This window comes from Dermacentor silvarum, chromosome 11, assembly GCF_013339745.2.
Source record: "Dermacentor silvarum isolate Dsil-2018 chromosome 11, BIME_Dsil_1.4, whole genome shotgun sequence".
In the NCBI taxonomy this organism is placed as follows: domain Eukaryota; kingdom Metazoa; phylum Arthropoda; class Arachnida; order Ixodida; family Ixodidae; genus Dermacentor; species Dermacentor silvarum.
In genome coordinates this window covers 100,067,607-100,211,222 of record NC_051164.1, presented here as the reverse complement: position 1 = coordinate 100,211,222, position 143,616 = coordinate 100,067,607, and the positions used below count along the sequence as shown (strand labels likewise).

The following is a 143,616-nucleotide window of genomic DNA, read 5'->3' as shown; positions in this document are numbered from 1 at the left end:
CGCTCGACTCGTCGCTTGGGGTACGATACTTGAGACTATACTTTACGGAAGCGTTGGGCTGTTCACGCTGCCGCCGCTTCCTGTTTTTAACAACGAGATGCACGTTACTGCAGTCGATTCGTGTGCACGTACGGTTTAATTAGGTGTTTCGTGACCATGTTAATTTCGCGTCACTGCGCACAACGCTGAGAAATTGTTCGTGTAACAGCTAGCCGAAGATGGCGGGCGGCGCACGTGATTTTTTAGATCATTTTGGCAGAGCGTGACGTCATGAAGGTAACAATGTTCTCGCAAAACAGACGACCACAAAACGAACGCACACATGGACACACAGACACATAAAGTAGCACGAAGGTCCAAAGGGAACCGATAAAACAGCTTTTCTCAGGAAGAAAACTTTGCAGTTGAAGAAAAATACGTCCTGGTCAGGGTCTAGGTACTGAACCCGGGTTCGACGCCTTTTTCTTGTTTATGAAACTTGCGTCAGCTTGCGCATGTCGGTAATATTAAATATTTCATCAAGCGGTCATTTATGTTTTGCCCTGCCTCAGACAGCGCTTCCTTTATGTTGAATCGGCCGCATCTGGCTCGCATTGATAAAATTGAGGAGGCGCTGCGTGAGACATGGACGCCATCTGGCAATACATCGGGAAACATGAGCTTGTGCAGAGGGTTTCCTTCCTCCATGGCAGAGGGCGCTCGTCGGCGCGCAGTCGGGGAACGTCGTTCGACGGCGCGCATAGCATGGCATTTTCAGCGCAGCTTAAGAAACTAGGGTCTTTAGAGTTACGTATCTATGCATTTTCTATTAAAGGAACACACCTCCTAATACTTACCTAGTGATGTTGCGCCTCAGATATGCGTAATATTTACTTTGTGATCGATAACGTTCACAAGTATGAACAGCCGTACCAGTTTAAGTAGTGTGGGCGGTAAGCAAGTGGTCCAACTTTGGCCGGGTGGCTGAATCGGGTGACAGACAGACAGACCAAATTTTCAGCGTTTAAGTTCCCCAAGAAAGACTATCGTCTTTAATAAATAGGAGCTATTTGAGTTAGCAGTACTGTGTCGCGTCGCAGGACGAAGAAGGCGTGACGCCACTGGAAACCAAAGAAAAGCGGCCGCCCTGTCCGCAGCAGGACTTCTACCTGGGCCACCAGCACGTCAGCACTAGCAACGCCAGCGAGGACTGCCTGCACCTCAACATCTGGGCGCCGCCCTGGAATTGCACCACGGGAATGGAAACGGGCGGTTGCAACAAGCGGGCCGTGCTGTTCTTCCTCTACGGGGCCGCTTTCCAGAACGGCGGGAACAGCTTCGAGGTATACGCAGTCGACCATATCACAGAACATTGAAATTTCAAGTAGCTTGTGAATGCATGGGCTTCTGTGAAAAAGTACTGCAGTACGTTGTTCGCATATACTAGTACACACACACACACACACACACACACACACACACACACACACACACACACACACACACACGCACGCACGCACGCACGCACGCACGCACGCACGCACGCACGCACGCACACACACACACACACACACACACACACACACACACACACACACACACACACACACACACACAAATATATATTCGATTACTATACTGTACGTGTTTATAGGCACTATACATTACATAAAGGTCCGAGTACTAGGCTGCCGTGCTGGCAGGCTGCGGAAGTATTCAACTCAGTCTCAGATCCGGCGGTCTGTAAGCTTGCGGCCACGAGGATCGAAGCTCCGTACTGCTACTGATAGACTGAATGAATTGTTCCGAATTGTTCCTAACACTTCCTTAATTAACTGTAATGAGGGACGCTGCACAGCGGAGAATACTGGATTCGTTTTTACTACCAGCGGGTTCATACATACAAAAAGGAATCATGTTCTTTTCTTTTTTTGTTCTTTTTTTGTTGTTTAATTTCCACTTGAACACATTAAAACGAAGCCGCCACGTAGCGGAATCGAACACGCGACCTTTGTTCTCGATAAAAAAACGTCATAGCCAGCGAGCAACCACGTGAGTATAATGATTGACTGATTGGTTCGTGGGGTATAATGTCCCAAGCCAACACTGGGGCTATGTGCGAGAGAAGACGCTCCGGATTAAGTTTTGACGACCTGGCGTTCTTTAACGTACACCTAGATCTACGTACACGATCCAAGTACACGAGCGTTCTTTCTTCTTTTCTTTTTGCATTTCGGTCCCAACGAAACGCAGACGTCGGGTAAGGCAATCGAATCCGCAACCTTCGTACTCAGTGGATGAACGCCATAGCGGCTGACCTTCGGTGGTGGGTAATAAATCTTCATTATCATTATAAAGCATAACATATTTAATTTATATTATAATATAAAGCATAATATAAGCGAGTTGGTTTCTTTACTTGGTTCAAACGCAGCGCGACTGACGTGAAAGAGAAAAGTAACAGTCACTCAAGTATCCTTACGTGATTAGAATGCGAAAGCATGAGGACTTGTCTAAGTTATCACCTTAAATTAAAACTCCACCTTAATCAGCCTTGCTGTAATTTGTACAAACCTTAATCCACTTTAATCCACCTTAATCCGATTTAGGGAGTGTGCCATGTTCGACGCCAAGGCTGTTCACCGTGGGACTTCGCATTGCGAGCCGCAGCAGGCCCAGCGCCGGAAACGTGACGTCATCACTTGGTCACGTGGGTTTTGGTACCATCGGATAACAACAACGGACGGCGGATTCTCCGCTTCATGGGGCATATACTGCCTTCGTATTAAAACAGACAAACTCATTCCACGCACTTATAATAATGCGCTCCTGTGTCTGCTGTCCCGTGTCCTCCAGTCGCGCTGTGTTTTAACCAAACCGGGAGTACCTCCCGTTTCGCCGGCAGTGCATGCACGTATCGTTCGACGCAGCTCTACGACGGCCGGTACCTGTCCGCTATCGGTGACCTGGTCGTAGTGGTGCCGAACTACCGGGTTGCGGCGCTGGGATTCCTCAGCGGGCCCTGGGAGAACCAGCTCCCCGGAAACGCGGGCCTGCACGACCAGCGGCTGGCGTTCGAGTGGACGTTGGCCAACATCGGCTCCTTCGGAGGCGACACGTCACTGGTGGTCCTCGCGGGTCACGACGCCGGGGCGTCGTCCCTGGGCTACCACCTGTTCAACGGAGACACGGCGTTCTGGACTCGCAACGCGACCCGATTCATACTGCAGAGCGGAGGACCCTTCCACAGGTATTATCACCATCAGCCTATATTTATGTCCACTGCAGGACGAAGACCTCTCCCTGCAATCTGTCTTGCGCTAGCTGGTTCCAATTTGCACCTGCAAATTTCCTAGCTTCATCTCCCCCTCCACCTAGTTTTCTGCCGTACTCGACTGCGCTTCCCTTCTCTTGGCACCCATTCTGTAACTCTAATGGCCCACCGGTTATCCATCCTACGCATTACATAGCCTACCCAGCTCCACTTTAACGCGATAAGGGCCCCTCGTCGCAGAAAATCCGGCGTCGGCGCCGGCGTGGGTATCGGCGTCCGTGGCGGAGAAAATCATCTCAAACCACCCCGACCGCACAGGCCCTCCGCGTGGCGCAAGGTGTTAGTGAACAAAAATTGAATTTCTCATAGTGAAATTCATCAGAAAAATGGTAAAGTAAGACTTAACCAGAACCTACAGACATGGTGGCGTCGGATTGTAATTTGAATGTATGAGAAAACATCATTCTGTTACGAGGAAACTCAAACACAAACCCCCTTTTCCAGCATTTGTACCATACCAACAGCGGCGCGCTCTGATAGGTTAGTTGCGAAATTCATATCCAGATGGCGCTCGCATCCTCGGCAGGTCAAATTGGGACTTCACGTATGATCGCGCAGGTACGAAGGCCACGGCGTCGAGGGGGCACACCGCCTAGCGAAGAGCCTGCGTTGCCCGTCGGACTTGTCTTCCGATGATGCGGTCACGTGCATGCAGAGAGCCGACGTGAACGCCGTGGCGCGCAACTCGCTGGCCCTGAGCTTCGCGCCGGTCTTCAATAGGGCGCCGCTGTCCATGCCGGAAGCCCGGAACACGCAAGGAAGATCACTGGCCAAGGTGCGAACCAGAGTTGAAATCTTTAGACTTTTTCAGTTATACCGGGTGTTTTTTTTACACCGGAGCTGTTAGAACCTCGCTATAATGATCATTCCGTCGTCCGCAGCTTCGCCGAGCTGGAGGAGAGAGAGCTGAGAGAGAGTGAAAGCAGAGTTTAAAAATAGCATCGCGCAGCACAGCGGATGCGAGATGGAGAGGAGTGATCGAGGCAGGTGGTAGAGGGACGCGTATAGAGCTGCTGCCGACGCCGACCGCGTTTCCCCGCGTTCGCGCCGAACACGCCCGGTGTCGATGACTGCAGCCGATGCCTCTGGCGGCGGCTCGGCAGGTTTCGACCACTCGTCGCTTCCGAAAGACTGAAGCGAGAGCTAGGGAAGCTGAAACCAAGCGTCGCAGAAGAGAACATCCCGAGTTTAGATTGAGGGAAACCGGAGTTTGCGTAGGCGAAGAAGCCCAGCAAACGTTTGACTAAGTGTGTGGTTTCGCACTACTTTACTATAGGCTTTTCCCAGCTCCGCTGGTCTCTGGTGTTTGCGATAGCAGAGTCACGCATATTTTTTTAGCCTATTGGGGGCGAGCTCCACCACTGGAAAAGCTGGCGCTGCCGTCGGTGTGACGTGGTATGAGGGATCACGTGGACACAGCGGCCACATCGGCTGCTTCGGAAGCGCCGCGATGCGAGCTGGAAAGTTTAAAGTGCCACCTGCGCTGCGGTTCTGATTAAGTGGAGTGGTTTTCCCGCTTCAGCTGTCTAATTGACAACACTTGAAAACACTATAATAGATAGTTGCTGCCTTTGAAGGCGTCCAACATGGTAGGCTACTGGTCGGTGCCGCAGTGTCGGACGTACGCAGCGAAGCCCGTTAGGCTTCGCGCGTACCCGCAGCACAAGAAGCTGCGTGAAGCTTGGATCGAGAAACTTAGAACTGGAAAGCAGCCATCGGCTACAACTCGAGCATGCAGCAAACACTTCCGCGAGGAAGATTTCTGCTACGGCGTCGGGGCTGCGATGTTCGCGGTGAGTAGCAGAAACAGCGCACTGAGACGCAACTAATGTCATGAAGCTTTGGTCTATGAACTTGTTGATGCTAGATACGGGCAAGTTCACTAGAATGGAAAGGGAACGGTAAGAAGCAGATTAAAGAAAGGCATGGCACATGCTCATTTTTTGTGTTAGCACCAATTAAACAATGAATGTACTGGATTAAGAAAAAGAAGCAGCGGGAAATGGCTCGCTGAGAAGAAAGATAAACTTGCAGTGCGAGGCCACTTGAGAAATAACGATATTGAAACGTGGAGAAATAATGATATTGAAACGTCCAAGAATTTAGAAGAAAAGAAAAAAAAAGTTTGAATCGTCGCGATGGCACATCACAAGTCACCGTAGGCGTCGAAGTCCCTAGTTATAACGAAATTATATTTGAACAGCTCTGATAGCGTCCACGCAACAATGGTTGCTTGTGTACTGTCAAATGCTCGCATCCTGCGGCCTAAAGCTCACGGCACGGTGCGAAACGCACTGTCAGCGAAAGCGAAACATTGTGCGCAGACATGCATGCAGACGAGCAGTCGGTCGCTGGGAACCAGTGCGATCGCTGCATTGAGGCTTCATTCTGTTATGCTCCATTTGATTATACATTCACCCACTATAAGAACATATTTCACGCAAGAAGCCGGTGCGGGGAATTTCATCGCGGCGACCGCGCGCAGTGGGCGTTCACTGTACGTATTCGGTAAAGAGATTGCGTCTGTAAACCGTTCTGTGCGTTATGTTTGCCCAAGATTATTATTTTGACAGCAAAAAGCTTCCCTCGTTTCGACATAGCAGTTACAGAAATGTCCAGGAGGGCTCCCTCGTGGGGTCCTTATTGAGCGCCGACAGCCAAAATGAGGAGCGCGCCACGTTATCCCTCATACTACGCAAGCGAGGCGCTTCCGACAGATGGCGACTCCGTAAGTCCTCACCCCCAATATAGAATTTTGAAAACAACCTCTGGGCAGATAGCATAATTCTAGTGGGAGCTAGATTACTCGAAGAGGCGGGCATTACTTGCACGTATTCAGCGTGACATGCCTACATGGCCGATGCACACAGAGCGATTTGACTGGACTGGACTGGACTGGACTGACTGGACTGCACTGACTGGACTGCACTGACTGGACTGCACTGACTGACTGACTGATGGCCATATGGTCGATGTAGAGGGCACAGTTGATTGATATCTATAGCCTGTGCCGAGCGAACAATTGGTTGATTGAAATATGACCAATATGTAGGGGGGTGGGGGGCGCAGTTGATTGATTGCTGGACCAACGCAGAAAGCGCAATTGATTGGCATATAGCCGGTGCCGAGGGAGCGATTGGTTGACTGACAAATGACCGATATGTAGGGGGCGCAGTTGATTGATCGATTGACATATGCATACGGCCGACGTAGAAGGGGCACATCGAGGGCCTGGAGTTCCTGCTGGGCAGGACTGCCAGCGAGGGCGTCTACCCGTGGTTCGTGGCCCAGCACCGGTCGGCGTCCAGCGACGTCCGTCGGCTGGCCGTGCGGCTCCTGGGAGGAGAGGACGTGCTCGAGCGCTGGCAGACCGCCACGGGGATCACGCTGGACGCGGAGTCCCCGGCTGCGCTCTACCGGGAAGCCGTCGGTGACGTCTTGGTGAGAACTGGAGCCCTGACGAACAGAGCAATCTCGTGGCACTATACGTGTATTGGTATACGGTGTGCTCAGGCCAGCATTATTGGCCAGCAAAATAGAAAAAAAAAGTAAGAAAAGAAAGAAAAATTGTTGAAAGGTGGCGAAGTCGCGGTTGCTCTTGCGGGCTGGACCTAGTTTAAAGGTATTGTCAAGTGCTCGCATTACTCAGCATCGACGTGATAGGGAATAGATATTCGGCTGGAATAACAACTGCCTCGATTCGCCGTTGTGTAATGCGTGTGCATGCAATTGGCCTGGGCATCGCATTCATTAAACTTAGCTTACGTAGGTGTCGTTTGCGATTATCCGTCACTGAGGCTGCGGTTTGATTTGGTTAACGACGGTCAATGGGGAAACGCTCAGCTAAGTTTTCTGAATACACCGGGCCCTGGGTCATGCTTTATATGCGATTGCACGCGCTACGCGGCCGTAAGATGCACTCTGGAAGTTCGCCAACTTGCGTGGTAGCTTCCTTAAGCTTCAATGTGTACTTACTTTGGAACAGTGCTGCTATACAAGTTCTCTTACTGGCCTCGACCAGATATCTACTTCAGTTCACTGTATGTATATGCGCTTGAATACGCTGGATCCGTATGTTTATCGTAACCTCCGAAATCGGGCGGCGCGCGCGGACGCGTTGATGATCTCGGAGGACACGGTCATGCATGCAAGAGGGCTCGGTGGTACAATGAATAGAAGCTGTGCATCTGCCGTGCACGTCTAGTTTGTCGGCTGTGTTATCACTCGTCTACTATTTGTATTATTGTGTTTACTCGATTGTAACGCGCACCCAATTTTGAGCCAGTCATACACAGCATGGCGGCCCTTCGAGTCAATAAGAGATGACAAGATGGCAAATTCGACAGCGTGACGGATTTTGATATATAAACTATAGAGTCTATACAGGCCACTTTCTAAAGTCTTTTTGCTGACATGGCCAAAATAGCCTGCGCGTCAGGCCATGAAGACTGTTGTGACTTCGAGAGATTCACTAGTGAGTTCGATATGGGACTGTACCGAAGTGTTTACAGTTTGTTTTTCTTGTTTATTGATGCGCATTTTCTTTTATCGTTATAATCAACTCCCTCTCATTTTGTTCCCCCTTACCCCAACGTCGAGCAGCAGGCTATAACACAGTTTCAGGCCGACCTCCAATCTTTTCTTCAATAATAAATACAGCTGTCTTAGTAAACAGAGCGTTACGTTTTGTTTCTTGAACGCAAGGCTCTTCTACGAAAGTTTTCTTCTCGTCAAAATAAGTCATTTTCCTTTTTTTTCCGTTTATAATGAACCCCTTTCCGTCGATAAAAACGAGCTTTTAAGCGGAGTCTAAGCCACTGGTCTAAATTGACTACGTGTCTCTCTTTAGCGTCCTTCAAGCACGTTCTGCAGTGCGCATGCGCAGGAGGCGTGCCCCATGTCCGAGCTGGCCGAGCAGCTGCAAGCGTGGCAGAATCGCGTTTACGTCTACGTGCTGGGGTATCGGCCCAGTTACACCAGCTGGAAGGACGAGAACGAGACCGTGCACTTCGAGGACATGGAACTCATCTTCGGAATGCCTCTCAGGCCCGGGGTGTCCTCCAGCGACAAGGACAGAGAGTGGTCGAGGACCATGATAGGCATTTGGGCCACGTTCGCGCGCACGGGGTAAGACGATAGATTAGAGAGCGTTTTAGCGACATCTTAATTGTGAGGCAGAGTTTAACCAGATAGCACGCTAAGCTAATAACTGCCCTTGGCTTACCGTATTCTACTTAACTGCTAGGTGTAAAGTGTTGGTAGCGACAAAAAGAAATTCTGACAGAAACCATCTCAGGATGACAATGGACGGTTTAATGCATGCGATAAGCTTTGGAGCAATGTAGCGACAACACCATATTGCCCCCGCCGAAAACGCGTCACGTATGACGTGTACGCTCCAGTCGGGCTCCTCTCTCGCGCTTCACTCAGGACAGGCTGCGCCATCTATCCGCACCGCCGCAAAGTATAGCAGGTTTTCCTTTTTTTTAACTGCACCCAAATTTTTGAAAATCGCCTGCGGCAGATAGCGGAACTCAATTCTTATTTCTACACTGTGAAGACGAAAAGCCGCTCGGTATATCTTCTGATTCCGCGTATGCCTGCAATTCCGCGCCTACGCCTAGAGTTGTAACTTCGGAAGGTGTGTTGAAGGCCATCCAACGGTCTATACCGTCGTTTTCGAGGCCAGGATCAGATGACATAGAAACATAATTGCTGGAAATGAGTAACGATACACATCATCAGTAATTGCCCTCATTTTTCAACAGTTCCTTGACACTGCTAAAGTCCCGGAAGATTGGAAAGTCGCGCATGTGATACCTATTTACAAAACAGGTGACAAAAATAACGTGACAAACTGCAGGTCCATATCTATCACGTCAGTTGTACGCAAGTTATTCGAACACGTTTTATCCTCTCAAATCACGCACCACATAACCAACAAAATTTCACTTTGTAACCAGCATGGGCTTCAGAGAGGGCATTGTGAACTACAACTTTTTAAACTAACTTCTGTTATTGACCGTAACTTGCACGACGTTGTCCAAACGGATGCTATACTATAATTACATAACTCCATGTATAATTATATAATTAGTTATTAATAATTATTAGCTTCTCAAATATTATAATCAGAGCAATATTGTCAATCAGGAAATTGTAGGTCATCATAAAAAATTCCCGATCCATCTTTGTGTTGCTCAGTACGTGCTACATAAAAGTTTTACAAAAGTGCCGCGCGACTAGTCCCGCGGGCTTTCTTTAACGCTTGGAAAAAAAAAAATTTATGTAGCACGTACAGAACAAGATAAAGATGTATCGGGAATTTTTTGTGATGGCCTATTCTACTTAACATTACGAGATAAATCAGCTAGCGCAAGACAGGGGTAATTGGAGATCGCTGGAAGATGCCTTTGTCTTCCCCTACCCCTTTTTTTAGCATTCCCTCAACCTTCACTGTACGCTAAGAAGCATCAGTTTATTCTTCCTGTTTATCCTTCTCACCTTCCATTCAGGGTGAGGGAGAATAAACTACGCGTACACGAACAATGTCAATGTCCCTGATGAAGACACACGTCCCCTTGTCGAGAGGACGATGGTTCCTGCGACGTTGCTTGTTCGACCGCAGATGACACTTTTCGCACCAATCTGCGACTTGTGACGCAGGAGGGCGCCACAGGTGCGGGACGCCAAGTGGTCCCAGTACGACAGCTCGCACCCGACGCTCATGAAGCTGGGACCCAAGGACGTCGGCGAGCGAAGCGACGACAAGCAGCAGCAGTGCGTCATCATCCGGTCGGAGCGCGGGGCGCCTCGGCCGCGGACGATTGCGCCGCCAAGTCACGACGACGGCGGCCCCTACTCCGACGCCGCTCGGCGACGCCACTCGAACGAGCTCGACGCTCCGCGGCTGCGGTGTCGCAGTGGTCGCGCTAGCGTGCGCCACAGTCGTCTAGTGTGCGTCATAGCGAGCATGCACGAGCGCGCCTGTGTGCTTTCGTGCGAGCGAAGGTCGCCAGTTCGAACCCTGCCTTCTTCAGCGCCGCTGACTATGTTATAGACGCCGCGAGAAGCTGCCGTGGTTCCTTGAGTCGCGGCACTTTCATGTTCCTGTTTACGTTCATTTTACGTTATGGCAATTTTCATGTTCAGCGCAAACTGTCAATGTCGACTATATAATTGCATTTCGGACTAGCAGTGAATTGTGAGGTACAGAGGGAGAATAAAAGCTGATGGACGAATCGATAGCCGCTTACAAACGCAAATGTTTCCGCGTATAAAATGCGTGTACACGTTGTTTGCTCAGTTGAATTGTCCGTTTTGGCAACTTGTGATAAAACACCCTAGTACGCAACCTGTGGAGCTTTTCGAGCGGGGTTCGGTTATTTGGTAGAATAAAACGCGTACATTTTTAACGGGAAAACAAGCGAAGAAGGCTTCGTGACGTTTCGGCGGCAAGTATGGGTGCCTTGTTCGAATGATTGTGAACGAGGCACCCGTATTGAACGTATTTGGGCGTGGTTTTGTGCAACACGCAGACCCTGAAAGTGGTATCGTCGGTGCGTATCCCCTTCAGGCGCCCCCGTGTCTACATTGGCGGACGCAGTTTGTTTCTGTCAGTTCAATCGAGTAATCGCGGAGAAAAAAGCAGCAGACATTGAGCTTCAGATGAACTGAACGCCCTGCATGCAAAACGTGCCTTAATTTTATTTCGCTTCCAATATTCTCCATACTGCCACGGACGACTACTTTGCTGAAGGTGCTATACTATGTTCGACGAGACATTTCCACGTGACGCGTTCCGGCAGCAACGTAGATAATTTTCATTCACTTCAAGTTTAAAACAGCACGAAAAGACGGCGACAGCAAGCAAGGAATGTATACATGTTAAAGAACACGTGTTTAAACTTGCAACTATGTCGCACCAACTTGTCCAAACAGAAGTACTTCTAAACCAAATTTTCCTTAGCTCGTAATGTCATGCAGTCAGTAATGAAACTGTGCATATGCTTCAAGCCTGTGATTGATTTTTTTGTGCAGCAACGGAGCATTCGACTACCGACTAAACAGTAAAATAGTTAATCAACGACTCTCGAGAGTCACCATATAATTAGATCTAATTATGGTGACTCGTCAGAAAATGCCAAGAAAGACCACCATCCTAGCACCTTGTCTTTCTTGCAGTGGTTTGTCGAGTGCCTTTGATTGAAGTTGTGAAAGTTTGACGCATTTATAGATATTCCATCGTACGTGGCGCACGAGGAGGACATATTTCGGAAGACACACAATAGGCAGCAATGCAGCGGACGAAAACAAGAAAGAGGCTGTTCTTAAGAATGATGTTACGCTGAAGGCGACAACAACGATGACGTCCGCAGTGAGTTGAGAGCAGGAGAAATCACTAAAGTCTGCTGATATTCAAAAGCCCTCTTCCTTGGCTGCGCCCTTACACGTGGGTAAGATCGAAGTATGTGTACAGGTGACAAAGATGATGGCAAAGTGTCATCTTACATCTTACTTTCTTTACTTTACGTTGACCTACCCGCTTCTTGGCCAATCCCCCAGAGTGAGTATGCGCGAATAATTCCAAGGACCTACATCTAGCCAAACCCTTTCTTGGGACGTTATTGCTGGGATTCAGCCACAGGAACGTCCTTATTTCATTTTACAACTTTATCAAGCACACAAAACGCGATTACCTTATTGAGTTTCCGGTTGCACTCGATGAAATTGATTACTTGCTAAACGGTTACTTTATTGAAATGATTCTTTCATTTTACTTTCCGATTTTAAATTATTTTATCTCAACCTTCGTTCTAGCTTAGTCACTTTTGTCATTTCTTTCTAACACCCAAGCTCTAACATGGTTTTTATTTCTGAGATATTGTGATCGAAAGCACTCTTAAAAGCGCCTGCTTCTTGGCAAATCCTCGATAGTGGGTGTGAGCCCCCCCCCCCCCCCTCTCCCCCCTCCATCCCCCACCACCCCATTGCCGGGGAACGCCAACAATAACCTGCCCTTCGATTTCCAAACCAGAGAAAATTACATTTCAAAACTTCACTACCACAATTACAGGTATTTAGGAACTTCACAGATCAGTCTCGCCTCCGGGGCTTCTGCACTGGGTTTTAGACACAGGAACCTGTCCACGTCCGTTTGAGAATACCGGTGTTACTCAAGGTGAACACCATAGCAATAGCCTCAAATAGCGATGGGGATCCTTCACAAAATCGCCGATCATACTTGAAATCAAATACCGCTAACTTCCTGTTTTTCTCGCAAAATATTAGTCTGTGTATATTTGGTCTGTTTCAATATTACTTCTACTAATTTCTGTTTTTGAACTTTTCTCTTCCCTCCTTCCTCCCTTTAACCGACGGATACTTAGAAAATCGCCCGTAGTGGGTAAACGCAATCGCTCAAAGTTATTTCTTTTCTTATTCTATCCTGCTGCTAATTTTCAAGGCAAAGAAAACTTGAAAAAATTCATTTTCGCCAGCTTATGCTTTCACTAACTTCGCCACCCAACCTCTGCGTTGGGGCCGTCCTCGCTGGTCTTAAGCCACAGGAACGCCTGTATTGCAAATTAAAATTTTATTAGGGACTCAAAACGAATTCTTTGTTGAATATTCAAAATTCTGTAATGCTTATTTCATTTTATTTCATCCCACTCTAGGTCATTTTCTTTCGAAGTTCACCATAGCTTGCTTCTCATTTTCGCATTAATAACATCTTTTGCCGATACTCCAATATTCCAAGCTTTGATTTGACTATGATATTACTGACTACGAAACACTCGTAAAACCGCTGCTTCTTTAAAAAATTAGCGTAGTTAATTAGCTAGACCTAGCTAGACCTGGCCTTTGGTCTAGACTAAGCACTGCCAAGTCATCCCCAGCAATTTCCGAAATTTAATAATTATTGATCGATTAGCTATTGATTGGCTATCAATTCGCTATCTCTATTGATTGGCTATCGATTGGCTATCGCAAGGTATTGGCCACGAATTTCGGCTAGGCTAAGCACTACCAAGTCATCCCCAGCACTTCCCGGAATTTATTGATTATCTGTCGATTATCGATTAGCTGTTGATTAGCTATCGATGACTGACTAAGCTTCAGTAGTCCCAACCATGCTTAACTAGATTTAGCCAGGCTCAGCTTCGCTAGTTCACGGGGGTATGTGCCATTGCGCTTGGGCGCATTCTGCACTACCGCCAGGATCGGCCCACATCCCGCTTTTTTTTTTTTTTTTTTTCTGTTATCGCGCTACAAATTACGGCCGGGTTAAACAGCTCCGCTGTTAAAGCTCCTCCGTAGTGAGTAAAATACGTTAAGTAACACGCAAGCATCTTTCCTGCGGTTTTCCACTCAACGAAAATGGCATTTGAAGCTTTCACTTCGTAATCTTGGGCTTAGTTTATGCAGTACTGTAGTACTCCAACTTGGAACGTCGGTGCTAGGCTACAGCCGCAAGGACATTTGCCCAGCCGTCTATGATTACCTCCGCGAAGAGAAATATATTATCATGGCGTTGCTTTGCTATATTATTATTCACTACAATATTTTCCCGATTTGTGTTTCCTTTACCGACATATAAAATTCGAATTTGAAAGCAATCCATTTCACAAAACTTAGGTTCAAAATCCGTGAGATGACCTGTACTACGATCCTTAGCTTTCCCTTAATTATTATTATTTTTTAACTTCACTGTATCTCTTGTGACAGTTGTACTACGTTTTGCAAGTTGTATGGTCCGTGTTTACCTTTTTTTTTTCCCTTCAAATTTTCGTTAGCATTTTTGTTGTGATGATAGCACCCTGATCTTGGCCTGTCCTTCACAGTGGGTTTGTGCCATTCTTGAAGGACGTCACCATAAACACTATCATCATCAAGATTCGCGTGCTCTCGATCAGCATCCTGTCGCGTGCTCACGGTCAAACGCTGTTCGCAACGCCCTTATTCGAGGAACGAGCAGGCAGGCACGCAAGCAAGCAAGCACTGTCCCTAGGAGCGGTCATCGAGACAGAGCAACGGCTTCTGCGCGAAAACCAACCATGAAGAAACGGGACCCTCCGGAAACGTCAATGACCACGAGTTCGTACGAGACCGCACTCACAACGGTATCCAAGAACCGCGATGCGAAGACGCCCGCCAAAGGTGAGCGATGCACTTCTCCCGGATTACGTCTTTCTGGAGCGGAGGCGACGTCCCGAAAGTTAAAGCCAGGTCGCCGCCATCTGAGTCACAAGAAACGACACGAGCCTAAAGCGGAGAATAGAAAATCGATTTCTTCTCACTTATTGCGTGTTTAAGATGGTTCGTTTCGCCGTACAAAATAAACGAAATTAAATTTTGGGTGTTAAGTTTTGTTTGTTAAATTAAGTTTTGGGTGCATTGGGTGTTTGGTTCTTTTCCGAACACCCAATGAACATATGAACAAGCGTGGTGTGAGCGCGCACAAACAAACATGAATAGATCACACTGAATGACTGCAGACAACGACTGTCAAAACGCTGGCAGCAAGCGCATACGCCGCAGCGGGTGAAGGTACGTGCGGTCTATCGCTTCAACGGAAACTGAGCGGCGAATGCACAGCGCATACAAAGGTCAGAGCCGTGTGGAGATAAGAGACGGTGCGGGCGAGCGACGAGCGCGGTTGTTGGCAGAGTAGAAGTGCCCCCCCCCCCCCCCCCGCTCCCTCCGGCGCTGGCTTCCCGCTTCCTTGCTTGCGCGTGGGAGATTGAGTGCGTTCGCTCTCCGTGATAGCGCGCGTCCCCGCACGCTTCCGCTCGGGCATACGGCGCGCAGCGAAAATTTTATCTATACGGAACCTCACGGCGACGGCGACGGCAGAAATCCGGTTGAAGTGTCCATATAATTGCTATCGCAATAAAAGCAACGGCGGCACAGTAGGAGCGTGGATGGAAAGGGCAACAGCGGCGCTGGGGAGGACGTAAATGCACCTCTCTACCTATCGTATAGACCCCGTTCAGTCGGGCTACGACACCTGGTCCAAATCGCTCACGTTGACACTCAGACAACACGAAAAGTAGATACAGCTCACGGACACACAAATGGACGTGTACAATCACCTCCATCTTCGGGAGGCTCGCCGCAGCCTCATCAAACGATGGAGGAAACAGAAACATAACAGAGGCCTCAAGAAGCGCATCCTCGAACTCACACAGCAGGCCGCAGAATATGCCGCTCAGCTAGCCGACACTAACTGGGTGGACCGGTGCAACACGGCTGCGCGCCGGATGTCTGGCCGCAACACGTGGCGCCTGTTCCGCGCTCTCATCGATCCAACACAAACACGCAAGGAAACCCAACGCCACTTACAGAGGGCCATGCACAACTTTACAGGAACGACAACACATCTAGCGCATACGCTGAGGGATCGATACGTGTGCACCACAAAGGACCCCGGACGGCCGCGTACTCGTATGCAGGCAATGAGAACACGCGTAGCTGGACACTCCGTTCCAGCTACACGACCTCCGGGCAGCCTTAAGCAAGATGAAGCGCGGCACTGCATCCGGGCGCGACAAGGTTACGGTCAAACTCTTGGCCAACCTTCCCGACAAAGCCTACGCCGCGCTCCTCAAATATGTCAATAACATTTGGGACGGTGAGACTCCTCTCCCTCTCGACTGGAAGTCGGCTAGCGTGACCTTCATCCCGAAGCCCGGCAAAAATATTGATGTGGAGAACCTTCGCCCCATCTCCCTCACATCTTGTGTCGGCAAGCTGATGGAGATGATGGTGCGAGACAGACTATCCGACTTTCTCGAAACACAGCACATTTTCGCGGACACCATGTTCGGTTTCCGCCCTCAAAAGTCAGCACAGGATATACTTCTGCAGCTCCACCATGACAGTCCTAGATCCGCTTTCGCTGTTACTTCTATATGACCTTTTCAGTTACAAATAGAAAAAATAAAATTTGTGAAGGCTTCAATTACCAGAAAACAGGTAGAGTCGCAGCTGACGCCGATGGCGCCGCTATATTTATCGCAGAGATGAAGATAGTCTAGCTATAGTTCTAGGAACACATACCAGCGAGGAACATATCTCGCGCTCGTATCAGCACCGGACGGCCTAGCCGCTAGCTTTGCTTACACAGTCACCCGGATCGCTCAGGTTTACTATCACACCACCTTCTGGATCGGCCTAGTTTACTCGGTGATATAGCCGACACGCCAAATCCCGTTGAGGTATAGTCAACGAACGCTTCGCTTTAAATGTAACATTTTGTCTCGAATGCCCTCTCTTCGGTAACCGAAGACAGTCGATCCTCGCTGAAACACATGGTACACCAAGCTGCAGTGCACGTTAGCTCGGGCCCAACTGCGATGCCTATTCAAATACATGTAAAACGCGGAAACACTTTTATCACTGGCCCGATTTTAACTAAATTTGTTGCACTGGAGAGATAAAATTAAATTCTAGCAAGTGTTTTTAATGCAATTTTCAAGAATTGGTAAGCTTGAAAAAAAATATAGAAGCACGAAGTTTACAAATTCGTAGGTCTGCACCTAGAACAGATATCGCAGTTCTCTAAACTGCATCCATTAGCTCATCCAAAGCAGACATACTTGATATGTCAATTTATATCTTACGTGAATTTGTTATATAATTTACGAAAGTTCTACTCTCACTTTAGTAGTATACTTGAAGGCCATGTCTAATATGTCAAATTTGTCCGCTTTAGATGTACTATTAGGTGCAATTTACATAATTGTGACATCATTTTTCATTGCTGAGTTGCAGAGCTGTAAATTTGATAGTTTCGTTTTCTCAAAATTTGCGATTTCTGTAAATTTTTATGAGAGCGTTGACGACCTAAATAAAACATTCGCTACCAACGGTCACTATATTTAACGTTTTCTTTTAAATGCAAGCCTCATCAAATTTGGTGCAGTGGTTGCCGAGAAAAACGATTTCTCCTTTCCGATATATTTAGAAAGGAGGCCCCGAGTTAAAATACGCTTTCCCCTATCCCTATCCCCTATCCGTCCAGAGGCAGCTAAGGAGGACACCACTCGCGGGTCTCTGCCTCCGGTGGCTTCGGCACCGGTCGCGGACACCACGCCCGAATGGCTCGCACTGCCGGACGCCGCCCAGGCAGCCGAATGCAAGCCCGCCGTCAAAGTGCCCAGCGACCAATGGCTGCCGCGGCGTCTGTCGCAGCTGGGAATACCGTACATACCGCGACAGGGAGGCAAAACGAAGGTGACGAAACCTGCTTACGGAGCTTCTGCAGAGGAACCTGTCACGGAGCACAGCATCGACCAGACAGGTAAGCGTTGTCGAATCTCACCGCAATATAAGCAAGGATAAAAGTCGTGCCTCAATAATAGTGTTTCGGGCACACGGAATTGGGAAATTCAGTAGTAAGCACGAGATGTGCGATTGAATAGCAGAGCTGCCAACCTTAACCACGAAAATACTACTGTCGAAGCAAACAAACAAACAAAAAAAGGAAACGAAAAAAGATTTGAGTAAAGTCTATTAAAAAAAGTGTTTTATTACTTTAGATGTCGACTGTTTATTTAAAAGAGATTTCCGACTTGGTCGAGCCGCGGGCGCTGTCGGAGATGTTCGTGAAGTTTATTCACGAAATATGCGCGCAATAGCGACCGAAATATCGGTTGCCGTAAAATATTGATTCTTTAGAGGGTGACGCCACAGCCGGTAGGTCGAACAATCTAGCATTTGTGAGAGATCAGGCTCTCAAAGATCAGGCGTTTACATCGATCGCTATAGCTTCAAGAGATGGCCTTTTACCGCAGCATAGCTTTGAAGGATCTTGGCCGAAGGCACGGTGGGACACCTAGCACCTTTATTTGGTCACGGACACGGATAGCAGAAGGCCGACGACGGGCGCGCTCATTCCAACACGACAGCCAATGCAACTGCTGCCTCGGTCATTGCCTCCGAGAGCGGAGACTGCTGGATAAACCAGCATGCCCCCCGAGATTTTCAGAGGCCATGCTTTGACACGCGTCCACAGGCGCTCTCTGCTAGGTGGCGCTGGCTCTGTTTGAGCGCAAGCCACGTAGGTGGCTATTGGTCGCCGCCCCGTTTCAAAGGGAATGCCAATAGAAATGATCATCGTCGTCACAAGCAGCGCCACTCCTAGCAAGCGCCACAGTTAGGATCTTCGGTTGCATCAGGCAATCGCGTTTTCCTGAGTGCACGCAGCACGAAAGAGCTGCTTCCTCCCAGCAGTGCTTCGAAAGAATCCCCATGACATCACTTTACACTAAAAAGGAATACTACTACTAATAATGAAGATCTGAATGAATGTCATTCAACATGGTGTCTGAACATATTAATTTCATTCGCCTTCGCTGTTGACTCGTCTGATCAGGGTTTTAAAGAGTAAGAGAGTGTGTAGGGTGTTTAAAGTTGGGACGTGAGGAAGATCGTCTCGCCAATGTAAGCCTACACAGCATACAGTGTAACCCAGTCCGCAGAGAATAGATTTCAGCAACCGTACAGGGTGACTCGGTGCGAGTGGCATGCTTCGGCTTAGGACGAGATCGTATGGTTCGATTGCTGACCGCGACGGGTACATTCAATTAGCGCGAAATGAAAGCCTAGGTGGTCAAAATTACTCCGGAGCCTTTGACAAAGGCGTCTCTTACAGTCCATGTGTTTATTGAGCGGGTTATCAATCAATCAATCATTCAAGAAATCTCAAATAACCGACAAATCAATTACTTATTAGTCTTAAGCGGCTCACGTCCATACACAAAATTTAAACGTTGAGCAGCAGTTCCCACAGCTGGAGCAGATAAGGCTGCTGTTTGTAAAGGCCGGACTGGACCACACCAGATATACCATATTAGCCTCTATGTCCGCAGCAACGTCTTGTGAAAGAAAAGAAGAAAAAAAAAACAACTAGGATTCACCGACGATTACGATACTCCTTAATGCCAAATTTGACCGCAGCTATATTCGCGTTTTCATTTCGCGCTATATTGACTGGCGCGGACAATCTGTCTCGTGCGCGTGCACGTTGCAAATGGAGAGAAGTGCAATGCCTCGCTAATCTGGAGATCACGAGAGCCAGCGCGTGGGTGACCCGTGGGCGCGATTCACAGCAGCCGCCGCATGCAGACAGATCTCCCAGACGACGCGCGCTACTCTGGCGCCATCTCGTAGCAATCGTAGCGGTACTATACGCTTTTATTCTTACGCTTTCGCCATACCCTCCTTCTCCGCTTTTCGCCTCATGGTTCCGCTGCAACCTCCTCCTCCTCCTCCTCCGCTTTCGCTCTTTCATCCTTGGCTGCGTTCGTTCGCTCGTTTACGCCGACGCTCGGTTACGCCGACGATCGGTTACGCCGACGATCGGTTACGCCGACGATCGGTTACGCCGACGATCGGTTACGCCGACGCTCGCCGCCGGAACGGGCGCGTAAAAGCTGCGCTCTAAAAGAAAGCCCGTCTCGGCCTTCAGCTACTCGGACTTATGCCTCTCACAGGTGGCAGTCGGAGCTCGGACAGCAGGATTCGTCGTACACCGAGTGAGAAGATCGCGGGCAAAACCGAAGGCTCCAGCTCGGCCTCCATGGCGAAGGAACGTGGTGAGATCGGAGCCACCTCCGGAAGGACCCGTGCATACGAGAGAGACGCAGCGCGCAGGTTAGCCTACGTTCTTCATTCCGATATGCATCCATCGGAAGGAATTTTCAACCACTGGCTCGTGGGCACTCCTGAATTGAAACGACAGCAATTCAGGAAATACTTCAATGTATTGTTTAGTTTCCAGGTTCACCTGCGTTTTTAACAGCGGCTTGAATCATTCTCCAAAAAACTAGCACTTGGGACTTGGGATTAAAACTTGCTACATAACGATTACACGTCGCACTTCAATGTAATTACACGCAAAAAGCGATCGTTGCCATTTCCATTTTGAGCACTCTACCCTCGTGGTAACAAAACTCGGCGATGAGATGAAGGACAAAGGAGTGCATGACATGCACAACACGTGACGTGCACTCCTATCTTTGTTTTTCGTCTGAGCGCCGAGTTTTATTTGTGCCCAAGAGCCCAATCCAGCTAGCCCAAGTTCCAGTCTTAATAGGAGTATCAGCTATCGCCAGAATACGCTGCTCGCACAGCTGTCGATATTATAGTGCGGGTTCCGTTCTCAATTGAGTATGAGTTCATTGACTGTAGGCTTGTACGATGTACAGATGGAGTACAATGTACAGAAAGAGGTTGCTTTGCGTAACTCTGCACTGTGACGTCATGTTGTAATACACAGTAACATAATAAAACAGAAGCTATGCCGAAACGTATGAAACCTACAACTCTCGCTTCGCCGTAGTACAACGCAATATGCAAGAATTAGAAAAAGTTCAAAAGCAATGACGAATGCATAAAATAGTGCCTGTTTCATTCGCAAGAAATGTCGAAGTAAGGTTACTAACTAACAAAGCAATTTATCGGCCGTTCATATGGCCAGTAAACCTTCGCTTATTAACTACCAAGCATGGTGTCACGCGCAAACATGCGAGCATTATCAGATCTGACCCGACGATCGTGAGCATTCACTGCAAGAACGCTGGTGTAGGGAGCCTACATGCAACGCTGTGTTGCATGTTGTAGGGAGTCTACATGCCAGCGCAGTGCTTGCATGTAGGCTCTCTACGCTAGTGTGACGAAGAGCGCCGGCAGCGGAAATGCGAATGCTTCTAGCTGTCGCTCGCTTCGCCGCTGCTCCGAAACTCGAGATTACCCAACTTCCAAGACTCAAGAGCCCCAGCCCCGGTAATTAAACATTAAAGCAAATTTAATTACCTGGATTCAATAGCTTGAAATAAGGTTCGGTGCTTCCTGCGAAAAGCTGTTAAACGGTTTCTTATAACAGTAAAAAAATGTTGCGTAGTTGAGATGAGTAGCTTTAGAAAGTTGAAGAACCTTGTGCTACAATTGCTGCAGAAACAAAAGAGGCCTATGATTATCTTTTCATTTCAGCGATTTTTAGACACAATACATTTGTACACTGATTTACATAATGTGTTTATATGTAAACATTCCTTTATTGCAACTGTGTCCGTTTTTTCTGTACGTCGAAGTAGCAATGTATTGTATATAGTGGCCGTGTGCAGTTCGTATATTAGCATCATCCTAGTGGCATTGCGCCACCATAACATTTCACAACATTCGTATTGTCACTTGTTGATCAAGTATACCGTCACTCGGGACGCGTTTGCGCAGTCGCTGCCGTGCTGCTATTGTATCCAAGGCGCAAGCGCGTGAAGGTGTATATCAGCATCTGGTCTCCACAGAAGCGAGCGACGCGCACTGCGTATTGAATAAAAAAAAATATGGTTGATCCCTCTTTCATGGGAATTGGTAGAACACGAAAGTGAAAGGTGTCTTCACAGAAGCTGTTGCATATTTGCTTCATGAACTCACGGTTCGCTGTAGCGAAAGGCGCCCGACTTGCGTGACGGCGACCGTGTCGCATGTTTGGTTCGCGCGCGGCGTCCTGTTGGCGAGCGGCGTTGAAACGCGCCAGGTGTCTCAACGCGCTGACTTGCCCGCGTGAAATTGATAAGGGTGTTCTAGAAGTCTCGTGTCGGTGAATTGTCAGCTGATGCAGTAGTTTGTATTAATGTATTCGCCGAATGTCTGGAAATAAAGAAAAAAAAGTGGGTCCGTGGCGTAATAGTTTCAATGCCGGGCTTCTGTTTCTAGAGGTCCTGGTCTCGAATCCTGCCGTCGGACACTTTTAATACTGTTTATTTTAGTATTTACTACAGAGTACTTCGTTGAAAATGACGAGTTTACAAAGTCGCGACGCCGTTTACACTTCGCCCATTATGCCGTAGCTATACACCGCGTTGGTACCTCCGCTGCGTGCGCTGTGACTACCGAAGCGCTCCCTGTCGGCGCTCGTTAGTGTCACGATGTAACACTTCGCTTCACCGCTCCTTGAAGGCGGCACGTTACATGCGTTGCAGGAAGTCATTCATCAAAGCCGGCATAAAACACTTTCGTTTTAAAAAAGTCGCCATTCTTCCCGATAAGCGAAGCATAGTAGCGATAGCAAAGTATTAGACAATACTTTAATAACGCGAAGTAAGGTTCATAGTGTTATCGGCCGTATAAATTGTAGTAAACATTCCCTTAGTAATTAAGCAAACAAACATGGCGTCACGCGTCGCACAGGCGAACGTGAACACATCTTGCTCGACGACCATGAACACTCACTGTCACAACGCTGGCAGGATGGAACAGCGCCCAGCAGAAGGGAGCGAAGGCTGTTTCTCGCTTCACCGTGTCTCGGAAACGATACCTTCAACACTAGGCGCGCTGGAAGAGAGCGTGCATAAAGCTATCAGGCATCTCAGTTCGCCTTTAACGCTTGCACCCACCGCAGGTTGCCTTCAAGGTACAGCACACGGGCCGCCTAAGCGCTCAGCCGCGCGGATAGACGTTCGCAGCCACGGCCGGGATAGAATAGGCGACGCGCGCTCTCTTCACTAGCGCGCGCTAGATCACGTGACCTCCAACACTGGGCGCCCGGAAAGACTGCGCACGGCGCTCACACTTTCCCTCGCACCCGCAGCATACGGCGTTCGGTGACTTCATACCGCGAAGATTTTTGCTATAGTCTCGTAGCGAGCGTCAGCCGCGCCGATATCTTTGTCACCAAGTGCTGCCCTCTGGCGGGGACTGCGGGAGGCGGAAGAAAATAGAGCTTTAGATTAGGGGGACGCAAGCGTAGGGGCCCCCTAATCTAAAACTCTCTATTGGCTGTACTTGCGGTGCGTGTTCGCGTGTTGTGGTGTTTTTAGACATGCTCTTACCGCATTTGCTGAGCTGTTTGTTTTCCGCATATTCTGAGAAGCGGGATGCGCAAGTTATTCGTAAGGTGGCATTGTGCCGTCGTTGACTGCACCAACAACCTGCGAAATAGGAAGCTGTTCGTGCAAGAGCTATACGAACGTATGTGCTTGTCCGGTGTCCTTTCGCTGCACGAGTTTCCTGCGGCGGCTGAAAAACAGCATGTAGGAGTAGCTATAAACTGAAGAGACTTCGTGCCCCGCAAGTTTGCTCGGACAGTTATTCGTTTTGCTTAAGATGACTCCACGCTTCTACTAAACGGAAAGTATGTGCAATGCAGAGTTTTCTCGGGACATTGGGAAACGTAGCTGATAACGGCAGCGCAACACTTGCAATCACTTAAGAATTTTTTTGCAAAAGCTGTATTTCATCTAAACGCGTATTAACTTCGCACGCAAGCTTGACGTAGAGGTTCGCCCATTTGTGCAACAACGTTCGTACTAGGTAACGGATGTAATTTGTTATGGCAGCAGGTTAAATTATGCGCCCCATGTAGAACACATTCAGAACACTCCGGAGGGATTACATACGTAATTCATTGCAAATACCGCAATGAACTCTCATATCTCGAACTTCGCGCGAACGTTAGCCATAACATGCCCCTTATTTCCACGAAACGTAAGCAAGGCCCCTTGTCTAGTTCACCGAAAACACAGCCGAAACCAACTACGAACCTCGTATGACACATGGAATTATGGAAAGAACGAGGTTTCAGTAATTCTTCGCGCAACACTTCTATTTAAACCAGGAAAACGAACGTTTCGCCACACATTGCACTTGAAGTTCCTACTATTTTAATCGAACTTGAAGTAAGTGCCTTGTCTAGTCACTTTAGTACTCTGGGAAATATTGCCAATAACGGCAGTAAGACACTCTGGAACGCTTGAATAAGTAACTTTCTACAAATTATGTAGTTAACCTGCACAAACGAAACATTTATCGTTCGTCACTCACCACATGCTTCCTACTTAAACGAAATATAAACATTGTGTTTCGGAGCACAGTTCACCAAGGAGACCGGGGAAGAGAAATTACATGTCGTGTATAACGCATAAGAATTAGGAGAGACGAGTATTGAGCAATTATTTTCACAGCATATATTTAACCTAGTCACTTCAAACTTTCGGTACACGTTACCCATAAAGTGGCCAAAGTTCCTTTCATTTCATTTAATTTCATTTTAATACCTTAAAGACCCCTTGACAGGGGTATTACATAAGGGGTGGGAATACATTAGTACATAATTTGTATAATACAGAAATGAACACGCAAACAATAAAAGAACTAAAGAAAACAACATGAGTTAAAGTGTTACATACGTCAGCGCAAACACATAGACCTAAATAATACAAACTAAATTGCACGAGCATATAAGTATGTTAGCACAAGTCACTTTCATTGTGAAAAGTGCGCAGTGACTCTCCATAAACGTACGAGGGCAAGTGATGGCGGCGATTTGGTGGGGCAGGTTGTTCCAATCTGTAGCGGCAAGGCAAAAGAATGAGGCGGAAAAGGTGACAGTGCGCATGCGAGGGCGGCCCACTTGAAAAGTGTGTCGTGTACGATGAGATGTTCGGGCTGCGGGTAGGATATAGGGTGGTTGATTAAGCGAGGTGTGATAGAACTTATGAAAAAGTGAAAGGGTTCCAGTGCGCCGGCGCGTACAAAGGGGAAGTAAATTCAATTCTTTCTTTAAGTAAGATATGCTCACGTCATATGAATAATTAGAATGGATGAACCTTGCGGCGCGGTTTTGGACGGCTTCGAGTGCGTTGATGAGGTATGTTTGGCGTGGATTCCATATGGCGGATGCATATTCCAGTTTTGGTCGGACTATTGACTGGTAGGCCAGTAGTTTAACAGGTTTGGGGGCACGTTTTAGATGACGCTTGAGAAAACCCAGTGATTTGTTAGCAGATGAAATGATATTACTGACGTGTGTGCGCCAGGATAAGTCGTTAGATATAGTAACACCTAGGTACTTGTAAGACTGCGCAGAACACACGGGAATATTATTAATTGTGTATTGGTAAGGAAATGGATCGCGCCGACGAGAAAATACCATCAAGTTGCATTTCTTGGGATTAAGTTCCATTAACCAACGGTCGCACCATTGCTGTAAGCAGTTAATGTCCTCCTGAAGTAAGTCTTGATTAGATGTGCTAGTAATTGTTCGATAAATGACACAGTCGTCTGCGAACAAACGAACGTTGCAAGACACGTGCAGGGGTAGATCATTGATGTATATTATGAAGAGTAGAGGTCCAAGAACAGATCCTTGCGGTACACCGGAAGTCACTGGTAGGGGGTTAGATGCGCAGTTGTTAACTGTAACGAACTGAGATCGGTTTGTCAAGAACGCTTCAATCCATCGCAAAATGTCGGGGTTAAGGTTCGCAAGAGAAAGTTTTAGTAGTAGACGTTGGTGTGGTACCTTGTCGAACGCTTTTGCAAAATCTAGAAATATCGCGTCTGTTTGGAGGTTAGAATCTAAGTTGGTGTGAATATCATGCAGGAAAATGGCCAGTTGTGTTTCACAGGAAAAGCCTTTGCGGAACCCATGCTGTGATGAATGAAAGTATTTGTTCGAGTCAAGAAACTTCATGATTTCTGTGTACATGACGTGCTCCATGAGCTTACAGGGCACACTCGTTAATGAAATGGGGCGATAATTAAGCGGACAATTCCTGTCGCCTGCTTTGTGGATGGGAACAATCAAACAATTAAATATGAAATCTCTTATGTTTATGGTCCTCCCACGGAAACGGGAAACTTTTTTAAGCGTCTTAAATACCGCTTCTAAACGGGCCAAAAACAAGGGTTTAACAATTTTCATCTAACCCCTAGTCGACACAGGCATTTCAACATTTTCCAGCCTATTGCTCTTAAGTTCCCCACCTTACTTAAAGATATAGATTTCGTGAGTGAATTAGTTTTTTCACAAAACCGTGAAAACCAACCTACAAGGCTCTATAATAATATATAATAAATAATAGTAATATAAATAAATATTATTATATAATTAAAGCGCATATAACTAGCAGCCCTCACAATTTACATGTAACGCTTCTATCTCGTGCACACTGCACTGGTCCACTAATTGGTTACGTTGCTGAGTGTGTTAGTTGTCAGTGTGAGTGCAGTCTATACAGACGACTTACGTAAACACGCAAGTCTTACGAAGAAGCCTTACGTAAACACGCAGGCGCTACAGCTTTACCTGGGACTGCGTGCAAAAAATACGGAAAATCACTTTGTTGTAGTGGTGTGCGAATATTCGATTCAAATCGCTTGTTATTGGATTCAAAGCCACTTTGAAAATATTCAATGCAGAAGTGCTGCTTGCTGGGCCAGTTGGTTCATACTGATACTTGAGAAAACCAACAGGAAAATTAAACGCAAACACGAAGGAAAGAAGAGACAACGCTGGACTAGCAACTCGCTGGTTTTCTCAAGTATCAAAATATTCAAGGCCCCTAAAACTGCGAAATTTATTCGGAACGTGTTTTAACAGAGAAGTCGCAGAGGAATTGCGCCATTTGTGGAACGGTGCTTGCCAACTCACTTAGCGCACTTTCCCAAATCCTGTACTGGCGTTCTTGCATACTCGTCAGCGCATGACAATAAGCAAGGGGCTGAGCATGCTGTTGATCGATTCCCTATGGTCAGCCTCGCCGCAGTACAAATGTGTTACGCGGCGAAGCATACAAAGTGTAGTGCGATGAAGCATACTTGCCGTGCAGTGAAGTATACCGAAAGTGGAAAGGGGGCACTGTCACAGGTCCATTATTGGTGCTGGTGGCTCTCCGACACTATCAGCTCATGTATCCATACTGTGATGCCGCTTCATGCATCTGGGCAATACGAACCGCTCGGTGGAAACCTCTGTCTGCTACTAATCTGGCTAAATGCCAAAAACACGGTTTCCGGACTACAAGTTAGACCAAGTAGACGCCTGTTTTATTGCGATAGCAATTATATGGACACTCCAGGCGTATTTCCGCCGCCGCCGTCGCCGTGATGTTCTGTATAAGGTCCAAGTGCGATAACATCGTCGCCGCGCGCTGTATGTGCGAGTGAAAGCGTGCAAGGATGCGCCGACGATCGCGGCTCAATCTCACGCACCCGAGGGGGAAAGCGGGGAGGTAGTGCGCCATCTTCGATCGCGCGCAAGACACCGAAAGCGGGGTTGCTCTAGTGGCCGCTGCGTATGGTGCGGCCGCACGGGCCCTATCTTGAAAGCAATCTGCGATGGGGTCAGAGTGTGCCGAGTGCTGACAGCTTCGTGTGCGCTGTGTTCTCACCGCTTAGTTCGCGTTTAAGCGAGAGGCCGCACGAAGGTTAATTCGCTCGCTGGCGCGCTTTCTCACTCCAGCGCTTTGACAGCGAGTGTGCGCGGTCATCGAGTGAGATGTGTTCATGTTTGCTTGTGCGCGCGTGAAGCCATGTTTATCAATTTAGTTAATAAGCGAACGTTTACAAGTTTACGCGGCCGATGAAACTACTATTCATACTTTGTATATCTGTCTACTAATTTACTATCACAATCTGTGCTTCGCCTTTCGGGCGAAACCGACTTCTTTAGAATATCACTCTAAAGAAGCTGTGTACCACCAGCAGTGGCAAACTGAGTTAAAGGCCTGGCTTTAGAAGGAGGAGGAACATAAACACCATAGAACTCAACGATTTCCTCAACAATGAACGCTCTTGACGAGGATACTTCCACGTCATCACTGTGGTAAGTCTTCGATAAGGTTGTGGCAGGAGTCATGAGAGAGGTGGTGGCCGAATATTGCACAAGGGAGGCCAATTCCTGTTCTGGTGAGGGAGTGTCTCTGTTGAAGATTAGTGGGCCTTCTTAATTTGGTTGCATCCGTACTAGTACAGCCTGACTGACACCCGGCAATTTTTTTTTGCCGGTGTCAGGCCCTACTCCTAGCTTGAAGCTGTAGTGGACTGGATGAGGATTCGAACTTACGACCTTCAGATTAGAAGCCGGGTGTTCTACCTCTGCTCCACGCCACCACCCAGTCAAGATTTGTGCACGGCAGGCATTACCAAATAGTGACTGGGAGCTTACCACTAGGTGTCGTTGAATAGAAAAGTATACAATCATTGCATTCTACCGGTGCTAACGTATGGGGCAGAAACTTGGAGGTTAACAAAGGAGCTCGAGAACAAGCTAAAGACCGCGCAAAGAGCGATGCAACGAAACATGTTAGGCCTAACGTTAAGCGACAGGTAGACAGCGGTATGGATCAGAGAGCAAATGGGGATAGCCGACATTCTAGTTGACATTAAGAGAACAAAATGGAACTGGGCAGGCGATGTAATGCGTAGAGCAGATAATCATCATAAAAAACCTGACGGCTGCCTTTACAGGCTCTGGGAATTCAGGTAAAATTCGTCTGCAGTGTCTCTATTAAAGAACAAGATTAAAAAAATGTCAGTTTCGCCCTAAGGGCGAAGCAATGAATGCGATAGCAACACAGCAATGTCATACGAAGTAAGGTGAGCGGCTTTGGTAGCAATATGAATTGTAGTAAACATGAGCTGATTAAGTAAGCAGGTGTGCTGCGGCGTAAGTAGACCGACATGAAGAGAGACTCGATGACCACGAGAAGGCGCGTGTGAAACGGTGGTGTTGATGAGAAGCGCTTCCCGTGGGCAGCGCGTGCGAAGGGACACACCTGTAGCACTGCACTGCCGACCCGGGCAGCATTGCATGTGTAGCGTGCGTTGGAAAATGTGGCCCGACTATTACGAACTGAATGAACAAGCGTGCTGTGAGCGCGCACAAACATGAATAGATCACACTGAATGACTGCAGACAACGACTGTCAAAACGCTGGCAGCAAGCGCAAACGCCGCAGCGGCGAAGGTGAGTGCGGTCTATCGCTTCAACGGAAACTGAGCGGCGAATGCACGGCGCATAAAGGTCAGAGCCGTGGGGAGATAAGAGACGGTGCGGGCGGAGAGACGAGCGCGATTGTTGGCAGAGTAGAAGTGCGCCCCCGCTCCCTCCGGCGCTGGCTTCCCGCTTCCTTGCGTGGCGTGGAAGATTGAGTGCGTTCGCTCTCCGTGACAGCGCGCGTCCCCGCACGCTTCCGCTCGGGCATACGGCGCGCGGCGAAGATTTTATCTATAGGGAACCTCACGGCGACGGCGACGGCAGAAATCCGGTTGAAGTGTCCATATAATTGCTATCGCAATAAAAGAAATAGCAACGTGACGGCTTGTTCTCGAGCGCTGATGCTTACACGCAGTCTGTCGTCTCACCCACTTTTGAAAAAGTTTGCCAGCGTTGACGCCTGTGCAAGCTGCAGTTGAATGACAATTAAGGCTCGTCAGTACCACAGTTGGCACGTTAGAAGCCTTTTAAGACCACCAGTAACATAATCATGCTTTCGGTTGTTTCTTCCGTTTACGATTTTTACTTGGCGTCAGCGCTTGCAATGTAGCGATCAAGCTATGGATCGCGTCAGCCAATCAAAAACAAGAACCAGAACATTAAGGACTATTCGTTTGTCCACTTCTGATGACTATCCGTGCGACGCCGACTGAATGGAATCGTCAGGGAATGATTAGCAGCAAACATTGGGCGAAGCATCCTCCCTTCTTAGTACTAAAAATTCTAGGGAGTCAAATTACCGGATTCCACAACCTCACTTGGTGCCCCGCACACGAAGGCATGGAGGGCAACACAAGGGCGGACCGGCTAGCTCGCGTACTAAGCATCCGAGCTGCGGACCGACCCAGTGACGAGCCTCCTTCTACACCGCGCGACATCCTCGAACACCAAAGACAGGAGCGGAGGCAATATGGACGCCCTCATCCTAAGTTAAACAGTCAACAGGCGAGGAATTGGCGCCGACTTCAAACACACACATACCCAAACCTACATACACTTAGCCGTATTCACCAAGCACGATACACTGACGAATGCCCATGGTGTGGGGACACGCCAACGTTACCGCACATCACGTGGATATGCCCAAACAGACCAAAACATATAAACTCCACACTACTAAAACCACAAGATTTTAACAGGCAGTGGGAGGCGCGGCTTGCGGACGAGGACCAGGACAGCCAACTGGCTCTCCTGGACCAAGCCCAGCGAACCGCTCGTGCCAGTGGAGCCCTGGACTAGGGGCCCCAACCACGGGACCTAAAGTTTCATTTTATTCATTAAAGTTTCTCTCTCTCTCTCTCCCTTCTCGGGGCACGCAGCCAATTCTTGCTTTGCTAATTGGCTTACACGTGACTCAGCCTTATCCGTACAGCATGGAGTTGGTGAGGCTTGGTGTAGTAACTGAATTTCTATTTTTGTTCATGTATAATCGGACCGAAACAGCGAGGCAAAATGGAGGTCACCACGAGGAATAGAATCCAGTGTCCAGACAACGCTGCAGGCCGGAGCCACGTCACCGTTCAGCGTGCACAGCGCGACATCCGACGAAAGGAGACCCCACGAGGACGACTCAGCAACTGAGCACAAGGAAGAGCTCAGGGTCGAGCCCGCGATTCAGAGCAGGCTGGCCGCCTCGTCTTATGCTGCACCTCCGCCGACTCGAAGCCCGGACCGGCAGACTTTCAAGCTGGACAACCGGGGCGACAAGCCTAAAACTAAACGGCAAGCATACGGTCTTCTTAATAAAGAGCTATAGGACCACGCGGTGACTGCAATGGCTGTTGCTAAGGTTGACTGTAGGCAGCATACAAAGACGGCTGCGAGGACACTAGTGACGAGGCAGGTCAGGGGTCATCACTGGCGATTTCTTCCTCTAACGGCTCGGTCGTCTTTTTTTTTTTCTTTTTTTGACCGTTTACTCCATCGTCTATCCTGAGCTCCTAGCTCCAAGATCTCTCTCGATGGTGCTTCTCCACATAAGCTTGAGCCGAGCTCGTTTTTCTTAGCCATGGACCATGGACATTTTTCTTAGCCATGGACCCTGCCTTCATGCCGATGTAGTTAGTTCTCTTTATGCGGTTAGTTAGTTCCTCTGCTTGTCGCACGGCCCGGAAATATCTGTCTTCCTTTCGTCTTGAATTTTCAGTGCGATCTCCAAAATATTTTTGGCACGTTTAATTCTCGCGGTGTTCGGGAGTTCTAATTAGCTAGGAAGCACAAATGAACGCTGAAGAAGAATCATATGCCGTTTGTTCTTACGTGCCTCCCAAGATCGTCTGTGTCCGTTACCCACCTCCACCCTTCGGCACACAACGAAATCGTACCCACCTTCCAGCTGTATCCCTTAGTCTCGGAATACTGTTAGCGTTGTATACGTGTATTGTTGTTGTGTTCTTCGCTCTTCAGGCTGCGGTTCCGAGAGTCGCCGACTGAACGCGTCGTCCGACCTCTATGCCGCTCGTAACCTCCGCGAGAAGTGCAAATTATGTATGTCCAGTTGGCCCGTATGAGCCCTACATTGGTTTTACATTGAGCCCGAATCCGAATGCAACTCGGGCACCTGCTATGCTCCCCAGACCCCTTGAACCACACTTCTCCCGGAGCCTCTAAAGACCATGCCAGTACAGCCTCTGGTTACGGTGACAGAGGCTTTGACTGTGGACGCCACGGGAATTGCAGGGGCAGCTACGGTTTACTAAACGATAATCGTACTAAAACTTACTGTTGAATTACTGTTGAATTATTATCAACGGCTACAGTTAAATACAATAACGACAGACCAGCAAGGACAACCCAAAGAAAGTCCTGAAAGCACGGCAGAGATGGTGAACGCGTGCAGGTGGCAGCAAGAACGATCGCTTAAAATGTTTCTTGTTCGACTGTTCAGCATTCATTAAGCGCATTGACAATGATGACAACCAAGTGGTCAATGAGCTTAAACCATCCTAACTATGTCTCACCAACAAGGGTGAACGTCCACGTTTGTTTGACTAGTCGCTGCACGCATGACCGGAGCACACCGTCAATAACGGCAATCCTCTCGCAGGTCCTTCAGCGGCAAACTCAAGTTCGCTAGTGTTGTTGCCGTGTCAGTACTTCTTCTGGCCTTGATGTCCTTCGCTCTCTTTGAGTACATGCGGGACCGCAGCCTACCAGTGGTCAAGGGCCTGTTCGGCGCCGTGCGCGGACAGAGGCTTGTGGTCAGCGACCAAGGGCGCGAGTGGACCGTACTGGCCTTTCTGGGCGTCCCGTTCGCCAAGGTGCCCAGAGGACCTCTGCGATTCAAGCCGCCGCAACCGCTGGATTCACCACTCGGGGTAACGATGCTGTACCCCGCGGCTTGCGCGAGACTTCTGGAGACGCCGACGACCGCGTAGTTAACTCACAATGTCGCTACTGGGTGCATTTTAATTATGTTCATTGAAAAAAAAATGGCACAGTTTCGCCCTAAGGGGGAAGCAATGAAAGCGATAGCAACACAGCAATGTCGTACGAAGTAAGGTGAGCGGCCTTGGTAGCAATATGAATTGTAGTAAACATGAGCTGATTAAGTAAGCAGGTGTGCTGCGGCGTACGTAGACCGACATGAAGAGAGACTCGATGACCACGAGAAGGCGCGTGTGAAACGGTGGTGTTGATGAGAAGCGCTTACCGTGGGCAGCGCGTGCGAAGGGACACACCTGTAGTGCTGCACTGCCGATCTGGGCAGCATTGCATGTGTAGCGTGCGTTGGAAAATGTGGCCCGACTATTACTAACTGAATGAACAAGCGTGGTGTGAGCGCGCACAAACAAACATGAATAGATCACACTGAATGACTGCAGCCAACGACTGTCAAAACGCTGGCAGCGAGCGCATACGCCGCGCAGCGGGCGAAGGTACGTGCGGTCTATCGCTTCAACGGAAACTGAGCGGCGAATGCACGGCGCATAAAGGTCAGAGCCGTGTGGAGATAAGAGACGGTGCGGTCGAACGAACGACGAGCGCGGTTGTTGGCAGCGTAGAAGTGCGCCCCCCCCCCCCCCCCCTGCTCCCTCCGGCGCTGGCTTCCCGCTTCCTTGCTTGCGCGTGGGAGAGATGAGACTGTGCGGACGAGCGACGAGCGCGGTTGTTGGCAGAGAAGTGCCCCCCCCCCCCCCCCCCCCCTGCTCCCTCCGGCGCTGGCTTTCCGCTTCCTTGCTTGCGCTTGGGAGATTGAGTGCGTCCGCTCTCCGTGATAGCGCGCGTCCCCGCACGCTTCCGCTGGGGCATACGGCGCGCGGCGAAGATTTTATCTATACGGAACCTCACGGCGACGGCGACGCCAACGGCAGAAATCCGGTTGAAGTGTCCATATAATTGCTATCGCAATAAAAAAGAAACCTAGTTTCACCGCATTCCTTGCACCTCCAGAATCGCGAAAAGAGCACAGCTGCAGAACGAATTAAGGATTTTCGATCCAGTGGAGTTTTGCCAAGTTTACAGAATGTGGACTCAATGCGAGAACTTTCGAGAGGAATGTCACATATAAGAACATCAACTATTTCATGTCCAAACATGCATCTGGTCAGCCGACTAATATTCCGGACGCACAAAGTCGTGAAAAACAACGAGGGAAACGAACCGGCTACATGAGGTCACACTGACACCGAGAACAAACAGGCGGCCGTTCCAACTCGTATCACCAGGACACATTACACATGTTTAGAGAATGGAATAAGCTCGATCCGCCTCAGTACCAGCGCAGATTCATGGCCAGAGTTCACTGTCAAAATAGATCTCAGCAATACAAGGAAATTAATGTATTGTGGATACGTCGTGAAAAACAATGAGGGAAACGAACCGGCTACATGACGTCACACTGACACTCGGAACATACAGCCGGCCATTCCAACTCGTATTACTAGGACACATTACACATATTTTTAGAATGTAATAAGCTCAACCCCCCTGATTCCAGCGCAGATTCGTGGCCAGAGTTAAACTGTCAAGATAGATCTCAGTAATAGAAGGAAATTAATGTATTGTGTACAATTGCATGGGAAGCGTCAATGTTAGCATACTGTTCCCGAAATCGTAGCAATATTTTCGCAACTTTTTAGTTTTTTAATGAGCTTTCTATTGCTGGCAAAATGTCTTTACGCCGAGTATTTTGCTATTGCATATGTATTCTGTGGCATATTGTACGATGTGGTGCAGTCAAGATTTCGTCTGTGCGTTTTCTTGTATTCTTGAAGCAATCAGTGTTTACGCACATGTATTGGATATAGCGTCTTCGACGTATTGAACTTCTATTCTAACGAGTCCTAAAAGCGCACATGCCTACTGTTCTTTGCAAGGCCTTTCTGCAGCAAGCACATGACATGTATTTGTATTTCGCCCACCTGCATGGCTCCCTTCTAGTTAGCTGCAGTAGGGTAAATATTTTTTTTTATATTCACGTAGAATCTCCTGTGGGAGTTATCTGGAAGATGCGTAAGCATTTCGAAGTAACGACGTGGTGCTCAGTGGTCGTACGCTGGTGGGTTTCGTATAATTGTGAGAACTACCGCGAAAGAATCGCGGAACAGAGAAGCACGGTTGCAACACCAAACTGTTGAATGCGATCTGCACGAGACGACGTAGCAGAGGCGAGTAGAAGCAATGTTCACTCGTGTTACAGATGGCCCACAGCGAATGTGGACGTGGGAGAAATGACGAGGGAGATGCAGGAAATGAACTAAATGTATGCAACATTTATTAGGTGCACTGTCTCTTGCTGGTTGGTTATACTGCGGGTGGCGGCACCAGTTGCGCTGATGACTTTGCGATCATTATAAGCCGTTATCGCTATTTAACGCATTATCCACCCTCGTCGAACCATTATGAACCGTGATTAACCGTGCTCCGGCGGTGGCTACGTCTGGCTCGGCGGCGCGGGCCGTATCTTGAAAGCGATGTGCGATGCCGACAGAGCGTGCCGACTGCTGATAGCTTGGTGCGCTGTGTTTTCGCCGCTCACTTAGCATTGAAGAAAGACGCGCGGGTCCATATCTTGAAAGCGATCTGCGAAACTGGCAGAGTGCGGCATGTGCTGAGAGCTCCGTGAGCGCTGTGTTCTCGCCACCTCGTTCACATTGAAGCGATCGACAGGCAGCATGAAGGTATACAGTCGCTCACTGCTGCGGCTCTATCTTGAAAGCAATCGTCTTACGGGAGGGATGGACGGACATACGGACAGTTTTTTCGTTGGGAAAGCATAGAAATGCTTACGCATTTAATATTATCGGGAGCGGGCTACTTATTAATCCGAATTAGTAGTATAGGTCGGCAGGATTAGCGGATACCTGTATCATTCACCAATATTATTGTGACAGCAATTATATGGACACTCCAAGCAAATTTCTGCCGCCGTCGTCGCCGTGAGGTGCCGTATAAAGTCCAAGGGCGATAAAATCGTCGCCGCGCGCCGTACACAGTATGTGCGAATGAAAGTGCGCGAGGGACGCGCGCTTTCACGGAGAGGGAACGCTCGGCGGAGAGCAAACGCGACGTCTTCCGTCGTGCGAAAGGCCGTGGGGGGATGGGAGGGAGGGGAGGCGACGTTTAGTTGCGGCACCAACTGCGTATCTAGCGACCGGGCGCAAGGGGATCTGGCGACTCAAATCTCCCACGCGAAAGGAGGAAAGCGGGAAGGCAGCGCGGGAAGGGGGGGGGGGGCGTGCGGCTTCTATTCCACCAGCAACTGTGTACTTGTACGTTGCGAGGCTGCGGGAGGTCGCGCACTCCGTATTTTGAAAGCGATCTGCACACGGCTCCTACCTTTGTATGCGCTGGCTTTCGCTGCTCAGTTTCGGTTCAAGCGATAGACCGCACGAACCTTCGCTCGCTGCTGCTGGCGCGCTTGCTCAAGCTTTGACAGCGGTTGTGTGCGGTCATCGAATGTGATATATTCATGTTTACTTGTGCGCGCTGACACTATTCTTGTTAATTCAGTTAGTAAGCGAATGTGTCCCAAGTTTATGCAGCCGATAAAACCACTATCCTTACTCCGTATAGCTCTCTACTAATTTGCTATCGCAAGTGATGTTTCGCCTTTCGTGCCAAACTGCGACTTGTTTTTTGTCGCCAATGTAGTAACCCATACTCATGTGCACTCCCACTCGTCGGCTCACACAGCTACATCCACTTACGCTCGCCGACAAGTCATTCACGTTGATACACACATCGTACCCAAACTCATCGTCACCGACTTTTGCTCGAATTCACAGGTCGCTCATTAACGGCATCCATACTCACGCCGGTGAAATGAGTGTGCAGCGAGTCCGAGTCAACGCAACCATGAGCGAGTAGCCGAGTTACGTTTTCGTAGCTCTGTTTGGCGAGAACAACAGAGCCAGAACGAGATGGCACTGGTGTCATGATTTGCCAGCTCAAAAAGTGGAGCGTAATTTTATTCGAACGTCGAAGAACGCCCTTATCGCTTTCCTGCTGTTTTGCATGAAGCTTACACGAACGTTACTACAGTACGAACTTCAATGGCAGGTGCTTCTTGTCACGTTACTGTTGCAGCCGAAAAAAGAAAGTTCCTAGAGCAGTGTTTTGCATTGGATGCTTTAAGGTGCGTATTTCAGGCACAGAGCAAATATTTTGCTTTGAGAATAAATTTTTCTGGACAAGTGTTGCCTGCGAGCAACATACCAGAAAAAAAAAATGTTTTCTTTCTGAGTTTCAGAATTAAGTACGAAGTTTCCGGCTAAATGTCTTCGGTCAACACTGAATGACAGGCAGCAAGCGTCATTTGTTGGTTTAGAGCAGGAACACAGCAAGAGGAAGAAGTTTGACACGCGACTCGGCTTTCTTTTGAAAGCACGGTCAGAGGAGACAGAGCTATGCAAGATCTCCGGCTGCAGTGCATGGAATCACACACGTAATATAAATATACATGAAATATATAGTGGCCTTAAATGGTTAGATGGCCAACAGTCGCGCATATCTGACACCTGGTTTGGCGTCCATGTTAACTGTTAGCTCTGAGTTGCCCGGAACATCGTCTTGTGGCAGCGGACGCCAGCCCATCATTTAAACGAGAAACCCACGGTATCTCGGCGATACGGAAAGCCGTTAACGCGTAACTTGATACCCAGGTGATCCCCGCAGCGCATGCGCAGGTGGCAGGGGTAGCAGCGATAAACTGTAACGCTAGGCCGAAACGCTACAATAATTTATCGAGAACAAGCCGACTAGCAATTGGCGAGCAGGGACCGAAGCAGAAAGCTGAGATCTGCCACAGACATCAAGACAGAGCGCTAGTCACTGTCTTGCCTCCGACGAGTGAGAGTCTGACATATAAACAAGTTTCGTGAAAGTACTCCAGGAGAAAAGAAAATAGGCCTGTTTGTTTATGTTTATCACATTTAACACCGCAAGAATGTGGAGCACAATAAGAAGGAGGCAGCAATGGTATGTGTCCCCTGTTGCTTGTGCTACGTCTTTTTTGCCCTCAGGTAAGTACGCACATATGGTTTGTGGGAGCAATTTAAGCGCGAACTTACTTGCTCTGCAGTCCAGAACAACCCCAAGCAAAGCGGCAACAGTGCAGCTTCCTGTCTGGACGCAGGAGGACCATAGCGGCAGCACGCTGGACAGCATGGTCAAGGGTCCGCCCTGCCCACAGCAGGACTTCTACCTGGGCCAGCACCGTGTGAGCACCAGCAACGCCAGCGAGGACTGTCTCCACCTCAACATCTGGTCGCCCGCGCAGAACTGCTCGCCCGAACACGAGTCGGGCTCCTGCGAGGCGAAGACGGTCCTATTCTTCCTGTACGGAGCGGCTTTCCAGAACGGCGGCAACAGCTTCGAGGCACGTGTTATATAGAACATCGTCTGCTAGACGCGCTGCTTCAATTGGCGTAACAGACGACGCGTTAGTTACAAGGTATATAACACACCAAAGGAGGCGATGCACGAACTCGCAAATGATTATTTGCCGTTAGAGCACAGATAACTTGTGCGTCGTGGTACATTTCAAAAAGGAACACTCTAATGTGCGGCTCTCACGTTGCTGTTTCTGTAGCTGCAAGTACCAACTGAAGGTCCGTCGATGCAATGCACAGGTGTTTAGAAAAGTTGTCAGCACTTCCGGCCACAGGTGATCGCCTGTCAAGCCAAGCTATTCTACACATTCCAGAGGAAAAAGAAGCACGCCCGTGTTCTATACACTCATGGTATTCGCAATCTGGGGAACCAGCGCTGGCGAGGCGGCGGTGTAGGGTATAGGTTGAGTTCGCGACTAATATGCTGCCGCCTTCCGGTTGGAAGGCCACGAAAACGGCAAGTCACCTTGAATGATATCAGACGCGCGCCTGTATATCGACGCTCGTGTAAGCGCGATGCGTCCAGCCAATCTACGTTCATGATCGATGCGCGTTAGGAGAGGCACATGCACTCGTACGTTCCATCAAGACGGTTCCCCGTCAGGTCAGAAGTTTGCCGCATGTAGACTGCGTGTAACGGCACTGCTGTTGTCACGCGAAGTTTCAGCGCTTTGCCCCTAGTTTATGTATTTACACGAACGCAGATAAACGAGTAAAGCTAGGGGGTTCTGGATACTGTCAGATTCCGCCACATTGTACAATTACCCATCTTGTCTACTGTGATTGGCCAAGAGCGCTACTACGTACGGCCTCTCTGATTGGCTCAAGATGCCGCCATTGCAGAATTTGACAATCCTGCCGCCGACCATATAGGGGGAGGGCTCCGGGTCAACTTTGACCAACTGTGAATCATTAGCGTGCACCTAAATCTAACTACAACAGCGTTCTTGCACTTATTCCCCATTGAAATGCGATGGCCGCGGACAGCTAGGAATGGAACCCGCAACCTCGAGCTCAGCAGTACAACGCCATATGGCCGCTAAGCTATACCACACGCCGGTAAGAAGTCCTTTTGAGCTAAACGTCGAAAGAGGCTCGCTCTGCGTTGCCACGACGACAGATCTGTGTGACCACGCAGCTCTACGACGGCCGGTACCTGTCCGCCCTGGGCGACCTGGTGGTGGTCGTGCCGAACTACCGGGTCGGTGCGCTGGGCTTCATCAGCGGCCCGTCAGCCAACACGTTGCCGGGCAACGTGGGGCTGCACGACCAGCGGCTGGCGCTCTCCTGGACGCTGGCCAACATCGAGCTCTTCGGCGGCAACGCGTCCCGCGTGGTGCTGGCGGGTCACGACGCCGGAGCGACGTCGCTGGGCTACCACCTGTTCCACGGGGACGCCGCCTTCTGGACGCGCAGCGTGACACGATTCATTCTGCAGAGCGGGGGGCCCTTCCACAGGTATACGGTCGACACTTCGGTGTAACAAAGTCCGCATCCTACTCGAAAATGACACCTTTGTTATATCCGATATTCTTCGTAAACGTATATACGCGACACAAATGGTCTTCGCTATAGGCATTGTTTATTTACTTTGTTATATTCGGGAATTCATAATGTCCACGTTCGTTGTATCGAGGTTGGACTACACGGCGCAAGCACAGGTAAGACTTGGACGTTTTAACCAGTAGAACATGACAGACTTTCTCGTTAGCTCTTCCAGCTGCTCCTGATGCTTAGAGTTCGAGAGGAAGTTCCTCCCATCAGTTCCTTAAATTTGCGATGTCAGGACTTGATTCAGTAGTACTCTGTCACGTTTCGCCAGGCCTAATATATGTTTCCCGTTGCCTCCAGCATCAGCTCTCACTGGCTCGCCGTGTTCTCTTCTTCACGTTAGAGAACCATCGCGTGACGTTAAACCCTTCGCTTTTGGGAAAATACCGCCAGAAGTATGAACCAGTATGAACTATCACTAAACAAAAGGCAATGCGCACTACCTGCGCATTGCATTGCCTGCAAGCGTGAGCCACTGCTTCATGAGATAAAATACTGGGCAGAAGCAGTGGCACGTTGGCCCGATAATTGTTGGAGGCTTTCCATATTAAGGAATGAGGCTCGAACTGCATTAGCGGTACGTCTGTTTATCCCTTCGGAAACGAGTTTCAACTATTTGACACAATGCTGTGACTTTTTCAACGTGACTGCTGCACGCATGCGCAGGTGCTGTATTCTTGTGACTCCGCTCTACCAATAAACTGTTGAAGTCTAGCGCCTTGCTCTGTTCTTTCCTACTCCCTCCTACTAAGCCTTTGTTTCCACGTCGCCCTTTGCTTCACACTTCGCTCCTGAATCGCGGCTCCGATGCCGGCGGCTTTGAGCGTTTCTACGAATGTGGATACACTTCCGAGTTCTATCTCCCGTACGTTAGGTTGAACAACGAGAGAAGGAAGCAGCGATAGAGAGCGATAAACGTACGTTGAGTCCTCGATGCTTGAGATTCAGCTAGACAGTATGTCCGATAACAGAATATTAGAATTATTTCTTACATTTCCTACAAACGAGGAGGAGGGGAACGGAGGTTCACGATTTTTGTTAATCGCAACCGTATGAAGCCAAGGAAAGCATACGGAAAGCTCATTTTTCATGCGCTAAGTACTGTACGACGCAACAGGTACGAAACAAACACTAGTTATAAAGCGGACACGAAGTCTTAGGTGAAGTGTAGGAGTGATAAATTAAACGTAAATGAAAGTGAACGAAAAAAAAAAGAAAAAAAAAACTACTTACCGCCCATCGGAGCCGAATCCACAACATCCGCATTACGCGTGCGTTGCACTACCAATTGTGCTACGGCGACGGCTGTTCCCACGTCCAGCATCAATCTTTTTTTTTTTCACTTTCATTTCCCTTTATTATATCACTCCTACATTTCAACTAAAACTACAAATAACTTCCCTTATGCTTTTTTTGCCTTCATCATATGGCTACATTTCCTACGTTGCTCTAAGCAGTGCATGTTATGTTGATTTAAGCTACGTTGCTTTAAACATAGCCAGCGACGCTCCCAGGGCATATATTTGACACGTCGCCCGGCTACCTTCTCACCAGCTTGTATTCTTACCTGCAGAAAGGCTGCACACAACTTTCAGTCGCATAACTGTTACCAATCGTACATTATTGCCTTCATAACTACGTTCTTGCAGCAGGACCGTCCTCGCCTTCGTGGTGCCTGCGCCGACCTGAAGTGTACCTCACTATGCCAAGTATCACGAAGAAAGCTACGATGTCGTCCGTTGCCCTCAAACGGCCACACTGCTATTACATGAGGTGCACAATGGCCACCTACATGCTTACACCGATGGCTCAGTCACGACTAAATGTTCAACTGGCGCGGTGGTGCCTCCAACAAGATCTGTCAAAATACAACGAAAACATCTCACGTTATACATCAACGACAGCTGCTGAAGTCGTAGCCCTCCGGGTAGCCCTTTATTTCATAATTGAGGAGCCATCCAATCTATTGTCAATCTTCTGCGATTCCAAGGCAGCCCTCCAGAGTTTGCTCTCCGCACTACTTGTCCACCTTTGAACAGTTGACAAAGGACATCAGGTAATATTTCAGTGGTAGCCTATATAGTCTCTGCGGCACCCATGGAAATGCTCAAGCGGACGCAGCTGCCCGATCTGCCCACGACGGCGTCAGCTGCGTTGCCATTCCTCTTTCAAGATCTGACGCAGTGAAAAAAATTTAGCGCGCATGCGTGCCGCCAAACTTGGATCAGCGGAATCAATACAGATTTACAAGCGCGCGTCTGCATACCTCGAACCCTAATTTATCGCTTCATATTCCGTCCGACCTATCACGACGTGACTCCACCCTTTAGCCCGTCCATGGCTTGAAGTAGCACTTTCAAATGCACACTCCATAATCGTTGGAATGACTGATAGCCCACTTGTGATTTATTTCGCGTGTAGTGAAACGATCGCGCACCTTCTCTGCGAGTAGCCCTCGCTTCAACGAGCAAAGAGCAGCGCTCCCGCTACCACGCTAGACCAACACCACCTAGACTAGAAGTCTAGGTGGTGTTGGCTAGACCCGCTGGACCAAGCGTCCACTCACAGGAAACAAAATTCTTGACACTGACCTACACGAACATCACCGCGAGCCGCTTTGAATGCGCTGCTATACGTTTCCCGGGAGACACCGGCCTGTGCGCCAAATTGTGACTTTGCAATGTGTGGCGTTTTATGTCTCAGTGGGACATCGACATTGTTTGAGGCGCCTTCACAGGACTGTGTAGCAGCGGCTACACAGACACCGCGTTACGTTTCATTCTTTCCTTCGTTTTCTTCCTTCTTTGTTTTCTTCCATATTCTGTTTCCCATTCCTCGCTGGAAGCTAGCCAACCGGAGGTATCCTCTGGTTAAAACCTCCCTGTTCTTTGCTTCTCTCTCTCTCTCGCCGTGTTATTGCACAAGTTTCGCTCCAAAGGTCGCGTACTGTTCTTCGTTAGGTACAAGAGTGACGGCGCCGAAGGTGCCGTTCGCTTGGCGACCAGCCTGCAGTGCCCCGCGGACCTGGTGACCGAGGCCTCGCTGCGGTGCCTGCAGAACGCGTCCGTGGACGCGGTCGCCCGCAGCAAGATGGCGCCCAGGTTCGCGCCAGTGTTCAACAGGGCGCCGCTGACGAGTCCGCAGATACGGGAGCGCTGGGCAAGTCAGCCTCATCAAAGGTATACGCAACATCAGTGCGACATGAGCATGTGGCTAAGGAACGTAACGAACGCTGCGATCGGGCTAGTTCGTATTTACGCATGTGCGGCTACAGGCCAGCGCAAATATTAAGGAAATACGAAGTCCAGACGACAATAGCGCTGCGAAGAATCTAGCGGCATAAATTGGGGGCCTGACACAGGGCCTTCGACATCGGGAAGCGTGCGCACGCCACACAATCTCGGAGGCTACGCCTGGCTACGCAACTAGCTTTCAGCTTCGCAGAGTCTTCGGCCGGGTCAGCTAAACGTTCGAGTTACGAGAATGTAACGTACAAAATCGGTGTCAGTGGCCAAGAAACTATTTCAAAAATCAGCAGTAAATTAATTTGATTTGTCGATGATTGGCTCTGACTTTGATGAGGGAGCAGCATATATTTTTGTTTGTTTGCCCTCAGCACACACCCTTCGGGGATAGAAAAGCAGGCTTTACGATTATTTACGTTCAGAAGCAGCTAGAAACCATAAAGTGTTCTTAAACCACAGTGACTTTTCTCGCGACTTTGATTTGCCGGTTTAGCCGGCTTCGTGAAGTTTACTGAATAAACTTGCTCGAAGCAAGTAGCCCCCACTTTAGCGCCTTGCATTGCCACAAAAGCGCCGGCGCAGGTACCATCCCATCTCTTTCTTGTATGCATTTGTTTCTTAAGTCTTGCTCTCCCTGACCGTAACACATTTTAAACGTTTCAACAGTTTTCTTTCTTTTCATTTTTTAATACGACGCAACATTTGTAGAATCGTAGAATGAGCCCAATTTCGTACATGTCACAACAAATTCAGGATAACTGGCAGAGATGTGGGTCGAAGTCTTGCGCAATCGCTTCCGAGTTAACCTTGAAAAGCATCGACGTGACCGTGCAATATAATGTATTTGGGCGTCTTAGCGGGATATGTAGAACACCATCTGCGCAGTCGCCATAGATGCTAAGTCTTGTAACGGCCACGGTCCCGCGCGCAACGCAGCTGACGGGGCCGCAGGGCAAGGAGTTTCTGCTGGGACGAGTGGAGCGGGAGGGCGCCTACCCGTGGTTCCTGGAGCAGCAGCGCTCCGGCACCGGCGACCCCCAACAGCTGGCCGCGAGGCTGGTCGGCTACGAGATGCTGGAGCGCTGGCAGAACGCCACGGGCGTCGCGCTGGACGTGGCCACCAGCGACGCAACGTACCAGGAGGCCGTGGGGGACGTTCTCGTAAGTGCCAAGGATTTTGCCACACTCGCGTCAGCTCACACTAACCAGCAGCACTCACTGACGTTTGTATACTCACGCGTCTATATACTCAGTCACTCAAGGCCCCTCACACTCGCTGACTTTCGTCGTCACTCAAGGCCCCTCACATTCACTGACTATCGTCGTCACTCAAGGCCACTCACGCTCGCTGACTTTCGGCGTCACTCAAGGCCACTCACACTCGCTGACTTTCGTCGTCACTCAAATCCACTCACGCTCGCTGACTTTCGGCGTCACTCAAGGCCACTCACGCTCGCTGACTTTCGGCGTCGCTCAAGGCCACTCACACTCGCTGACTTTCGTCGTTACTCAAGGCCACTCACACTCGCTGACTTTCGTCGATACCGGCACTCATGCCCATTTCACACCCACCTCCGATCACACCTTTGGTCACTCATTCGCACTCTAACCAACGTGTGTGAAATAAGAGTGGAGCGAATATGAGCAGTATGAGTCATTGCATGTATACTCATGAGCACGGTGTAAGATACACCGTGCTCATGAGTAATGCTGAACCTGCGGCTTTACCTAAGGCTAGAGCATTCGGGCGGTCCGCTGCACGCAGGAGGCGTGCCCCATGTCCGAACTAGCCGAGCAGCTTCGCGCGTGGAAGAACCGCGTGTACGCCTACGTGCTGGGTTACCGGCCCACGTACTCCAGCTGGACGGAGGAGACCGAGGCCGTCCACTTCGAAGACATGGAGCTGGTGTTCGGCTTGCCGCTCACGCCCGACACGCCCTCTGGCGAGCTCGACAAGCAGTGGTCCAGGACCATGATACGTGTGTGGTCCACCTTTGCGCGCACGGGGTGAGCTCCTCTGCGTTAACGCGATTAACATGCCACGTCAGCTGATCACGAGTATAGTCTTCACCAGTCCCTTACCAGTACCCGTAGAACTTCCCCGTGGTCTATATGCATTTTGACAGCGTTCATATTGCGTTTCCATACTTCGCCGGCAACGTGGCGGAAGACACACGAGTAGTGCGATCGTAGAACACACTCCGCGCGAGTCGTGCATGCGGTTATTTTAAGCATGAAACGCTTTTAGCTTCCGTTGTCGGCCACCTTCAAGTGACCTTGAGCCAAAAGCCAGAGCCGTTATCCGGGCACTCAAACGAGAACATCCGGGCAACCAGTCAAAAGAAAATGTAGTCGCTGTCCCCCATTCCTTTGTACAGGACCGCATTAAATCCGCTAGTTACTGCCCAAACAAGTTTTTTTTTTAAATATTGCTTCCGAGTTCTTCCTAATGTTTGTTCACAATGTCACTCAAGCTGTAACTTCTGTACGCTGAACTTTTATTTGTCATTTCCGATAACGACGTTCAAAAGGTAGATACAGTGCATTATGCAATTGATTGTCATCTTTTGGCGCTGAGACAGGGATGCCTGTGCTCTTTTCAACGCTAGCGGTCCGCGAGTTCCGCGGCGCGGGTTTTGCGCCGCCTCCTTCGAGAGATGGCGCCACGACGGCAGGCCAGCAGCGTCCGGCGCGCCGCGGATGGTTGTGTGGTGTTCTGTGGTGGTGTGCCCTTGCGAACATGCCTAGCTATACCCATTTTAGAATTGTGACTAGTATCAGCTCCAACCAATCTGCTTTGCCGGTAGCCATTTCATGCTTACATCTACGGTACTCTCGATTACGGGAGAGCCAGTATCTTTTTATCTATACTTACTTCATATATTACAACTACAAGTTGTGAACGTTGCAGGTTACGTTGAATCATGTTATTTATACATTGTTCTTGCCAGGCTATTCCTCCGTTTTACGTAGTTAGCCGTAATTCACCCGGGTCAACCTGCGCAGGAGAATGCCCGTTCTGATGACGACCAAGTGGCCGGAATTCGACATGCTCCGACTCGCCACCATAAAGCTGGGGCCCAAGGAAGTCACCGGGCAGCGAGACCCCAAGTGGCAGCGCTGCCGGGCATTGCGAGACTCGAGCGCCACGGCTTCGTTGAGTTGAGGGAGGCCACCCGGCCTGCCCGTGGCCTCCGAGATCTTCAACGGGCGTGACCGATCTCGGGGGTCATATTTAACTCTTTTTGACGAGTGCAAACCACGCGATGCGGCGTCGACCACCTCACGGCTGCTCGCTTTCAATCGACGCCAAATGTGCAGTTAGTCGCGTTAGCGAGTCGAAGTGCTCGTGTGCGCGGAGATATTAAACGTCAGTTTCATATCGACGTCGTGCTCTTGTACGATAATCGGAGAGTTGTAGTAGCGGCACAGCGAAATTGAATACCACTGAAACCGTGCTTACGATCCCCGGCTTCGAGTCGCTAACCCACCCTGTCCTCTACGCCTGCGCCAGCTAGGTGCCTGGTTCGCGGCGCCGGATATATTGTATGATGGTAGAGCGACCACTGGGAAAATCGGTGTTACCATGTTCGAATTCGTGTGAGAACCCAATATGGGAAGCCCCGGATATGTTCTTCGTATGGGTTCCACGGACCCATACAGAGGCGCGTATAGATGGGAAAGACTGGAAGGAGGATTCCACACGACTTCTGCATCAGCCGGGCGAGCAGAGGTTGTTATAAGGCTGCAGGATGGTGTGAAGCATTCCTGGTAAACAAAGGAGTGCCGAAGTGACATTTCTGGCTTGTCATTTCAATTGTATTAAATGAAAGTCGAATTTCTCTAAAACCTGAGATGAACAAGAAGAAGGGGAACCGAGGGGCCCGGTTTTCGTTAGTCGCAACAATACTACGGGTAAATTATTCTAATCGAAGTGTAGAAATGATAAGGGAAATGAAAGCGGACAAAAAAAAATACTACTTGCAGCCAGTGGAAGCCGAACGAACAATTGAAAGCAGACTTAAAACACAATTTCAGATATTTCTCCGTTTTACGAAAGGCATTTCAAATTCCGCCGTTGTCTCCCTCGCAGCTGTAGTATACGTTATAAGGCTAGGAATCGGTCGATAATATTAATGCGATAGTAATGCCCATTACGCGAAAATCTGTCGACGTGACCCAAAGGCGGTACCAAAAATGTCCGACGCCGCAAAAAGTAAGAACACGTAAAAAAAAAGTGTTCGGATTGACGTCACATTTCTCCGGGAGGTTCCTGCAAGTAAGAACTTTAAGTAATTTAAAGAATCCGCGAAACATTTCTCCGGGAGGTTCCTGCAAGTAAGAACTTGAAGTAATTCAAAGAATCCGCGAAACATAATTCACGATTTTGTAAGCCGACCGGTGCGCGAGACCGTTTTTATGTTTACAAAGTTCCCGAAACACTTGCTGTTGAGCCTCTCTGGAAAAACACATGTTACAATAGCGTATAAATATATAGAACTCTCCAGCTGATGCCAGTTTTGCTGTACAGTGACAATGTTTGACAAGTGAATTTCAAGAAGCTCGGTTCAAGAAAGCTGCATACATGCACTCCGCACATGGGGTGTGTTCCTTATGCACAATAAATGCACAATAGGCCTTAAAGAGCTAATCGAGATAGGCGAGAGCATGAGGCTACAGAAAGCGGAGCTGAGATCCTGAGTGGAGCAGCAGCGGTCTATGGAGTGCGAGAAGCGTGCTGACGAAAGGGAAATGGAAAAAGGGTCATCCCACGCGAAACGTCCCAGACCCAAAAAGCAACCATCGTTGATTTTATTCATAAAAATTGGGCTAGATGGCTATTGTGTGAATAAGGTTTCACCAAAGTATTTTCGTCGAAATAATTTTTTTGATCACGTGAGCGCCCTTTGAAGTTTCCGCAAAGAAGCAATAATTGGTTGGAGGTAAATTTTTGTTATGGGAGTCTGAAACTATAGGTGCAATATCAAATTTTATTTAGAGCATTCTAGGGGCATCCTTCATTCATATAACGTGATAACTGAATGCATTTTGAAATTTCCCGCATTTATTTGGCTCAGTAAAAGAAAGAAGACATGTTGCGTTTCAGAAACATTTTCGCATAAACTGCGCTAATTTTTCACCTACCATATTTTTTCTGCCTTTTCGCCTGTTGCTGTAGTGGATGCTAAAAATAATTTGAAATTGTTAAGGCGTGTATGTTTTTAGAAAAACACCTCTAAAGTTGGCAAAAAATGATTTTTTTTTGCGAGATTCAGGCAACATTTAGACTTTAAGGCCCTCCAGTCGCAAGTCGTTTTCTGTTTGAGAGTAGTGCATTTCTTTCGAGGCACGTTTGGCAAGTCGCATTCATTATTATTCATTTCTCTGAGGATACTTCGGAACAACTTTGAGTTTTAGGAACGTTCTGTAAAAGATAAATTTCGAGTTAATTCGATGTTGGCTTTCAGGAAAACGTGACAGCTGAACGCTCGAGAAAGGATAGCGTCAGTGGTTTTTCTTCGCAGAGATATGTAGATAGTTCGCGTGAGTTTCCGTTAAACTAAGACTTTATTTTCGGATTTCGCGAGTTATGAAAAAATAACGCTGTCTCAGTTTAGATACTGGTTATTCTGCAGTCTACTTCAGCTGATATTTAGAAATCGCCCGATGGTTGTTATCACACGCACGTGTAGAGTACCGCGCCTTAGAAACGGGCTGCGCTGATCGCTTTTAGTAAAGGTATACTTACAAATTTCATTTCTCTTCGACGTGTTATGTAAGGGTATGTCTAAGGCTGTGCGTGTCTCACACGAGTATTTAGAAGACGGAAGCATTTGAGTTTCATTTAGCGCGTGGAAGTACTTATAAATAAGCGCGAATCTGCTTGTAGGCTAGAACGCGTAAGTTGGGCGTTCTTTTTTTTTTTTTTTTCGTGGGTCGCACGCAAGAGTTTTGACCGCAAAGTGAGAGAGAGTCTGATAGTACTTCCGTGAAGTCCACGAGGCTCTCAGTGGCACTATTATGTGCGTTAATAACGGATGTAGAGTACGGACAGACAGTTCATGGCGTTTGTGCAGCGTATGATAGTTCAATGACCGTTTATTTAGGGTCATCCTGCAGTGAAGTTAGAGCATGACGGCGTTGTATATACCTAGACGTGTAATGTTCTGTACGATTTTTAAATTTTTTAATTAAATTTTTTTTTGTAAGCTGAAGGTCATAAGTCCGAATTCTCCACCAGTCCACTACATTTTCAGGCATGGAGTGGCGCCTGACGCCGACAAAAAAAAAAAATCGCCGAGCGCTAGTAGGGCTATACTATAGTCAAGGTGCCACCAAATTAGGAAGGCCCACTAAGCTTCAACGAAGTCACTCCCTCACCAGAACAGGAATTGGCCTCCCATGGTGCAGTATTCGGCCTCTATACCACCAAAATGATTCCTCCAATTTACCTATGGCCCTCAGTCCCCAGCGGCTGCGGAGCACCTGACCAAGGCGGCGGTCAGACCTGCTACACGGCAGAGGGTGCTAAGAATCTCTGGGTCCGGACAGGCCGCCAATGGAAACTGAACCTGGCAACGTTCAACACGCGCACCCTATCGAGTGAGGCTAACTTAGCAGGGCTATTTGAAGAATTATCAGGTATTGCCTGGGATATTATTGGCCTTAGTCATGTGAGAAGAACTGGTGAGGCTTAAACAGTGCTGACTAACGGCCACGCCCTCTGCTACAGAGGTCTTCCAGATAGGAGAGAATTCGGAGTAGGATTTCTAGTTCATGAGGACATAGCGGGCAACATTGATGAATTCTACAGCATGAATGAGATGGTAGCAGTCGTCGTAATAAAGCTGAATATGAGGTATAGAATGAAGGTTGTACAAGCCTACGCCCCAACCTCCAGTCACGATGATGAAGAAATAGAACAGTCTTATGAAGATGTTAAATTAGCAATGAGGAAGGTGCAAACTCAGTATACTGTAGTCATGGGCGACTTCAATCCAAAAGTGGAGAAACAGCAGGGTTGCGAGCAAGCAATTGGCAACTACGGCATCGATCCTAGGAAAACTAGAGGAGAGATGTTGGTAGAATTCGCGGAAAGGAATAGGGTCCGAAGCGCAGCAACAGGAAGTGGACCTTGAAAAGCCCTAATAGAAAAACAAGGAATGAAATTGATTTCATACTCTCTGCCGATCCCAGCATAGTGCAGGATGTAGATGTGTTAGGTAGGGTGAAGTGCAGTGACCATAGGTTAGCGAGGTCTAGGATTTCTCTCAATTTGAAGAAAGAAAGAACAAAATTAGTCAAGAAGAAACAGGCCAACCTAGACGCAGTAAGGATAAAAGCTGACCAATTCAGGCTGGTGCTCGCAAACAAATATGGAGCTTTAGAACAATAAGATAAAGACAACATAGAGGTAATGAATTAAACAGTAACTAGGTTGATCTCAGAAGCAGCAATTGAAGTGGGAGGTAAGGCACCAAGGCAACCAGTGGGTAAGCTCTCCCAAGGAACAAATGACTTAATAAAGAAACGGCAAACCATGAAAGTGTCGAACTCGAGAGGTCAGATAGAATTCGCTGAACTGTCAAAACTGATCAACAAGAAAAAAGTAAGGGATATCCGAAATTATAACGTGGAAAAGATTGAGGAATCAGTAAAAAAAAATGGACGCAGCATGAAATCAGTGAAGACAACTAGGCATAGAACAAGGCAAAATGTATTCACTGAAAGATAAGCAGGGTAAAATCATCAGCATTTTCGATGACATAGTAAAAGCAGCGGAAGAATTCTATACTGACCTGTACAGTTCCCAGAGCAGTTAAGCTACGTTCATTCGAAGTAGTGATCAACAAGATACAGAGGCTCCTTCTACAACTAGCGATGAAGTTAGAATGGCCTTGAAAACATGACCAGGGGAAAAGCTGCTGGAGAAGATGGAATAACAGTCGATTTAATCAAATATGGAGGAGATATCATGCTTGAAAAGCTTGCCTCACGACTTCAAGTGCACCAGAAAGCTGGAAGAACGCCAACATTATACTCACCCATAAGAAGGGAGACGTTAAAGAATTGAAGACCCATTAGCTTGCTCTCAGTGTTGTATAAAATATTCACCAAGGTAATTTCAAATAGAATCAGGGCAACACTTGACTTGAGCCAACCAAGAGAATTTGAACCGTGAGCCGCACACGATTGGTCAATTTGAACCGTGACGATCAAATTGACAACGGAGGCGGCTCGATGGAACGGACCGCCTCCGTTACATTTTGGAACGCGTACAAGATCGCACCCTAAGTGGGAAAAGTGGAGCTATGCAGGCCATGTAATGCGTAGGATGGATAACCGGTGGACCATTAGAGTTGCAGAATGGATACCAAGAGAAGGGCAGCGCAGTCGAGGACGGTAGAAAACTAGGTGGCTTGATGAAGTTAAGAAATTCGCAGGCGCAAGTTGGAATCAGCTAGCGCAAGACAGGGGTAATTGGAGATCGCAGGGAGAGGCCTTCGTCCTGCAGTGGATATAAATATAGGCTGCTGCTGCTGCTGCTGCTGCTGCTGCTGCTGCTGCTGCTGCTGCTGCTGCTGCTGCTGATGATGATGATGATGATGATGATGATGATGATGATGATGATGATGATATAAGTATATGTCGGATAGCTCAATATACGCACCAACCTCTTAGCTTGTGATTTAGAAATTTTTATTCGAGTAAATTTTGTTTGAACCAAGAAAAAAAATTTTGAAGTCAACAACCAATATCACCAGTAGGCACTGTACTGTTACGATCGGCCAGCGTGGGAAGCGACGTTCGAGCCACTTCTGATTTCTCGTGACGAATCGGCATGGTGAGGTCCACAGTGCGTCGCATCGAACAGACCGGCGGCGACACCAAAGCGAGACACGTTTGACGGCTACGGAACAAAGGTGCCGGAGTGATTATGCTTTACTCTAGCCCTCAAGGCGGAACCTTCGGCAAGGAAAGAGATTATTTAACTGAAAATCACTCAGACTGTGCGGGTGAGACAGTGATCCGGACCAAGAAGATATGTAACGGTCAGCACGAGGCACGAACAGGTGGTTCAAAAGTGAGTTCGAGGAAAAAGCGCCGAAGAAAGAACCATTGTAAAGATCGGAATGCGGTGAAGAATGTAGCGCAGCCAAAGACGGCGGAAAACGTAAACAGACATGGCGCAAAGAATGAAAAGGCGCGGTCGTCGCTTGCGATGTGTTCATTTCAAGCGCGTCCGAGCCACTGTTCAAAAAGATACAGGGAAGCATGTTCTGCGCGAACGCGCACAAAGGGCACGGGCCAATTATGTTCCCCGTCGTTCAGTCGTTTCTTTCTTTTTTTTTTTTTCGGGGTGCAGCATGCAGGGTGAAGGAGCGCAAGGTGCCAGGACGAGATGAGGTGGTATAGGGAGACGCGACAGGGTCAGCCGAGGTCGTTATGAAAGCATGTCGCCAGGGTACAAATTGGCAGGGGAATGTGACGTCTCGAAAGAGCTGATTGAATGTCAGGCCTTATGTTGCTCCTGGATGGCCAGAACAGCTTTCAAACCGTGCCGACCTCGAGTACACTCAAAAGTACGAGTCCATCGTAAACAATCGGTACGTTAGACAAAAAGACAGGTTCCGTAGAAACCGTTTGTTGTTTTGTATGTTTGTTTTTGCGCATTTAAAAGTTTCGCGAGTTGAGACAAATTTATTTCAAGATGTAAGTTATGAGCTTTGTTTATTTTTTCGTTCGAGAAGCTCCGAGGTTTGAAAGGTGTGTTTTGCGTAAAGCTTTAGTTTCGCGAACTGTTCGTTAATGAGTAGTTAGGTTTTTTTTTTTTGTGATTGTCTTGAAACGTCAAGGTCATTTGTTAAAAGCCTATTGTAACGCGCGCGGGTATAAGTTAACCTTTGTTAAAAGTGTAAGTTTTTCTTTTAGGGTTAAGCGCGTTGTGTTTGCAATGAGTGCATAATTTGCACTGAGAGACGTACATTCCATTAGCGCGCGTCAGATTGGGTCAAGCGTGACACCCTCTGGGACAGTGAGCCGTGTGCGCCCGAGGCTACTTTTCCAAGCGTGTTGACGGAACAAAGGTGCCGGAGTGATTACGCTTTACCCTCGCCCTCAAGACGGAACACCTTCGGTGACTTTGACGTAATATTTCAGCGGAAACCCGCTAGGTGGAGAGAAGTAATTAAATGGAAAATGAGACATTCACCCAATCGTAGCAATGGCTACAAAGGAAACCTTTGTAGGTTTGGGTTCCCTTTGTAGCAATTGCTACAATGGGGTTGAGGTCTCATTTTTCCATTTAAATACCTCTCTCCATCTATCGGGTTTCCGCTGAAATATTACGTCGAACACTTGCCTTTGCTTCGAGTTGTCGATAAATTCGACTTCGCCCTGCCATCTGCTAGCCGCCTGGTTAGCGCAGATGGTAGAGCGGCTGCCCCGGAAAGGCGGTGGTCCCGGGTTCGATTCCCGGACCAGGACGAATGTTTCTTCAACTTTGAGGTTGTCCTTCCGAGGAACCCGTTTGGGTTTCCTTTGTAGCAATTGCTACAATTGGGTAGATGCCTCATTTAATTTAACTTTGGTGACTTTCTACGCTCCGGTTGGAGGAAGGTGTCCCCGAAGGTTTCCCTGGCCTAGGAATCTAGGGAAGGCATAGGGCACTTAAGCGGACGTTTGCGGCTCATCTGGAGTGCTCTCCGTAAAAGATGTAGCTAGTGCTCTCCCATCTGCTCTGACATGCAGCTGGGCTCGCCCAGAACGATGTAGTCTGCTGAGATTCAGTAGCGCTGACACGCTACGATGTACTTCGCTCTGTACTACGGCCAGTACGATGAAGATCCCCTTGTTCTGTAAATAAGTTTGCCTCTTCGTTGCAAATAAACCCCCTGTTCCGTTCACCCTACCTCTCGACCTCGTACTCATCACGAAATAAGCAAACCCTCGTCAAAACAGCTCGGAAAACGGCGTGGGCCCGCTTAGCCTCCGTGTGACGCCCCGGTAGCGTAGGCCGGCTACCCCTTACGAGACGCACCGGCGGCGTAGGCTAGAGAGAGGGCGACCCTCAGTTTGACGTCGGACTCCGAAGCCACGACCCCCAGCTCCTACAGTACGTGCCGCCGCGCTCCTCGTCGTCCGCTCGTTGTCGGCTGCGCGTCATCGTCTGCGCCCAGCAGATGGCGGCTAGTATACGGGATGATCATTTTATTGCGATAGCAATTATATGGACACTTGAACCGGATTTCTGCCGTCGGCGTCGCCGTCGCCGTGAGGTTCCCTATAGATAAAATCTTCGCCGCGCGCCGTATGCCCGAGAGGAAGCGTGCGTGGACGCGCGCTATCACGGAGAGCGAACGCACTCAATCTCCCACGCGCAAGCAAGGAAGCAGGAATCCAGCGCTGGAGGGAGCAAGGGGGGGGGGGGGGGGCGCACTTCTCTGCCAACAACCACGCTCGTCGCTCTCTACCGTCTCTTATCTCCACACGGCTCTGACCTTTAAGCGCCGAATGCATTCGCCGCTCAGTTTCCGTGGAAGCGATAGACCGCACGTACCTTCGCCCGCAGCGGCGTATGCTTGCTGCCAGCGTTTTGACAGTCGTTGTCTGCAGTCATTCAGTGTGATCTATTCATGTTTGTTTGTGCGCGCTCACACCACGCTTGTTCATTCAGTTAGTAATAGTCGGGCCACATTTTCCAACGCACGCTACACATGCAATCCCGCCCGGATCGGCAGTGCAGCACTACAGGTGTGTCCCTTCGCACGCGCTGCCCACGGGAAGCGCTTCTCATCAACACCACCGTTTCACACGCGCCTTCTCGTGGTCATCGAGTCTCTCTTCATGTCGGTCTACTTACGCCGCAGCACACCTGCTTACTTAATCAGCTCATGTTTACTACAATTCATATTGCTTACACAGTACTGACTAACGGCCACGTCCTCTGCTACAGAGGTCTTCCAGATAAGAAAGAATCCGGGGTAGGATTTCTAGTGCATAACAACGTAGCGGGCAACATTGATGAATTCTACAGCATTAATGAAAGGGTAGCAGTCGTCGTAATAAAGCTGAATAGGAGGTACAAAATGAAGGTAGTACAAGCCTATGCACCAACCTCTAGTCACGATGATGAAGAAATTGAACAGTTTTATGAAGATGTTGAACTAGCAATGAGAAAGGTGCAAACTCAGTATACTTTAGTCATGGGCGACTTCAATGCAAAAGTGGGGAAAAAGCAGGTTGGTGAGCAAGCCATTGGCAACTACGGCATCGATTCTAGGAATGCAAGAGGAGAGATGTTAATAGAATTCGCGGAAAGGAATAGGCTCCGAATAATGAATACCTTCTTCAGGAAGCGCAGCAACAGGAAGTGGACCTGGAAAAGCCCTAATGGAGAAACAAGGAATGAAATAGATTTCATACTCTCTGCCGATCCAAGCATAGTGCAGAATGTAGAAGTGTTAGGTAAGGTTAAATGCAGTGACCATAGGTTAGTGAGGTCCAGGATTTCTCTCAATTTGAAGAGAGAGAGAGTGAAATTAGTCAAGAGGAAACAGGCCAACCTAGAGGCAGTAAGGGTAAAAGCAGACCAATTCAGGCTGGTGCTCGCAAACAAATATGCAGCTTTAGAAGAGGAAGATGAAGATAACATAGAGATAATGAACGAAACCGTAACTAGGCTGATCTCAGAAGCAGCAATTGAAGTGGGAGGTAAGGCACCAAAGAAACCTGTAGGGAAGCTCTCCCAAGAAACAAAGGACCTAATAAAGAAACGACAAAACATGAAAGTGTCCAACTCAAGAGATCAGATAGAATTCGCTGAACTGTCAAAACTGATCAACAAGAAGAAAGTAAGGGATATTCGAAATTATAACGTGGGAAAAATTGAGGAAGCCGTAAAATACGGACGCAGCATGAAATCAGTAAGAAGAAAACTAGGCATAGGACAAGGCAAGATGTATGCACTGAAAGATAAGCATGGTAATATCGTCAGCAATTTCGATGACATAGTAAAAGCAGCAGAAGAATTCTATACTGACCTGTACAGTAGCCAAAACAGCCAAGCTTCTTCCATTCGAAATAGTGATGAACCGGATCCAGAAGCTCCTTCTATAACTAGCGATGAAGTTAGAAGGGCCTTGAAAGACATGACCAGGGGAAAAGCGCCTGGAGAAGATGGAATAACAGTAGATTTAATCAAAGATGGAGGAGATATCATGCTTGAAAAGCTTGCGGCCCTTTATACGAAATGCCTCACAACTTCAAGTGTACCAGAGAGCTGGAAGAACGCCAACATTATACTTATCCATAAGAAGGGAGACGTTAAAGAATTGAAGAATTACAGACCCATTAGCTTGCTTTCAGTATTGTATAAAATATTCACCAAGATAATTTCCAATAGAATCAGGACAACACTTGACTTCAGTCAACCAAGAGAACAGGCTGGCTTCAGGAAGGGATACTCTACGATGGACCATATCCATGCCATCAATCAGGTAATCGAGAAATCTGCGGAGTACAATCAACCTCTCTATATGGCTTTCATAGATTATGAAAAGGCATTCGATTCAGTAGAGATATCAGCAGTCATAGAGGCATTGCGTAATCAAGGAGTGGAGGAGGCATACGTGAATATCTTGGCAAATATCTACAAGGATTCCACAGCTACCTTGGTTCTCCACAAGAAAAGTAGAAAGATACCTATCAAGAAAGGGGTCAGGCAAGGAGACACAATCTCTCCAATGCTATTCACTGCATGCTTAGAAGAAGTATTCAAGCTCTTAGACTGGGAAGAATTAGGAGTGAGGATCGATGGCGAATATCTCAGCAACCTTCGGTTTGCAGATGACATTGTCCTATTGAGCAACAATGGAGAGGAATTACAACAAATGATTGAGGACCTTCATCGAGAAAGTGCAAGAATTGGGTTGAAGATGAATATGCAGAAGACAAAGATAATGTTCAATAGCCTGGCAAGCGAACAAGAATTCATGATCGCCAGTCAGCCTCTAGAATCTGTAAAGGAATATGTTTATCTAGGTCAATTACTCACAGGGGACCCTGATCATGAGAAAGAAATTTACCGAAGAATAAAATTAGGTTGGAGTGCATACGGCAGGCATTGCCAAATCCTGACTGGGAGCTTACCACTGTCGTTGAAAAGAAAAGTGTACAATCATTGCATTCTACCGGTGCTAACATACGGGGCAGAAACTTGGAGGTTAACAAAGAAGCTCGAGAACAAGTTAAGGACCGCACAAAGAGCAATGGAACGAAAAATCTTAGGAGTAACGTTAAGAGACAGGAAGAGAGCGGTGTGGATCAGAGAACAAACGGGGGTAGACGATATTCTAGTTGACATTAAGCGGAAGAAATGGAGCTGGGCCGGCCATGTAATGCGTAGGATGGATAACCGGTGGACCATTAGGGTTACAGAATGGATACCAAGAGAAGGGAAGCGCAGTCGAGGACGGCAGAAAGTCAGGTGGGATGATGAGGTTAGGAAATTCGCAGGCGCAAGTTGGAATACGCTAGCGCAAGACAGGGGTAATTGGAGATCGCAGGGAGAGGCCTTCGTCCTGCAGTGGACATAAATATAGGCTGATGATGATGATGATGATATTGCTACCAAAGCCGCTCACCTTACTTCGTCTGACATTGCTGTGTTGCTATCGCATTCATTGCTTCGCCCTTAGGGCGAAACTGTGACATTTTTTTTTCAGATTTATGGAATATTAAAAAATCACCTGTGGCAGATATCACAATTCTATAGTCCTTGAGCTGGATTGTTCAGAGGCGGACACTTGCACGATAAATTGTGCAAGTAATTCCTTCTCTTTCGTACTACTTATCCTTCCCTTTCCTTCTACGTTTCCTTCCCTTTCGTGCAACTTTTCCTTCCGTTGTGCTGTACGATTCTCTGCTCGTCGCTGTTGTCGCTTACGTTCGATGTCTCGAGTTTGCTCGGCGGCGTGGTTAGCAGCATTCGCCGGCCATTGACGCTTGCGATTCTTCGAAATTAAATTGCTTCAAAATTAAATCTGTCCGTCACGTAAGAGAATGAATGGCTCATACCCCCGTAAACGTAGCCTCTACATGACAACGACAGAAGCGAAATTAAATTCTACACGCTGGAATGATGAGCGGCAACGCAGCCAGCTGTGGAAGCAGACGACGACGAACGCGGGAGCAGTGGCACGAGCGCTTGCCGAGCACGAGCTCAACACGAGGGGAGCCAACGAGAGAGAGAGAGAGATAGATTGTGGTTCCAGCTGCGGAAAAAGACGACCACGCACGAGCCAATACCGTGTACACTGCGTACACCGACCCCGACACAAGTGAGCCTATAAAGCTTCGCTTAAAAGAGCTTCGTGTCTTCTCATTGCAGATCGCGGTTCTTGAAGCGCTCACTCACGGAACAACTTTCGGCAGCATGACATTTTCTAATGAGGATGCTCGAGGTGAGGTTGCAATGTCTTTACCTCCTCCAATGAATACTTTGGTTTTCGAAAAAGGTTACGTGACAGCCCCTCGTTGTTTGCCTCGCGAGAAAGCTTTGCACGCCTTTTTTTATGACCACAAAAAGCATGCTATTGAAAACTCCAATGCAGAAGCTCTGATACGCCACCAGACTGATCCACAAGGAAGCCAAGGTTACGCCTTAACCAAGCAGCCTTCAAGCTTAGACTTTTCTACTAAACACTGCACGTCATTTGAAGAGGCTAGCTTGCAACTGTTGCGAAGTCCGAGGGTCCGAGTGGCCACGAAGGTTCCATGGATGGTGCCGTGCCAGGTACCGGGAGAAGGAGAGGTCCAGAGAGATGATCCAAGGGATGATAAAATGGTTTTCATATACAAATGTACATATTTTACACGAAGGGCTCCATGATTCTTGGCGCCGTCTACATGCTAACGTCTTCGCATGTTCGAGCGGTTTTCTCCGAGCGTCTACACAACACTCAAGCCCCGCTTTTTATAAGTTCATTTACCCCTTTCACTCGTCGAGGGATTTCACTGTGGTTCTTCTCGGTCATTCACAGTCGTCGACCGTTCGGAAAATCCCGCCCATCATATGGCACAGTTCCACCGGGCTCCGGCCTCAAATGTTGCTCGATCGCCCCCGTATCAGGCAACGGGTGGCACCTTGGGAACCAAACGTCGAAGCTGTTCCCACGGAACTGCTTGACGTTGGCACCTTGGAAGAATCAGTGACCTCTCCGTGACGGTCAGCTTGTCAATCAGGAGACTGCAGCCTTCGCGGAAGCTACCGCCGAGCCCCGCCGTAGTCCGGGCGGGTGCAGGTGCTTCACGGAAACACACCAAGAGTGACGCCGTTTTAGCGACGCACGAGGCCGATTTCTCATTGCAGCCTGGGGTCTAATTGCTCCTCCATTAGTCCCGGGTGACGGTGACGCTCCCCGGCCTCGAGAAACGATGAAGCGTGAACAGCACTCCACAGCTGGGCCGCTATTTTAGTAGCGATGCCTTATGACTTATTCTATACTAGTCTTATCATCCACCGCTCACGGCCGGCTGATCCCTTTGATAACGCGAGCGGACCGTCGCTCTGACCACTGACAAAGCGCGATAAGCGCGAAAAGGCATAAGCACCGGAAAGGCATCGCTCCAAAATACCTTGCCCTGCACGTCTGTCGGTGAGGCATTATTTGTCCCGAAGGACCGCCAGGCACAACACAACCTAATTTTCATGTAACCCCCGATCTCCATGAAACAAAGGACGAGGTTTTATATTTTGGTATGACTGAAAACACGGTTTACCAGCAAACTCATGTACACAATCTTCCTATAGTTCTATGAGAATGGACTCATCCGTGGTTTATAAGGAAATGCCTATAATAGTGACCAGTTAAGGCCTCCTGTCGTAGAAGCGGGAAACATCAGTACCCCATCCCAACGAGATGTTAGGGTAACTATGCCACTAGCCGAGTGAACTAATTGGCTAGTCATAGGTGGTCCAGAAGACATTATAGTGTGTGCCCAATCACGTTCGAATGCAAAGGAAAACGAGCCAGCACATGTCCGGAATCTTTCATCCAATCATGGCAATGCGAAATGGATGATTTTTCCAGCTTCTTCTATCCTTTCAGGCTGAGAGGGTCAGCGATATCAGATAGTGTTGTGCCAGATATGATCACTGGGCTACAGGAGTATGAGATGTAACACGATGGTGTACTTTTTCGGTTTTATGGCATGAGGAGTTCAAAACCCACGGGAAGATTGCAGACGCCCGCAGTGAGATTAATCTGGGAGCGGGTAACCTAGTTAGGTTTACAATTCACTCCTAGCTTTTATTCGTGCTTTGACTAGAATATGACCGGATTTCCAAGGTTCTTGTACTCTGTGTAAAATTCTGGTTACCGCGCACATTACTGCGGTCTCTCTTTTTTTTCTGTAAAAAAAATTTTCCGAGAGGGGGACATTTGTCATGATGTGTGCAACGTGACGTCACGCGATGACGTCTTCGTCAAGTGATGATGTCTACGATGACGTCATGCGATTCCTCTTGGAGAAGCAGCACACTGTGCGCTGCCCGCTTCCTTGCATTGTCTTTTGTCTCCGGGATCGGCCCACATTTTTGTGTGAGAGAGCCGCGCACGCGGACACGAAAAATACCCGACCAACTAGAGGCTAACAAGTTCGCTGTAAAAGATCGAAGCAGCCGTAAGGGCGTGTGAGAGATTTCGGAGGGAGAGGGCGAGCATGCGAAACGAGGCGGGACCGAGAAGATGGTGTACAAGGTCCACGAGTAGTGGCCTGCCGAGTTCCTGGCCAAATGTCACTGCAGGATCCCACCTGGGCACTTGCGCATCATCAAGCTCCTTGGCGCTGCCCGCGGTTGGCGAACGTCGCAAGAGCTTCCAACACGGTCAAAGCCAGCGTCTCTATGTGAGCACATGCAAGTTGTGTGCTCACTTTTTCTTGACGTAAGCAAGGCCTTTGATAGAATCTGCCACATTCTTATGCTTGACAAACTTGCAGCACTGGGATTCCGTGGTTTATTTTTGCAATTGCTTAGTAATTTTAACAGCGGAGCTGTTTAAGCCGGAGCTTGGCCCGTATAGCGTAGACCAGAAACTGCGCCCGGCGATTACGTCACCGCGCGCTGCCTAGCAACCACTTGGCACAGCTGCGCCTCGCTTCACCGCCGGTCCGCACCGCCGCGCCGAGCTGCTACGACCGCGCACCGGCTCCGTCTAGCATGACGTCACTTCGCTTCGCCTAGGCATGTCAACGCTTCGCCAGGCCGCGTCTTGAAGCGCGTCGTGCGGTCAAGCGAGAATCTGCGCGTTGGCGGCGAGCCGATCCGGAATACCGTGCCGAAGCTGCAGCCGAGAAGAGGCGCCGTCGAGTCGAAGATCCCGAGTTTTGAGAAGGCGAGAGTCTGCGTTTGAGTATACCCAGCGTCGTCGGGATAGCGAGACTGGCTGTAGCTTGATCGATCACAAGCTCCGCTGTTTGATCCAGCCTTGCACCACTAGTGCAAGCTGCGCTCATTAAAAAAAGAAAAAAAAAAGAATGACATGATAGGCGTCAGTATGTGTCGATTTCAGGATTTCATAGCGATTTTACGGTAATTAATTGTGGTGTCCCGCAAGGTTCTATATTCAGTCTTTTGTTATTTAACTTATATGTTAATCATCTTCCTAACACTGTGCCTGTTCGACTATTCCAATATGCTGACGACACTGTTGTTTCACGCGCAACAAAATACATAGATGCACTAACACCATTACAGAAGGCAGCTGTTTAAGCCATGGACTGGTTTAATTCTAACCTTATTAATGTTAATACGTCTAAAACGCTGCTTATGTGCTTTCATAAACCCATAAAACAAGTTGAATTGAGTTACCCTCTTTATATGCATACCTCCGACTGTCTTCAGTGCAACTGTGAACCAGTGAAGTTTGCGCAATCGGTTAAATATTTTGGCCTGATCTTCGACAGTGATCTTTCTTGAAATTCGCACTTTTCTTTTGTATGCCAAAGACTTCGTGCCGTATTTTGTGTGCTACATAACATTACATATTTTATGCCTTTTTTCCGTCGGCATATGTGTTGTACATGTTCGAGGGGTATAGTGTGCTTATATATATGGTATCACTGTTTATGGCCACTGTACGGTCCGTTGGCAACAAAGGGCGAATTCACTTCTGCGTTCCATTCTAAGGAATACTGCCTACGAGCTGTCCATTGGCAATGACATTGACATTTTTAGAAGACTAATGCTAATAGAAACGGTTGTATAAAAACATTATTGGTACAGTCAGTTCACTATTCCATATGTTCCTGCACGTGATTTAAGGCCAAAATATCACTATGTAGTATTCCTTGCTCCTCAACCCGGTATGGGAAACGCACACGTCAATATTATGTGACTTTGTTTCAATAGCCAACCACCTAGTGTGTTGCGCATTAATTCTACATACAGTCTAAAAGAAAAAAAAAGAAAAAAAAAAACGTTGCGATCCATCTCTACGTCGCTTCTTGTCCCATAAATTGTTTTCGTCTGCTGTCACTGACGCCATTCCGAAATGCTGCGATTCCTTTTGAATGTGTAGCTGTTTTGTCTCTCCTCTCTCTCTCTCTCTCTCTCTCTATATATATATATATATATATATATATATATATATATATATATAGTGCTTCTGATTTTCCTAAATACGCTTGGCCCATTGAAAAATCCAGTTACTACTATATATATATATATATATATATATTATTTTGTTTCTGTGCTGTGCTACTAAGTCATTTTTGCCAGGTTCTCTGCAACGTCTGTTTTTTTTTTTCTTTTTCGTATAATTCGGTTCATTGCTCGCTGTCTGCCAGGCGCTGCCACTCAAGCCCTTTAAGGCTGCCTGGCTATTGTATTCAAACTGACATGAATAAACGTGGTGTCCGTCCGTCCGTCCGTCTGTCTGTCTCAAAGCGGCTTCTTTTTTTCTTTTCTTTTTTTTAATTACCCGTTATAGCGATCTTTGAACTTTGTTGGTATCGCCTAGTTTGTTTTCTATATACCGTGTATTCCGCTGTCTTGTGAATGTAATTTTTGTGTTTGCTGTACATCTGTACACAAAGGGCCTCGTCTTTAATATTTGATTTCAAGCGCTTCGTTCTAAAAAGCAATCTAACCACGAACGGCTTCGCTTTTCTTCGTGATACTATACTATGAACCCGCCGAGGTGGCGTAGTGGTTATGCATGCGTTGCGCTACTAAGCCTGAGGTCGCGGGATCAAATCCCGGCCGCGGTGACTGCATTTTGATTGGGGTGAAATGCATAAACGCCCGTTTACCGTGCGCTGGGTGCACGTTAAAAGAACCCCAGGTGGTCAAAATCAATCCGGTGTCCCTCACTACGGCGTGTCTCAACCTCTAATCGTGGTTTCGGCACGTAGAAACCCAGCATTTAATAAATGTATACTATGGGACAAAATACTTTTTTTCGTTGGCTAACTTGACTGACAAAAACGCATCACCGGAACCTTTCTGAAGTCGTGAACACATTGTTGCCACAGCTCGGATAAACGGGTAGTCAAGGAATCGTTAGTGGTGGGACGTGCCCATTTTGGAGGAGTGGCCAATTTATAAGCCAGTGGCAAATACTCAGTGGTCAAAGAAAATAAAGGAAATCAAAGATTCCGTTTCAGATAATTCGTCATACCATTAGCATCGCATATACAGGGTGTTTCAGACAACACTTTCGAAAAAATGCTTAAAGGGTGCATGTGGCAGTTAGCACAACTGTAGTTCATGAGCTGGTCTACTCGAAGAGGCGGATATTACTTGCACCAAAGTTTTAATGCATAATTAAGTCATTAAAAATTCACAAATAAGTTTTTAACCTTATGGCCCATATTGTAATTTACAAATTCTAGCCGTGGTGTTCGCAAGACGGGTCCACGTACTTGGAACGAATTCTCAGGATGACAGCCGTGTCGAAATATTAATTCCCGATCTTTGCGGAGAAATGCACTGGCGTTCCAGTAACTTTATCAAAACGTCGTTTTATGGACCCGCCTTATATATATATATATATATATATATATATATATATATATATATGCTGTAAGCCTAATTGCAAATCAAGATATGCCGTTTGCCTTCAATTGTTAACCTGGCGTTTTGTGTTTACGCCACGAGAGAGAGAGAGAGAGAAAACATTTATTTAGACCATCGAGGTCGTTGATCTTGAGGACGAGTGGGTGGTGTGCTCATTCCAGGACTCCACTGGCCATGGCTGCTCGACGTACTCGCTGGACGAGAAATTTTCCAAAAACGCGTGCGTGTGTGTGCTTATTCTGCCAAACCATGCTCAACAGATATGACTCTTCCGACTCGCAGCGCAAACGAGAAAATCGGTATGATTGATTGATTGAATGAATGAATAAAAAATTAAATTCTGGAGTTTTACGTGCCAGAACCACGATATGACTATGAGGCACGCCGTAGTGGAGGTCTCAGGATAAATTTTAATCATCGGGGTATCTTTAACGTACGTACCCCCAATGCACGGGGCACGGGCGTTTTTGCATTTCACCCCCATCAAAATGCGGCCGCCGCGACCGGGATTCGATCCCGCGCCCTCGGGCTTAAAGTAGCGCGCAACGCCGTTGCCACTATACGCCACCACGGCGGGTGATTGATTGATTTATTGACAGATCGATTGTGATCGATTGGTTGTTTGCGATTGAGATTGACTGATTTATTGTGATTGATTGACTGACTGATTGATTGGTTGATTGGGCTTGACACCCCAAAGCAACTCTGCCACTACGACAGACGCCGTCGTGGAGCTGGCTCCGGCTTAATCTTGACCACCCGCGGAATTCCTTGACGTGCACCTAAAATCAAAGTGCCAAGAGCTACCGTTTTCCGCATTTCGCTCCCATCGAAAGGCGATCGGTATTCGAACGCGCGACCTCGTGCTCGGCAGCAGAACGACTGTGACTAAACTACAGGGGCGGGTCGAGAAGGAGAGAGAGAGAGAGAGAGAAAGAGCAGGCGATCGAAAGGGTAGACAACAAAACAGCCTTCAGCGATACGCCGGCCGCTGCGAGCGAGCGCGCGTTTCCAAGGACGTCCATCCCACCGGATCGGCCGTTCGACGGCGGCTCGCAGATCGGCGTCACGCGTCGCGGCGAACGAACGTTCGGGACTTGCATTAGCAGCAGCAGCGACTCTCACAAGCCGGCCAAGGTAAGCGTCACAGCTGCCCGCCGGCGATCGGGACTTTTTTTTTCGTTTCCGTCATGCGCAGTACAACGGCGAGCGCGTTCTTTCTCGTGTACATACCAGCGCGTTTCACTGTGCGCGCAGCCACGAATTTACCCAGCCGGAAAAGAAAAAAAAAAAAAAAAATGATGTGCTGCGAAATTTTCCAGCAATATTCTGTCGGCATTCTATAGCGTGCCCGTTGATTTTCGATTCAAAATGTACAATACCTACGAAAACTGTGACTTGTGTAAGGACATTCTGTCGGTATTCTTAGCGTACCAGTTGATTTTCGATTCAAAATGCACAATGCATATTACTTGTGCAAGGGAATTCTGTCGGTATTCTTAGCGTACCAGTTCATTTTCGATTAAAAATTGTGTACAATACCTAAGAAAACTGCGACTTGAGTAAGAAAATTCTGTCGGTATTCTTTGCGTACCAGTTGATTTTCGATTAAACATTATGTACAATGCCTAGGAAAACTGCGACTTGTGTATGGAAATTCTGTCGGTATTCTTAGCGTACCAATTCACTTTCGATTAAAAATGTACAATACCTAGGAAAACTGCGACTTGTGTAAGGAAGTGGTTGTCACCTCGACTATATTTGTATGCCATAGGACTTAAAAAGGGATCGATGGCTCCTACAAACTTCGTAGCGATGTTCTGTCAACGTTCCATAGTAGGGAGCCTGCATGAAAACGGCGTTGCATGTAGGCTCCCTATTCCATAGCATCCTTGATGATTATCGATTAAAAAGAAAGCTACCTAAACTACAAAGGAAACTGTGACGCTTCTGCGAGGAAATGGTTATGACTTTGAGTGCGTGCCGTACGGATTGAGTGGCACCAATAACTGTTTCAAACTGTGTAGTTATATAGGACGTTCGCTGGTGTATTCTCGCATCCCTGTAATTATTGTACACAATAACAGTTGTTCACTTTATGTAGTCGCTTTGTTAACATTACTGCGTTGGATGCGCCTTCAAACGGGCAGTGTTCTAAAGAAGAGTGCTTTGTCATGCGTACTTACGACGTCAAGACGCGCGCACACTCGCATCGCATGGTTGCGCCTATCAGTATTGCGCAAGTAAGCAGCGGGCGAGAGGAAGCTGCAAGCAATAAGGAAACATTTTAGTACCTTTATGGTCACGGCAGCAAGCTTTAAGAACACATGACAGGTACGTGTCCGGATCGATTTTGAAACATACACGTACGTACACCTTCGAAGATCGATCCCACGTTTCATCCGCAACAATGAACTGTGGAAAAACTCCTACATTTATCCTCTCCAATATTCTATCGAATCCTATAGTGGCCCCCTTTTTGCATCAGCAGCAGCATGTTTAGGTTCATTACATGACGAATGCCTCCCCTAGAGATTTATTATATTTTTCCGTCAGTCGAAGCCATCCTAAGCCTTCATAATATTCATTGCTGTGTCTGATCAATTAGTCATCAATTAGAAAATTATGGACTGAGTTTTCTTTGCCTTGACGCTGATTCTATTAATAGGCAACCAGTTATCTGCTCAAGCTTTAACTGCCCAACTCTGTACTATTTCATTTTAATCTCAACCTCCACATCATCTACACACGCTCTTTTAATACGCACAGCTGTTTTTCTATCTGTCGATGTCGCAGCTATCATTGCCGGCTTGATCGCTGGTTGCACGGTCCTTGGAGATTATACAACAGTACGCTTCAAGTAACTCTTTCCAAAGTCGAATAAACAGCACACAGAAAGTTTCAAAAAAGCATATAGCTTCTAGACGAAGAGAGTCGAATCTGACCACAAAGCTCTAAATCCGGTATAGTTTATACTTTAACGAGTCACGTAGCTGGAAGTACGTACGTGACGTTCTTGTTTTGCGTTATAGACTGAATCGAAAGGCATACTGTACATTATGAATCGGCATTGAGCGCGAGAAGAGAGCTGCGTTACGCGAAGATACCGATCCTATGATAACGTACAGAGCTGAGCCGAGCCGCTGAGCAATTCAAGAAGCCTTCGAAGCCGCTCGCCTTGACGTGCAGACCTTTCAAGGCACTTAGGATATAAGTATAATCTTCGGGGTCGCGTTCAAATTGGCGTTTTCCCGAGTCGCTGCTTCGCGGGGAAGTCATTTGCAGCAGCCTGTTCTCTACTCGCGAGTCATGCAGCGATAGGCAGCTGACCACGCAGCCTTACTATCGTTCAAGATAACGTACACTGAACACTTCGAAGACAAACTGACCTAGGAGATAAACTGAAAGATAACTTACCCACAAGATAGCGTTAGCCGAACGCTTCGCAGTTTGTAGGTCACGGATACGATAGCGTAACTGACCTAAAGACGAGCTGCGCTAAATGATAACTTAAACATAACTAAACCGCAAGATAACGTTACCCGAACATTTCCGCAGATCACCGATATGGTAACACATATGCCAAGCCCTTCATTGTGTGAGGGGCTCTTTGTAAACACACATGGAAGCCCTTATACCCTCGCCAGTCATCAATTTCCGCCTCCTGTAAACCATTCCCCTTTCCTGGAGCGAGTCTCCAACAGCGAGATCTATGACGGGGAGATATTTCCGACATTTATTCGACATCTAAAACTCTCTCTAGCGGCAGCGAGCTGGAATGAGGCGCCGAAACGTAGTTTTCCGCGAATATCTAATTATCTAGGGGAAATAGTTGGTCTACGTTCTTAATCACAGTGCGTTAGAAGATTCACTCTTAATGAGCGAAGGTCTGCCGATCATACATATCATGGTCGTCTTATGTAACAGTCGAACGTACAGTCTGGCGCAAAAGTTACCAGGCCAAACCCCTCCAGGCCAGGTCGCCTGACATCATGCTGTGCGGCAGAGGCTGCAATTGCAGGCACACGATTGACCTCAAAATTAGAGATCTCGATAGGCTTCTGTAGACCGCTAAACTTACAAATATTAGAGCTATATATAATAGCTGGCTCTGATCTAACTCAACTGCGCGATATCAGTTGGCAGCTCAAAACTGGGTTTGCTGTGTCCGTTCGCCCACCCGTCCGTCCATACCGTTACGCTGTCGTGTCGTCTTCGTGTCATTGTCACCAGCCTCCTCATTCTCAGATTCTCAGTTTCACGTACCCTCGCCATATGGCGAAGAAAAACTAACCTTTGCTTACCACTAGGGATCGAACTAGCGCCCCAGCAGCAAAGTGCAGATATGGGAGCCGAATAGGCGGTGTCTAAAACATGGCGTCTATGACGTGTGTTCCTTCTCTGCAATAGTTTCCGGCTCCTGCGGTCGATAAAAGGAAAGTCTTCGAGATCCGCTTCCGTTATCCAGAGGGAGCCGTCGTTGGGTCGGTGATTCGGACACCCCCTTATAGATTATACCACTGCACTCTCACGCAGCTTTACAGATTGGTAACCTGTGCGGGGTTTCGCGCGCCATGTATAGACCCCGAGTGTGACGACATCTGTCCACTTATTTCGGAGGCCACATGCAGGCAACAAGTGTGTCAGGAGCAGACGACATCCTCAGCATTGCAAAGAAGGAGTTTGTTCTTTGCGATGACGGCGGTGTACATTGTGATGATCCTACTGCTGTCGCAGTAGATAGGTTCGGAACCGGGTGAACCATTGAAGACTGCGTCGGGAACTTACGCGACAGACAGTATACGGTGCCGCTCCAGTTACGATTACGTCGCTCAGAAACTGCGAGAACGCAGCGGTGTCATTTCGCCAGCGAGAGTCTCGCGAGAGAGCGCAGGCATCGCTGCTTAATTGTCGGCTCGTTTCGCTTCGCTGGTGCGAGACCTGGTCGAGGCCTGCGTTCATGTGCTATAGGTATATCCACATAGCGAAGCCACTTGAGCGTGCTTCACCATACTGTAATTTGAAAGGTGCCGCCTAGCCGCGCATGCGCAGCTAAGACGACTCGCAGATCACAGTACGTTACAGCGCGACCGAAGGTCAGAGTATGTCAAAACTCATTAACTGCGCAGGAGAGCTGTCCAGAGTACATGTCACGCGAGAACAAAACAAAAAGAAAAAGCCCATAAGAGTTGTGAGAAGTGCCTGAGCAAACGTTGACCGATGTTGGGCCAATGTTGGTTTTTCATCAGCCGTGGTCGGTTGTGCACTGACCGCGCTGTTAGGAATTAACAGTGCGGTTGCGCATGCGATCCGAGAATAGTAAACCAACAGCCTCATCCTACAAGTTTTCAGGAGCTGCCAATAGCTTGAAACAGTCTCGGAGCATGCAGTCATCCCAATTTACAGCGCGCCCGAAGGTCAGAGTACGTTAAAACTCATTAACTGCGCAGGAGGGCTGTCCCGAGTACATGTCAAGCTGAAAAAAAAGAACAAGAAATGATAGCAGCGAGAAATGCCTAAGCAAACGTTGACCGATGTTGGGCAAATGTAGGGCCGTGGTCGGTCGTGCACCGACTGCGCTGCTAGGAATTAACAGAACGGTTGTGCGTGCGATCAGAAAATATAAAACCAATTAATAGCCTCATCCAACAAGTTTTCAGGAGCTGCCAATTTACAGCGCGACAGAAGGTCAGGGTACGTTAAAACTCATTAAGTGCGCAGGAGAGCTGTCCCGAGTACATGTCACGCGAAAGAAAAATAAGGGAAAATGGGAGCAGCGAGAAATGCCTATACAAACGTTGACCGATGTTGGGCCAATGTTGGGCTTTCATTAGCCGTGGTCGGTTGTGTACTGACTGCGCTGTTAGGAATTAACAGTACGGTAGTGCGAGCGATCAGAAACTAGTAAACCAACACACTCATTCGACAAGTTTTCAGGAGCTTCCATAGCTTGCAACAGTCTCGGAGCATGTAGTCATCGTAATTTTGACGCACCGTGCCCATTGTAAAAAAAAAAAAAACTCCTCGTCGTCCCGGGTCAGCTCCTGAATACTCTGCCGCTTAGAACAGGACGTGTCAAGTTCGATTAGTGGCAGACGATATCAATAAACAGTCGCCTGTTGGGATTGGAGTCACTTGTAGGTGGGAGCAAGGAGGCGTTCAGGGCTATGTATACCAACACCACTGGGCGATATGACTTGTGCGAGAAGCTTGAACGACAACCAGCGGCAAACTCAAAGTCTATTTCGTGCGCACCAATGGCACATCACTATAGTCTTCGAACATATGCGTACAATAATATACGACGATCGCACAATCTATACGCATTTGCCCACCACATCTCAACGCGTTCCTCGCGATTTTAAAGCTGGACACTTTACTACAGCGATGAGCCGGAAACTATTGAGAGGAAAGAAACGAAAGCAATTATCTACAAGGAAATCCAGAACGGGCAGCCTTGTGCCGCGATGTCCTTGCGATTATCCCAGGAATGGCGCACAAGGAAGGACACGATGACAAGACGCGCTGATGGGATAAGCTGGGGATTAAGACAGGTTTGCAACATTCACCTAATATGGACTATCCTTGTCGTTGTTGAAGACGTTGTCAAGGTATAACGTATGGATAGTTTGCACTAAGGAGGTTGTACAGACGCTTAAAAGAACTCTACGTGTTCAGGCTCCCTCAGTTAGAAATTCAGCTACACAGTGCGGTAACTTGCGATAGTCAGGGATGGAAGTGCATACGCCATCTTGCGCCATACTAACTTCGAATGAAGTCGTTAAATTTTGCGGGACTTGCGTGTTCAGTGGCAACCTCACAGCCATGTGTTGGCTGGCATTTATGCCTAGAAGTCAAGCTAAAGCAATCTGTTTCAGCATCAGCGTCTTTGGAGTGTGGATGTGTTGAAGTGGTTCATTAGAGAGGTTTAGCTTGTTCGGTAATCGGGTAAACGCAGGCGGACTGTGCGTTGTGGCGGAGGCGTAAACGTGAGCAACCTGTATGGTGCTGCCACCTGTTGGCGCAGAGCTCAAACAGACAAAAATAGCTAATATTGCAGTAACCAGGTGTATTCTACTTCGCTGCTGGTGTAAATTTTCGGCAGCAACACGATTACGCCGCTGCCGAAAATTTACACCAGCAGCGAAGTAGAATACACTTGGTTACTGTAATATTAGCGGTTTTTGTCTGTTTGAGCTCTGCGCCAACAGGTGGCAGCACCATACAGGCCGCTCACGTTTACGCCTCCGCCCCAACGCCCAGTCCGCCTGCGTTTACCCGATTACCGGACAAGCTAAACCTCTCTATTGTAACTTGGCCGCAGGAAAACGAAAATCTTTTGTGATAAACAATGCACTACGAATGTTTTAGATGTCTTCCGCGTTTGCATAATATGCGTGCCAGCTAACGATGATTTGAACTGGCGCTCTCAGCTGAATGAATAAGTCGTACGGTCTCTCGTCATACGTTTTAGGGCTCGCTTGTACGTCTTATTGGTAAATCTGCATCGATTAATGGCGAACACCATGCGTGTAACGGTAAAATATATTTCGCACCTCCACCACGTCCAGTTACCGGTATGGTAGCGGGGCACACTGACAAACGAGATGCTTGCTTTCGTGAAACATCTTGACCAGAAATATCCAATGGCAACAGTAATCATGACTCAAATTTGCACTCCAGGTACTCTATATTCTGCACAACCACACCATACAAAATCAGTCTTTTGCAGCCGCAAAGCGCAAACCGAGGATATAAAGTTTCGGTTTTAGTCGACCGTAGCGGCCGAATGGCGGTCGTAAAGGGTCGGAGAGTACGCGAACGACAGAAATTGCGTTCGCGGCAATGATGCTCACGATGCGACTTGAGCAGATCGAGTCCGACAATTTTAAGAAACCATTGTTTGACATCAGTCGCCGTTTTACACTGACTTTATGTGGCAGTCCTAATAATCGAGCTTATGCAAAATATTTGTCGGCGATGCTGATCGGAAAGCCACTGAACACGTGTTTTTTTTTCCTTTAATCTTTTCATAAATGGCAGAGCTTTATTTATTTATTTTTTTCTCGCCGAGTTACGTGGAATGCTGGCAAACATGCAATGCGAAGTTATAACTTCGCATTTATTATGTGGTTCTCTGCTATGCCAACTGAGTGTCACCAAGAATTTAAAACCTAACTGAGCATAAACATAATCTCGCGGCCGCAAGGGAGGAAAGCGGGGAGGAAGCGCGCCGTCTTCCGCCGCGCGCTCAACGTACCGGGGGGAGGGGGAAGGAGGCGTTCATCTCCGGCGGCTGCTGCATATGGAGCGGCCGCGCGGGTCCTATCTCGAAAGCGATCTGCTATGAGACAGGGCTCGCGTTGTTCGAGAGGCAGCACGAAGGTAAATTCGCTCGCTACTGCCGCGGCGCTTCCTCACTCCAGCGCTTTGACAGCGAGTTTTCACGGTCATCGAGTGAGATGCGTTCGTGTTTGCTCGTGCGCGCGTGACACCATGCTTGTTAATCTAGTTAGTAAGCGAATGTTTACAAGTTTATACACGGCCGATAAAACTACTATCCTTACTTCGTATAGCTGTCTACTAATCTGCTATCGCAATCGATGCTTCGCCTTTAGGGCGAAACTGCGACATTTTTTTAATGCATAAATGAAACGCTCAACCATTGTAAGCGAATATACGGTGCATTTCTGCGTTCCTGCTGCGCCGCATACGCGCGCTTCGAGCATAATTTGTAGAGCGGTTAACTAATAAGAGCCCCTTCCGTGTTTCTCACTTGATTGACGGTTGTATTAGGCCCGTCTGTGCCACATTTTACGATGACAGCTGCCAGTGCCGGGATCCAGATGTCAGTGCCAGTGCACGGCCGGGATCGAACCAGCGACCTCGAGCTCACCTGCGCAACGCCTTAGCCACTATAAGCTCTATACGGCGGCAGGCCTGAAAATCGCCACCGGTGGCTGTGAAAGCCCATTGCTGGAACCGTCGCTAGGCGTCTCCTATTTTGCCGTGTCTTTCGACAATAACGACGCATCATTCGAGAATGCGTGCAACCGCGTACGAGCCGGGAATATGTAAAGCCCGTGGGGCAGTGCACGATTCGGCGCGCCGCATTTGCACATGTAAATCAAGTGTACGCGTCATGTCAGTACGAGATGCATGCCTAAGAAAAAGTTGTGTAAACATATGTTATTCAGTGGCGCGGGCACGGTCCGCGCTTTGCACCAATTCGCACTTAGGTATAGGATGCACCTAGTAGGGAATTTCCCGTCATGAAATATAACCCGCAGCGCTTTTGGGTACAATCGAAGAATTTAATTATGCCCGTTAGTAGCGCACATCTAATACCGCGTTGCTATAGCACGCCCTTTCACTTTCTTGCCGCCATCTTCAGCGAAGTCTGCGTGATAGGCAGTTACAGTACATTGGACAAAAAGATATATTTTGCATCTTTGCTGTTCCGAGCTAAGCTGCTCAGAAAGTTGGCGCTGCGTTACGCCAGACTGCTGCTAATGTAATTAAATTAATTGAATTATAGGGTTTTGCGTGCCAAAACCACGATTTGATTATGAGGCACGCGATAGCGGGTGACTCCGGATTAATTCTGACCACTTAGGGATCTTCAAGGTGCCCCCCAATTTGCACGGGACATGGACGTTTTTGCATTTCGCCCCCATCGAAATGCGGCCCGGGATTCGATCCCGCGACCTCGTGCTTAGCAGCGCAACAACATAGCCGCTAAGCCACCACGGCGGGTATCTCTGGTCCCAGGCCGTTTATATTGTCGCATTAAGTTTGAGTGGCAGTGTGATAATTACTCATCAGCACTATAGCTTGTTTATTTGCTCTTATATATTCTATAGTTCTCGCTTGTATTATTGGAATGCACCTGAATTGAAATAATGTCTCCTGGGTGCACGTGGTAATATGAATGAATGAAAAAATCGCTGGCGGCAAAGTGAGCTCGCTGACTACGCCGGTATAGCTCGTTGGTTTTAGCCTTCTGCAGCAGAATATGAGGTTACGGGTTCGACTCCCGCCAGTGGCGGTCTAATAACAGTCACGGGTACTCCGATTTCAGCGCGCATTATATAGATCCTTATTAAAATATGCACACGCGTTAAAAAGATGAATCAGCGGAGCCCACCACTAACGGCGTCCTTCAAAACCAAGGCGTTTGCTTTGAGACGTGAATCAAAAGTGAGTCCGTTGGTTCTTTACATAAATCACTGCTGCCGTTTACACACCAGACGACTCCAAGGAGTCTTCTCCGCTTTAAAATAACCTCGCTGCATCGTCTCGCAACAGACAACTGAGCTTAGAGTTAACCAAACGTCTTATTTCGAGTTAAGCTAACGACTGCCGGCTGCGACGGGGATCATTGCACCCTTCGCAAGACAGTTACGTCAGACTTAAGTCAACACTGCTCGGAGCACTATGTACACTTGATTGCAAGCGTCTGTCATCTTTCTCAGCCACAAGACCTTTTGAATATTTTGTTTGTCTCTCTTTCGCGTAGTTTGTTGTCGCAAACGACGCCAAGGCAATCTGGCTGTATTTTGTAACGGCGTTGACCCGAATGACAGTGAATGAAGGGCGCGAAGCCGCCGTTGCTCAGGAAAAGGGATCAAATTAAAGGAAGAAAAACTGCCGAGAGGAGGGGGCGAATGCCTATAAGACGCCTGCGCCAGCTAGAGAGGCGAAAAGGAGCAAGGTTACGCTAGCCTTTTCTGGCACGCTCGCGAGAGAACGAGGCAAACGTGAAATCGAGAGAAAGTTATGAGAGAGAGGGACAGTCGGGGAGGGAGGTGTTTCGAGAGGATCGCCGGCAGCTCGGTTCGAAGGTCCACCGACTCGTTTGTTGCGAGACGGGACCAACAGCGCCTTTACCGGTCGGCGGCGAAGAACGCCCCGCGGTGCGTCATTCCGGAATTCGAAAAAAGGAATAAAACGAGAATCTTTTCAACGAGCACGCGCCAACGCCGATTGCTTTCCTGGTGAGCCACGGAGAAGATAGGCGAGTTCGGCGAAACGCGGCGGGAAGACTTCTTGTAAAAGGCGCGTCTGAAACGAGCTTGCCGTCAGTGCAGCTGCCGTGGAAGTGTATGAGTATACAACGAAAGGGAATTCAAAATAAATGTTCAATACGAGATGAACCTAAAGCCGCGAAAACACTTCGGGTTAGTGGAAAGTTTAAGTATGTTATTGTGCTAGAGAGTTAATTAAGCCTGTCCGCATGCGTAACACTATTTACGGGATGCTGGAATACCGGATACGTGATGATGATAATGATGATGAAATAATGATGAAATGTGACTGGGCCCTTTGGATCGGGCGGACAAATCGAATTCGCACTACAGCTAGTGTTAGTCCGCCGTTAGTGCATGCGTCCTGATGATGATGTGGCTTTCCCCTTTGTATCGGGTAGACTAAAGTTTTGTACCCTAGCCGTTACGTCAAAGAAAAAAAAAACTGAACGAAAAAATTAGAGTGAAGAGAAATGACAAGGGGCATGCTCTCAGCGCGTACCACTGGGCGCCCCATGAGCCCCGAGCGGCAAAGCCATCTTGTGACGCCGCGCGTTCAACCAGGCCGTGCATAACCATTATATGGTCATTGCAACTGTACAGTATACTCCCGTTAAGACGAACTCGAAGGGACATCGAAAATATGTTCGCCTCATTAGAAGTTCATCTTAAAGAGAAGTGATCCACACAACTCACAATCTGCTATTCCTAGTCCACCCATGTATCCGCAACTTCAGAAAGCAAATTTAAACATAATAAAAACATTAACTGAATTTGAATGATACGAAGCATATGCTTTTAGCACTGTGCAATCGAGTGATCCTTGCTTGCCGGTGCCGGCGCAAACGTTTGCGCTGTCACAAAAGTTGACATCTCAAGCTAGCTTGCTTGCTTCAAAATTTTACATGCCCTCAAGTTGTTGAGAAAAACAAATGCACCACAGTATGCAGGGCATATTTCGCTGCATTACGCGTGAACATCGCTTGTTCTTGTGACTCCTGTGCAGTGTCCTCGCCACAAATATGAGTCTGCATAGGCCAATGCCTTCCCGTGTAACCACCAGAGTTGCCTTCTCCAAGTTTGCCAAGTCTACTGTCCAGGCTTTTTGCAGAGCCGAGTATAGCAGGCGTGAGAGAGGCGGTAGGGTGGCTTAAAACCCCTCCATGCTAGTACTACCGCCGTGAAAAAGCGTGAGCTGATGGAGGGGCTATTTAGGCTGGTTCAAGGTGGCTCAAGATGTTCGAAACTTCATAGACTGTCCCTCATATCCGAAAAATCGGCTTAAACGGTTTCGTCTTAACGGGAGTCCACTGTATACAGTTCTGTTTGCTCCGATTGACGTCAGCCTCACGAGATGGTGCCACCAGCGCTGCAGATCACAGCTACGTCTCCGCGGTATTCCCGTGTCATGTAAAAGGAACACGGCGGAACTAAATTTGCAACGACCACGTTCCGCTAAGCTTCCGAGTGACTCTTATGCAACTTGGGCACATTTGCATAGCGCGTTGTGGTTGAACAAAGCGTCACGAGATGCCGCAAGATGTGACCAGCGCGTTCCTGCCGCAGTCTGTGTATCCGGTGTTCCCTGCCAATAGCTGTTTTCTGATGCTCCGGTATTCCATAAGCGGTATAATAGGGACAAGCTAAAAATGTCTAACAACTAGCCAAAAAAAAAAAAGACACACACACACACACACACACAGGTGTCCCAACTATCATGCGCCATTATTGTATTCCGCCTAACTGCATAATTAGTCTTAATTAATGAACGTCTCAAATAGTATAATTAGATGGAAAGTGTCAATGAGAAAACTGTAGAGCAACATGAAACACTCCCGATATAGCTTTCTGTTGCTCAATATACGTGCTTCATAAAAGTGTTTTTTTTTTTTTTTTCGAGCGTGAAAGAAGCCTGCGAATACACGCAAAATTGCCGCGCGACTAGCCGTGCGAGGCACTTTGCTTGTATTCGCGGGCTTCTATACGGCTTTCTATACGTCTCAAATCCACAAAATATGGCTATGGGAGCTAGAAGTAGCTAGACGTCTCCAGTTACATTGACACACGCATCGTATACACGAGGGCTTCTGCTCTCTCTGGTAACCCACCAAATGTGTAGAAAAGAAATACATTTTTTGCGGTTTTGGAAAATTACACACACACAACGCACGTAGCGCTAATAATAAGAGCGAAGCGAAACGCGAAGGGTACATGCGACATTCGATGCATAAACAAAAGGATGCCATATATATATATATATATATATATATATATATATATATATATATACCGCGATTTTTTTTAACAGAGACAGCAGATATAACACCGTCAAGCAGCGTACATTCGTTGACGGTGTCGTCTGGAGCCCCCCAATCGAAGGCAGACCTTGAAAGCCAAGGTCTATATATGTATGTGCCTGCAACAAATAGCGCTTCCAACCTTCACGCCTCGTAAGGAGACCATTTTCTCACCAGACAATCGAAAGAAACGTGACGTCCGGACAGTGCCGCGCATAACAAGCAGTGAGTGCTCCCCGAATAAAACGCGAGCTCCGTGGAAAAAACGAAGACGCCTTGCCGACGCGGCGATGCTGCAAGATTGCAAGTACATTGCCTCGCGTTGACGCGCTTTTTCTTATTTATCGCCGCCTTCGCTTCTTTCCTCAATAACTTCCTCGATAGACGCAGGCCGGTACGCTACTCAGCACGCGTAGACCTATCCTGCTATCGAGTCGAGTAATTACGGGTATTTTCCTCGTTCAAATTTGTTCTTTCATTTCCGTCTCCCCGGTGCCGATTTGGCTAAACTTATCGGCGAAAGCGAATTCCGAAGTTCTATGCCTGGAAGCATAAGTTATTTTTGCAGTGGGCAGTTCAGACTACTACTATTCCTGATAGTTTTCTTGAGCTTTGACAGGGAACACAACGAATGAAAAGGGACGACACGGTCGATTGTATGAAAGCGCAGTCGCAATCTAGCGAGTGATTTCATTCAAGTGATGCGAATGTTTATATTTGATGATAAATGGGTGGCGTGAGCAGCTCGCTACGTCACGAAAAAAACCAAACAAGCCGAGAATGAAAGAACGCGCACAGTAAGAAAAACGTGAAACCCTTCTCAATTAAAGGAACGCGACATCTGTTTGCAGACGATGCGGACTTTGATGGTTCAGAGTTGCAATCCGTTGTTACAAAATCTATCTAGACGTCTGTGAGCAGAATCGAAGATCGATTAGTAGTCCTACCATGATCACCAAGCGGGTAATAACACCTGAATAAGGACACTCTAGACCCTCAACTTCTGCCATGCTGACGGCTTAAACCAATCAGAGATGTCGTATAGCAGCGCTGTGGGCCAATTAGATCTGACAAGATGGCGGATTTGGTAATAGCATAGTGGTAATACGGCGAAACGTGACGCCATCTTATGACTGCACTGAACTCGCACTTAAACGCATTCCAGCTTGCAGACATATATCCCGATCTCTTGGTAAACACTGACAGAAAATGTTAAAAAAAAATTTACACTGTTGTGCACAGCGGCCGCAATAACCAGCAGCGCACTAATGAGCCGCAAAGCCGCATATTTGCGCAAGTTTCTTGCACTGCTAACGCATTGTCGCATGGTGATAAAAGCTTTCGAAACAACCGCCCAAAATGACGCGATCCAGAAGCTCCTAAATAAAACTATACAACATATAAAATATATCCATTCCTACAAGTCGTAACGTCGCGCATGTAGTCAAGACGTTCGCGTCATGTCGTTTGCGGAACGCGCGCATGTCGTTTCTACTGGCGACCGACGCGACGTTTATTAGCCAGCGGCGGCGGTGGCTCGCATAGCCTCGGAGATTCCCGGTTGTGCGTCGTCGAACTCGGAGTCCACGCAGCCCGCCCGTTGCTCCCGAAGGCGAGTTTTGTTTACGGGGGGTCCGCGGGCGGCGGTACGCGTAAGCATCATATGATCGCAGTCCGCAGTCCTTGACCCGCCTAATCGCCGAAGCGCAGCTGCTCACGCAAAAGGTCTTCGGCATTGTCGCGCACACGCTGGCGGAGAAAGGAGCGTGCTTCTTCTAGTAGCATCTCAAAACGTACGGAAACACGTACGCGATCATGGCCGATACTAAAGGTAGGACACGGCGCGACGCCGCGCGCAAGAAAAAGGCACAATCCTTATGCTTTCTGGAGTCGCCGTTACACTTGCATAACCGATCACGTGCGTTGTTCGGCCTGCTTTCGGTTACACAACGACTGCGCAATTACGTTACGACTACGCCGCTTCGAAACAGCCGCGTCGTCCGAGCCGGCCTACCCGAGCGTCTCTTTTCGTCTTGCTACCGCGCGCACCGAAACCTGTTTGTGGAATCGCGCTTGCGGGCTTTGCGCTGTTTTTTATATTCTTGGAGCGAAAGCGCGCGCGCACAGCAAGGCGTGTCCGCACACTGTAACCATGTTTTTCCGCTACGCAACGAGTATGTGAACATAACTACTTTCGCATGACGGCACCCGTTCCATGAGAGTGCCTTACACTGCTGTTATTGCATTGAGCACGCTAAAAAACTGGGGTTCTTGTTTCGAGCACTTAGGTATCCTATGTCGTGCATTGCTTTTACAAAACCTAAAGCTTCGGGAAATTTTCTACAATCGTGAAGGATGTGAGCTTATTGGTGCACTGGTGTAAAGTGTCTAATATATACCGTTAAAGGCTTTTCCTAACCTAAGCTCATATGTTCTGCAACAACGTGCTGTCCTTGGTCCACGATACCAACCACCCCAATTATTATCAAAATCAAATGTTCCTATGCTACGAACACTCAAACTTGTGAAGCGTGTGTTGCAGATAGGCATTAATAAAGCAACCAGATAGAAGCATGTGCCAGTACTTAGCAGTTGTACACGGCGAATGTAGCTGTTTTACGCAGCAGATTATAGTTAGCATGAATGTCCCATGTAATCACATGCAACTATGTGCAATCTTGCATGAAACATGCTCAACCCTACATAAACAAGAGTTGGCAGGCATGAATAGTGCAGTGCTCCTGCATACCAAAAATATAAAAGGCCACTGTTATACAAAGGCCTCCCGCACAACTTCATCAAAGCATTTCTTCGATACATACAAACTTGAAGCACAAAAATTAATTTAGCAAAGAATTCCAGGAGACTGCACATGCTTGTAGTCTGCTCATATCTCAAGTATCAGCAAGCTCTATAGCAAAAAAATTGCTTCATGCAACATGTCAGGCAGACTCCATAGTTGGGAGAAATTATTGCCAAGACCTTCGTCTGAAAAACAAGTTGTAATTAGCCCCGAAATACTAGTTTGGTGCTCCCTTTAACAGTGTACTGTACCGTACATTGCACTTAACGTTGGTTTCCTAAATATGTTCCTTGTTTCCACAGTTTAAATGTTATCAATGCTGTAATGCAGGCAGCAACAGAGGAACCATGGCGGCCCAGCTAGTATCAGCAGAAACCGTGGAAGGAGTATTCAGCATGATCTCCGTGTACCTGAACGATGACCTGGTCAAGCAGATTGGTGGCGTCTTCGTTTTCGACGTCAAAGGTATGTCCTGCGTGTGCAATTTTTCTTGTCGAGTACACACAGCAGTGTTACTTACAGTGTAACTACAGTGTAAGCAACTTTCAAATTATATGCACCATTGTCAGTATCAGAACTGCGATAGGTCTTTGTAATCTTAACTTTCAGTGCAGACATCTCACAAACATTCAATTGGCACTAGAGATAAACATAACGTAAACCTAGACTGGCAAACTACACTTCTAAAATCCCAAATATACGAGCCTTATCAGAAATGGAGGCATGATAAGACAGAAATGACGCAATAATGAGACTGGTGGCGACAATACCTTGAGGATTCTGCACTAGCGTCGCATGATGTCACCGATTGTGGCAGCACCTGCCGAGTGATAGTTGGGCATTTACCAATGAAGACAGATTGCAGCAGACTTGCAAAAACAGAGACACAAACCTGGCAACCTTAGGCGGTACTATTTGGTTGACAAAAGTGACTGAAAAGCATGAAAATGCACTGAAATTGCATTTTGGCCACGTTGCATTTTGGCCACGAAGTTAATCCTACCCTTCTCATCCCAGGTGAGCCCAACAGGTGGTACGTCGACCTCAAGAACGGCAAGGGTTCCGTTGGCAAGGGGGACCCACCTCAGGGCAAGGTTGATGTGACCTTCGTCATGGAGCGCGACACCTTCATCAAGATGTTCACGGGAAAGCTGAATCCGACCAGTGCCTTCATGGCCGGCAAACTGTCGCTCAAGGGCGACCTGCCTATGGCGATGAGGCTCGACAAGCTCATGGGAGAGATGCGTTCCAAGCTCTGATTCCAGCCGGCGCAGAAATGCAGCAATCTGGACACTTTGTTTGTGCCGTGTGTTGACCGCGAGACGCGCGTGGTGAAAAATATTGGATACTTCTTGCGACAGTGAAGTAAATGTTGTGACAAAGGGACACAGTATCTGTGTCCCAAGTAGAACCATCTGCCACATTAGAAATTTTATGCACACGATAGACAGATGGAAGAGCTTGAGTACGGGCAAGAGTTTTCATCCTTTCCTCTGGCTTGCTCTGTCCATGGTTTTTATCAATGTGGGGCACCGTTTATGAGAACTTATAAGCCAGTCCACCCTTACCATTCAAAACCTTAAAGCAACCTAGAACAGCTGTTCAGAAAGATAGAATCTCTTCTGCTATCCAGCGAAGGCTCGCATAACTCCAGAGCTTATGATGCATGGGACCATTCCATATAGTATATAAGCAAAGTAAAGCAATGATGACTTTGCAGTTCCGGGTAACCTCGAACTTGAAGCTAATGGTCATTAATGGCACATCTAGGCAATCTTGGCTGCCATGGTGAAGGTGATATCAGTGATAATTAGTTTGTTAGAACAGAGCTGCAAGTGCAGCAATAGTAAATTAATTTCATTTGCATATGCTGCAGAAAAACAACAAAGAAACGAGAACAGTAATGCCACACGGTTCATGCAAGACAATATTAATCAACCCTGGTTTGTGCTGCTTAGAGGTCTGAAACCAACACAAAAATATAACAAGGATGCTATAAACAGTTGAAGCCATACATAGACGAGTTCACAGAGATGAGATTACACACAAGACATTACTTAAAGGAAAACATTTTATTTGTTATTCTGTATTTTTATTCATGAGATTTCAGAGCAAACTAACACGAGTCCACATAATGCCAGTAAGACGCGTGCTAGTTTATAAGTACTGCTAATTTACTATGAACACATTTGGAAACGAGTCTGTGACCTAACAACTATTGCGACAGGACATAGTTATATTACAACTACAACAGAGGTACTGAACATCTTGCAGTACATATACATAGACATTCAACGACAGCGCTATGTTAGCTGTGTGCAGTGTTAACAAGTGAGTTAATTTACTGATCATAGTTATATTTCAGTGACGTAAGCATATTTTGTGAAACACAGAAATGTGACTACTGCATGCACTGTTAACATACAGGGCATATAGCTGTGTCGTGTGAAATACGCAAAAGTTAGACAGAAGACTTGCATCTGCAATGCAAAGACAGTGACAACACACAGGAAAAAGAAATGACTCAACAAGTGCCACTTAGAACAAATGTCTTTGTACTCATGAAAAGTGGAAGTTTGTACACAATGTGCTATGCGAGTGTGATACCATCTATGAAAGTAATGGCAAAAAGACCAACCAGATATGCATTTAAAATGCAAAATGAAAATGTAAGATATATAGACACAAATGTCCAAGAAATGCCACTTGGAACAAGAGTTTTTGTTTCCTCTCTCAAATAAAACTTTGTACACATACCCACATACTTGTGAGCTCATTGACTGACGATACAGAATTCTGTACTCTACAGAATTCTTGCCAAAGCTCTTATTTTGTTCATGAGAAAGTTTTATACCAATTAAGACATGCCAACAATAAAGCTGTTCTACCAGTGACTAAGAGCTGGCACATCAGCACACTAATATGCTCATAAGAACTCTATGTACTACACATCGGCACACCTGTACAATAAGCTTTTGCGCTTTTGGCAAAGAAAACTTCGCACACATCATCAGATAGTTTTGAGCCCAGTGACGGGTGACCTAGAAGCGCCGATGTATTGGGTCGAGCCCTTTTCAAACAAAAAGCTTTGGTCATTAGAGGCATCAATGATGCCATGCACCAATTGCAACAGTATGAGAAAACTGCATGCTTAGGAGCACTGTTCCTCTAACTTTCAGAAATAAGACTGTGTACATGGAAACAGACAACACTTGCGAATTTGCTATTTGACGACATTTAACTTGGTAGCCTAAAGCGTGGAACCAAGCCTTTCCCCAAGAACAAAGCCCTGGTTACCCAAACCATTCACAACGTCAGGTACTGTCGGTGATTCCTTGTCACACTGCTGCACTTCGAAATGATGTTTTTTGTTTTGTGTTTTTTTTTTGCCCTTTTGCCCACAGTGTGCGAATACAGGATATATGGGATGTCTAGCTGATCATACCCTACTGCCCGACTTTCCAAACTGCCCCTAACTATTTAAGCAGAATTTTCTGACTGATAGCTCGTATACTCATAACAGGCACTTGTTCTTGAGCTGCAAGACCAAATTTCTGAATTAGTACTAGGGCAAAAAAAAAAAAAAATGTTACTGTAACCCCAATCTACACCTTTTCACTCATGCTTGCTGGCCAAGTAATCTGTGTTTGTGGAAAAAATGTAATATGGAGCTTTAAGGAAGCAACACAGATAATTTTGATAAACAGCACTTTTCATTTGGCCAATTACCCTGACATGGTCCATTTTTTTAACAGTTTGCCCAAGAATTCTCAAGATACTTTGATGCGCCTAAGACAACCTTGATAAATTTACAAACTTTCACCTGCATTTGAGGTTGCTAGACACTCAATTCACCGGTTTCCCCAAAAGTAACAAAAGTAAATATTCAATCACTCGAATAGTATGGAAAGTAGACTAGAAGTTTTTCACAGAAATGTGCAGAAAAACATGGGATCTTTTTTAAATAATGAAGCATTTCATTGCTGGAATAGCTACATTTATAGCATAGAAGTGATGCTGTTGTGCCATTGTACAAGCTACTACCACAACAGAAGCACTGCCTGCTGTTCGCAAATGTAACTGCCTATTCTGGCAATAAAATGTCTCATCCTTACAAAAAATACCATATGATTCAGCGCATTTCTGCAATAACTGCATCGTGCTCTATCCACACTTTCCGAGTTACTGAATTATTATTTCTATTACTTTTGGACTGCCAATACTTGCAAGCGTGTTGACCCATTAACTGCCAATGACGAGTCAACTCATCGTGACAAATGTTACTCTATTTTGTAACTTTCACACATAAATAAATAACACACGTCTCTTGCTATTTTCTTCAACAAGAGCAGCAAAAGCGCTATAGGCATTCCTGGTATCCTAATTTTTTTGAAGAACATGGCAAAAAGTGCAGGCAGAAAAAGAAAAAGGAAAATCTGCATTTTCGTAATTTTTTTTACTGGCAGTTAAAGTGTTAATGGCTGATTCCCACTAGAAATCGGTGGTTTGAAGCTGATATCGGCCCGAGCCTTTCTTGAGGAGAAAGCCCTGGTCATTCAAAGCATCAATGATGACACGCACCGATGATGACAGTATGCCGCACCGCTGCTCCGCCATCGTCCTCAACTCGCTCGTGGTGAAGATGCGGTTGCCCGTCCGCTGCGACTCCTTGGTGAGCACACTCACCAGGGCTCGCGCCTGAGCCGGTTTGCTCATACCAGAACCGTGCTGAGAGCGCCTAAAGTCCACTGAACCCAGCCCGTCACTCTGAGTATCCGCGATGCTGTGCCTCATGAGCTGAAAGGAAAAATAGTACTTGAACATTATCCCTTTATTAGTCTGGAACTTTCAATGTGCATGTATACATTTTGTTTCAAATATAACATGCAATGCCATGAAGCTTGATGAGACTGCTTCCATTTGCAACCTAAAAATAGTGCATCACATATCGGAGATATAGGGAGGCGTCAATTCGATGTAACGATGTCAGTTCAATGTAACATCAAATGTCATTCTTTTACGTAACAATATATGACGTATTTATTTTATAGAAAGTTTCGCAGGTCTGAACCTATCTACCAACCAAATGAGCAGTGTGACACGTCTTTGACTAGCAGCCAGAGCCTCCTGTCTGCTCTCGCAACCAACTCAGTTTGTCGCATAATGAAACCACAAAGGCGAACAAGTGATTGTAATTTGACATAAACTTAGGTCCACAAGTTGCAGTTGCAATACAGCTGAACCTCATTCACATGTTTTTAAAGATAATGCGAGAAAAAAATGTGGTAACCAAGAAAATATAAGATCTGGTCAATCAAAATTTTATCAGACTCGACTGTAGTTGACATATATGCAGTTGACATATCCTATTGCTTAGTATGCTAAGATGGCGACAGGAAACTGAAACGAAATCGAGCTGGTAAGTGATGCCAGAATACAATGCCGCCAGTACAAAACAGATCGCTCGCTTCGTGCCGCCTGCAGCAGGAAACGGTGGCGCGTTTGGGTTATCGCCCATTGTAACGCCTATTAAATGCATGCTTACGCTTCCTGTGGCACCACGCCACACGTGCTGTGAAACAGATAGGTAATGATGTTTATCACAATGCAGTTGGCGGCGATAACAATGAATGCGACATGCAAAGAGCCATGAACAGATTTGCCGTTACAGTCAAACCTCGATACTATAATGATCCTCGATTTAACGAAATTAGCTATGTAACAAACTATTTTTATTTCCCCACCTTAGTTCTATTGAATTAACGAAACCTCGATATGACGAAATTCTCGATATATCGAGGTTTGACTGTACCGGGAAAGGAAATTGAGTAAGTGCCGGCATTTTCACACGACTAGGGCAGGCGGGTACTGTGGGGAAGTTGTCTTGGCGGGTGCCTAATGCTCCCAATAATGTGTGCCTCGCACCTTTTCTTGTTGGCATGGGATTGAGTGGCCATAAAACGTATTGCACGATCGTAGTTTGGCAACGTACTGAACATTGCTGCCAAAAGATTGTGTTTTCCAGGAACATATTAACTGGTAAAAAATAAAAGCTTTTAGTGAATTTTTGAAGAGTTAGTATTTGGTCAATTTTTGTGTCCTCGATCGCTAATGTTGGCGCCGGGAGATCATACCAAACAGGATATCAACAAGGTTCTACCATTCATGGAGTATTTATTCCATAGAATGCACTGCAGATCCAAAACAAATGCCCTGCAAAGCGCACAGAGTGAGACTTCTATGATCACACTAGTACTTGCATGAATTCCACAGTGCGGCCTGCTAAGTACGAAATAGTGTATATAGTCAAGAAACATCAAACTAATGGTACATGCAACAAGTTCCTAAGCTCCGACTCTTTCTGCAATGATGCAAAGCCCTCTCGAGATTAAAGCCAGAAAAAAAAAGCTGTCGGAGCCGAATGCTAAGCTGCTCACAGAGCAGCCAGAGGTGCAACATGACCGGAATTCTGTGAGGTCTCGGTTGCGCTTCTAGCTTGAAAGTAAGAGCATTTCAGAGTGCTCCAAATGTTCAATAATCACCAGCATTCTAAAGTGCTTGAAAGCGATCATTCAAATGTACCGTAAGTGTTCATCTCAGACATTTCAGTATGGCCACTTTCAATTGCGATTGAACACGATGCTGCTTGCGTAGAGGAGTTCCTGTGAATTGTCGTGATGATGTCGTCGTCACCTAATGTCATCAATTAGCAGAAATAATCACCACTGCATCATTTTAAAATGGTGAACAGATAAACAACAGCGAACAGACTGCTTAACACTTTCTTAATTCGGCAATTTCGTAAGTTGCCGAAGTCACTCTTGCATAGTGTGTATCACAATTTGTTAGGAGTTCATAGCGCCAGCCGATGCACAAAGAGCCTTTTATTCCAAGTACGTGACAGCTATTCTTCTACTGCCATTCACTACTTACCTTGCTCATTTGAATGGCCTACCATTACTTTGGCTAGGACATAAGGTACTTCAAAAATATCCGTAATTTAGAGCTCCTGCTCAAGAATGTAAAATATGCTAGCACAAACATGGGCAGCCATACAATACTGTACCTCAATGACGTCAAGGGCATCCTGAGCCGTGCATTCTTCCCGTAGTTCTAGCCGGGCCCGAGCCTGGGTCAGCCGTATTAAGGACTCAAGCTGGCGGGTGGTTATGGGTACGCAGTCGGCTTGCCGAACTCCGCGCAGGTGAAGGTAGAACTTCTGCAAGTGTGCTGCGCACTCACTGCTCAATGTTGGCTGGACGTATCTGGGTGGAAAGGAAAGCAAGGCAGAATTAAAGGGACATTAAGAAGAACCATTAAACGAGTGTAGTCTGATAAAGCATTGTCCTCATCGTTTGCGCTACGCGTAACCGTGAAGGACTAACTAATGCTGCCTCCTCCCATTGCATGGTTGGCAACATTTGCAGGAGTTCAACGCAATCTCTATGTGGCCCACTATCTGACTCACTGGAGCTAGTAGTGCTTGGCAAAGCATGAAATCTGAGATCATCAGCAAAGTGTATGGTACATCCACTGAGCTGGAATGTGGATGATGTGCTCCACACCAGTTTACAGATAAATTTTTTTCAGTAGCCCTGCAGTCTTCGAGAGGCTTGCTGTTTTAAAATTGCAATGCTCTTGTCGACTAAGAGTCGTCTTTTGGTGCAGTTGGGAGATTTTCGAGGACTCTCAGCTCCAAGGTTGAAGACTGGGCGTGTTGGTATAGCATACTAGAGATTGGACTGCGCAACATTTCGACGGGACACACAAAAGAGAAACACAGTGTGTGTTTCTCTTCTGTGTGTCCTGTCGAAATGTTCCGCAATCCAACCTCTAGTATCACAGCTCCAGCCAGTTAGACTTGCAATGACTCTACTGTTTCGTTTACGTGCCTCATTCAAGATCAGTAAAGGTCATTAACAGTCTGAAAATGTGCACGGATGACCGGACAACAGCCATCGCTTGCACCACATGGGCATAATTTTCCATAAGCACCAGTGGTTATAACAAGACAGCACAGCAAGTCAAACTAGACACGATGCTGAAACATAGCAGTTAGCAGCAGTAGATTCTACAAATTTCTTATGTATGTATAGGTTAGTTTTAAGGGCCACTCCAACACTTTTTGACCATGGTAAGATAAATGCTCAGAATCTGTAAACAATGCTGCCATGAATGTGCAAGTGCCATAGTACTATTCCACTCTATGCAGAAGGAAGCCCACAGTCTTGTCTAAAAGATCACTTGTTCTCTCCTGCAGCTTTCGAGGTCATCGCTATTATGTCCCAACCATGATGTCATAGACCCGTGCAAACAGCCCATGGATGCCTCCCAATGGGCGATTCAGGAGTTAAGTTAGTCCCGAGCGAAAGTCGCGCAGATCCGTGTACACTCCTCCAATCTTCTATCAATCTTCTTTTTTCCCTCATGTAGTTGCAGACTGGAACAGCCTTCCCTACGACATCCGTTGATATCGCCAGCTGAACTACATTCATGGAAGTGTCAGCGATTCTCTCACCTTAATACTGTTTTAACTATTGTTGTAATCCCATCCCTTATGTAATACCCCGTGTGGGGTCATTAGGGAAATAAAGAAAGAAATGGAGAAGCGGCAGTTAACATGTCCTGCCGTCCTGTCACTGCTTCTTCATTGATTTCCGGCACCTTTGCCAGATGCCAACATTGCTGGATTATCATAAGGTGCACCGTGGAAAGAAGAAAAAGAAAGAATGGAGCAATAGCCTGGCCATTGCAATCGGTGCCATCCTCAGCTGAGAGGAAACATGCTGAGGAGGTACGGGGAAGGTAAACATTACACTCTTTATATCTGCGTTATTGTTAACTCCTTTTTAAGAATTTCTGTGGGAAGATATTGTCACATTGAGGTGAGGGCGAAGAGCAAGACGGTGCCAAAACTGTGAGTCTCTAATCTAACTGTCTTTTCCCTTTTTTTATCGACATGATGTGATAGAAAAGGTCGGTGCCTTTAGATTGCACCGGCTACATCTCGTCCGTTGGCAAGGAAAAAGTGTTGCAAAATTTGTAACAAAATGTGGAACAAGAGTATAATAAAGCACAGTCCATCAGCAATATCAAAGTTCTGTACATGAGTTCTCATTCGGCAAACTTGTGGACAGAAAAAGAAAAAACAAGGGACACTTGAAGCACAACGCTAGGTGTAAGTACAGTCATTGGTCGTCAAAATCTGATCTCTGGGTCAAGTGTGTCGGCCATTGATACACGACTCGTAAATTCCAGCGTAATCGATAATGAATTCACATCAACTGCTTTGACTATAATTGACTCTTGATTATAATTGGTGACAAAATTCAGGAAATTTTGAATACATGCAGGCCTGTCTTGCCTCGAGCGATATTTTTGTAAAATTGGTTAGACCATGAGAAATGGTCGCCAGAAAAGGATGTTGATAATGTGTAGGGCCTAGTGGCACAAGGGCCAGGTCTGGCCAGAGAGTGCCATGCAAGTCCCGGAAAGAGATACCGTATTTTCTCGCATATAACCCACATCAATAATTGAAAGAAAATTGCTTAAAAGTGGGGGTGCGGGTTATCTGCGAATATTCGCGAAGGGAGGGGGTGGGGGTCGGCTTCATGGCAACGCGCGGCCTGCCGTGCAGAGTCCGCATTGTCCGCATGCCTATCGACATAGACGTGTGTTAAGCCAATAAGAGGCCAACACAGGCTATAGCCAGATCCACATCCATAGTCTCGTTACGGTGGCTAGATTGGTCTGGTTAGACGCTTTTCGCACGGTTTTGCAACGAGTCAGGTGCCGTTTCTTGTACGCCCAGTTTGCACAGTTGGCCAGCCTTGTTTAAGCATCATGAGTGTGTCTCAGCGGCAGTCTTTCATAGTGTTTCAAAAAATGTGCCATAAGGAACAGCTTAGATGGTTCCGAAGACGATTAGGTCTTTGAGAGCGGCGATGAAGCCTCGGATGGCAGCAGTGAATTGAACAGCACTGACAACGTTGCGGCGGTCGTTTTGAAATAAATGTGTTTCGAAAACGAAATGATGACTGCACGTAGTGGTAACTTCCTAGTCCTCATTTTTCGGATAAGCGTGCGGGTTATATGCGAGGTTATCTTTTTCTTTTTCGTGGAGTTCAAAGTTAGGGGTGCAGGTTATATGCAAGGGCGGGTTATACGCGCAAAAATACGGTATTACAATGGACGCGTGTCAATTTATTCATTCAAAGGGATTGCACTCGCTACAGTGCGTCCTCACTCAGCTTTGAAGAGAAAACATGTTGCAAGGCTCTTAAGAGGATTAGCTCTAAATACAAAGGCATCAAGTTCGAAATAAGTCAAAATAAAGCAACACCTACTGACGTGCATATGTGATGTACTTTCGCAGCAGTGGAGCTGAAACAGGCTCCAAGACGGGCCCACGGAGTCGCTCCGTAAGCGATTTTGACTGCGGCGTCTGAGAAAGAGTGGCCGATGCCTGAGTGTCACCTGCCTCCTCCATTAGCTGCTGGCATGATGACCGTGAAGTGGGTTTCTTCAAGTGCATTGACATGACGTGCTCGGACAGGCGCCGGTCAAGATCCTAAAGAATAAGATTTGATTTATTTAACTGCAGGGTTTAACATCTTGAAACTGCATAGCAGGTTATGAGAGATGCCTTGGTGGAGAGCTCTGGATTACTTTCAATCACCTGGGGTTCTTTAATATCCACTTACATACATACAATATAAAGAAATGGAAATACAGTATAGACCACTTATAACGTAACCGTATATAGTGCAGAACTGGCTAAAATGCACCCTTTTTGACTACCGTTTATTCTCCCACAGAACTCCATGTATATGCATATTGCTTACAGTGCAGCCGCGCGAGACGAAATACAGGTTACAATGCAGCTTCGGCGGGAAAATCCCACCAACAAGCGCAGTAGCGAGCACACTTCTCAATGTAGTACGCCCGCCGATGAGAGAGGATAGCAACGAGGACGATGCGGATGAGCATGAGACACATAGCGAACAAACAAACAAAAAAAAAGATAAAAGGTAAGGCAGGGGCAGCGCGATACGGGCGCGCGATGGTTGCCTAGACGATGGAGCAGCCTTTTGCTTGGCTGCTTCTCAGCGGTGCACTATGGTAGCGTGCCTTGGACTGAACACGGCTTCATTTTCTGTGCACCCATTACAATGCGCATCGTGCAATACAGATATCACGCGTGTGACGCTGTCAGTTTAAGTGTTGTTCCCAAAGTTTGGAGCTATTAGGCTTTATGTGCACTTGTGAGCTTCCGCCGTTCGTACCAGTGTGCGCACATACTACCTTTGTAGGCATTCGTAGTAGCTGGTGCGGCTGATCGCCCGAGGAACCAAACTCTGCTTCGTACATGTTGCTGTCAGTTCAGCCCAAGCGCGTGATCGCATGCGTAATCTCTATGTAATCGTCGATGAGTACAAACATATCAAAGGCAAGCTTCCCGCAACGGCAGGCCACCCGACAACCCCACCTGCTAGGCCTAACCAGCGCGCCTCGTCATGGTTTGGCGCAGAGTCAATTAAAAGTGTGCAATGGCTGTACGGCACATGAGAAGCGGAGAAACCAAGTTGATAACGAAAGTGAGGGCACGGGCAACACTCAAATAGTGGCAACGTGGTCCGCGGTCGCCATGTTTTCAACACCATGCATGTGAGGTCTGTTAGAAAAGTATATGACCTTATTTTTTCTTGCGAACACCTGATGAATATGAAACAAGCGCGCTTGCATCAGCCGACCATGAACCTTCGTGCGCATGCGCGAATTTTTTCCTGCCTGCCGATAGCGTTAGTCGCTGGGACGCAGCGTTTGAGTGAGGTAGTGCACAGTGCGCTCGTCGGTTTTTTTATTGCAAAGGAAAATAACGGAGCGACTGGAGCAGCGCTACTGCATCAAAATTTGCCAGAAACTAGGCGACAGCCAAGTGGAAATCATTTGGAAGATTCAGACGGCTTTCGGTGACGATGCTATAAGCAGCACACAGATTAAGGAGTGGTACAACCGGTTTAAAGACAGCCACACATTGGTGGAGAGCGAGCCACGCTCCGGTCGGTCATCAACATGCCGAAATGACTTGGTCATTGCCTAAGTGAACGCTGTGGTGTTGCGGGACCGTCGTGTGATTTTCCGAGAAATTACGGAAGAGGCACTCTTTCTGCACATCAGCACATCAGCACTCTTTCTGCACATTCCATTATGACCGAATATTTGTCCCTGAAGAGACTTGCGGCGAAATTCGTGCCGAAGCTGCTCACGGTGGAGCAAAAGCAACTACATGTTGAAGTCTCACAGGACATGCTGGATTCCACAAACAGTGACCCTGACTTCATGAACACCGTAATCACTGGTGATGAGTCATGGGTGTACGGGTACGACCTGGAAGCCAAATCCCAGTCGTCACAGTGGAAGCATTTCATGTCACCAAGACCAAAGAAGGCCCGCCAAGTGCGCAGCAACGTCAAAGTGATGCTGACTGCTTTCTTTGACTCCCGCGGTGTGGTACACCTCGAGTACGCACTACAGGGTCAAACAATCACCAAAGAGTACTATAGGGATGTCCTTCGTCGCCTACGTGATGCTGTGCAGCGCAAGAGACCGGAGTTGTGGTCAACAGGAAATTGGCGCATCCATCACACAATGCTCCTGCACATTCCTCGCACTTGATTCAGACTTTTTTGGCAAAAAACCAGACTCCTGTAGTTCAGCAGGCTCCTTACTCTCCCGATATGGGCCCCTGCGACTTCTGGCTATTTCCCAAAATCAAGAGGCCATTAAAAGGAGCGCGATTTCAGACAAGAGAGGACATTATGGCTGCATCAACAGCTGAGCTAAACTCCATTCCGAAAGAGGGCCTTCTCGGAATGCTTCCAACAATGGCAGCATCGCTGGGAGAAGTGTGTGGAGTCCCAAGGAGACTACTTAGAGGGTGATAAGGTTTTCAACGCTCCAGTTATGCCAGTTTTATTTCTTCGGCCAAAGGTCGGATACTTTTCTAACAGACCTCGTATGCCAATCAGTCCAAGAAATCGGATGAGACACTGTACTGCGCCTGAAACTTTGGTCACCTGTCGTTTTCTGCTTTTTTTTTTTTTTTTATTACTTTGTCTGCTTCAGCGATGACCGTGGGTACTTGGATATGAACCTTTAAACGTCAGTAAATTTAAACGGATGCAAAACTACCGGTCGCACGCTTGGATTATCGGATACGTGCAGCTGCTTGGTCTACATGTTTTGCATATGTGCAGGCCTTGAAAACCGTTGTTTTGGTTACATTGCGGTACCACTTATAGTGCGGATATTCGCGACTCCGGCGACTTATGTTATAAGCAGTCTACACTGGATATAAACTGAATATCCATACAAATAATCTGTACACAAATGTTCGTGTGTTTTGCCTCCGGAGAAATGTGTTTGTGGTGTCTGGGAATGGAACCAGTGGCCTCGTACTTATCTTTATACTATATGTACCATGCCTATTTCTGCATTCATACGCTGTAGCCGTTGCATTGTAAAAGGGCACAGTCCCTGTCAAGCCAATTAATGGTTTTATGGCTGTGTCCCCAACAGAATGTATGACATGTGATGTTCAAGCAAAGATATGATTTAATTTGATTTCATTAGTGACTGAAGTTATCAAGGAAGTTCTCCACTGTTTGTGGTTACTCACAGCATTCGGCTGATCCAGCAACATGAAGACTAGGTCGAAGCGTGAGAGCAGTGCACTGCCCATGCGGAGGTTCTCAGCCACCGTCTTCGCACGGTTGTAGTGGCCTCCAACTGGGTTCGCGGCTGCCAGCACGCCAGCCCTTGCGGGCAGCGACACCGTCAGCTCGGCCTTGGCTATGCTCACGCACTGCTGCTCCATGGCCTCCAGCAGGGCCCCTTGCGCTGTCGACATCTTGTCCAGCTCATCAATGCAGCAGCACCCTTTCGTTTTTGAAAATAAATAAACGTACAAAGCTCTGAGTTTTAAGTCTTAAACCTTTTCCATGCCATGCTATTATCCCGAGTTCTGCCTAAAAATGGCCAGGCAATTTTTTTTTAATCCCAGTTGCCAACATGTTTCACTTCTTCTGCAAGAATGAACTTGCTCGTGCTTGCATTGCCCCACAGATTGTATGCTGTCATCTATCCGAAGCACTTTTTTCTTGTTTCTAATTATGGGGTTTTACGTGCCAAAACCACGATGTGATTATGAGGCACGCAATTCGTTAATACAGCTCCACTTAAACTTCCTCTCTAGCGTCCTTTTAAAACAGTACTGACATATTTTTGAAGTTTTATAAACTCTACCCCATGCATCTCGAACATAAAAGGATTCAAGTGTGAAGGTCGACAAATACTTGTAAGACATCCTAATTTCGTGGTAAAATTGGCGTCTAAATGGCGGACCTCGCATCAGTGACATTATTGCGATGTCACGACGCAAAGTAATTTTTGCCAACATCATTTAGGAATAAAACTAGGTGTGGCGGCGTTGCCCATAAGAAATTAAACGAGAGCGCTGCACACACATTTCTTCTGACTGTGCTTGCGTGTAGTAGCAGTCACCAATGATCACAGGAATGATGCAAACCAGTGCACTGTGGCATCTTAATGCATTCAACTTTCTGAATACCAAGACCGAAACTGGTTTGTAGAAACAAGTATTATATATGGCCAATTACATAGGGTGCTCAGATGCTTGCCAGTTTTTTTCCACAATTTAGAGACCTTAGACCTTCATTTATTGCAAATACATTACAAGTTGAAAATGGCATATAAGTGGTACCGCTCCAAAGTGGTTGCAGCCGCAACACGAATAGTCTGCACTTGCTCTTAACAAATTGCATCTTGGATGCCCATTAGCAAGCCATTGGTCTCCTTTCAACGAAAAAGTTGAAATTTTGATGCATGCTAGGATTTTTATTAGCGATATCCATAACAGAAACCTCACAAAGACAAGTTTTTCTCTTGTTGAAACATTGGCTACAAGCTGCGCCTTCCCTAGATCGCCCACTATTGATCAAATTCCATTCTTCATCTCCCAGTGAACCCTTTCTCTTCTTTGAATATCGACAAATTTTTCGTGTCTTTCATTATCTGTTGTGTTGAGGTAAATCTGCCTATTTAGGTTAGGTTTCCGTCTATTCATCATGCCTCATAAATAAAGATGTTAAAAGTTAGCTTCTGCGCTTCCAGACATTCTAGCGCTTCTCTTAAGCTATGAAGTGTGACGTACCAATCACAAATTTTCTTACAAAAATTACTAGAGGAAACTTTACAAGAGCTACAAGCATGGAGACTGAGCCAGCATCAAAATGATGAGTATAGCACATAAATTTATTTCAACATCGTTCTTTTGGTTTCAAAGGACTTTGCAACTTTGCAGATTGATCATATTCAACAAAGCATTGTGTTATAAATGTTATAATCTTAAATGAAAGGGAAAACTGCCATCCACCCGACAGCAGTACGAAGCTACAAAGGAAACCCGATACGGGTTTCTCAGAAAGAAGACTTCGCAGTTGAGGAAGAATTAATCTTGTTCATGGATTCGAACCCGGGACAAACACCTTTCTGGGGCAGTCGCTCTACAATCTGAGCTAATCAAGATAACCAGGATGGTAGCTCAGATGGTAGAAAATACCATACGATTACTGGCAAAAACACGATAATGTGAAAATTACAATTTAACTCATAGGGCTTGAAGCCTTGAAACTGCACAGTGGTTTATGAGGGAAGCCGTAGTGGAAAGCTCTGGATAAATGTTGACCACCTGAGGTTTCTTAACAAGCTCCCAAAACACGGTACAGGAGCGTTCTTGCATTCTGCCCCCATCAGAACATGGCTGGGAGACGTACAGCATGCTCAGCAACAGAATGGCATAGCCACTGAACCACTGTGGTAGGCCATTGGCTTGTTTAAAAAAAAAAGAATATATAACACGACAGGAATGCTTGAAGCCACAAGAGCAAAGATTAGACAAATCCATGTATACTAATCATAATTTGCATGGAAGCTGAGCGACTGCAGCACTAAGTTCCCTCTAGTAATTTTCGTAGGAAGCTCTATGGTATCAACAAGCCCGCCATGCAACCTTAGTCAACTTTACATAGCTACCACAGTAACACGAAAATTTCTACAGAACAGCAAAAGACACAGGGATTCCTGCCAAGGCTCACCCCTGTCGGCGAGGACTAGGGCCCCAGCTTCGAGTGAGGCTTCGCCTACCGAGCCACGACCAACGGAGACGGTGAGGCCCGCTATGGAGGCAGTGTTGCCACACACGAAGACTCCCCTGGGCGCAACTCTCGCGCAGGCATGCAGTAGCTGACTCTTTCCCAGCCCAGGATCACCCACCACCAAAACGTGTGGGTCGCCGCGCACGGGCACGTGGTCAGGATCATCCGAGTACCGTCTCACTCCACCGAAGAGAGCTAGCAACAAGCCGGCCTTCACGACCTGGAAGGGATTGCAGCAGAGAAATCGCGTTAGAGAAGAAATTTAAACAAGACAGAAGTTCAATAAGATGGAGGAACAGTGGTCGAACAAGGAATGTCACTAGAGTCAGCATCTTGGCAAGTGGACTTGTATTCACCAGGCCAGCAAAGTTGGCTCCAGTGACATTCATTGTTCAACTACTGTTCCTCCATCTCCATCTTTTTGAACTTTTGTCTTGTTTGGAAAGTGTTACAGGAAAGAGTTACAGCAGAATATGTGTACAAAAATTGCAGTTCACTTTGTCAGTGAAAATAGGCGCATGAAGAGGGTACAATATATTTTAGTTCATTTGGCTGGTTATTTCACTTTATTCAGTTAATTCAATCCCCACCAAAGGTCCCATCTGGCACCCACACATATTTATGGACCATTACCTTTCTTATTTCGGCCCTGAAATCGGCCCTCATCACATAACTTGAACTTGACGGGTCAGCACACACGTGCCTGACCACAATGGTGACCCCAGTGGCTGCAGCGTCTGTCTTGGGTGTGCATTAGACTCGGAACAAGTTAGGATCAGGTAAATAGTGCCAAAAGAAACTGGCATGTTTGAACATTTCCATCTGTACCTCTTTTTTCAATTCGATCTACTGGATAATTCTACTAAATCCGCTGAGCTCGTCACAGTTGAATTACCAGAAGCAAAACCAAAAGTGTCACTGGGCTCACACTAAAAAAGTCTTATTCCACCATCAGCGCGCGACGACATGTACCGGAAGAAACTTAGGTTCCATTTAAAGTACAAGTGCAATAAGATTGCGCCTCGCGCGCCGTTTGCAGTGCATGTGAGGGAAAAGGTGCGAGGGTGAGCTGAGAGGCAGCTTGATACATGCCCAATGTTGGAGATGACGTGATCAAGCATGCACTAGGAGCATAGGTAAGTGCGCTGTACTGTGATAAAGCGTGCACCACCCTGCTTGCTCCGGTTTGATGTCAGCTTCCTGCGCCTCTTTCCTCAACAACAACGTTATGGTAGCTAGCAACGCATTGAACCTTAACTTTTGGCTGAAGTTTGTCCGAAAAGCAGTCCATGGGAGTGAGAAATTTTGTTCAAGAATACCTGGTGCATGGTTTTTGGAGTTCGAATTGGCATGAGTTTCTGTCTATTCAAATACGTAAGTCTTTGCCGGGACCAACAGAGCAGTTCGAATTATTCATCAATTCGAATTGAGAGATTTCAAATTATCAGGATTTTAATGTAATGCATTGTGACTGTTGTTTTAATGTAAAGCATTCTCTGTTTTGATCCTGCATTTTCACCTCTTGGATCAGCCAACTTCATAATGAAATAAGTTGTAAAGGTTCTTTGTTAATGCTGTTAATAAAGAAATTGAACAATTACCAGCTCGGTAGCTTTGCCAAAATTGCTTCTATAGCATATACTATGACTATTCATTCATAACCAATAGAGCCAAAGTGATATGTTGCAGTTGGCCTTTGACAAATTAATGGTGTTGCCCTCTAAGGCATTAAGGTATCAACCGACCTCATGGCCATAAATGGCAGGGCACAGGGAGTTCACCAGGAGGCGAAACAAGTCCGGCTTGTCGTGGATCGCCTCGATGGCATAGTAGTCCAGACGACCGAGGTCAGGTCCTGACGGAGTCGCAGTCGTGTCCGACTCACGTTGATCGCCAAGCACATGATTTGCCACCAAGTAACAGTCAACAGGACCGGTCGAGTTTGAAGGACCGTCACAGCGTGCAAGCTCCACAATACCCGTCACAGTAACCATGTCACCGGGGACAGCCGACCCAACGAGGTCGTCAGTCAGTTCGCAGTCGATGATGCGTGGTATGCGACCACCTTCTGTACCCTCTTCTGACTCCTGAAAGAGGCAACCAAATTAATGGATGTCATGATAAAGGCAAAAAATAGACTATTAACAAGGTTTACTTTCATTCATTCAACTTTAGCAAGACATGCAGAATTTTGTTTAACTTTATAAAGGTCATGTCGAAGGGTTCTTAAGAGGAAGCTTTAGCTCAGGGCCAACAATAATTTACCGATTCAAATACATCTAAAATGCAAAAATGCTTTTATGATACAACCATGGGACCGATTTGAATGAAATGTGTTGCTTTTGACCGAGAAAGTTAAGTTCTAGCGACTCTAGCAAGCAAAATTCTGATTTAGGGCCTAAAAGTTTTTTTAAATTCTAAAAACCTGATAAGTGTAAAAAAATTTAAGTTTGCAAGTTTACGAAGTTTGCACATCCACAACTCTGTATCAAAATCAGATATCGCTGTTCTGTAAGTTGCATCTGTTAAAGTATCTCAAGCAGACAAATTTGATATATGAATTTATAGATTACATGAAAATGTTACTATGTTTGCTGAAGTCTTATTCACAAACTAGTATAATTTAGAGCGGTGTATAATACATCCCTATTGTCTGCTTTAGACATTTTATTAGGTGCAGTTTACAAAATTGTGATATCACATTTTACTGCTGAGTTAGAGCTGTAAATGTGATACTAGAGTTGTTTTTCTTATTTTGCAATTTGCAGCAACTTGTTTTGTTTTTTGAAATAATGGCCTAAATAAAAAATTTATTTTATCCAGTCACTAGGGGTGCGATCGCGCAAACAGCTCGCTTTCCGCACGTTCAGTTTTACTGCTACGTCACCAAGTGGGAAAGCTGCGGTACCTCCCCGCGGTCTCTGACGGCAGCTGACGCAATCGCAATTCTGACCGATCACGAGAAGGCAAGCGAAGGAACGGAAAAGCGAGCTGTTAGCGCGATCGCACACTAGACTTTCACTTTTTGGTTTTTAAACACAGCAAACCTCATCAAAATCGGTGCTGTGGTTGCCAAGAAAGATGATTTCCCCATTGCAATGTATTTAGATAGCAGCCCCCGAGTTAAATCACCCTCTTAATTTGCTTGTAATACTATATGAAACAAACAAAGGATTGATACATTCATTAATGGAGTTTACCGTGCCAAAGCCAGACTGGGACTATGAAAGACTATTGAAGCACTCAGGATCAGTTTTGACCACCTGGCGTTCTTGAAGTACACGAGTGTTTTTGCATTTCACCCGCAACAAAATGCAGTCGGGAATTAAACTCACTACCTCTAGGTCAGCAGCAGAACACAGCCAACAAGCCACTGCAGCATGTAACAAATGGTCAACTAAGGAACTCAAGTACTGTAGCCATAATAAAGTACAAACCAGTACCTGCCTCCTGCACTAATGAAGAAGTGGAAGATCTACTGGTGGCTGAATGCTAAACCTGACATATTTAATGCAATTGCATTTGACAATTGTGCTTTCTATAGCAGCAATGATGTGAATGTTCTGCATTAATACTCTCTTTATACGCTGCCGTCATGCTGTACGACCACTTTTGATTACAGGTGTGACTGCACTAGTACTATGCTATTATTACCGCCTGTAGCAAATTCATATGTACGAATTTCACTGCCTTTATAGTATTCATCTACTGGGTCATACTATACTCATCTCTATATGCTTCATGTCTTACGACACTGTATGGAGAAAAGAATGTTGCAGTCAGGATAGTTCGACTGAGACGGGCATTCTTTAGACATTTTGTACTGTCTCCGAGAAAAGTTTGTATAGTCGAATAAAATGAAGGTGCGCATATCTGCCGCCACTTTTTAAGCTTCTTGAACAAGCACAGGTTGATGTGGCATACTGACATTTTAGTTTACTTTTTTTATCCTTAACTCTGGCAAGCATGTGGGTGATCTAAAATCTAAGTAAGGTAGGAAAGGCTGAATGATAACGTATAGTGCAGTGAAGTGATTAGAACAGTTCATAGACATTGAAGTTGGCCTAGTCAGCTCACGATTTTACAAGCACAGAGAGTGGACGCAAAACATTGACAAAGAAAGCACAAAATGGACAAGAAAGATTGCTGAAATATCTACTGAACTTTTATTTTAAATAATGCACAGCTACAAATGCAACTTAAGTGACTCTGATAGACAGTATCCTAATCCGGAAGAGGAACGCAAACAACCCAACCAACATAACCTGCACTTTACAAACACGTTTTCTTTCAACTTAAAAAAAAAATTTCATTGTTAGTCCAGCAATGCTCTGGTTCAACTTGTGCTTTCTTTGTTGGCATTTCATGTCCAGTGGTCGCACCCATAGAATGACCAGAACAGCAATATCCTACCTAAGACTCGCACACAGCTGACAGTGAGGTTAGGCCATGACGTACATACCTGAAGTCTCAGCGACTGCCAGTCAATGAGCTGGGTCAAGGGCGATGTCACCTGTTCCTGGAAGATCTTGGATCGGCAACCCCTCTCTGGGCAGCTGGTGGGCACTGTAAAGTAGCCACCAGGCTGCACAACGGCTTGCTGAGTGCCGCAACCAGAACAACAGAAGCCAAACACACGGTACTGCGGCTTAACTTCGCTTGCACGAACCACCGTGCCTCGAACGGCCACCATGCGGCCGCAAGTCATGCTGCGGACGTCACGCAGAGGTGTCAAAGGCCCAAACCCAGCGATGCGAATGGTCAACTCGGGCAATGGGTCATCTATGCAAGCGTCCACTTGTTGTTGCTCATGCTTCGTCAGTGTCTGGTGCAATGCAAGGCCTGGAAAAAGATGACAACGGGTGAGATAATTGCAACTAGATAGAATAAGCAAATAAGTCAATTTCAGACACAAGAAAGTTGTAGTTAAAATACAGCAAATTAACAGGGTTGATAGCTGGCCAAGTCAGTACGGATAAAAGTAAAGCATTTGCATTTCACTGCGCTTCCCAGCATAAACACTTCCATGATAACCAAACTTTCTCAAGTGTTACAGGTTAGTTTCCTAGCTTCATTCTACAAGTGCGTGTACCCCTCACATGACCAAAATGTTGGTATTTTTCATATGACATTTATTTCATGCAGAAACTAATATGTGCGGTAAAAACTACCTGTGACTGTGCTTCGAACAACGTTCTAAATTTCGTACAATGACTTTTCTGTGGACCGCATACTCCATCAATTAAATTATTGGCTTCTGGCATCACAATAGTTTATTTCAATGTTCACGACATAGAATAATGAATAGAAGAATGTTGGCCTACCCAGCAGTTTGAGAACGTCGTGAGGGCGGCACTTCAGGGACTCCTTGAAATCCGGCCATTCCTCCTTGACGCCGGAATCGTCCGCGATTTGGTCTACACGGACTTCGTACGAGCTTCGAGACCGGTCGACAAGACCCGTGGGTCCCGCAAACTTGGACACCCTCTCGGCGAAATACGCCTCTAGAAGCTTAAGCCTCTGCGATACGCTCGAGTCGGGAGGGTAGTCTTCGTCAGGGAAGTAGAAAGTCCATCCGGGGTACGGCGACTGAACAGACGCGCGACGGCGGTTTGAGTGGTTCCCAACTTCAGGAGAAGATGAAGGGGCTTGATCGTCGCCTTGACTGCCGTCCGAGGCTTCTCGGTCAACGATACGCCGTCTGTGAGGAGCGAACCTTGAGCCGCCAGCCCGGCGTCGGAACCGCCCACGGCCGCGGTTGTTCCAAGAGTTGTAGTTCATTTCAAGAACAAGTGCGGAGTATCCATGGACAAGCTACACAAACTCATGCGGATACTTCAGCTGCTCACAGCGACCGCTTCACGATGTCAGACGCAAATTGTAGTGCGCGAGGAGTACATTTAAACTATATTTTAACATTTCACGAGATGGCCGCTTCGCTTACATAACATCTGCTGTAACCTTCGCAGAGAATAAGCTTTTGAAGACAGCGTTTACCTAAGTTTTTCGAGCACGGGAACAGGGAATTGCGAACTGTATTTACCGCCAGAAACCACGCACTGCGGCTTCTTTTGTGCTAGAGAAAACCCGCGCTTGGCTTGAAGTGGCTAGTAGCATGACGATGATGATAGCATGGCTTCCCGCTGTGATTAGCGAGCAAAAAAAGCGTGCACTTGACCACTTGACATCCGCAAATTTTCAAAGGACTGCTTGCGAAATCGCTTGTTTCAGTGAAATCTAGCCACTCTACGGGGCACGAAGTTAATTGATATAACTGCAGTAACCCAAGCTGGTGAACATTTGTGAAGCATTAAAGCACACAAATAGTTGAATCTACCTGTGAAACTGTGCCACTTCAAACTGAATTCGAGTCATGTCAAAAATATGAAGCTTTTTAGGGGACCAAAACTCGAGTTACCCGCTTACATCGACTTCGTGTTTAGACAAACTGACTTCACTGTAAAGTCGATTTTTTCAATTGCACGTTTAGTGAACTTCCAGAACCAGTTTTGCTGAATGGTAAAGTTAACAAGCTGCGGCATGTGATTTAATTTGAATACATCAAGAAAATGCTCTCACACCGTAATAACACACGGGACGCAGTAAAAAGGACATCACAATCAACAAATTTTTATTTGCGCAACGCAGGCAGTTGTAGCACTAGTACAAAGTCAGAGACAATATTGTCACGGACGCATAGCACACAAAAACACTCGTGCATGCAATACACACACCAAAGTGAAATATGGCACCGTGTGCAATCATCTTCGTTGGCACAACTATTATCCAAGGTCCTTAACTACTACTCTTCATAAAGTGTGCAAACGGTATAGCTATTCCCTTTAATAAAATTAGTTACCACATTGTCGTTAGTTGGAAAGGGAAATTTATTATTGCACTGGGGGCTATATTGCATGGATGCGCAATTCCCTTCAGTAAATGCAGCCAGACTAGCAGGCAAAGTGGGCAATGCTTAACTCCTTTTGCAATGCTAAAGCACAAGCAAGAAAATGCTCTACGAAGTCTTTTTGTCTTTCTTGATGTATATACTGAGCGCATATTTGAAAGCCTCCACACTAGCTAACACATTGAACACAGTAGCCCTGAAGCAACTTCACTGAGATTCCAAAACGCAGCAGGAGTGAGCTATCGACTCATAATTTTGAATAAAATCTTTAACTTGCACCAAATTGTAATAATTTCAGTCGCTTAGGTCGGTGGCATTTGCTTTCTTCACAATTTTTCCTGATCAGACGAGTTTTTGCTAAACTATCAACTTCACAGAGAGACATGCACATATAAGTAGTGCCGACTAGCAATTTAGCACATATACGTGTCCTGTTGCACTGCACTGCAAGTTATCGATCAAGAATGAGTTAGCTGAATAGTCAATTCTTGTGAATTCCTTTGAATGATATACTTTCACTGTACTGATCAGCATTGCTCGACTTTCCAGCATTTCTGCGACTCGGATGAGAGCAAGTCGGGAAGCGATTGGCAACGCAAACTATCCACACTAACAAATTAAAATATTAAACATACTACCGTAATTCAGCTCTTTTACCCAAGCAATGCATGCCAGGAGCTGCAGCCCTTAATCTAACCATTCTAAACCGTGGCATGGACACTACATTCTCATTGTAGCTGCAAGTTTCCGAATCACTTCTACATTTCATGCCACTGTTTCTGTTAACCTGTAGCGCTTGAGTGTTTGTTGGTGAACAAACAAAATAAAAACGACATCAGCGTTAGTGCTTCAAATTTTATTTTATTTAAACAGAGGACGAAGCGCTTCTTGATCACAAGAGCCACACGGAAAGCTTTCTTTTTTTTTCACATTTTGTACCAAACCCAAAGCATGTTGACATTTAACCATTCGATCCACATGAAGTCGTAAAAGCTGGTTATCGGTCAGCTGCAGGGTTGATTTCGACTGCCACTGGCTGTGCGCCCCCTACTTAAGTAGGGCTCTGCTCATGCAAATGAAGCTCATGTAAATGAAAATAAGAAGCATCATCACTGTTAACATGGCATGTAATACACATGCATCACATGTAACACTGCTGTATGCATCTGTGTGAGAGCGACAACTGTGCACATATATAAAATAAATATACATTTTAGTAAAGCACGGTGTGACATATGAACAGAGAAAGCATGGCATAAAAAAAAAAAGACTGGCACATCTTTCTTAATCTCTGCTTTTAAAGGGACACTATAGAGAAACACTAAACCAGTTTTGGCTGGTAACATATTTCCAAAGCCTATTTTTATTAATTTTGTGCTAACAAGTTGATTGATTAAAGTGAAAATAAAGGGCAAACTTCTATTTTTCTAATTTGGCGCCGAAACCCCAGTGTCAGTACGTCAGCGTGCCGTCACGAACGTCAATGTACTTTCCTGTATTTGGGTCCCCATTGTGGCATAACAACAGTTGCCGAAACTTGCCAAGTTGGACCTTTGGCTCCATTAGAATATGAGGTACATCTTTACCGATAGAAAATTAACCAGGCCCAAGCAGAAGGTGTCAAAATCCATGACGTTATGGCAAGCTAGTGTGGGAAATTTTAGGTGGCTTCGCAACCTTCAATCATTTTTGCGTCTTTTCCGATTTACTCAGGCCTCCTGTCGCAGCAAGATTGGCTTTTTTTGATATCGCAGAAGGGTATTATACTGATGCAGCTCAATTTACTGTTATCTTTAGTGTCCCTTTAAATTTCCTGCCGTGGTTGGTAGCCAGTAAGTGCACAGGGAATATGATGCGGAACAACTCATTAAAAAAAGCAATGGGGTGTCTTGCAGCAAAAGCTATGCAAGATGAAAGTGGTTTGCAAAGGTGGATTAGAAAGAACACAGGACAAATGAGGGCATGAATGTCTGACCTCACACTTCACCAACCAGAAGAGAAGCACGAAACATCGTTTTGACAGCAAGTTGCAAGTGACAAAAAGGACAAACAAGAAAAAAGCTTTTTATGCGCATTTCACTGCTCTGATTCGTAGAGTATAAAAGTCTAGCTTTCTCATTCTAAAATATACCAATGCCAAACTCACAAAATAATAAACATTTTCCTGACAAACACTGATAATTATAACCCAAGTAGCACAACATGCGAGGCCAATGCAGACTCAATGTTAGACATACGTTGGCAACATCGGTCCAATGATGGCACAATATGGAGATTACAGTGGCTTAACTCTTTGTGCTAGATAGATTAATAATAAAAAATAAAGGTCGCATTGTGCTAATATCCTAAAGGAGCAAATAAAGTGTACAACCCATCATCCAGTGACAACAGTTGGCACAAGGGCCAGAGCCAATCTTTAAGATGAAAAACATCCACACTTAACCATGTGAGCAAATTGTGTGATTCACACTTAGTAGTCAAGGAAAATGCCCAGCAAATTTCCGACAAATGGTCACACATGACTGCGGCATTGCAAACTACATTAGTGTGTACAGAAAAATGCTTGTGGAACATTCAGGCATCTGCGTTTCACACCATTTCAACAGTACACTTGTAACTGTGGTGGCACTTGAAGGAACTTTAAGAGAAGCACAATCATCGATGAGAGCACACCACATCTCACAAAGTATGCATCCAACACAAGCTCATTTAGGCGATCGCTGCACAACCACATAAACTTCATAAAACGCACTGAGCTCGTCAATGAGCTCATTCCTGCATTTATAAATGCTTGCTTTCGACACTTTTTCGATGTCGGAAAACCCTGACGGACATTAAACAGAAATTTCTTCACATCGTCACAATGTCAACAATCCTGAACAACAATTTCCACAGTAGCCACACAAGCACGATGACAGTTTCAAACTTGTCCAGTAACATTTAAAAGGCAGCCCCAGATGTCATCAATACTACAATAATAGCCAATGTAACCAAATCAACATCAGGGTTGCCAGTACTCTAAACAAATCATCAACCAAGTTCCTGGTAAGCTTATTCTGGTTAAAAACTTACCATGCACTCACCAACTGCACATACTCTCAATTTCAGTGAAAGAACAAACGAACAAACGCAACCACTCTCAGCATTTGACTGCCCCAAAGCCAGCTTTCAATCAGCTAGTCTGCTAAAACTACTCGGTCACAAGTCAGCATAAAAATTCGATTCCATTTCCTGCATATAAAATATATTTCAAACACTCCCTATTTATGGCAGCAAACTGACGACTATTCATGCAGACACATCCGAGAGCCAAGCAGTAGCCATTCAATCAGCTCACAAAATGTGCAAAAGGTGACAAAATATAATGGCACTTGTAATATATTTCAGCATATACCAGGTTTCTTGGCGCTCTTTGGCCATACCTGGCCCTAGTGCCAGTAAACACTATACATCATCATCATCATATACCAGAAACACGCACCACACAGTAGATTTCGTCACAGGTCATACCTAACTACTACTTGAGTTCCAATCAAGAAAGGAAATGAATAAGTGAACATCTGCTCTAACACCTGGGGCCTGTTAATTACAAGTTCAGAGCATAAATTTAGCAATCACACTTGTCACTGCTCTCATTGTCTACTTTCTTGGCCATACTTCTATTATATTATTTAGATATAGAAGCACTGGCCACACTGTACAATCACAATACAATAACTGCAAGTGTGCACAATGTTTCAAGTTAAACATTTTACAGGAAGACTTCACCATAAACAACGAAGATGGCAGCAAGAAATGTGTTCACTGTGAGTCAAAAATGGCAAACGTAAATGTCTATACTGATTTGGGTTGAACTGACGTGACCACAAATCGTTGAGAGGTTGAAATTTCATCTAGTATGCGTGCTATACACATGTGCCCTTTGGCTACCACGAACACATTACTCAAAACCAAAGCTTATTAGAGTGACACTTGCGATACCATCATCATGGCATTGTGCAGTCATAAAACGATGTAAACGGTTTCGTTTCTTCAAATTCTGCCAAACCCTTAACAAGTTATCATGATTCAGTGACACCACTTGCCAACGTTCCACACATAGCTCACCGCGCAAAACAATGTGACCTCTGTTTAAAACATACACTATTTACAACCATTAGAAGTGCGCCAACTTGAGACCACAACAGCACCACTTTTATAATCACAAGAAAGACACGGTTCACATCATTGTGCATCATATGTTAAGTTTCTGAAATGTACATTTATACAAAAAATTGCAGCAAGTCGCATAATTCTTTCTAACAAAGTGCTTTCAGCTAACACTAACTAATTCATGTAGCTCAGCATTGTGCAAACATAATAAAACCAAACATGCTTTTGAAGCAAATTACATTCGGGCACTGCAACATAAAGCATGCTTTCCAACAAAGTGCTTTCAGCTAACGCGAACCAATTTATGCAGTTAAGCATTGTGCAAGCATACATAAACCAAACATGCTTTTGAAGCGAATTTCATTAGAACTTAAAGCATTGCAACAAAGCATGCACTAGCATCGATAAAGCATTTGTGCGAGCTGTCACACGGTGACCTTGCTTCGGTAGCAGAAGAAAGACGTGAATAGTCATGAAAGGGATAAGAAAATCAGCAAGGAGGGAAAACAGTGAAGTTAAGAAGATAGTCACAACACATCTGCAATAGTCATGAACATACAGCATTTAGCGCCCTCACATTACATCCAATAGGAAAGGAATGTGGCCACAACAAACCTGTTTTGAAAGGAATGCAACTTCACAGTAAGTTCTCAATAATCTTAATTATACTTTCTTTGCCTAAAATCAAACAGAGTTCAGGATATCACCCTACTGCCCCAACCTATTCCTTAGATGTTTTACATCTGATAGTTTTAGCCAAGCTTTATCAAGCTCTATTTCTTTTGACAAACACCGTACTAGGGTACGCCTGACTAGCCTCTACCTTCTGAATAACACATTAGATATTGTACACTTGGCTCTCCGGCCAAAGTGATTGATACTGCTGATAGTCGGCGATCTTGTATTCTCTGAAATCTGCCCAAAGCAGAAGCAGGCAGGCTAGTTATTGTTTTTCAGTGTTCTTTCTTTTCTTTTTGCTTTGGCACAGTACACTAGGCTGCATATTATCGATAACCACAATTTCAGGGGCATTAGCCAAAAGAGATCACAAGCGTACAATCTCAACATGCATCTATATTTTACTCATAAGAAGATGAAAAGAGAGATATGCAGCCATGTAAGAGAATTGTGGCACCTAACTTGGAAACGGGATATAAAATAAAAATAGGTTGGATGTAAGAAAGTTTTAACGATTCTTTTACAACCACCTCCCAACCCGAATGCTTAATGCCATATGCTCTTGACCTGCTCCTCAAACGACTATCTGGCAATACCATTAGTGTTCAATGACTTGGAGAGGATAATGTTTGCCTAAATCTAAAAAATGAAGTTGACATACTTTTTCAGGCATTGACTAATTGCACAGTTCTTTGGGTGTTTAACTTGAAACCACTAGGCTTTTACCGGTATTTTGTAGCAATGCGTTATGCTTGATTCTATACTAGTCTTATCATTCACCGCTCACCGCCGGCTGATCCCGTTGATAACGTGAGAGGACCGTCACTCTGACCACTGACCAAGCGCAAAAAGGCATTAGCATTGGAAAGGCATCGCTACAAAATACTTGCCTTGGCCAGCACATTGACATCATAGGTGGCTCAACGTCCCATGTGCACTTGTATTATGCAAGAATGAAGCATACTATGCAATCAGCTTAAAGGAATTTATGTGCTCATGAATGTGTAAAAGATTAACTAAAGGGGAGGTGTGAAGTGTTAAGGGACACCTAGATGTTACAGGTAGGGATTACAAAAACGCATATGGCATTTTCCATTAGTTGTGCACTAAGTAACGCTTCCAACTACATTGCTTTTGTAGGTCAATTTAGATCTACAGGAAACAACTATTTACATGAGGTTACTGTGCACACATGGCCAAACAATCTTTTTAAAGGGGCATTGAGACACTTCTTTAACTCAGTAAGAAAACATTCCTGATCTGTAGACAATGCTGATGAGACTATGTGAACCAAACATTATGCCTTTGCATGGGCACTAAAGCTACAATCCAGCATAACATATTGTTTGCTCTGTCCTGCAGCTTTTGGGGTCCTCGCTCATTTTTTTCCCCCACCCTTAGCCATGCCAGTGATAATGTTCCATGAAGCGCAAAAGCCCATGCATCGGTATATCAGCTATCGGCCATGTGCATGCACATGCTTCCAGATTTTCTACGAATAAGGGGAAGTCGTGATTAATAACCTTTGAACTACCAAGCTTGTCCTAGCTGTTCCTACCAATATTGCCAACGATGAGCCGTACCTGTCCGGGACACAGCTGCTTCTGCATCGCTTGCCAGAGACGAGCCACACTCGTTAACTAAAATTGCGTTGCAGCGTTTTGGTTTTAGCACTTGGACATAATCTTGGACGCATTGATTCTTTTCATTATGATCTGCCCAGGTAATTACGCTCGAACCATTCTACACGTGCTGAGGGAAAGTCTCTCTTTTGGAGCAGATGTCCTTCGCTTATATTTCGGATCAATATAGGAGATAAACCGCACGCATAATATCTTTATCGAAACAGGATATAATGTGCAATGACTTGCCAGAATAAAGAAACACTGTAAAGTTTGCACACTATCTTTAAGAAAGAACTTGGTAGTTAAAGGGTTAATGTGTCCTGACTGTTCTGAGACTGTTGCTTTGTTGGAGTACCATTGTCAGATGCCAGCCTCGAAGGATTGCCCGTAAGTGCACTGCATAGAGAAAAGAAAAAAAAAGGAGCGATAGGCAGAGAAATGCCATTGGCACTGCCCAGCTGAGAAGAACCAATGAGTTGAGGGGGAACGGGGAAAGCCAACTTTGCATTCATTATACTTCCATTCATATTAGGTCCTTTTCAAAAATATCTTTGGGAATATACTTACTGAAAGAAATTGCATTCATTCCCGCATTCAGTTTCAAGAACAACAAGTGTTTCAGGAACCCTTTAAGAAAAGACAAAGAGTCCAGAATGCCCTAGGGAAAGGTATATTGGAAAATAAAAAAAGTGCACCTGCCGACGTAAAAAGAACACGACAGTGCACAGAAGTCAGCAAATGAAGCATGCCATAAAGACAAGGAGAAAATAATGCCTCACACTGCAGTCTGCAGCTCTTCATGCACAGGAAAGACAAGCGTGCCCTGGCTCGCAGAAAAGAAATACCACAGTACTATCGTGAGCGAACAAAGTGGAAACTATCAAGAAGAACAGCCTTCACGAGCGCTAACCTAAGGGTGCATGCAATTTCGCGCTGCTAAGGGTCCATTCAGCAATAAGGGCACCGGCCCTGAAGCTAGGTGCACAAGCGGAAAGAATGCTGACCATCACAGAAGCATGGAAAGTGAAAACCAAAGAATGAGTTCTGGTTAGCCATAGCTTATTCACGTCTCATTTGTACACGATAGTACATGCGAAATGAATGTTCTGATATACAGTGGAATCTCGTTGATACAATCTTCACGGGAACTGGAAAATAAAACATATTATCCCGAAAAATGTATTATGCAGAATCGTATCAGCAAGATTCCACTGTGTATATATATGTGTTATATCTTAGCATATTTAAGGCCTGTTTTATTCTTGCTTTTTGGAACTAATGAGGTTTAATATCCCAAAGCAACACTGGGAATATGGGAGAGAGATGCCGCAGCAGAGGGTTTAGGTCTAATTTTTTACCACCTGAAGCTCTTTTTAATGGGCACCAAGGTACCAGTACACGAGTGTTTTTGCATTCTGTGCCCTTGGAAATACTGCAAGTGAGTCATCACGACGCATTTTTATACGATGAATAACAGTAAACAGCAAATGAACAGTTTCCTGCCCCAAGCATGTATGTCTTGCTGCCTGCTTACGTTTGTTTTAGCTCCCTGTCCACTTGCAAAACAAGCCAAATGTGCAGTATATAAACAACAAAATATAGTCTATCTTCTCAGCTACTGTGCATACGTCGAAAAAGATTGAGCTGCTCACGTGCCATGCGTGAATCTGAGAAACAAAATGGTGCATGTAATGCACTGTCGCGCAAGCACTGCAATTTGTGGCAGCGAGCATTTTCATGCAAAATGCAGTTTTGTCACAGTAGACAGTTACAGCTCTACAAGGCAGCACAAGTCAAAAGGCAAGTGTCTACCCCAAATTTTGCCACTTGCTTTTTCAAGTTTTGCAATGCAAAGAGGCAAATGATGAATAAAACAGTCGCCTTGACACGGACAATTATTCTGCATGCAAGTTCTCGTACAAAGGCTTCGAGCAATTCGAGTTCAGAAGAACAATTGTAACATTGCAATTCCAGGGTAGCCATGCAACCCACAGCTACGAGGAGCCGTCTAGTTGTGGTCTTTTGAGACATTAATATATGGAGACTCCATGTAAGACATGACTTACATATTAAAAGATGTAAATAAACGTAATTATTTTTATATAGAGCATCTCTAATGTTTATAGACTATACGTTCTGCAAGTCAAAGTCATCTAAACTCCATTCTATAAAAATTATGAGCGTCTATATTCACAAAAACCTCCATTTCATTTCATTCCTGAATGGACATTGCTGCCTCAGATGTCTCGTTCACATGCCAACTATTAATCAATACTACGAATTGCTTAGAAAAAGAAAAACCTTTTGCAGGAAGAAAAAGAAAAGTAAAGAAATAAAATCAAGCTATTTACACAAGGCCTTCGGGTGCTGTACACAGGAGGTCAAGGTGTCTAAAACATTGTCAATAAGGGATGAAAAAGCATGCAGCGAAATGAGAAGAAAGAAAGCACTTTTTCTTTTGGAAGAAGTGCTAGTGAAAGAAAAAAAAAAATACTCTAGCTTGTGCGAATTTTCACCAGCAGTGTCCGTGCCAGCAAGACTAGAAGAGGTTCCCGTTCCGTTAAGGTCGGTGGTATAGTACCGGTAACTACGGTGACATCTATGTTGCGTTAACCAGTGGACGTAACGAGTTGTTGACGGACGAAGGCGGGGGGAGCACAGCAAATTGCAGACATCACAAAGAGAGGTAAAACGGCGGCCGTGCATGGTGCCGTCTCTCTCGCTTTTCATCTGTGACGGGGGCTCAGAATTACCATGTCTTTGCAGACTTTCCTCGTCATCTCCGTCTGCAGCGAATCAGGAAAGAAGACTTAATGAGCAACCAGAGGAATGTGATAAACATTGAAGAAAAACCTAAAGTCAAGCTAAAGTGATAAAATGGTGCAACAACGTTTTTGAAAAGCACCACTTATACCCAGTATTAAGGTATGAAACCAATTCCAGGTGACATATGGTGTCCTGTTTATTTTTCTTTAAAATTAAACAGCGAGGTTCAATGTCCCAAAGCTGCACAGAGGATAATGGGAGGTGACTTAGTTCAGGTCTCTGGATTAGTTTTGACCGGCTGAGGTTCTTTAACGTGCACCCCAAGCATGGAATGCAAGCGGTTTTGCATTCCATTGCCACATGACCGAGAATGTAAATCACGACCTCAAGCTCACCAGCAAACCGCCATAGCCACAGAGACACCGCAGTGGGTATGACCCATTTGATTGACTGGACATGATTGGCACAACAACACTGTCGAATCATAAAACCAGATTCAATGGCACATGAGGACCCCATTTAGGGTCAGTACTAAGCTAAACTGGGACATCATATGCCACTAGACAAATGACCAGCATTTTTGGCACGAGATGCCGTGCGAAGAAATGTCAGAACAAAAACAGAAATGTTAGAGCCTATGAAAGAGATTTTTACACAAGTCTCTGCACAACAGAAAATGTGGACCAGGTTAGTTCGAGTTGCATTGAATTTTTTTTTTTTTTTACAGAACACAGACATAGCTCAAACGCAGAGACATCAGGAAACACGCATCTTACCAAGGGTTCTAGCTCCTTTTGGCTTACTAGGTCAAATTCAGTGATGAAGTAATAGAAGTGCTTGTAGCATGTGTTGACGTGGGCCTCCTGAAAATAAGACACACACAGAAAAACAAATTTACGCCTTTAAATATGTAGAATTTCCACCTTCTATGTTAATCTATTATGCACACTTAGTAGAGATGTAGATGTTCAGCAATCCACAAATCATCAACTGCAATGACAGTACAGTTGAACCCACCCTTATAATGATACCGGCTTTAACAATATATCAGTTATAACAATGACAAGCTGCTGCACCATCAACTTTTGAATGTTTTCTATGGTGAGATAACATGCTTACTACAATGCCCCCATGCCGCATTATCAGTTATAACAATGAAATTTGGCTACTAGGTGTCATTGGAATGCGAAGTCCATGAGAAGAAGAAGAAGATAAAAAAAAAGAAGAAGAAATTTGAGCCGCTGGATGCCGCCGTGCACTGCTTTCCAGCCTTCTCCACATCGCCAGCCTCGCGCGTCTCTCACCCATCGCTCTTCCACTTCTCCGAACAGGAATGGGCTATGCCCATAGTTCTACAATGCACCACCCTCCGAAACACGAACGGACCGTGCCAACTGTGCTGATAGCGCTGGGCGCTGCTCCCAGACTGCTCGCTCGCCCCTCATTCTGCGCAGTTATGCCGACGGATGAAGTCGCTCGTGCTCGTCTTTGTTGGTTCCATCGAAGTCGTTCCAGGTCACGTGGTTTCTCAGCATCGTTTGACAGCATCGCCAAAACGGAAGATGCCTGATCTGCCCGCTGATCATCGGCAATGTATGACGTTGCCAATGAAAAGAAAGTGCGCTGCTATACATTTGGAAATAAAGTGCTCCTAAACGATGAGGGGATCGTCACAAACGTGCTTGTATTGGATAGCGACGGCAACAGTGATGGCAACAACGGCAGCGATGATGCGGTAGGGCAGGCTGCCTCAACGATGTCCTCTCAGGAGGCCCTGCAGTTGATTCAGTCTTAAATTAAATTATTGAATTTTTTGTGCCAAAACCACGAGCTGATTATGAGGCACGCCGTAGTGGGGGACTCCGGATATTTGGACCACCTGGGGTTCTTTAACGTGCACCTAAATCTAAGCACACGGGTGTTTTCGTATTTCGCCCCCATAGAAATGCGGATGCCGTGGCCGGGATTCAATCCCGTGACCTCGTGCTCAGCAGCCTAACACCATAGCCACTGAGCAACCACGGCGGGTGATTCAGTCTTTCCGGGGCTTCGTTTTCGCAAGGGAAGAATGTCGGCAAGCCTCGCGTTGAGCAAGCAAAGCTGACGGACGTGGGGTTTTCCCGTGCAAGCCAGTGAGAAGTACGCGGTCAGATGCTTGCGGCGATCTTGCCCCACCGTTTCTTTTGGATTTCTCAAGCTGAGAGGCTGCCGCGGCAACCTTCTTGGATTTTTTAAAAGGCCCCGTTTGAGGCCACCAATGCAATGGCTCGGCGGAGCTTGCATATCACTTGCCGCCCGTGACCCCGCTCGGCTGTTACAGCAGTGCCATTCTTGAACGCCGACAGCCATGGCTTGTTACACGTGATCGGAGCGCGCAGGAAGCAGAGTTAAGCAGTTAGACGAGTGAACACAATCGGCAGCCAGATGGAAGAAGGTGGTGGGGAGGGGCACCGGCCTCCCCGCCATTATAGTTTTTTAATAGTTCTGCCATCCCCCTATTTTGATTTTTTACATTCAGTCCGGTTATAACAATTATGCGGTTATAAAAATGAAATTTTGCAGCACTTGAATATTGTTATAAGTGGGATCGATTGTACTATATATGAAGAGCAGAGCCACCAGACACTACAGGAAAAACTAGCGTCTACCGAGTTCTTTCTGCTGTGTGTTGGGAGCTGCCTCCGAGTGATGGACGACATGGTGACTTATCTGGCTGACGCACACTTCTGTTGTTGTGCTTCCAACTCTAATGTTTTCTGGTTGGGGCTCTTCCAGTATCTCCGGGCTTTCCTCACCACTGCCAAACACACCCGCAGTTCTCTGGTGTCCACCACAGCCAACACATTACATGGCGTTTTGCACAACAGGCTTTACTCTGCAACCTTTTTTTTTTTTTGTGCAGCCACTTTTTAATATATAAACTGCTCGCTAGCCTGTCAAGCCTTTATATTTTCCATAACATCATACCACATGTCATGGGCTCTGATGAATACAGCACTTAGTATGCACAAGCATGTCCAAGACCCTTAAAGGCTACAGGAGATAACATTAAAAAAAAATCCCCCTAAATAATGTATTTGTATGTCACATGGGCACCATCAAGGTACATACCGCTCCTATGGCGACAAGCCTGTCGAAATGGTGGATGTAGACGTGCACAAAGACCCGAAACAGCCTAGCCAAGATCTTCTTGCACGTAGGCACGAAGTTCCTGGGAAATGGGACATCTGGAAAAGTGAATGCGGCTGCATTGAAGTAGGCATTAAGGGCATGACAGCACAAACTGATCCAGTGTAGGCAAGTGAGAAAAAAAGACAGCCACTGCAAGCCAAATTAAAAACATGCGTGACATGTTTTATCTCTTTAATTTAGCCTTGATGAAGGAATGTGGAAGGTATTGCAGACTCTCATTCCTAACAATCAGCGAACTCCAGTGAGGCTCCATTGCCCAAAAAAAACAGGTTGGTTCACCTTAAAAGGAAACTTTAGATCAGGGCCAACTCTGATCCCCCTGTTCAAATACATGTAAAATGCAGAAATTCGTTCATGAGACAACTGCCAGGTCAGCTTAATAAATGCTAGAAGCTGTACAACGCCATGCAGCACGACTCATTTTCTCAGATAACTCATATCAATCAAGTATCACTAAAATGAAGTCACATGTTAAGCTTACAAGCCTTTCATTACGCTGTAGCATAGCTGGTCTGTGCTTGTTCTTCAAGTTTTATCACGCGTCACCTTGTACTCCAGCCATCAAGCCATCCCATTGTCATTCATATTGCATCAATCCCGAAGTAAGCTGTGTATCCGCTATCTGCTCGAACCACTGTACGTTTTCTCAGTTTTTGTAATGACATCACAAGATTGAAATGGCCTTACCCCTCATGTTGTGCTACACACAAGTATCCCTAATTTCAAATGAATGATAGACCAACTGTATAACAACTGACTTTACTTTAAGAGCCCATCCTTCATGTAAAATCCCTTCACTGGCTCCTTTAAAGTATTGGTAAAAAAGAAAAAAGAAAAACATTTATTTAGGGCTTGGAAAGAATTCCTGTGAACTAGTAGGTTGATGCAAAGTGTTTACAAATCCATATCACTGCACTAAAAATAGATATCGCAGTTCTCTAAATTGCATCTGTTAAGAGCATCTGAGGCGGACAAATTTGATATATGAATTTACAGCTTGCGTGAAACTGTTATTGTTTATGAGGGCTTTGGAAAAATCCTACTTTGAGTGCTATATTTCAGAGTGGTGTATAATACATCAATTCAGTCCGCTTTAGATGTATTATTAGGTGCAGCTTACAGGATTGTGATATAATTCTTTATTGCCGATTTACGGAGTTGTAAACTTGACAGATGATATTTTTGTTTAATTTTCACAAATTTCACGAATTTTTTTTTATTTCATGGCTCAAATAAAAAGAAATCTGCTTACTACAGCCACTAGATTCTTTAACTTTTTTTATTTTATATGCAACAAACCTCATCAAATTCCATGCAGTGGTTTCAGAAGAAAACGATTTCTGCACTGTCATGTATTTAGACGAGCTAACTATTCCTCTTTAGGAGGAGCACATCATTAGTGCCTAAACATGCGAGTACCATTAAATTTGCAACATCCCATTAGTGTAATTGGTATTGCACCTCGGATATGAAGTTTGAAATTCAGCCTTCAGTTTCTTCAAAATAATGAACCGTCTTCCACCAAGGAAATGAAAATATAGTTTAAATATAGTTTCAAAAGCACAATTTACCAGCACAAAAGTACCTATTAAGTGTTTCTCCTAAAGGCTTGGCCACACAAGGCATGGCATATACACCTTGTTAGGCATCGGTGTCAGTTCACGAGCCTCAGCACCTGTCGGACTTCCAAGCTATGGACTGAGAAACCTCCAAGAACTGCTTCAATCAATGAAATTTTGATGCGTAGCATTATATGGTTAGTTGGTTGAATAATCCCACGTGAAGACAGAAAATCCCTTTCCCAATATAGGGTGAGAATTTGCAGTTTAAGCAGGGGCAAATTGGGAGAATGCGCAGATTAAGCAGGGGAGGCAGGGGCAAATTGTGTGTATACTTCAAAAATGCCTAGACAGTGTTTTGTGAACAAAGGCGAGGCCTCCACAAATATCTGCTATCTCACTTTTTCCACAATGGCCTCTCACGTCTTTATGTACGCTCCGCTCATTAGCTGTGTGCTCCCCCTTTTCATTCCTGGTATCTAGAGTGTACTCGTGGTGTCCAACACATGGGATGCAAAACATCCAGAGCAAATTGCGCTAACAGCAGTTGTTGTAAATATACTGTAAATACTGCAAATAGTCGCGCGTTACATTTTTTCTCCCTGCTATTCCTGTTTTCTATACTCTCTCCTATTCTGCTTTCTTTTTAATGCACCCACCTTGCTGGCCAATGTTCAGGTGAGGGCTTTTGTTTCTTCTAACAAACTGCAAATGGCAGCTTTTTCCACAACCACATGCCCAAGCATGGACGTGTAGCCAGGCACATACGCCGTGCCCCGTGTGGTCAGGCCTAGGGAGTGCCTTCCAGAGGTATTCTAAGTTCACAACACGATGACGACAGATCAAGACCAGCTTACTACAAGTGACGGGGAAGATTTCCTCGTTGTTGATCTGTGCTTCCACCCAGTCCATGAGGTGCGAAATATACTGCGGCGCTGGCAGCGGGGTAGGCTTCTTGTACTTTTGACCATCGCACCAGAGGTACTCGAACCTGCATGCCCAAGCCAAAGTCATTGTGCCAGCTGCCTTCATGTAATGGGGCAGCACTAGAGGAAACGGCTCAGTCTAGTTTTCAAGAACCGCTGGTGTGACATGAAAGCAGTGCACATGATCAAGACATTATGTGTTGCTCGACTGATTCATTAATTGACTTACTAGACTTGTGTGGATATCAATGACTGTGTTTGAAGTCAATTTGAAGTAAGGTAATATAATTACAGTGAACTCATTTCTAAGTTAATGATGAAATGAGAATTTTGAAGCAAACAGCTTGAATAGTTGTCGTGCAGAAAAGCTTAATGCGGCACAGCTCATTGCTAACATGTCTAAAGAAAGAAAAACCTAAATATGCAAGATAAGGGGTTGAGAAGGTATTGCATTTCAGGAAGCACATAATTTTCAGGGTGGCGTTGACATAGAGATTCAAGTATGAGCATCAGTTGTTACAGCCCATGTCGGGCAAAGATGTTCTTTCTTCAAAAGGACCTTTTTATAGTCAGTTACAATAGAAGACCACAGTGAAAAATGCATCTCTAAGGGAATTGGTACAAATTACAGTTGCTATTGGACCTCCCTTATTGTGCACGTATGTTCACTCCTCAATAAGCTGGCTCACAACCTTTCAATGTGTACATCACATCCATTACAGGTTATAATGATAAGAGGGGGTCACCATGTTTGTACATCGCACCCTATGCTAAGCGCCTGTACTGCCCTGCAATTGTGACAGTTTGCTGTTTGTGTGTGTGCGCGAGTTCTTTGGCCCAACTCTCAGTTGCAACAACTCTCTGTGCCTGATGCATCTGTATGATGTGCAGCGGCATTTACTCTTTGCATGCACAAACCACCCTTATGTGCTAACGGCATAAAACATTTTCATACAAACATGTGTTCGTCTTATCAGAAGTTTGTCTTAACAGAAGTGCCCTCCAAAAATGATTGGCAACATGACCAGGTGCATCCAAATATCTTACTTCAAAACGGTAAGTAGACTTGCAACGGGGAAAAAATGACATAAAAAGCATTTATTTCGCTGAACTTAATAGAAAACTGTCTTCAAGTGATACTCTTTCTTGGCTTTATCCAGTCTGTGATAGAATTCGTCGCTTCTGTGCAAATCGGCGAGCAGCCACGAACGATGTCATCTCGCCTAATGACCTCAAAAACCCTTCTGTACCTTCATGTTGCTGGAAAAAGTTCACTAGAGAGTTCAAGCAGACATCTGCCGCCTCACAGGTCATAGCCTGCAAGACCCGTATGATGATGTGAGGTCACATGCTCCCGCCGAGAAGCGGCATTGGCCAGGTGAGTTTTTCTGCTTCTTTTAAATTTTTTTTTTTTTCGTCCTCGTTTTCGCCTCTGTCCATTGGCGATGTGCGCCACAGGCCTCCAGTAGGGTGCCTCCAGGATTGGTAGTGGTGGCGGCCACTCCGAATGTATGTCTTAGCCAGAGTACGTCTGAGGTGGTCGTCTTAAGCCAATTTTTTTTTTTTGCATTGAGTCTATGGAAAACCAAACAAACGTTCCCATGTTGTTCATTATACGAGAGAATTTGGCTTAACTGAGTTCGTCTTAATGAGAGTTCACTGTATCATCATCATCTAATGGAATGTGACACAGTGGCGCTAACTGATGGTTTTAACGCAAAAGATCACATCAACTCTCACTTGCACCACTGGGCCATTATTATAAGTCACTATAGCATAGAACTATAGGACAAGGTCTGTCCTTGGCTTGTCCAGGCTTTATTCTTGATGTATGCCTTGCTGATGGCATTGTAGCTTGCTCACCAAGACTAATAATGCTGGTACTGTGCGCTAGTTGTGACATTCGTTTTCATCAAATACTGAATAATTTTCTTTTTTACCTTACTGCACACGCAACAGATGAAATTGTACATGTAATGTGTAAACTACATTACCTAAATTGTGGCAGCACAGCCACAAACAGACTGCAAGGACATCATCATCAAGCATAGTCTTTCTACACACGCTGTAGGTTGCAGTCTATGCAGCCAAAAGCTGCTTCCTCTCCTGATCCCCAGGTGGTGACAATTGTGTAAATTTCATGTCCAGCTTTCGTTCACGAGGTAATTTACAACAAAGGACGTCCACACACCTCGTAGTCATTCATTACTATAACATTAGAAAACTGAAGGCTGACTTACTTTGGGCCCCCTGACATTCTGGGACAGCTCTCCTCAGTGCAGTAGTCAGAAATGGTGCCATAGATGAGGTTTATCCTGTTGAAGAAGTCCACCACTGGAAGTGTAGCACATATACATTTATGTTTCAGTGTTGAAATTTTGTGGTAGATCAATAATTAGGCGTAAATATAAGTAGGTGTTTGTACATGACATACACATGCAAAAGCATACACGCAAATAGATTAAATATGTGCACACAATACTACATTAATAAGTGCACAAAGGGATGCAGGCCTCATTGTGATTAGGAGGGTTACGAGACTGGTGGGTAGGAAACGAAATAAGCAAACGGTACAAGAGAAAGTTCACTCAAAGAACTGTGGCACACTTTATCATCTTAGCTTATTTAAGTCCACTGCAGTACAAAGGCTACATGAAGTGATCTCTAAACACTCCTGTGTTGTGTCAATCATGTGTACTAGTGCTCGCAAATATCCGTCATACCGGCTATCCGGTCTAACCGGAGGATAGTTCATCCGGTCTCGAACACCAGTTATCCGGTTATCAGTAATTCAAGAAACAAATATTTAGGATTTTAAATTACTGGTTAGAAGGATATTCAACTAATCCGACACGAATATTTGGTGTTTAAAAAAGGAAAGGTAAGGAGATTAACCAGAGCTGATATCCGTTCTGCAGGAACGGTTGCAAAAATAACTTTAAATATAATAATACAAGGGAGAAAGACATAATTTTGGCATAATCACGGAAGAACAAATACCTGGCCATCTGAATACTCGAATATCCAGATACTATTAACCGAACAACTAACCAAATAGACGATCACTCTGGTTATCCCGTTTTTAAATTCGTATAACCGGTGAATGAAATGACCGGTTTGATGTTGCTGCACTAATGTGTACCTTCTGTCCAATAGATATTTTTTTTCTTTTTATCATCCTATCCAATTCTCTCCCATCCGAAACTGCATTTCCTTCTCCATGGTACCCATTCTGCTGATCCAGTGGAACACAAATTATACTGTATTTATTCGAATATAAGGCAAAGTTTTCTTTCCCAGAATACTTAGCATCGAAGTCACCCCCCTCCCCCCTCGCGTTATATGCGAGGCTGATAGATTCAGTTACTACTTCAATACGGCGCAGCACTGCAACAATTCCAGTGATTCAGATTTTAGACAGCAGTGCAAGTGTAATAACAAATAAGCCTTGGCACATGAGGCAGTACCACATTTTTGCACATATAACCCGTACCAATTATTAGAAAAGTATAACAGTAAAGATGGGGTGTAGTTCATATGCGAATTTCGCCTCGAGGTGGTGACTTCATGGCAGTGTAGATTTTGCCTTACGATATGGCTTCTCGGCAGCGTGCACCAATTATACCAATCATCCTGGGGGCTTCAGATTAGTCTGACCATCCCCGCCGCTGAGTCTGAATAATTCGTGGGGTACTCCATATCCCCTGACAATAGTGTGCAAACTTTTTTTCTTGGGTCCTCCGACTGCATCCTCCCTTAAAATCTTGACTGCCTTATAATCTAATAAATACAATATACTGTGCACATTAACTGATTTACCTAACTGCACTACTTTGTTATAGTGACATAATTGGACCATCATGTACTAGAAATTGATTTTACAAAGTTTCGTGCAAGGCAAATAACCGCCGCATACATGAATAAGCATGGCATGCAAGTGCAGCGGTCTGCTTGTGCTAACAAGCCCAAGTACAAGTGTGCCCAGCTCATTTGACCTGTGCTACCTATGACTCTAATAACAATTTCTTTTTTTTTTGTTGTTGTTGTTGTTGTCTCGGAGTTCATTTCTTCTTTCTTCTTCTTCTTTCTGGGGTCTTACGTGCCAGAACCAGTTCTGATTATGAGGCACGCCGTAGTGGAGGGCTCCGGATTAATTTTGACCACCTGGGGTTCTTTAGCGTGCACTACAACGCAAGCACACGGGCGTTTTTGCATTTTCGCCTCCATCGACATGCGGCCGCCGGGGCCGGGATTCGATCCCGCGACCTCGTGCTCGGCGTTGAGTTAATTTCAGAGCAGCCAAGTGACATATGTTCTGTGCATATTCCTGCTGCTGTGCCCCCCCCCCCCTCCCCTCTTTTACATGCTAATGCAGTTAGTAGCTACTCATCATGTCACCTGGCCTAAAAGCAACTACAGACTACAACTTTAAATATGATAAGCGTTTCCACACAAACAAGAGATAACAGCAATAGTGTAACAGGAAACTGAAGCACGTTACCATGCACCGCCAGCCAGTCGTTCATGTCCTCCCTGGGCGGCAGCCGCACCGCATCACGCAGATTGATGCCCGAGTTGAGAGACGCCTGGGCCTGCTTGTGCAGCGAGTATCGCATTGTGCCCGGCTCAAACTTCTTCTTTGGCCGGAACGTCTGCACCGATGACTGACCGATCGTCAGAAGAGAGGTAGATTTGTTTTGGGAGGGAGGAAGGGAGGGAAGGCAGGCGTGCAGGTTTCACGCATGCGCTGGGGCTATGGCTAAAGCAAACTCAACGTAGTGGCACGGGAGAAGAAAAACACGAGGGGCTGTTAAACAAAGACCGAAGAATTTGGTTAGTTGGTAATGCAGTTTAAATGGGAAGGCCTATGGCAAAAATAATATGGGATGAGAGGGGACACAAGTCAAATTAAATTATAGGGGTTAAAGGTCAACAGCAATGAAATCTTGTATTACATTGAATGATCTAGCCAGCATCGACATAGAGCAACCTCTGTGGAAAGCTTTACGTTTTAGATACAAGTGCATACACCACAAAAAGGCTCCAAAATTGACGTTTGTGATATCGAAACGACAAAAAAAAAAAAAAAAATTGTCGCAGTTTCACCCGAAAGGCGAAGCACCGATTGCGATAACAAATTGCGAAGCATCAATTGCGATAGCAAATTAGTAGAGAGCTATACGGAGTAAGGACAGTAGTTTTATTAGCTGCATAAACTTGGACATGCAGCAGCACCAGCAACGCACAGAACTGTTGTCGACGCCGTCGGCGTTTTGACCGTGTTCGCACCGAACGCGCGCGACGTTGGTGACTGCTGCCGGTGCCTCTGGGGGCGGCTCGGAGGTTTTTGACGAGATCAGAACGGGACACTCGTCGAGCAGTGTTGGAAGTCTTTACCACCTTCTCACCTCGCAACGTTTTTATATAAATACGCATTTGGTGCCGCAGCTAAACGTCGCCTCCCCTCCCTCCCGTCCCCCCACGGCCTTTCACGCGATGGAAGAAGTCACGTTTGCTCTTGAAGTATCCATATAATTGAATCCGCCTTGAATCCGCTTGAAGTATCCATATAATTGCTATGGCAATAAAAAAAAAAAAAAAGATGCTTCCCTTACCGCTTGCTGGAAACAACAATGAACCCAGAATGTTGAGAACCATTACTATTTCTTGGCATGACCCATAAGATCGCAGCACACTCGCAACGCGCTGAAAAAAATCTCGGAATCTGTGGTCTGGGATTTCTGTAATATCAGTTAACTCCCAAGAGTATGTGGCATTTTCTTAAATGTTATTTAAAGGCTGCTAATTTAGACAATTATCAGCCCAAGATTGCTTCAATAGTATACACTACTAGGCAGAGCAGGCAATATATCAGAGTGCCTGACTAAGTTATTATTACAGATCGGGTATCAAGATAAACAGACTTAAAATGGACATCAGGACGCGACACAGTTGACATACCACTGCCAACTGTTACACAAGTGCCCAAACAAAGTAATTCACTCAGCATTCTTGTCCAAGCAGGCTTCAAAAACCATGCTAAAGGACCCCTCCCCCACTAAAGGGAACCACTATTTTCCAGTTATAGGTTGTTGCTAGAGCAGAAAATCAAGGCAGAAATTCTATTTTCCAACTTCATGCCAGAACCACGGTACGGGATGTCAGTGTGACGCCATGGACTCCAAAGTATTTTCTTGTTGAAGCGCAGTAAATGTTCTCGAAACTTGCTAAATTCAGTGTTTAACTCTTTTAGAATAAACTGTGTAGTCTGTCCTTATCGAAAAAAATTACTGTATTTTTAAGACTACAAGGCCCCCCACTTTTCCTTCCCCCAAATTTTCATTGGTGTGTCTTATACAATGTTGCAACTTATATAAGTATAAAAATGTGCATGCTGGAATGACCAATATGAGCATTTGTGTTTCTTGCCTCGAGAACCCCACATCATAGAAGCAGTATCAGCAACGTGCCTGCAATATCCCGTAAAAGTTATTTAGAGGCTGACAATATCCCGTAAAAGTTATTTAGAGGCTGACAACGGTGACTAGGTGATGCTGCCGGCTGAAGTGGCAGAACTATTGACTGTGTTGGAGGACAAGGCTTTCTATGGCTTCGAATGAAGTGCAATAAATTTTAGTTTTTTTGTGCCGAAGAGAATTGTTGGTTGAAGTTTTTTTTCTGATGGGATTTGCGGCTTATAAAAAATTTTGTTCAGGGAAATATAGTGCCCTGAAATAGGTAACTACAGCACTTTGCAATGAGAGTACAAGCATGCACAACTGCGTTCAATCATGCTGACCAAGTTAAAATAGGCGCGCCTTACACACCTGTGCAACGTATATGCGAATTTTTCATTCGAGAACCGTGAAAAGTGGGGGTGTGACTTAAAGTCTGGCAAATACGGTAACTAGGTCCACAGAAGAAACTGTCAAGACCTACGACATTACGATGAGCTGGTGCGCTAGCACCCAAGGTAGTGTTTCCTCCAGTCCTTAGCGTTTGTCTCTTCTTGCTTACCTCTTCTCACTGTTAAAGGGGTTTTTAGTATTGTAAAAAGGCAATTTACAAACATAGGTAAACTTATTCTTCTCTCCAGCCTCTCTTTAAAGGCTCTTTTGTCTCGCTTGCTACAGCCTACAGCCTGCCACAAAAGTGTAAAGGCCATAGCTCTCCTCAGTGGAATGTGCCTGCTTTTGCACGCTGGTGCCTGTAGTAGCCTCCGGTCATACTGAACACAAATCTGGCTGTCAACAAAGGCCTGTAACTCTGGCTTCAACATGCAAAAACCAGCAAACTCCAGTAATAAGGACGGTGAGCCCTACAATTTTGCGACACTTTTTTATGGCAGCTACAGCGTGCACTATCATTTTCAGTTTGACCTAACAGATGAGAGAACGGGCTGCAGCCCAATGACAACTGCACTCTGGAGTGACGCAGAGTGCGCTGGGTCTCACTGATATCGCACTGCCCAGCCTAGTGTGATAACAGCAATATCAGTGTATGTGGTCTTGTTTGCCCGAGCATGTCATCCACAAAAACAGAGCAACCTTGCGTTGCACCCACATTTGAGCAAGTGCATGCACTTAAAACTGTGCTATGACCTTTGAAGCACATGCTGCGACAATGAAAGAAATTCTGCGACGAAGTGGCCGAAGCTGTGCTGGATATAATACAGCAATTCCCTGTTGCTCAAATTCAATTCCCTTCTTATCACCCACTGCTAACGGCTGGCCAATCATGGTGATAACGTAGGCAGAGCATCGCTCAGATTAGTGACAAAGCAAGACAAGGAAAAGAATTCGAACACAATCATTACATTATCCCAGCCATGTTTTCTTTATCACTGCAAAACAAATACCATGAAGCCTGGCAACCAAGGTGAATGCACATGCCAGCATGTGCTTGTACAGTGTTAACATAATAAGGGCCTTGTGCATCATGAACTAGTTCCCATCAGTTCAGCAGCAGTTCCATGCTCATACAGGTTGAGCCTCGGCACATGCTGCACTACACCTTTAAAAACTGCATACTTGCTCTGCCCGAATTCTGTTCAACTTGGCATTAATGGCAATGAGCAAATGCTGCCCTGTAGCGCTAGTTAAACAAACAGCGAAGTACAGCACAAGACAACATTTTCAGACATATTTTAAAGCAAAGTTTGCTGTGTGAACAGTCCTGTGCTTTCCTGATCATGACTATGGGGTGCTGCTTCCGTTTTGGCGAATAGCTTACACTTTGAAAGAGAAAAAAATGAATTACATGCCCAATAGCGGAGTTGAACCTCGGTCCCTCAGCAAAGCAGCATGTTGCTCTAACCCATTAGGACACCATCGCCCATATACTTATATCCCGCTAATGCCAACTAGCTCTTCGAGATGATCGGCACATGTTGCATTGCGTAGCACGTGTGGGCACTAGCACATGCACACACCATTTTGCTTTATGCCAAAGATGCAGGAATATACAGCATTTGATTAACCATTCCACAAATGCTTCACTTCACACAGGTTCCAAGTGTGCGTTGAATCTGCACAATTTTTTTTTTTCATTAATGAAAGTCCTAGACAAGGTGTGATATTATGAGCACCTGAGAGGTACTCCAACAACCATTCCTGAATAAACAAGAGTACCGGGACCTCATTATAATACATAGTAGCCAAAACATTTTGCCCTCCACACTTTTGTACTTTCTTGATTTCTCTGCAGAAGTAGGGTCAATTTAAAGTCTTGCATGCTAATGGGGTATTCCCCTTGACACTAGCCCTGCCCGTACGTTCCAGAGACCGCGGACACGTACTTATCGGCTTGCGTCCTCGCTCACTGCGCCGACCGCCGCTGGCACGCACGCGCCTTTATCTGATCTGCGCGTCGCCAGTGCCGTAAACTTGACCCTCGGCGACATTTCCCAGTTCCACCCGGAGCGCTCCGTGAACGAAAGGTAAAGGTAAATGAGTCGCACCGCAGTCGCGGCGGAAGCAGACGGCGACGCAAACGGAAACTACGAGGTGCTCGCGACATCGGAAAGACAAACGCGAGGCCGGATGCGAAAGGGCTCCGGCACCACGGAAAGACGTACGAGCTATCGCGCCTTAAACCGCGAGCCCTCGAAAACGATATTAAACTTCCTCTCCCGTTCTCACTCTTTCCTGACCCCGCTGTTCGCCGAAAGCACGCGCGAAACCAGGAACCGAACTTCCACGTCCTAGCTACTAACCCCACATCCCACTTGCTCGTTCCGTTCACAGGCCCTTCCGCTGGCCTCGGTAACAGCAGACGCGTCTGGCCAGGTAGCAGGCAGCGTCAACAAACAACTTCCGAATATAACTTTCGCCGTTTTCTTAATATTTTGACAGCCAAAAAACCGCCGCGTCACACGGTACGGGAACCTTCCCGTTGAAAAAACAAAAGCAAGACGCGCTTTTGGCAATCTCCGTCGTCAAGTCTTTTTTTTATTCTTATATTGGCGTTTCCCTTTACGTCTACGTGCCACACGGCAGGATGCGTGGAACGTTATGTTTCGAAAAACTTCTCACGTAGAGTCGCTTAGCGAGGTTATTACGACAGACCACGGCATCGGAATGAGCACCGTACCGTTCGTTCTCGGACTGTTCAGAGAAAGGAAATGGGTCTGCGGCACCTCAAAACAGCTGGTATTGCGAACTGCAATACTGCAAGCTCGACTTCGAACGTGGGCAACGGTGTCTTCGTTCTCCGTCATCATACAGCTGAATCACGGTGCAGCCGTGGATCTTCGGAGTACTTACAACACAGCGGCGCAGCGAGAATTTGTGAAGTATAAAACAAAGACTGCTATGGTGACGCAGCAGTGGGTAGCGAACAGCATCGCAACATGCGAGGGCGATGTGAACGTCCTGAATTGGTGATGGCAAGTTTCAGGTGTTTATTCAATTTGACGTCGCTTCAGAGCCGCTTTCAACGCAGCCTATGAAAGCCCGATGTGAGCGTGGAAGCTACTTCGTCACTGTCAACTAGCTAACTCAACAGGATGATCAAAAAAGAAATTCAGCATGCAGTACAATGCTACAGGGTTCATTCACTTCTAAACACGCGACCACGACTTTTTGCTAAGCACTGCACGGCTGCAGTGGGCGTGTTGCCGCTCGATGCGGACTTCGTTTCGACCTTGGACGCGGCACCACGCGTTGCGGGTCTCACACTGGATGGCGAGTTATTGCTGTGTAAATACAGACGGAGGACTCTCCAAAACTGCCGCCAGGCAATCTGGCAAAGGTCAACGGGCAGCCCACGAAACATCCTTCTCCGATTCCGGACCGTGCCATCACAAGCAGCCGAAGGACAAACCGCCATAACTGTATACGAAATCTATACCCACAACAATGTTAGGATAAAACAGATGAATGTGCGTATCACAGACTCTTTTACGTGGCAAAAGTTAGTCGCAGAGTGCTCGTAAAGCAAAAGCAAGTCAATATTTACCTTTCCCTTGTGGAAGAAATCCACAAAGCTCGCCATCTTGGGTGGACGCTACATACGAGCGCGTGGACGTACTCAACGAGTAAAAGAACGGAATGCATCCTTGAAGTTTTTGCGCAGTAGCGCCATCTTGTGCTAGCCTAAGCAGTTAGTTTGTCCGCTCGAAATTTGAAACAGTTGTGGGCTATGCCGAAATTTTTTAACTGTTCGACGCAGCGAAAAAATGCGCGTGAGGAGAACTCTTGTTGCGACTACTCTTCCCAATTGGTTTCCGTAAGATGCTAATTGTAAAATGGAATTTAAATACTGTTTGAAAAACGATCAGGCGGCATCACCGCGGACTATCATACGAGTTTCGATCAAGGCTTGTCCGCATATAGTTTTGGAAGTGCTATCCAAAGGTCCAGCTCCTATTATTGTTCACTGAAAGGTGAAGTAAAAGCTGAACATTAGTACAAAGTTGTAGGAATTATCGCAATCTTGGCATTTCTAATCATAATTACGGCGGCGAGTTGAAGTATGTGGTTGAGATCATCAATCATAGCCTAAAGTATCGTTCAGCAGAACCAATAACTATCTTGTGAATGGAGAATTGGGAACATGACTCCGATAAGTAATGGCCGAGAGACACACCTTTTACGCGGCTGCCCTACACTACTAAAAGCCAAGACAACTTTGCTAAAAAAATATGCTCTGCCCCCTGCACAGTGAAGAAAGCGCCGAAAGCAACGTCATCGATTTCATAGCCTCTTCACGAACTTTGAGTGAAACCCCCTTTCAGCTGCACTACGACATTCCGAAGCTTGTAGTAATCGACTGTTAGGATACAGTCATTCGCTTTTGAACTAACACCAAAGAGCAAAATCTGTCACATCTGGTTATATTGGTAAAGCAATCTTCCAAGTTATCTTCATTCATTTCGTCAATAAAGGCTTGTTAATTACCTTGTAAAATGAAGGCCATGTACTCCCCATTTGTGACTTGCTGAGTTGAGTGAATGGTTCGTTTAGAATGCAAAGTATAACTTTTTCTTCCGTTCAACAGTTCACCAGCCCATGCAGGCGCTGTCAATGTCGGTGACGTCATTACGAATTGGTGCGGGACGGTGTCAGGGGCCTTGTTTCGTTCTTGTTTTTTTTTTTTATGTTTTAACAACAACGTTAAATGCTGCGCAATGGTCATCTGGGTATTCACTGTCACGACTGCGGTTGCGTACCTCTGTTTAATGAATGCAAAGTGACGGCAAAGGATAGGATACGGCTGACTCGTGGAATTATCGATGCTGAAATGATAAATAAGCTGGGTGATATGTGTGTTAGTGAAGCTTCCGTTGCACTGTCGTAACATGTATTTGAACATCATGCCGGGTTTTGAGGCAATGGTGGGCACGTGCTTGAAACATGACTGGGGATGTGGACAGCAATGCTAGCTTTAAGGAACCTCACCCTTGAAAAGGGAGCCGGTCTTCCTCCGAAACGTCGGGTACATTAAATAATCTTTTGGTTGGTGTCACATCCAGTCCTTTCAAATACCGAAGGATGTATACCAGTCGTTCTCCCTAGCCTTGTTTCCTTTAGACCAGCTTATATATTTTAGTCTTTCATGAAATTTTACCTAGTTGGAAGTCAGTGCTCCTTCAATCAGCCTGTCCTCTTTTTTTTTTTCTTTTTTTTTTTCACGTAATATGTGAGCGCTGTGAACATTGTCAAAATTACCAAGACTCTTCTCACGGCAAGGATGGCCAACTTACTCTGTCGGTGACAAATGGAGAACCTGCGAATTCGCTACAAGCTCAGCCCAGAGAATCTCACTGCATCTGCGCCTCCGCCACTCCAAAATATAGTTCCTGACAGATGAAAGTAGTTCGTTTCCGCAGAGATGTCGCAGAAATGGGCAAGCTTAATTTTCTGGCGCATTCATACACATTCCTTTCAGCTGAACAGTGGTGTATTTTCTGGGACAGCGTATTTGTCACTGCTATAGCCATCCTACCACTGCATAACGCAGCGGAAAATGCACCGCTGTTCAACTGAAAAGCGAGAGAAGTGTGTATGGGTGCGCCAGTCAGTTATTTCGTTCATCTCCGCGATGTCACGGCTGTGAACTTTCAATATTGGCATCTCTCGGAAACCACGTTTTGAAGCGCGGAGGCACATAAGGCAGACGCAGTACGGTTTTGTGGGCCGAGCTCCCGCTGAATCCTTAGGTTTTCACCGACCATATTACAGTAAGCCAACAGGACGCTGTTCTGAGCCGTAGTATATGATTGCTTTATTGACCGAAAATAGAAATAGTGAAAAAAGTCGCAGTTTCGCCCGAAAGGCGAAGCACTGATTGCGATAGCAACTTAGTAGACAGCTATACGAAGTAAGGATAGTAGCTTTATTGGTCGTATAGTTGCAAATATTCGCTTACTAACTAAATAAACAAGCACAGTGTCACGCGCGCACAGGTAAACATGGACGCATCTCGCTCGATGACCGCGGAAACTCGTCAAAACGCTGGAGTGAGAAAGCGCGCTAACGGCAGCGAGCAAATTGACCTTCGCGCTGGCTCTCGCTTCAACGCGAACTAAACGTCGAGAGCACAACTCATACGAAGCTACCGGCACTCGGCGCATGCACTTTGTCCCCATCGCAGATCGCTTTCAAGACACGGCGCCCGTGCGGCAGCTCCGTGAGCAGCAGCCGCAAGAGCAGACCGCAGCCTCCCCCCCGCCGCCTCCTCCCCGTCCCTCGCGCGCGAACGAAGACCGCGCGCTTCCTGCCGCCTTCCTCTCTCGGGTGCGCGAGATTAAGCTGCGGTGCCGGCTCACCCTCGCAAGCTTTCACTCGCACACACGGCGTGCGGCGACGATTTTATCGCCGCTGGACTTTATACGGAACCTCACGGCGGTGACGGCAAGAATGCGCTTTTGTCCATATTGTTCCAATATAATTGCTATCGCAATAAAAATCATGCTAGCCGCACTGTAAGTGTGCAACATTCGGGTGCTGACACACGAACCGCGGGCCAGCAGAGGGGAATGGGCAAAGGGGAGGTAAAGAATCGCGAAGAAAGACGCAAACGTGATGACCAGGCGACACGTTGTAGACGTAGTGAGGGATTAAACTGTTTATGAAATACTACATGCATGCATGTGGCGACTATATGTCAAAGTTCATCATAAGTTTGCATGTTTTGCCACAGTACTTGGTGTTTATTGCGCGGACCCGGGGAGGGGGGGGGGGGGGGGGGCACACCCCAACTGCATACACTGTTGGGCGAGTCCCGATTGCTGCAGGAAGTCGTAGTCATCTTCGTGAGTAGCGAAGTGCGCGCGCGTGATCGGGGTTCTGTATCACAATTCCCATACCGAAGTCTGTATTGGCGAGGCATCTCTTCATTGTTTTAGTCCAAACCGACGCGCAACAGCAATAACCCCGCACGTGGCCGCCGCGACATACTACGTGTTGAATGCACCACTAGATATAGCAGCTGTACTTTTAGCCGCTGTAGCTGTACACAGCCCGCAAGGCGGGTCGTGATGGCGGGTGTCGTGATGCTTTTTTGAGGTGACGTCTTGGTGACGTCTGCATGATGATCGGCCGCGCCTTCACAAGGCAGGGGAATAGGGTGCCTCGGTGTCAGCGCCTCCTGGTATCGAGTCACCCTAAAGGGGAACGTCGACAGGTGGCACCTGGTGCGAGGTTGCCACAGGCGAATCGATGCTCTCGTTGTCAGCCACGTCGGAATGACTTGGTGCACATTGTAGTTGGGTGCTGCCGTTCCTCCATTTCTACGTGGAGGAGGTGGTAGTGGCTACTATAAAGAAAGAGGAAAACAACGGTAAATGTATTGCACAGTGGCGGACATATAAGTCTGCTGTCTGCAAAATTATTAGTGCGTACACGTGTAACTCTTGCATGTGATTCTTTTGTGGTTGCACTGGTGTCTGGAGCTCCTAAGGAATGCCTTAAATTAACCTCAACCGCGGACTTTTATGGGGAGATGTGTGGAGATGGTTGATTGAGCCTTTCTCTTCATGGAGGAAAGAAAATGTATGCAGTGAAAACGACGACATGGAGCATGGCGTCAGGCAGCTGTAGCCTTGTCGAGCCAACGGCCTCTAACACCGCCCCTCGATCCTTTCCTTCGCAGCCTCTCTGCGCGTTGACTCATAGAATAAAGAGTTGACTTTTGGGAAATAGGCCTTCCATGGCTGCCAGACCCCCCGAGGCATTTTCCCCCCAAAGGTTCCTGGCAGCGTTTAGTGACGATCTCGCTGTCGTCACGATCCATCTCGTCACCTGCTCCGCTACATCATTCTTCCCACACATTCCACGCGCTCAGTTACCGCTATAGCCTATCTCGTGGTGAGGGTTCATTTCCCATGAGCATTTCCTTTATATATATATATATATATATATATATATATATATATATATATATATATATATATATATAATTAATGGGCTTCAAGTTTGTCACGTGACGCTCCCTCCGTGTCTTTTTTCCTCCTCCATATTTCCCTTGAATGCGACTGAGTGCCGCACGTGAGTCCCTGCATGTAGTAACCGTAATACTTATAACGACGGGAATAAAGGGAATCGAGGGGCTCGATTTAGATCTTGAAGGTTGTGCGGTGTCAGAGAGAGAGAGGGAAAATAAACATATTTATTATGTGAATGTAGCTTTGGAGAGGCGTCTTCATTCCAGAATGCCTTGAGCTCGGGCATGACAGATATCCAACAACCCGACTATACAGGTCTTATAGGGGGGCGAGCCTTTCGAATAATAATGAAGTTGCGACTTCCTTGTGAAAGTTCCGCGTTCTTGGCTCATATCCATAGGAACGTTGGAGGGTGTTACGAATACCAAGTATTATTTGCGATTGCGCGTGTCGTGATTTGTGTACTAACGCATGGTTCGGCGATCACGAACGCTTCCTAAGTGTTTCAGCGAAGTCAGTCCTTGTTTAAGGGAAAACCTTGCCGACTTCGTTGCTGTAACTAATATCTGTATTATTAACTGCGAATGATGATTATAATTGGAAACCCGGAAACATAATCGCAACAACGGAACAATCGCAGTTGACGACAAGGTTGACCGCGTTACGCGTAACTTAAGCGTTACTTACCATTATCGGCGACTAGAAATTACCTTCTAAGCGCGCTTAGAAGGTAATCTCCGTTTACACAAACCTGGTTGAAGGCCACTGGGGGATCGATGCAGCCACCTAAATAGTGGGAACCCGCCGAGTGTGTGAATTCATGCGGCGAAGTGCACCGCCATGTTTTAGTGATATCACAGAAACATGGTATAGAAGAGGAAGGAAGCCACGAGATGTGCTCTGGCGATCACCACTGCGTTCGAGGCACACTCATGAGTACACACTCGTTACAAAGGAAGGACTAACTGTTGGGCTAATTAATCTTGGAACGCTGTTTACGGCAATTAGAAGTGTTCGTCGCTTCTTCTGGTGTGCTTCTTTATTTAGCACTATATAATAGGGCTATTTTCTTTTAACTACACTAGCTATACCCGAGTGTAGCTAGCGTAGGAAGTCGCCATTTTTTATTAATCAGTGTAAAAAAATTGCAGCTCCACCCACCTATACGAAGCCATTTCTTTACAGCAGAAGTGTAGCATGAAAACTACACTTTCTACGTCGCAGTTTCGATGAGCGTAGGCAGCCGACGACAGACAAACAGGCTGGCGTTGCAAAGGCGTGGCGCCATTTTGTCTGTGACTGTCGACGCCGTCTGTGTGCATGTGTAGCGACGCCAGTGAAGGTTCGCTGCAGGGACGGCAGCGAAGTGCTGCAGAGTGACCGTGTGCCACAGAGTAATTAAGGTGAGCTAATCTTCCAAGAAGACAAAATTATCTTACTCACGGATGGTTCAGGCTGTTTCAGACCCCGCGCTGTATTACATGCATAGAGAAGTTGTCTTCGTGCTATGCGCGTTCGCGATGATTATTTAGCTGCAGTTTGTCTATATTTGTTGCTGAAAGAAAACTAGTGGATCGGCTTTTAGTGCCAAGACAAGGGTCTATATACACAGCAAGTGGGTGCGAAGCCACGCGAAGTGCAATGTCGCGCCCTTTTCGTCTGCTGATGCACTTCGAAGACGCGCAGTCTGCTCCGAGTGGATACACTTCAATGATCCAAGTGCAGCGCACGACGTCATAGCCTGTGGCCGACACTACACAGGTGGTTTCCAAGCAATGCTCTCAATGGTGGCGCTCTCTGGATAAACCGATGCAGATCTTGAAGGCTTAATTAGCTTTAGCTGATACACAAAACGCCAGGTTAACAATTGAAGGCAAACGACATATCTTTCTTGGAAATCAGGCATACATCATATACATATATACATATCATATATGTATATATATATATATATATATATATATATATATATATATATATATATATATATATATATATATATATACTTAGTCACGCGTCACTACGATTTCATATCGACCCGTTTAGCAACTCATTCAGTTCATTAGACTGCCATAGGTAGACCACGGAAATTAAAGGCACCAGAAGAACAGCATGAATACAATGCTTGACCATGTGTGGTCTTTGATACATCTTCACTGGACATTCACGTTCGCAGAGCGGGATGGCGGCCAATTCCCCCCCCCCCCCCCCCCCCCCGATCTTTTACCCTATGGAGTTGCATGCCAGACATTTCGCTAGGCTGGCATCTCCGGTTCTCGTTAGTGCTTCTCTGTCCAGCTCATGCTAATAGTATGTATACTAATAGAGTGTACACTATTAGCTGATGCTAATAGTATACATTCCACTCTAGCGCTACCTTACTGTGAACTTGTTAAAAACTGGGGAGCTCACTTCCCACGAGGACGATTCTATACAAATAAAATGAAGTAGACTTTCTTTCTGATGAAGTAGCTCTGTACGAAGTTCCGATGTTTCAAATAAATATAATCGGTTAGCGTGCTACGCACCTCTCCACACTCATTTATAACAAGGGGTACTGTCGAGTAGTTATTGTATATTGCACGAAGTTATAAAACGACTTACCAGCCGAACCACACTGAGTATAGCGGAGAATTGGGAGGACGGACTTTGGCCAGACAGTCGAGTGATGAGCCAGCTTCCAATTTAGCGATAACATGTACTAGCGGATACACATACGGGAATACGGAATACCGGTAGACAATCGTACGTGGGAACACCAACTCTAGTGGCGACATCTTGCAGCGATGCGATACATAATGAACGAGAAAAGTTCTACTGTTTCAGAGCTCTCATTTTTGAAAAAAGAAAATGAAAAGGTGGAAACAGTGCCTCATCGTTTTACGCCAGCATATAAGACGAGTGCAGTCCATCATTGCAATCGAGCTCGTGTTTGGGTCTTGCGTCATCGTCCCCGTCTTTTGAGGCTTTTTTTTTTTTTTTTACTATGCCATATGTCAACAAGGCCGATATCAATAAAAGGCCGATGTCAATAAAAGTTTTGCGCCTTTTTTGGTGGACACATCGTCGCAAGATGTTACCAGCGCCACTGCTCGCGTCTGCGTCGTCCGGTACTACACCAGAACAGTGGCTATAGACTGCCGTCGTACCAGCACACGTCTGCGTCAGTACGCCTCCACTTGGCTAAATGGAATAGTGGCCCTAAATGTTCTCGATGCCACGGAGGAAGAAACGAACCAAGAGAGAGCATTGCACAACACGATTCAAGTCAAGCGCATCGGTCCAACACGTGATCGCTACGTCAGGCCACGTGGTAGGTTTTAGTGCGCCCGCGATCTGCACGTCACTTGCATGTAGATTATACGGTAGAGTGGCGTGGAATTTCTATAGCGCACTCTATTGACGGCAGGGCAGCCAAACTATAGCGCGAATCGATTGAAAACTACCAGTAACCAAACATTCCAACTCGTTGAGTGTCTCAGAAGTCACGTGTTGGGCAGATACTGTGAGACAAAAAAAGCGAAGGTATTGGCTTTACGCAGAGTTCTCTTTCCAAGGCTGGAAGCGTGACGTCATACTCCCTCCTGTTTTATTTCCTATCTCCATGCTTGAGGTCCATTGAAACAGCAGAGCGTTTTAGATTAAGGGGACGCAAGCGTTGGGGCCCCCTAGCGCTTGGGGCCCCGGTACTGTGCGTGCGCAGATCACTACGTAGTCGTTTCCACAGCGCATGCGCGAGAAGCGCGAACGGCCTTTGAAGATGGCGTCCACAACGTATACTACATACCGGCATGCACGCTGCAACCACGTCGAAGGGGGGAATACCTGTATGCGTAGACGTCCGCTTCAGCACGGGCACGCCACCAAGAAACACCACAGACAAACCCAAGTTTATGTTTCGTATTTTCTTTTTAATTCCCGCTCAGCGTACAAAAATACGGCACCGCCACTCAGCGCGGCTTCGTCCGGCGCAACAACGAAGTGTCCTAGAGGCCGCTCTCGCAACATACAGCGCCTGCGAGCCGGTCACGCCAGCTTTGGAAATAGAAGCGCGCACTCGACCTTGAACGACGAGAGAGAGAAAAAAAAAAAAAGACATACTTCGATCGTCGCGGTAGTCGCGCGCGTGCGTGCGTGTGAGTGCGCGACGTTGTTGGTGGTGGTATACACTGCCGCGGTTACGGTGGGGCCGCACGGGAAAACGACGACGGCGACGACGACATCAACAACGGCGACGATGTAAAGAGAAGACAACCACTGTAGAGATAGAGCGGAAGCAACAATGACGCCGCGGCGAAAACGCCTCCGCCAGACACGCCTGTGTGTGTGTGTGTATATATAACAATTATTCGATGCACACAGATGCGTATATAGAAAAAGAGGACGGTTTGAGTTGTCACGCTTCGCCGATGATCATTTTGATTTGTGTGGAGGAGAAAGTGCGTGTGGTGTCTGTGAGTGAGTGAGTGAGTGAGTGAGTGAGCGAGCGGTATGTGAGCTTGCGCATGCGTACGAGCGTGCATGTGTGTAAGTAAGCGCGCGTGCGCCCGTGTGTGTGCGTGAGCATGTGGATGGGATGGTACCGCTGTTACGGGTGGCGCATGGTTCGCGGTCATTTTTGGAAGAAACGGCACAACAGAAGAGGACACGCAAGACTAAACAACATTACACGTGCCACTAACCTTATTTTGTGAAGGCAGTGCAAGACGTATGTGCGCTCCCTACAGCGCAAACGCACTGCGGTAGTTGTCATGCTGTCCTTCGTGTAGTATTTTCTATGAGGCACAGGCAAACATTACCGCGCCAGCTACTCGTACTTTTGTTTTCAATAAATACATCACTTGCTTACTTCATTCTTCTTCTGGATGTAACGAATCCGCACATAACAAAAGCATTAAAAAAATCTTAATTTCGTTATAGGTGAACTTGGGTATATCGAATTACCTGATATATCGAACTATTTTAGCACGTAAGCGCGTTCGATATAACCGGTTTCAACTGTGGTTGGTTCGCACATACCACGTGATTACCATGGTGATTAGCGCCGACGTACAAGACAGACGCAAGTTGGAATCAGCTAGCGCAAGACAGGGGTAATTGGAGATCCCAGAGAGAGGCCTTCGTCCTGCAGTGGACGTAAATATAGGCTGATGATGATGACAAGTCAAGAAAAGACGGAGCACATGCGCTGGATCTTTCTTGTCTTGCCATCGGCGTTGCTCACTGTGCTTCTTTTGTGCCATTTGTTCCAAAATGAAGCTGCACAATCTAGGCCAACTCAAGCATCGCTCGCGATAACCAGCGCTACCACGTGACCACGTAATCTCTGTCGCGATATTTTTTACTGCTATCAACCCGATGCGACACATATAGATGAAAGCCGTAGAATAATACTATAACAAAGATAAAAAAGAAACACGAAAACGACAGCACAGTTCTCGTATTGCGAAAGTCGCGAATCATTGCGTTAGGGGTCCCACGTTCCAAAATACTGCTGCACGCGCAAGTGTCCAAAATTTCAAAGAGTCTACGAAGTGTCGCGCCACCTGTGAACAGAAGAAGTGAATCAAAAGTGAGCAAATACTTTATGATGCCACGGCGCATTATGCTTAGTCGTTGTCGTCTCCCAGGTGGCGCGCACCTCTGTTAACGCCCCAGAAAATAGTGGCAGGTGAGGTACGGCTAAAGAAGCCAACACACGCAACTGGCATACCATTAACGAACTCTGGGGAGTAGGAGAACAAGAAGCCGTGTAGTAACATTGCCCACGTCTTCGACGCACAGCGTTGGAATGTCGAACAAGGGGGTAATTAAATAGATGTGTATAATATCACTACTACGCTATAACGGTGACGCGGAGTAACGCGCGATCTCTCTCGCTCTTTTTCATTGGGCTTTAGATTCGATGCGATGTCGACTGCTGGAGACGAACCACCGCACCTGCAAAGAGAAGACAAAACGAAATCATCGTGATTGTCATCATCATAAACATTCGAATATGTCTACTTAATTACTGCAGCGAATGAACAAGTTCGTCACCACGGAGCGGAAATGCTCAATTGGTTTGTACAAACATTTCAACTGAATAAAACATTCATTCAACAGGGCACGACAGTTTGTGCATTGTGGAACCATTCGTCATGGCAAAAAGCAGAACCACACACAATTGCAAACGGCTCATGATTGATAATACATATAAATGACAACAAAAATGTATTACATGTCATTGCCGGAAAGTGTCCTCGATGAAATTACGTCTACAAGTAAGTGCCTTCTACTACCCGAGACATTCGCAGAGCCTAACGCGTTAAAAACCTCGAAGCAACGAAGTGAACTCTACGTTTCACCCGATTTAACGAAGTTTTGGGCAAAATACATGCGGTTAAATATGGGTATGCCGGGTTTCAGACCATGCGACGACGCTATCGGCATGTAAAGGTTTGCGTTTTGAATAAATATGCTGTTCGCATAATTGTTTTCAATGCTATAGATTCAACGAAGTTCTCGATTTAACGAAGTAATTCCCTAGTCCCATCGGCATGTTTAAATAAAGGTTAACTGCACCTTTTTCTTCGAAATAAAATGTCGCGCAATCAGCACACAAAATGTTTCGAGCCTTTCATGGTTGATCACAACTTCACAAGAGCAGACGCCAGCCCTGTTGTTTACGGCTGCGTTTACACTAGTACCACTCAATATTCTAAATATCCCTAGTGTCTACCCCGTTGGTGTCCTCGTCTTGTCCCGTCCACGCTCAACATATGTTCCATGATGATGATCTTCAACCAGCCCAACGCCATGTTGTATAGTCTCATACACGTTATTTACGTGTACACACCTTCTTATTTTTAATCTTGACTCGCAAAGACACAGCAAAAGGGCATGACATCAATTACCGCTCACTTTCTAAACGCACGAAATTACGTAAATGTCAACGCGGGAATTCAGAACTAATGAATTCAACTCAAAAGGAGAGAACGAAATATTCGCAGCACTTGAGTCTGCAACTTGAACAAAATAATAACAATAAAATCGTACGTGGGACTGAAGTACTTTGAAGTATAAGGCAAAACGAAAGGATCTTCTAAGAAAACAGCATCAGACCAACGGGAGCTCCTTTATACGGGCGCCCTCTAGCGTGCATTCGAGGGGCAGTGACCGGAACAGCTCTCTCGGGGCTTATACGGTAGTGTATACGTCATGGCGAACGGATCACGAACCGGGTGGCACCGGATGGCATTGGCGATTCAGAGAAGATCCGCATTAAGGAACGAACCCGGAACGAACGGCGCGCTGCAGCGAAATGGGATTTAATCTCGCTAAAGGTCGTATATATATATATATATATATATATATATATACGGTCGGCAAACATAAATTGCGCCACCCTGCGCAACGTACACGTGGTCTGCTTCACGTTCGTCTTCTGCTTTTACTTTCGTGAGCAAGCAGACGACAAAGAGAAGCAGAAGAAAAGAAGAAGACGAGCAGAAGACAAACAGAATAAAGCGAGGAGAAGGCAAACTGGATTGTAGGGCAGAGATAAAGAAGCAAAAATTGGGGCGAAAGAGGAATAATAAGCTAATTTCGCAGCACGGGACGCGATTAAAACGTGGCTCTCCTCTCTGTCCTCTGATAAAATGTTTGTTGCGTCGCGATCGTGCACTACACAGCCGCCGGCGCAGGGACGCTGTGAAAGCGAACTAAAGAATAGAAAAAAAAAGAGAACAAAACAAAGAAAAATGGAATATAAAACGCAATTCCGAGCGAATAACAAATACGACGCTGGACCGCGGCCGAGTGTAGCACGGTGAAAACGAAAGGGCAGACGGGGCAATAAAATGAAAAACCGAACTGCGGAGCGAGGCTTAGAAAAAGAGAAAAGTGGGTGACAAACCGTGGTTCCGCGAATGAGAAGATTAAACCGATGAGACACAGGGGACACGGCCTGGGGAGGGAAGGCCGTGTAATAAAAGAGTTTTATTTCGCGATTTTTGTTTTGTTTCCTTTGGTATTTGTCGTCGTATATACCACACTGGCTTGGCCTTCCGAAAGAAGAAGAAAATAAGGGTGATGGGGTGATGGTTAAGCGGGAGACATGCGCTGCTAGGGACAGGACTGGGTGAACGCGGCGAAGCCATTAAACAATATGGCAAATACTCCCGCAGAAGCGTGGCAGCTGTAACAGGCTACGCGTGGAATGAGCGGAGGGGCGAGTATGTACGGCCTCGTCGAAAAATTAGAGCGGCAACGACGACATGGGGTGAAAAGGAATTCTCTCTCTTCACGAAAGAAGGAAAACAAGGGCGAAAGAAATAGCGAATAAATTAATGAATTGAAAGAGGGAAGGCAGGAACTAAGGAATGAAAAAGAAGCAAACAAAGGTCTAAGGGAAGATAATGGGAAGGAAAGAAGGTAGGGAAATGAAGGGGGTCGGAGGGATCAAAAAAGGGACGAAGATGAATTAAGAAAAGCAAAAAGGGAGGAGATCAGCGCGGCCGGGAGACGAAGGGAAGCAAGGAAGGAATGGTGAAGACAGAAGAATGGAACTAAAGGTAAGCATGAGGAGCGAAAGAGAGAGAGAGGAAATAATTGAATGAGCGAATGAGAAAGAAAAAAGAGAATGAAATGCACTACGGAAGGAGACTGGAAGATGGAACGAAGAAGGAGAATTGGGAATTAAAGAAATGGGCGATGGAAGTAGGGAGGAAGGAACGATGGAGATGGGAAAGGGAACAATATGAACGAAAGAAAGAGGGGTGGAACCGAATGAGGAAGGCAAGAAAAAAGGACACCAAGGAGGAAGAGAAACAATTGCAAGTAAGGACTCGAGGAAACGAGTCCTTACTTGCAACTGCAAGGGAGGGGGGGGGGGGGAGTTGAAGGAAATGAATAAGGAAGAGTAGATGTAAGAATGAGGAACGAGCAATAGTAGAGATATGGAATGAATGCGTGCATGAATTAATGAATGAATGAATGAATGAATGAAGAAAAAACGAATGAAATGAGCGGGGGAAATCGTGAGGAAGGAGGTGGAAAGAGGGAAGGAGATTAAGGGGAAGCAGACGAAAGAGGAAAGGAAGAGGCGATCCCAGCACAGGTTCTGTCTGGGACTGTCCTGGTCAGCCCATATATATCCGTCTGCTGCCGCGTCCACCCACTGCGCTGTTCTTTATTTTGCTCTCACCACACAAACCCTATCTCTCGTGATGTCGCGTGTTTCCACACAGGGCCGGACATTGTCAGGGAACGAGGGGGGAAAGGGAACGGACACGATCGGCGCTCGATTCGAAATCAATACGAAACCGCCTCGGCTGTTAGAAAACTCGGGGCGGTGATCTACGATCGTCAGATACCGCAGTTCCAACCGAGCAAGCCCGCGCACGACGGGCTGTCGATGGATGGACGGGACGGACACACAAACGGACAGACGCGCCAGCCACTAGGGGTCGCTTCTGGACGCGGAGGGAAGTGGGGGGGGGGGGGATTGGAAAGGGGGAGGGGCTGGCTACAGCCAAGCCAGATCGGTTAAGGCTCGCGTTTTGACATTACTTGGACCCACGCACTATATATTTCAGCCCTTGTTAAGAGATGTCTCCTTTGCTGCTGCTGCTGTGCCGATATCCGGCGCTTCCGTATTTTGTGTCCTTTGCTTTCCGAAACGGAGAAAGCCGAAGAGGTGGAGGCGAGGGAGGTCTCATATTTTCGTGATGGAACGACGGTGGCGCTGCCGCTGACCCTTTCTGGTACGACTCCCTTTTACCCCATTTCTTTCTTCCTTTCTCTCTCTTTCCTCCCCTTGATCTAATCTTGCGCTCCCTTTGTCGTCTGCCCAATCGTGCGGGCGCAGTTACGACATTTGCGCCCCCCCCCCCCCCCCCCCGCCCCTTACCGCCTTCGCTAACAGCTTTGCGAACGCGTTAGGCTGGGCTTGCGGGATGATAGAGAGGAATGGGAGGTCGAGTTCTGCGCGCACACCATTGCTTCTGTCCATTTGTCCGAGCTCGGTTTCTCCTTACAGACAGACCGGCCCCCTTTCATCATGTCTTGCAACGTTATATTTTCTTTTTTCCCTACTCGCGAGACTTCTCTTCTGTACCGTCCGTACCGCTTTATTCCTTCAAATTCTTTCGACGACTTCGCCATTACTCGCCCCAAAAAAATTCTTCACTCGGTTAGATTTTCGCGTTGAACTTTTAGGGAAGTGATGAAGAGGACGAACGAAGAAGGCCCGTCACGTATGAGAAGCTGCCGCCGTCTTCCCCACTTTTATATATTCCTGCATCTGCGCCTATATATGCGTGTGTGTCTGTATTTCATCCACCCTCCGTAGTGAATTTATCAAAAAGAAGAAAAAGAAAGAAAAAAAAATGCACGCTGGCCTCTTTCTGTGGACTCCCGGGTAGTATACGAAGTATGTGTAATAGGTCGACCAGACGCTCAGCTCGGATGGAAGTTCTAAGGTTTCCCAACGCTTTTGGACACTCTACTCCAGCTCAACTTGAGACTGCGGTCGGCAACAACGTAAAAAAAGATTGAATATAGGCGGGATTTGAGGGAAAGAAACATAAAACGGAACTGACAAATACATAAAGTGAGGAGAGCGAAAGAGTATTTGCGAGGTGGGAGGTAGGATTTCAATAGGATATCCAGCGGCGAGCTTTGTGAAGAGTAGCCTTTCGCATATAGCGTTGCGTCGCTGGGTTATAGAGGCCCCGGGAGGAATCTAAGTGCCAAGTGGGGGGAGA

General features: G+C 46.4%; 7 protein-coding genes across 13 annotated transcripts in view; 4 read left to right on the top strand and 3 right to left on the bottom strand.

The window, feature by feature from the left end:
- Window positions 1–10,515, top strand: part of LOC119432784 (acetylcholinesterase) — a 20,794-nt gene extending 10,279 nt beyond the window's left edge. The window contains exons 5-11 of the mRNA XM_037699941.2: window positions 1–20; window positions 1,080–1,322; window positions 2,910–3,229; window positions 3,872–4,088; window positions 6,527–6,754; window positions 8,199–8,440; window positions 9,980–10,515. The exon at window positions 1–20 is cut by the window's left edge and continues 251 nt beyond it. Coding sequence (XP_037555869.2) covers window positions 1–20; window positions 1,080–1,322; window positions 2,910–3,229; window positions 3,872–4,088; window positions 6,527–6,754; window positions 8,199–8,440; window positions 9,980–10,373 — 1,664 coding nt within the window. The 3' untranslated portion in view covers window positions 10,374–10,515. The remainder of the gene's footprint in view (window positions 21–1,079; window positions 1,323–2,909; window positions 3,230–3,871; window positions 4,089–6,526; window positions 6,755–8,198; window positions 8,441–9,979) is intronic.
- Window positions 10,516–31,951: 21,436 nt separating this feature from the next.
- Window positions 31,952–38,070, top strand: LOC119433063 (acetylcholinesterase-1-like). The gene is made up of 2 exons (XM_037700212.2): window positions 31,952–32,416; window positions 37,678–38,070. Exons 1-2 carry the CDS (start codon window positions 32,210–32,212, stop codon window positions 37,933–37,935), a joined length of 465 nt encoding a protein of 154 aa, XP_037556140.1. The 5' UTR covers window positions 31,952–32,209; the 3' UTR covers window positions 37,936–38,070.
- Window positions 38,071–41,581: 3,511 nt separating this feature from the next.
- LOC119432783 (acetylcholinesterase) lies at window positions 41,582–46,539 on the top strand. Its single transcript, XM_049658389.1, has 5 exons — window positions 41,582–41,628; window positions 42,445–42,643; window positions 43,624–43,890; window positions 44,495–44,736; window positions 45,736–46,539. Exons 1-5 carry the CDS (start codon window positions 41,582–41,584, stop codon window positions 45,893–45,895), a joined length of 915 nt encoding a protein of 304 aa, XP_049514346.1. The 3' UTR covers window positions 45,896–46,539.
- Window positions 46,540–58,143: 11,604 nt separating this feature from the next.
- Window positions 58,144–82,696, top strand: LOC119433064 (hydroxysteroid dehydrogenase-like protein 2). 3 transcript variants are annotated; one of them, XM_049658496.1, is made up of 3 exons: window positions 58,144–58,193; window positions 80,269–80,403; window positions 80,956–82,696. In XM_049658496.1, exons 1-3 carry the CDS (start codon window positions 58,166–58,168, stop codon window positions 81,195–81,197), a joined length of 405 nt encoding a protein of 134 aa, XP_049514453.1. In that variant the 5' UTR covers window positions 58,144–58,165; the 3' UTR covers window positions 81,198–82,696. The 3 variants fall into 3 exon arrangements, with proteins under 3 accessions (XP_049514453.1, XP_049514454.1, XP_037556141.1); XM_049658497.1 differs by lacking the exon at window positions 58,144–58,193 and adding an exon at window positions 64,799–64,948; XM_037700213.2 differs by lacking the exon at window positions 58,144–58,193 and adding an exon at window positions 78,781–78,966.
- Window positions 82,697–83,789: 1,093 nt separating this feature from the next.
- Window positions 83,790–102,663, bottom strand: LOC119433055 (DNA helicase MCM8). 2 transcript variants are annotated; one of them, XM_037700202.2, is made up of 8 exons: window positions 101,501–102,663; window positions 100,639–101,018; window positions 97,922–98,263; window positions 96,117–96,396; window positions 93,620–93,879; window positions 90,285–90,508; window positions 87,005–87,203; window positions 83,790–84,735 (listed from the first exon to the last, which is right to left on the bottom strand). In XM_037700202.2, exons 1-8 carry the CDS (start codon window positions 101,955–101,957, stop codon window positions 84,430–84,432), a joined length of 2,448 nt encoding a protein of 815 aa, XP_037556130.1. In that variant the 5' UTR covers window positions 101,958–102,663; the 3' UTR covers window positions 83,790–84,429. The 2 variants fall into 2 exon arrangements, with proteins under 2 accessions (XP_037556130.1, XP_049514448.1); XM_049658491.1 differs by lacking the exon at window positions 83,790–84,735 and having other exon boundaries at window positions 87,043–87,203; window positions 90,289–90,508.
- Window positions 102,664–103,924: 1,261 nt separating this feature from the next.
- Window positions 103,925–129,331, bottom strand: LOC119433061 (MOB kinase activator-like 3). 3 transcript variants are annotated; one of them, XM_037700210.2, is made up of 7 exons: window positions 128,440–129,331; window positions 122,483–122,633; window positions 120,222–120,315; window positions 117,913–118,046; window positions 115,416–115,531; window positions 113,081–113,167; window positions 103,925–112,324 (listed from the first exon to the last, which is right to left on the bottom strand). In XM_037700210.2, the coding sequence occupies exons 1-7, from the start codon at window positions 128,473–128,475 to the stop codon at window positions 112,265–112,267; spliced, it is 678 nt and encodes a 225-aa protein (XP_037556138.1). In that variant the 5' UTR covers window positions 128,476–129,331; the 3' UTR covers window positions 103,925–112,264. The 3 variants fall into 3 exon arrangements, with proteins under 3 accessions (XP_037556138.1, XP_037556137.1, XP_049514451.1); XM_037700209.2 differs by having other exon boundaries at window positions 122,483–122,645; window positions 128,440–129,324; XM_049658494.1 differs by lacking the exon at window positions 128,440–129,331 and adding an exon at window positions 127,573–127,595 and having other exon boundaries at window positions 122,483–122,645.
- An 8,914-nt stretch (window positions 129,332–138,245) lies between these two features.
- The window catches only part of LOC119433060 (phospholipid phosphatase 3), a 45,292-nt gene continuing 39,921 nt past the window's right edge, over window positions 138,246–143,616 (bottom strand). For both annotated transcript variants that reach the window (XM_037700208.2, XM_037700207.2), the window contains exon 7: window positions 138,246–138,808. In XM_037700208.2, the coding sequence (XP_037556136.1) occupies window positions 138,755–138,808 (54 nt within the window). In that variant the 3' untranslated portion in view covers window positions 138,246–138,754. The remainder of the gene's footprint in view (window positions 138,809–143,616) is intronic.

Bases quoted from the DNA above. Each gene is read 5' to 3' on its own strand.
- LOC119433063 (XM_037700212.2), top strand. From the start codon at position 32,210: ATGTCCTTCGCTCTCTTTGAGTACATGCGGGACCGCAGCCTACCAGTG. The intron at 32,417-37,677 runs GTAACGATGCTG...GTCTGGACGCAG, and splicing joins CGCTGGATTCACCACTCGGG to GAGGACCATAGCGGCAGCAC.
- LOC119432783 (XM_049658389.1), top strand. From the start codon at position 41,582: ATGGAAATGCTCAAGCGGACGCAGCTGCCCGATCTGCCCACGACGGC. The intron at 42,644-43,623 runs GCAAGTCAGCCT...CAGTCGCCATAG, and splicing joins CGCAGATACGGGAGCGCTGG to ATGCTAAGTCTTGTAACGGC. The intron at 44,737-45,735 runs GTGAGCTCCTCT...CAACCTGCGCAG, and splicing joins TCCACCTTTGCGCGCACGGG to GAGAATGCCCGTTCTGATGA.
- LOC119433064 (XM_049658496.1), top strand. From the start codon at position 58,166: ATGACATTTTCTAATGAGGATGCTCGAG. The intron at 58,194-80,268 runs GTGAGGTTGCAA...GCTGTAATGCAG, and splicing joins TTCTAATGAGGATGCTCGAG to GCAGCAACAGAGGAACCATG. The intron at 80,404-80,955 runs GTATGTCCTGCG...TTCTCATCCCAG, and splicing joins CTTCGTTTTCGACGTCAAAG to GTGAGCCCAACAGGTGGTAC.
- LOC119433055 (XM_037700202.2), bottom strand. From the start codon at position 101,957: ATGAACTACAACTCTTGGAACAACCGCGGCCGTGGGCGGTTCCGACGC. The intron at 101,019-101,500 runs GTAGGCCAACAT...ATCTTTTTCCAG, and splicing joins CGACGTTCTCAAACTGCTGG to GCCTTGCATTGCACCAGACA. The intron at 96,397-97,921 runs GTCGGTTGATAC...AATCCCTTCCAG, and splicing joins CTGCCATTTATGGCCATGAG to GTCGTGAAGGCCGGCTTGTT.
- LOC119433061 (XM_037700209.2), bottom strand. From the start codon at position 128,475: ATGGCGAGCTTTGTGGATTTCTTCCACAAGGGAAAG. The intron at 115,532-117,912 runs GTAAGCTGGTCT...TCACTTTTCCAG, and splicing joins AATCTTCCCCGTCACTTGTA to ATGTCCCATTTCCCAGGAAC. The intron at 112,325-113,080 runs GTAAGATGCGTG...GATTCGCTGCAG, and splicing joins AAAAGGAGCTAGAACCCTTG to ACGGAGATGACGAGGAAAGT.